Raw genomic sequence first — 144179 nt, forward strand, 5'->3', positions numbered from 1 at the left:
CCACCGGCGAACCTTAAGGTTTTCGTTTGTTCTTTCTGAACTTTAATTCCCTTTCTAAATTTCCCCTTGTTTTTATTTTTACCCAATGTATAGATTAAATAACATATGGGCAGGCTACAACCCTGTCTCTCCAGCTTCTCAAGTACTCCTTTTCTCCCAGTCTTACAAATGAAGTGTGATTGCTCTACTAGTATTGTAAATAAACTTTCGCTCCCTCTATTTAAAACCTGATACCTGAGAGCTTCAAAGAGTGTATTACAGTCAACATTGTCAGAAACTTTCCACAAATCTACAAATGCTATTTACAAAGGTTCATCTTTCTGGAAGCTATCTTCTAAGATAAGTCCTAGGGTCTCTATCGCCTCGCATTCTTCAGTAAGTAATTCCTGTCAATATTTTGCGACCAAGATTTATTTAATCTGTCACCTCCTGCCTTCTTTGGAATCTGAATTATTACATTGTTCCTGCAGTATGAGGGTATACCGCTTGTATGATACAGTGATGAGCCAGAACATTATGACCACATACCTCTTAGCCGGTATGTCCGCCTTGGGCCCGGATAACAGCGACGACGCGTCGTGGCCTGGAAGCATTGAAGCCATGGTAAATCGCTGGAGTGAGTTGTCACCACATCTGTTCACACAAGCCGCCAAATTCCCGTACATTCCGGTAGGGGGGCGATGAGCTCTGACGCCACGTTCAATCACATCCCAGATGTGTTCTATCGGGTCAGACCTTACGAGTTCGGGGCCAGCACATCAACTGGAACTCGCCAATGTGTACCCCGAACCATTCCATCACACTTTTGGCCTAGTGACATGGCGTACTGTGTTGTTGAAAAATGCCACTGCCGTCGGGAATCATGATCGCCATGAAAGGGTGTACGTGCTCTGCAATCATTGTACGATACGCGTTGGCCGTCATGGTGCCTTTAATGAGCTCCGCTGGAGCCATGGATGCCCACGTGAATGTACCCCAGAGCATAATGGAACCGTTGCCAGGTTGTCTTTGTCCCGCAGAGCTATTCGGCTGGAAGATGGCGGATTCGCGTCCTCCCATCGGCATGATGAACAAGATATCGGGATTCATCAGACCATGCAACGCTCTGCTAATGTGGCAACGTCCATTGCTGATGGCCATGTGCCCACTTTTCCCTAGTTGCCGATGTCGTGGTGTTAACATTAACACATGCGTGGGTCGTCAGCTGTGGAGGCCCATCGTTAGGAGTGTTCGGTGCACTGTGTGTTCACACACACTTGTACTCCGCCCAGAATTTAAGTCCGATGTTAGTTCCGCCACAGTTCGCCGCCTGTCCTGTTTTACCAGTCTGCACAGCCAACGAAGGCAGACACGTAATGAGAGGTGGCTGCCCCACCTCATAACGTCTGGACGTGGTTTCACCTTTGTTTCGCTAAGTGTTGAAGACACCACAGCATTACTCAAACACCCGACAAGTCGTGCAGTTTCCGAAATGCTTGTGCCGAGCCTTCGCGCCATCACAACTGAGATAAACCACGCACTTTCCCAGTTCTCCACACGGACAGCACGCTCATTGACACTATATGCACCGTGCGTTTGTCTGACTAGCGGTCATTCCTCGCCAGGTGACGCTGCTATCACCTGGACGGGTTTATATCGACAGCAGGTCAGTGGTCATAATGTTCTGGCACCAGATTTGATGGCTGGCTTCCCCAAAAATCTTAGTAATTCTGAGGGAATGTCATCAACCCCATGGGACATGTTTTGACTTCGGTCTCTAAGAGTTCTGTCTAAGTCTGTCATACCTTCCACCTCTTCATTCCATTCCTATTTCCTTTCCAGAACATTGCATCACATTCATTTCCCTTCTATAACACTTCTGTATATTCCTTCCAACTTCCTGTTTGTTCATCTTTGCTCAGTATCGGCTTCCCATCCGAGCTATTGATATTCATGCAGCTGCTTCTCTTTTCTCCAAACGTCCCTTTGAATTTCCAATAGGCGGCGTCTATCTTTCCCCTAGTTATCACGTTTCTAAAGCCTTGAAGTTTTCCTCTCCTATGCTTGCAAACTTCTTACATTATTGTTGTACCAAGTGTTAGCGATGATTAAATTCTATTCTGAGGAGTCTCCGCCCCTGAATCCGAACTAATTTACCTCCGAAATATTTTACCCGAGAGGATTCCATCATTATTTCAGAAATATGAGCTCAGAGTATGCTCAGGTTGGCCCAACTTATTAATTTTGGTCTATAACTTTGAGCATATGTTTTGTCCTTCCTAAGTATCGGTGTAACAAGCGCTTTTTCCAGTCTCTTCGATTGCTTGCTGTGCAAGGGATTCACGATAAATCTAGATGAGAAAAGGTCCAATGGAGGACATTACTTACTGTAAAACTGAATCGCATGTGAATCAGGGTTAAGCGCCTTATTCGTTTTCAACTGGTTCAGTTCTTTCTGAACACCAGAGATCCTCACATCCATGCCCGTCTTTGAGAAATTGTGCTGTGGTTCGTGCTATGCTGGTCGACAGGAATTTGATTGGAAATTTGCGACCCCGTTTATCGATTCTACTTGGGATCAGAATTTTCTATATTCTAGGAAACAACATTTTTTAACGTATGGTGGAAGCTGTTAGTAAGTTTTAGGTCTCTTCTTAAAGACGCAGAAATTTATAACATGCACATGCCAGTATTTGTGTGTCTAACATTTTACAGATTTTCTAGTCTCATTTCCTAGTAACGAAACGACGGTGATTCTTTCTCGTCGTTAGCAGACTAACATGGCGCTTGCTTATCCATAACGCGATGCGCGATACATTTCAACTTAGCCGACTAAATCTCGTGATGGTTCAAATGGCTCTGAGCACTATGGGACTTAACAGCTATGGTCATCAGTCCCCTAGAACTTAGAACTACTTAAACCTAACTAACCTAAGGACAGCACACAACACCCAGTCGTCACGAGGCAGAGAAAATTCCTAACCCCGCCGGGAATCGAACCCGGGAACCCGGGCGTGGGAAGCGAGAACGCTACTGCACGACCACGAGCTGCGGACAAATCTCGTGATCATCGTGGCTGTAGTAACATCGAAATCGCTCATCGCAGTCCCTTCATACACATTATTTATAATGTCAGCTCTATTTTTAATGAAGAGGTTTAAAATGTATCTGGTACGTGTGGTCTCGAGACATTTTTCAGAGAAAGCGTTCAGAACTACTTCTCATGCTCATCCGTTTTGTTGGCAACACATGCATAGATATTCCACTCCACACTCGATACCCTTCTTCTGCTACCATTGCATGATCGATACGCTTCTGCGAAATAGATTTTATTTTCTCTGAATGAGTCTACAAACTCTGCAGTATTAGATGTTCAATAAAGGCATCCGATATCGGGTTTGAGTGCACCGAAGCCTGTTACTTGTGTTCAGGTAAGTTCGCAGTCGGATAGAATATCCACCCCACTAAACAGTTATTTTATTTATTCGAACGCAATCTTCCCTACCACACATTCTAACCAGTTTTTTAGATGAAAATTCCATGTCTTATTAAATATTTTAGTCCTTTATACCTCGAGTTGAACCACCTTTCAGGTCCGAATATAGTTTGCAAACAACAGCTTTCCCGGAAGACGATGAGTTTTGGACTTTGTTGCGAAATCTTAAGCGATAGACTATCAGAAACTTGAAATCATCTGTACTTTATTGTCGATGTGATCTGCAAGTAACGGCTGTCATTGTACGATGTTTAAGATTCCAAAGTTTTATCCGTTATAGTTCATGAACGCCGCGGCTGTTTTCTTAAACTGTGGCTGTACATTGCAGTTTCATATGCAGTTGCTGGTGATAGATTTTCCTTCAGTGATATTTACCAACATGTACCATTTTACGTTAGTGGTAGCTTTTTAAACATTCTTCAAACCCCCTCACTCTCCATACACACACACCCACATGCTGCTTGTGTCTACATATTTTAAATATTTAATATAACAATAATAACAGAAGTCGATCAAGCTGATAAAATAAATATCACTGAATGTACTGTGAATTTCACACAAATCTGTTACTCTGTGCCGTCAGTAAGGCCTATCCAGAAGTGGAAACACAGACACTCCACGTCACAACGCGAAGATTCTCTGGTGCACGCTATTGATTGTTTCCAACGAGTGCTCAGTCGCTCGTGCAACGGCCCTGCCGGACGACCACCACTGGACGGCCAGTGTCCTCCACGCCAAGGAAAGCCCCTATAAAATAGAGCAGCGTCGGGAGTAATAATGGGATGGCTGGGAGGCGTGTAAACAGCCGTCCCGTCTGTGTGAATGGGTTCCTTGCCTCCGTATCAGCTCGTGTGGTTCGCGGCCCCTCAGGGTGCCATCAGAATCCCGGCAGTGGAGGAGGAGGGGAGGCTATGTTACAACTGGACCGTGGAGTGGGGCCGGAAGTGTCTGCGGCTGGATACAAAAGTTCTGCTTCCTTTCCGATTTATAGAGCTATTCCATAAAATAACCTGCGAGTTGCGTAAACTCCTACTGCGGGCAATAAATTCTCAGAATAGGTCGTCTAGAAGAAAGAGAAACAACGTTTTTTGGAAACAATTGTCTTTAGAGTTCTTCTCGAATTATACTCCTAAATCATTACTAATCTATCATTATCCAAATACATATCTGTTTCTTTGGAATTTCTACACAATCTAAGTTATGATTAGCTCAATGAAACATTGTCATCAGGGAGTTCTGTGTCAGTTCTCTGCGAGTACATCAGGATATGCGCCATACTGGAATCGTTTTACAAGCTAAATCCTGGTAAGATTACAATACTTCTTCGGTTGGGGTATTTGCATAGCCTAAGTTGTCCGCTGAACTGGCGAAATACAATTTATTTAACCGAAATGTCGCTTCAATACTAATTTAAGAAGGATTGTTGTCACTCTAAATTAGAGCAGATTAAGTGCTGCCCTCTACTACAAGCAAGCGCAGAAATATCTGAATTATATAGTTAAGACAGACCTTACCGATTTTTGTTATTGCTACTGCTACTGAACCTCACGATGATGATGATTATGAGTCCTGTGCTGTTATTTTAGAACTATGCATGCGATTGGATGAATATGCTATTAGATTTCTTAGTGCAAATTTTTTGGTGTCGAACATGCATACTATCCTTAGACATAGATTAAATAGACGTGGAAGTCAGATATTAGTTACCGGAAGCGAAGTACAAACAGTTTCGTTTGGATCTTTATCAATATGTTCAAATGTTTGTGAATTCCTATGGGACCAAACTGCTGAGGTCATCGGTCCCTAGTCTTACGCACTGCGTAAAATAACTTATGCTAAGAACAACACACACACACACACACACACAACCATACCCGATGGAGGACTCGAACGGGATTAGCCGAGCGGTCTAGGGCGCTGCTGTCTTGGACTGGGCAGCTGGTCCCGGCGGAGGTTCGAGTCCTCCCTCGGGCATGGGAGTGCGTGATTGTCCTTAGGATAATTTAGGTTAAGTAGTGTGTAAGCTTAGGGACTGATGCCCTTAGCAGTTAACTCCCATAAGATTTCACACGCATTTGAACATTTGACTCGAACCTCCGGCGGGTGGAGCCGCGCAATCAGTGACATGACGAATCTAACCGCGCGGCCGGATCTTTATCAATAGTGACCCGAGCATCCAGTTCTGGAAATAGCATTACATTATTTTCAAATATTTCAGTTCGCATCACGCTAATATGATTTGAGGCTTCCCGAGAACTAGCTCATTGATGTAATCTTGGAAGTGTTATTGGGTATGATTTGATTGCCCCACAGATAATTCGCTGAGTGCCTAAGAAGTGACAAAACATTCTATTCACGTTGTGTTCGTACGTGGAGACGGCGGGAAAGCTCGTGAGTTAAATTCACTGCATGAAAAAAAGAATGAAGCACCAAGGATACATGGTATAAAGTCAATAACTTAATGAAAGTACACACCATCGGCGTGTATGTAAATGATAAGGGTTGGCACTCGCAGTAACAGGTAGAACGGCCGCCGGGGTGCATTCACCATGTTACCAGAGCTGGTACGTTGTATAAAGGACGTCAACAGCTACACATCTTGCGTGATCACTGTGAATGAGTATCCGCGTAACGTGTGAGACAGCGTTATCAGCGCATGACTGAGTTTTAAAGGGGCTTCATTGTGGGTCTCTATTTGGCCGGTTCGCCGAATCATGTAATATCCAGATTTGTGAGGCGTTCGAATATGACAGTGGTCCGATATTGGACTACATGAGAACGTGAAGGCAGGAAAACTCGTCACGTCTTCAAGGTTGCGGTCGACCATGTCTGGCTACCGCAAGGTGGACCAACTTGCTTCTGGAGAAGGCACAGTGGCTCTGTGACGATCTTCTGAATCGAGTCACTGCATGCATCCAGGTCAGAGGGGCTCCAGCGTGAGATTGATAATTGGGCGCATACTACCAAGTACATCGTAACACCTTCACATCTTTGCCTGCTATCCGAGTACAAGTAATAGTTTCCCTGCAAGTTTCTGATTCATCTCGCACCATTGGTCAGGGAGTAGCGACAGCCGCACTAGGGAATTATAGTACCATGCGTAGGCTGCCGTTAACACCGCAACGCTAACGACTGCATTTTGATTTGTAGCGTGACCGGGAAGCATGGTCTGCTAATGACTAAAGTCGCGTTTTGTTTAGAGACGATTCACGGTTCTGTACTACCACGGATGACTATCGTTGGCGATTATGATGGTGACCTAGGAAGAGGTGCAGTCTTCCGATGATTTGAAGAGGCACAGCGCTGTTCCTCCTAGCGTGTGGAACCATTGGGTATGGCTACAGGTGACGGCTGGTATTGACTGACGGAACTTCGACGGCACAGCGATACATCACTGACATTCTGTTGTTTCGTGGTCCCATTTTTCCACGGGGTAATGCTCGTCCACAATTGTGACGTGTCTCTATGAACTGTCTGTGTGACTTTGATTTACTCCCTTCGCCAGAAAGATTCCCAAATTTGTCCCCGTGTTCCGACGTAACACTTACGGAGCCTGATCTGACATCAAGTCTGTCCCAGTGCCTGTATCGAGGATATCAGTAACCAGTCACCAAAGTTGTGTGCCAGCTTGCCTCGGGAAAGGATACAATGGCTTTATGGCACGCTTCTGACCCGAGTCAGTGCATGCATCCATCTCAGAGAGGCTGCAAACGTCAAGCTGATAACTGCTCTCAAACTGCCAAGTTCGTCGTAAATTTGATTCGACTTTGTAATCACTGAAATAACATAACATCCCTGCTCAGTCAGTGAAGTTTCATATCGTTCCACCTCATCTTCTGGTTGCATCAAGTTTTTCGTCAGGCAGTGCAGGATTATTGGGCCTTTCAGACGTGTTCAGTGTGCACAAATACTGCCAAGAAGCTTTACTATTCAGTTAGGTTTCTGCACAACGTGTTCTCGAATGTAGCTGAGCCACAACGATGTCTTCTTTGAGCGATTTATCCAATGGGTTCAAATGGCTCTGAGCACTATAGGACTTAACGTCTGAGGTCATCAGTCCCCTAGACTTAGAACTATGTAAATCTACCTAACCTAAGGACACCACACACATCCATGCCCGAGGCAGAATTCAAACCTGCGACCTTAGCTGCAGCGCGGTTCCGGACTGAAGTCCCTCGAACCGCTCTGCCAAAGCGGCCGGCTACCGAGTGGGGTATGGTCCCCGCGAGACACTGGAACCGAATTCTGAATGATCGAACTTGACTTTCCCATGAGGACAGCTAGATTGAAATTTTCTGTAGTTTCCCTAAATCGCTTAATTGCGTTTATCAGAAATGTCGGAATAAATCCTTTGAAAAAGGACAAGACCGATTTCATTCCAATTCACAGTTTGTGCTCCACCTCTAATGGCATACCCTCTTCCTGAGGCGCCACTGGCAGAGGATCACACTGTGGTCGGTGAATTCCGATGGGCCCATTAAGGTCTATGGTCGGAGTTTCAAGCTGTACTTGTTAATTACAGTGTCAGCGAACTCAGAGGACACACTATTTAGTCCTATGCGTTAAAAATGGAAAGGACATTGTAATAAATTGTGAGCAGCCTGTATTTTAATTCCGTTGAATTCGTCGCACTTTTCATAAATCCGGGTTCGACTACATGTAAAAGATCTGTTACCAATCGATTGCTTGACGGAAACTGATTTGTCCGTGATCAGTTTAATTTTTCGCAATACAAACGTGTTCTTACATAACACAACACACATTTTCGGCTACTACACGGAATTGGTTTAAATTATCCGTCCATTTCCATATTGACCTTTTTACTTACATTTACATTATCAGTTTTCTTCGTGAGTTTCAAGTTTGAGCATTTGGTTTGTCCTTTAGAAACAGTCCTCAGCCTTACTAACATTTATTTGTAATCAGAACCACTTCCTATTCCAATGACAAAATAGATTGCGTGGGGACAGGAAAAAGTGTCTTTGGGGACAACTGATCTCTGTCAGTCGAAGCAAGAGATCAAAATACATGAATTCTGATAAGCAGTTTCACTTACAAGACGATGTTCTAGTTAATATTAATTAATTAACTGTCATTGGACCTCTGTAGTGCTTTCCTTAAACAAAATCCAATTACAGTTTCGTAATCTTCTGATCAAACGAAATCATTTGATTAACATCGAAATAGCATTGTATTTGACTTCTATTTTTAGTGATATTTTGTTCTTCATGTTTTTAGCCCTTCCAATTACTTTGAACCCGATAAAGTCGGTATATCACAAACACATTTCTCATGTCAGCAAACTCGGCAATTTGTGAGGTAGTCTGAATGTCATTTGGCGAAACTGAACTATCTGTATCGTCAGTCCTCAACACAATGTACATTTTCACGATGCTTAATTTTAACCATAGAACAGCTTGTAATTATATCGTAGGGCTTTGTCTGGCGTAGTAGGTATGACGTCACTCACCACTACAATAAGAGCAGCAGCCTCAGCGGAAGGAAGGAAGGAATGTAGGTGTGGTGTATTGCAGTAAGTAAAGTATTTCAGGAGAGGGTCGAGTAGATACTATAACACACACAAATTATTAATTGATGAAAATTTAAACATTGCAAATCCTTAATTTTGTAAACAATTATTGTCGACACGAATCACATGCATTTGATGATGTCGCTGACACAAAATTACCACTTTGTTAACTGCAGGGTTGTATTTTCACTTCAGAGTACAATCCTCTCTATATGGATATAAAGTTCAGAATAATTGTTCTATTACCACGCAACCGGTTCTGTAACAAGATGATACTGCAGTTGTTAGAGATGAATAAATGAACGCAAAGTGTCACTGACTAGATAGAGACTCGGTATTACACACAGACTGGGCAGAGCGACGCTGCACTCGGACACAATAATTTCCCGGCTGTGATGGCGTAAGGAGACACTTGGGGGCGTATCTACGCTGATGTCTCCGACTCGTTAAAGTGTCGGGCAGCGACTACCTTTATTTGTGGTGCCGTCGTGAGGTACTAATTTTTGAGTGAGACCTCGTTTTGAGGACGACACCACAGAACGAAGATTATAGTTTAACGTCCTGTCCACGTCGGTGTCGTTATAGACGGAGCACGAGATCGGATTGTTTCAAGGATGGGGAAGGAAACTCGCCGCACTCATTGAAGGGAACGATAACGGAATTTGCCTGGAGCGATTTACGGAAATCAAGGAAGATCTAAATCTTGATGATTGGACACGGATTTGAACCGTTGTGCTCCCGAATACGAGTCCAGTGTGGTAACCACTGCGGTATATGTGGGTGGTTGTTGTGGCGAGAGTCTTTGCAGATGACAGATGTGCGTATGTTTCCAATATTGTGCAGTGCTGTTTTTGCGTGGGGTGAAGACGGCAACGCTGATTCACTGAGACAGCAGGACAGTTCAGTGCAACGGCCTCATATTACTCTTTATGTGCAAAACAATAATAAAAAAACACGATTTAAAATTTTTGCTTGTCATTCGCGAAATTAAAAGATCACATCGTACATAGTATGAGTTAAACCATGGACCTAAAACCCGGGACGACAAACGACTACAGCATGCATATACACCGATGGGATTTGTGGATTTCGGAATTTACTGTATAAGTAGGGAGTCGAATTAACGTCATTTAAAACAATACTGACATATATCTGATTTCTGTCTGCGCTTATTCTATGGTACGTCACAATACTGCTCAGTATGTGGGACTGCAAGCCAGCCGGTGTGGCTGAGCGGTTCTAGGCGCTTCAGTCTGGAACCGAGCGACTGCTACGGTCGCAGGTTCGAATCCTGCCTCGGGCATGGATGTGTGTGATGTCCTTAGGTTAGTTAGGTTTAAGTAGTTCTTAGTTCTAGGGGTCTGATGATCTCAGATGTTAAGTCCCATAGTTGAACCATTTTTTGGGACTGCAAACTAATTAAGGTTAACGCTGAGTTTTGACAGCACTCAGTGATTGCGTATTAGTTAGCTGAGTGTGGAAGCATTGCAGACTTCTATGTAACGAAGCGATCCATCAGAATGTAAGTCGGTCGTCAGGAGGTTATCTCGCAGATGTAATGGTGTCGCATAAAAAGCATTTGCTTATGCCATGAAATGACGCTATGCCTGCCACGCAGTAGCCTCAGTGAATGCCATTACCTCGACCGATCACCTGCTTGAGGGTAACAGACCTGACTCAACAGAAAGGTAAATGCCCAACACGATCTTGAAAGCAAGGGTACTCGTGATTTCTCCTGCACAAGACCGCAATATCGAATGAGACCAAGAAACGAAAGATTTATCCACACGAGAAAGCGATCTATGATATTCAACTCTATTTCGTGTCTGTTACCAACTACCTACCTCACACAATTGCTCATATATGAGCCGACACTCGCACATTTTCAGCGCCCAACTACAACTGAGCCAACGCTAAGTAGCATCTTCCGATTGTAAAATTGCAGCAATTTATAACTGTCAATAACATGTTTCATTAACTTTCACCGGTTACTTGCTCCCTTGTCAGGTACAAAACATATTTTTATAAGATCGTCACATCTGATGCTAGACGTCTAATGTTTCATTTCAGATGCTTTGACGATCATAATCCATACATTCTGTTCGCATTGTGTTTGTACTCCCACGTATTCCCCTGTAAGACGAAAGACCAGGTTGCTGACAGAGGTTACATCACACTCAATCGGCCCATTATTTCACTGTTTCCACCAAAGCAGTATCAAATAAGGACACTGCCTTGAGTGTACCGAAACTAAACACAGGGGTACAACACAATCAGATGTGTACAGTAAAATAATGATCTTCTTAGCTGAAATTATTCTGTAGCTGTTTAGTGTGAACCACATAAGCAACAACTGACGGCTGCGCTTAACCGAACATTTAGTGTTTAATACCTAATTGACACCTTCACTCCACGACACTGTCATTCTGTAAGGTGGACGTTGTTCAGTCTATAGAAGATGTGTTCGGTGTATAGCTGTAGTTTAGGTCCCAGCTACAAATTGCTTTCGCCAGCGGAATTTACGGTACGTCAACAATGAATAGAGTTCAACGGCGGACTGTGTCATGCATCACGTAGAGGCTAGAGCCATTTGTCACTGTGTGTAAGCTGAGCCCAGGATTTGTAGCGCCTATACCTGTCACTGTAGCCACTTACTTTCACTAGAACGTAAGTCTTCTCCTGTGAGTGCCTTCTGTCTCCTACTTGAATGCTCTCCACGTGTTAGGAGTTAATTTCTTTGTTTCTTTTCATGCACGTATTGTGAACGATCTGTAGTACTGTGACGTCTAGTTGCAGTTACTAGAGCTTATCCTTCTATGAATGATAACCACAGTGCGTGGTGCCAGCAGCGTTTATAGGCACTGTGAGTCGTCACAACACATTCTACGAACGAAATTGTCTCAATTAGGATCTAAATCAGGTTAAGTAGTATTACTGAAAAATAAATTATCAGAAACTCAATATTGTTATTAGTATTCATCTAAGCCAAGGAGCGTATCATGAATTAAAAAAAAGGATATAACATTCCCAATTAACCTGAACTACAAGTACAACGGTCAATCGTGACAAAACAAGGATAATAAGTTGAAAAATATAAACAAAAATTGCTTACGTAATTACCAAAGGCCCTTCGAAGGTACTTTTCTGTAGAAAAAATGGTTCAAATGGCTCTGAGCACTATGGGACTTAACATCTTTGGTCATCAGTCCCCTAGAACTTAGAACTACTTAAACCTAACTAACCTAAGGACATCACACAACACCCAGTCATCATGAGGCAGAGCAAATCCCTGACCCCGCCGGGAATCGAAACCGGGAACTACTTTTCTGTAGAAATGTTTCCACTACCGACGTAGGAATGAAAAATGACTTACGCACGTCCTGCAATCGAAAGTATTAGCCTGTATTGATTGGCAAATGTCGGCATCCGTCTTCATGCTCTATCCCCAGCACGTATAGACAGTCTTACACAACCTTCACATCACATGATCTACCAACTGCACGGTAGTACTGGACACATTGGGTGCTTGTGAAATTCAACATACTTGCCCGTGTAGTAGCGCAGAGTGTAAAGTTAATGCTGAAAGATATTGCTGACTGGAATGGACTGAAAAATAGCGAAGCTAAATAGCCGGCCGGCGTGGCCGAGCGGTTCTAGGCGCTTCAAGCTGGAACCGCGCGACCGCTACGGTCGCAGGTTCGAATCCTGCCTAGGGCATGGATGTGTGTGATGTCCTTAGGTTAGTTAGGTTTAAGTAGTTATAAGTTCTAGGGGACTGATGACCTCAGATGCTACTTCCCATAGCGCTCAGAACCATTTGAACCATTTTTTAACCTAAATAATGACAAGACTAAGTAAACACGAAATGTAGTATTATCAGTAGAAGCTTTATTCATCCCTTGGTGCATTTTACAGAAATACTGGACATGTCTTGGTATTAATATTGCAGTTTAAGAACAACATAAATAAATTCACATAGACAGACATCTACAGACTTACAGGTCTAGTATGACAAGGATGGGACATGTATTAGGCCGTGGTACTATAGATGGAACCATCCAGGGGTTTGCCTGAAGTAATTAAGAGAAACTGCGGAGAACCTAAATCAGGATGATTGGTTGAAGACTTGAACTTCCACCCTCTCAAATACAAGGCCACTCTGTTTAAACAGTGTTACCGCATTCGGTTAACCCGTAGTGTGCAATACCGTTTCACAAATCAGTAATTTTCTTCTTCTTCTGCTTGGTTAGGACCCTTCATGATCACGTGCGGCTTGTTTTGCATGTTTTCTTACTTCCCAATAACTCTTCATTCTCTCGCTTTCCCAATACCTCTTCATTCTCTCGCTTCTTCTATTTCTTTCTTCTTCTGTTAAGACAACTTTGATTTTGGTGTCCGGCAACCTGTGACCATCCACCAACTCTTTATACTTCTTCCTGTCCTGTAGTACTGCCTGTAGATTCCTTTCCTTTATTCCTACATCCTTCCAGTCATCTCTGACTTCCTTCACCCAGTTGTTTCCCGTATGACATGTTGCATTCCATATCTTCTTAGTCAATCTCACCCCATCCATCCTCATGATGTGCCCAGCAAATCGTAACCTCTTCTTCCGTATCAGGCTCGATATGGGATCAATATTTTGATACAGTTCCTGTCGTGTTCTGTGTATCGAGATATCCCCATGTTTTTTGGTGCCCCATATGTCTCTCAGAATTTTCCGCTCCTCCTCCTCCAACCGTATACATGCTCTCTTGCCGAGTGTGATCGTTTCCGAAGCATACAGAGCAGCATTTCTTACAGTGGCTGTGTAATGTCGCAATTTGGCATTCCGTGACAGATTTTTCTTGCCGTATGTTGTTTTCACCTCATACCGAAGCTTCTGAAAAAGCTGTGCCCTGTCTACTGCACTACTGTTGCTCTGTATGCCACCAGTTATCTTCTCCCCCAAATAGGGAAAGCTGTTGACTTTCTCCACCACTTGGCCATCTATCTTCCAGTCAGACTCAGTGTTCAATGTCTTGGTCTTCTTATTTGAAATCTTCAGTCCGACCTTCTCCGCTGTTTCGGCTAGATTTTTTAGTACTGTCTTTGCCTCTTCTTCTGTTTCATTTAAGAGTGCCATAGCATCTACGAATTCCAGGCTGTCCACTGTTGCATTATGTTTGACCTTGTACCCTATTCGCACATCTTTGATCTTCATGTTACTATTTAGTTGCCTCCGCTGTCTAACTACTTCGTCCAAAACCAGGTTAAATAAAACTGGTGACAGTCCTTCCCCTTGCCGGGCTCCTGTTTTTATTTCGAGGCTGTCTGACAGCGTCCTGCGGTTCCTGATTCTGGCAGTAGTGTTGCTCAACTTTTCCTTTATTTTTGCATGTGTTGTAGCATCCAGTACTCTATCTCCTAACACATCAAGCAGAGTACTTCTGTCAGCTGAATCGTAGGCCTTTTAAAAGTCCACACATGTCACTACTAGCTTTCTTCCTTTCCTATGTCTGTGTTCTACTGTCCTTTTTATCTCAATATTATTCAAATATCAGTAATTTAACAATGAAAAAGACTAATCAAACACTGTTCATTCATTTCTCACTCTCAGTCACTGTACCCACTATGTACACAATGTTTCATAACGCTACACACACTATAAGCTGATGTCACGACCATTTTATTCGTCCCAACTTCCCATTTGCTTAATCGAAAACTGGGTCAGCCTGTCTCTATAACGAGACAGTTGCACAGCTAAGAAATATGATAAGGTGTCATTGTTGTAAATTGATAGATTTCTGAGCAAAGTCTTCCAGAAAAGTGAAAAAAAGGAAAACATATAGTGTGGAATGTTAAACGTTTTATTGTCGCTTTTATTTATATATATTATTTATCAATGGTGTTTTTGTGGCGGTACGCGATACCTCGCGTATTACTTAACAAAAATTAATGGTAATTTTCAAGATTTCTTTCACCACTAACGACAAAAACTACACAAATAATTTAAAGTTAGTGTTTTCGTTACAAAACTTTTGTTCTGAAAACATTTTTATGAAAAGATCGTAGAAGGTGCCATCTGCTGACAACCTGTTTAACTAACGCGCCCGACAGCCGTTGCAGTTGCTCGGATACCTTACGCAAGCGCTGTCTGTCACGCGATTTCGGTCGTACGTGTAGATATAATCAATTTAGAGAGCGCCATGTCCTAACTGTCCAAGTTTACTGTTATGGACAACAGAGGTAGGAGTTGTTTACTTTCTTTACGCAAGCGTTGTGTACTGCGCGAATAGACTGCATTGCATCAACGGTTATCATCACAGGCAAGTTACGTTTGCTTTTACAACTTAATTTATTTGACTTTTTACCTTACAGCGTTAGCAGCGTTACGTTATACTTCTCCTAACCTCTTTACTTATAATATGCATCAAAGATAAAACAACCGATTCCTGAAAGAATGCTTATGACTTTCTAATTTTTCTCAACAAATGATTAATTGCAGAAACCAAAGACTATAAAATGATAACTTATTTCTTCTGTATTCCGTGTTTCCACGACACCACGGCGCGCATGGAAGACCTACAACCAGAGGGTGTTCCACACTACTGGAACTTGCCACAGACCACAGAAGAAGCGATGCTAGACAAAGTGACGAGAGACTACAACTTCGAGTTCAGCAAGATAGAGGAACTCAGCGCCATGGCAGACAAGACCGATTCAGTGTCCAACAGGAACATTTAATGCAAGACGACGACTTGGTGTAACAAACTTACCTATTTCACCTCCATCGAATCGGCAGTGCCAGAACGCAACAACGTAAACTTCCAAAAACACATTGCTCTGCCGCTCTTTTCCCCAGAGTCAATGAAGTATGAATACACAGTGACTCAAGCAGGAGTTCCATCAACTTGAAGCTGGCCTCTTGATTAGAGCTTTTCATATTGCGTTACCACATCTCATAGAGAATAAAGCCAATAGAGCCTGTTACAGGGAAGTAATGGTTACATTGTAAGCAGTGCTTGGTACACACAACCCTTAAGCACAAAGGTTTAAATGTATAAAAGATGTAGCAGACAATATACCTGATACCGATTTTTACAATGACACAAATATTTGTTACTACTGTTCAAAATATTACACCGTTTATTAATAAATGCTTGCATTTACTTACTTCTCCATTACTACAAGTACGTATATTACGTACCGGTAACTGAGCAGGACACAGTGCGAATTATTTGCACCGTTCAACTTGTAATTATTTACTCTGTTACATTTTTTATTGAACGTCTACTCTGTGTTATCTAAGAAATCCTTCAGTGTATAAAATGTATTGCTCAGCATGTACTTGTCAACTGCCTTTTTAAGTAAATTTGTTTTAGTAATTTCTTTACTCTCCTTTGGTAATTCATTGTACAGTTTTCATCTACATCTACGTGATTACTCTGCTATTCACAATAATGTGCTTGGCAGTGGGATCAATGAACCACCTTCAAGCTGTCTCTCTGCCGTTTCACTCTCGAACGGCGCACGGCGCACGAAAAAAACGAGCACTTAAATTTTCCTGTGTGAGCCCTGATTTCTCTTATTTTGTGTTGATGATCATTTCTCCCTATGTAGTTGGGTACCAACAGAAAGTTTTCGCAATCGGAGGAGAAAACTGATGACGGATATTTCATGAGAATATCCTGTCGCAACGAAAAACGCCATTGTTTTAATGATTGCCACTCCAATTCACGTATCATGTCTGTGACACTATCTCCCCTATTTCACGGTCACACAAAACGAGCTGCCCTTCTTTGAACTTTTGCTGTGACAGTCGCCAAACAAATGGTTCAAATGGCTCTAAGCACAATGGGACTTAACATCTGAGGTCATTAGTCCCCTAGACTTAGAACTACCTAAACCTAACTAACCTAAGGACATCACACACATCCATGCCCCAGGCAGGATTCGAACTTGCGACCGTAGCAGCAGCGCGGTTCCAGATTGAAGTACCTAGAACTGTTCGGTCACAGCTGCCGGCGCGTGACAGTCCCACCTGATGCGGATCCCACACCGCACAGCTATACTCCAGAATAGGGCGGACAGGCGTGGCGTAAGCAATCTCTTTAGTAGACCTGTTGCCCCCACCTTGTAAGTGTTGTGCCAATGAATCGCGGTCTTTCGTTTGCTCTATCCAAAACATCATTCAATTTAGCTTACTTGTAGTTGTAATCCCTAAGTATTTAGTTGAATTTACAGCGTTCATATTTGTGTGACTTATCGTGTAACCAAAATTTAGCTGATTTCTTTTAGTACTGATGTGAATAACTTCACACTTTTCCTTATTCAGTGTCAATTGCCACTTTTCACACGTTACAGATATCTTATCTAAATCATTTTGCAATTCGTTTCGGTCATCTGATGACTTTACAAGACGGTAAATGACAGCATCATCTGCAAACAATCCAAGAGGGCTATTCAAATTGTCTCCTGTGTCGTTAATGTAGATGAGGGCCTATAACACTTCCTTGGGGAACGCCGGATATTATTTCTGTTTTACTCGATGACTTTCAGTTTATTACTACGAACTGTGATCTTTCTGACTGGAAATCACGAATACAGTCGCTCAACAGAGGCGATATTCCATAGGCACGCTGTTTGGTTAGAAGACGCTTGTGAGGACTGGTGTCGGAAGCCTTCTGGAAATTTAAAAATATGGAATCAATTTTACATGCAGTGTCGATAGCACTCACTGCTTCATGAGTACAAAGAGCTAGTTGTATTTCACAAGAACTAAATTTAATGAATCCGTGCTGACTTTGTTTCAATAAATCGTTTTCTTCGAGGTAATTCATAATTTTCGAGCCGGCCGGAGTGGCCGAGCGATTAAAGGCGCTACAGTCTGGAACCGCACGACCGCTACGGTCGCAGGTTCGAATCCTGCCTCGGGCATGGATGTGTGTGATGTCCTTAGGTTAGTTAGGTTTAAGTAGTTCTAAGTTCTAGGGGACTTATGACCACGGCAGTTGAGTCCCATAGTGCTCAGAGCCATTTGAACCATTTGAACCATAATTTTCGAACACAGTATATGTTCCAAAAACTACTGCAAATCGACGTTAGTGACATTGGCCTGTAATTCAGCGGATTACTCCAATTTACCATTTTATTTTATTCGTTGCTAGGTACTTTTGTTTTGTGTTTTGGGTTTATTCATTCTTGGTAAATGTAAGTTAAGTTTAGATCGTGTTCCATGGTCATTGACAGAGCTGTTTGTGTAGTTATTATCAATATTATTTTGATGGGTACAGTTCATTAGAAAATGTATTCACAACGTCCATTTAAAATCCCCAGTGTCTGAACAGATCTTTAGAATATTATTTTTTGTCATTATTCTTACAGTCTTTTGTGCAGTTTGAAAACTCTGTTCATATTTTGTGTATTTGTTTCCCATAGCCGTAGCCATAGCCAATCGAAGTAACTATCAGCATATTTCAGTCGTAATCATTCGTTTCCCTATGCACTGCATTAACAGACGTCCCACTGAGGTAACGCGCCCGAAGCTATCCAGCCACTTACGGTTGTGGCTGACCTGTACTTCAATGCGAATTTCAACAATGGCGTCAGTTGGAATTTTTCTGATTTGCAAAGGAATGGACGGGTACAGCTCCGCCTCAAAGGGAAACGATAATTCTTGGCAATTTAACATTAATAACATTATACAACTCATTATCTCGAAATTGTAAGTGATCTGTTTATATAGGAACCTCGTGCCTGACCTCGGATTTGTAACCTGTAGACTTATTTGTAGCCTCTGATCTGCATCTGCCTGTACATATACGTATATACCTCATAAGCCACTGCACAATCTCTACCGAGGGATACTTTGCACGAATTTTATCGATTTTCTGTCCTATTCCATTCGCGTAATGAGCGACGCTAAACGACTATCTATATACAGGGGTTGGACAAACATATGGGAACACAGCGAGAACTGCATGTTGGAACATAAACGCAAATGCTAGCCAAGCCTGCAGATTGCGTAGTTGTATTTGACCACGATCGGCTCCTGTGAAATGTCCTCAATACGTTGCAAGTGTCAGTCGACAGTCGTTATGAGAACCATATCCAGTGTCGTTGTCAGTGCATTATGTCGGAGCTAAGTGAATTCGAACATGGGAAAATTGCCGGTATTCGTATGGTGGGTACTTCTCTAGCTAAGGGAGCCGAAGTGTTTGGTGTGGCACCGTGTCGAAGATTTATAGGCACACAGGTTAAGCGGAAAAACATCAGCCGCTAGCTCAAAACGTGGGCGAAAGTATATGTTGAGTGATGGTGAAAGACGGTCATTTAAGAGTATTGCGGATAAAAATAAAAGTACAAGCTTTGCAAAAGTCACTGCAGAATCGAATTTGTACAGGCGAACCCAGTGAGCACCAGAACAACACAAACGGAGCTCCATAATCTGGGAAGTGCATGGTGAGCTGGAATTCCAGAATCATTTATCCTTGACTCAAATGCCCGTTACAGAAAAACAGTGAGACTAAGTCATAAAACCTGGTGTATGGAGTGATGGGAGTAAGTCATTTGGTCAGCTGACTCTTGTTTCATACTGTTTCCAGCTTCTGGTGGAGCTTACATCCCAAGAGCTATACATGGGAGGGGTAGTGTCATGATTTGGGCAGCCACATCGTGATAGCCCATGAGCCCCATGGTTACTCTCCAACGTCACGTTACAGTAAAGGATTCTGTGATGATTCTGGCTGATCATGTTCGTCTCATGCTGTGGTGATTGTTCCCTAATGGTGGCGCTGTGTTCCAAGACGCCATAGCCCCTGTTGCGACAGCTCACAGGTCCAGCAGTGGTTTTGCAAGCACGAGGATGAAGTGTCTGATCACTTCTAGCCACCAGTCACCAGACCTCAATATTGTTTAGCTTTTGTGGCCTACTTTGAAAAGAAGAGTGTGTGATAACTAATCACCTCCATCGTCATTACCTGAATGTGCCACTATTTCGTAGCTAGTATGGTATAAGACTCCCTTGAACATGATAGAGGACCTGCATTTATCCATTCTTAGACGACTGGAAAATTTTTTGAGTGTCTACATCGTATCAGGAATTTTAATGTGTTGCGTTTTTGTTGTTTCCGAATTTTTGGCCAACCCCTGTACCTCTGTAAGAACCCTAATTTCTCTTATCGATTTATCATAATCCCTGGGCGAGATATATTACTGTGACAGCGTAATGGCCACGTAGTCTTCTTCTAATACTGAATCTCTAAACTTATACATCAGGGTTTTGCGAGACCGACGTCGTCTTTCTTCCAAGAATTCTCATCCTACTATTTTGTGTTACATTTCCGTATGGGCTATACCGACCTGTCGCGATCCTAGCCCCGCGTGTCTCAATTCGTTCGATGCTTGTTGTCATGCCTACTTTATAAGGAGTCCACACTACGGAACGATACACAGAAGTTGTTCACTCTTCCGTTTTATGCTCGAGTTTTTTTTTAACTACACTACACTTTCGTAGAACCCTTCCAACCGGTCTACTTCATCAATTCGACTTCACTAGTGCTGATTTTGGCTGTTCGTCGCGTTCCATATAGCTTAGCATTATTCCCAAGTGTTTATACCCTGCGACGCTCTCAAGATGTTCGCCACTAATCTTCTAATTGGATACTAACGAGTTCTTTCTCTTTGACAAAGGCAACTTCTAGACCGGGTCATTTCACATACCAGTGATAGAAAGAATTAGGACATTAACAAAGCTACGCAATCAGTGTGTGGTGGCCAGTGGTTTTATATCTTAAAGTATCATACAGTAGCATTCAGTTAAGAACTTTCATCAAGTGATGGTTGGTAGCCGGCCGGAGTGGCCGAGCAGTTCTAGGCGCGTCAGTTTGGAACCGCGCTACCGCTACGGTCGCAGGTTCGAATCCTGCTTCGTGCATGGATGTGTGTGATGTCCTTAGGTTAGTTAGGTTTGAGTAGTTCTAAGTTCTAGGGGACTGATGACCTAAGATGTTAAGTCCCATAGTGCTCAGAGACATTTGAACCATTTTGAACCAAGTGATGGTTGCATGTTTACAATTTGTAGTTAAAAGGAAGTAAAATATATGTTTATTCAACCCTTACAGTCCGTTCCTGTTGCAGAAGACTGCAGAAACACGTATTTAATATACAGGGTGTTAACTAATATGTGGAGAACTTTTGAGGGACGAATAGATAACTTCACTATTTCATTGTCAAAAATTTATTTTGCATATATTTACAAAATAAAGGTTCAGAAACTTTCTTCCTTTGTGATAAATAATACAATTCCACTAAAAATTTTTAAGGCGATTGTTTCTGAAAATCTGTGAAGGAAAATGGAAATTTGTGCTAAGTTCCTATGGGACGAAAACTGCTGAGTTCATCGGTCCCTAGGCTTACACACTACTTAGACTAACTTACGCTAAGGACCACACACACACACACACGAGGGACAAGGGGGGATCCACGCGACCCGTGACAAGGAGCCTCAGACCGTGCGGCTACTCCGTACGGCAGTCTTTGAAATGGAACATATGTGTCCCAATAATCGAACTAGATCCATGTTTTCATGTGAACTTAGAATTTTCAGATTTAAGTTTTTAGTTTTAGAATAATTTTATCAGGATATCAAATATGGAAAAAGTATAACAAATCAGTACCAGAACACGTTTATTCACCTGACAGTGAAAAACATGAAACATCACACACAAGTTTTCAACCTTAAATTTGAACATGGCTTTGGCGTACCACACACCAATGTTTTCTACATTGTACGAAGATTTAGAGAACAAATACTTCCCACCACATAATTGTTATTTAGGAACCAGCAGGATTACTGAGGTGTGTAGTAACGCTTCAAAACAATGTCTATGACGTATAAGAAAACATAATTGCTTTCTTCAAAAATTTTTGGAATGGAGCAGATGTGATTTGATCTGATGTTTGTGAAACAGACGCAGTGGGCCACCCATAAACACATGGCGCTTCACTTGATCGCTCCAAGCCCTCTATATATCCAACCCTTGGTCCGTAGTATTTTTCTCCAAACTCCAAAAAAATCTCGCTACAGTCTAGTACTAGACAGATCTGAGATAGAGACATTCCAACGCTCAAACCTGCTTATTACTTTAGTTGGACGAATGTATCACATCAACCAGGTAGGCATTAAAAAGTAGCCAAAAGATCTTAAAATTCACATACACAAGTGGTTAATCTTTCTTATCTTCTTAGTTACAGAAACGTTTTTTTATTTATACTTGTTTGCTTTGTTTCATTTTGCTTCCAAATTGTCATTTTGATTCTACAAATATTTTTATTTTCAAATGTTGTCTTTTGAAGGCTAAATCAAATGCTCAAAATGTGTCCCGTTAGAGGTAACACAGGCCTCTAAACGGGATTGTCTTACTCGCTCACTTATTCCAGGTGTGTGCCGTATCTGCTGAAATCTATCTTGAACACGGTGGCTACCGAGCAAGGTGGCGCAGTGGTTAGTACACTGTAATCGCATTCGGGAGGACGACGGTTCAAACCCGTGTCCGGCCATCTGATTTCGGTCTTCTGTGATTTCCATAAATCGCTTCAGGCAATTTCCGGGATGGTTCCTTTGAAAGGGCACGGCCTACTTCCTTCCCTATCCTTCCTCAGTCCGATTCGACCGATGACCTCGCTGTTTGGTCGCCTACGCCAAATGAACCAACCACGTTGGCGAAGACTTTAAAGGACACCAAAAATTTAAAAAATTGCAGTGATTTGATATCAGAAGATGGAGCAGGCCAAGCTGGTTCTGTGACACGACCTGTTCTTTTATTTGGACAACGCTGATTAAAAATTGTTCTTATTTGTAGAACAAAATGTGTTGGTGCCCTATCGTGCATGAGCCACATGTTCTGAAGCAAGTGTAGTGAAAAGTTTTCCACGAAGACCTTTAATTGTTTCACTAAAAATTCAGTATATGACGCTACAGTCAGTGTTCCATGGCAAATCAAAGGCCCAATTAATCAGTCTCCAGTTACGCTGGTCCATACATTAATATTAAACTCTTATTGATGTATGTTTCCAAAACTACAGCATGATTCTAATCCGCCTATACGTGCGTGTTGTGAAAATTCTTTACTTCAATTCTGGTAAACGATGCTGCACCAGTACATCAGTGAATAGTATGGTAGATATATAGTGTTGATCCTGGGCCCACGTCCCCAGTAACCAAGTACGAAAAGCTTTTCTGGCTCGAGAATATTTCAGTACGACATTGCATCCACTTAAGGTGGTATGGTTGAAGAAGTTGCTCACGTAAAACTTTCTACACTGCAGGATGTTTCAGATTCCCAGTTCTGTAGTTTCTCCGGTACTGCTGCCATTATCATCCTCAATACTATGAAATACTCGATCATCTAAATTAGGTTTTCTAACACTTTTTCGTCTTCCACAGTGAAATGGACTTTTCTCAGAACAGCCTGTCTCCAGAAGACGTTTGTGTATTCTTTGAAAGGTCTTAGTGTTCCGTAAATGTCTATCGGAAAATCTTAAAGAATAAAAAGTATGGTTTCAGACTCATTGTATTTTGCACGTCCATAAAGCAGCCGCATGTCCATCATGCACTGATTTAGAATATATTTTAGCCTGAAAAGCACAGTACACAGTAATCCCATAAGAATACGCCCTTGCAGCCGCAACGCCCACGACTGGAAGACTGACACAAACGATTCTCTCCAGCTGAATACGATATTACAGTGCCTATGTTATTCTGATTACGATGTAAAGTTTCTTTGGATATGTATGTCACATATTTCATATGCGACATGCATACATGTGTCATATTTCATATGTTTTCTCGTATATGGTCTTGATTCTGGAATGTTCTTCAAATGAATTAATGTTAAGAGAAGTACGACAGCCCTTGAAATAATATTCTGATTTTTTTGATGTTAGAAGAGCAGAGACAAATCTTCTCCAATTCCAAGAGGGTCCTTGTTGGAGGTCAAAATGGTTCAAATGGGTCTGAGCACTATGGGACTTAACATCTGTGGTCATCAGTCCCCTAGAACTTAGAACTACTTAAACCTAACTAACCTAAGGACATCACACACATCCATGCCCGAGGCAGGATTCGAACCTGCGACCGTAGCAGTCGCGCGGTTCCGGACTGAGCGCCTGAACCGCGAGACCACCGCGGCCGGCTGTTGGAGGTCAACGGTTAAAAATAAAGCATCGTATGGCAGTATGGTTTTCGACTTTGCCCATTTGACCGAAATATATCACGTTACTACAGAAAGCAACAGCATCACAAACATTATATATGAGTTTGACGCTTGTGTTACTATACTGCGCAACAGTTACCAATACAACAAATAACATTTCGACGATATACACAACATGTCTGTCAGTTGGTTATTTCTTCTCCATGTCCATTGTCTTTAATCTATCCACACTGTGTGAAATTGGTTGAGGTCAGCGACTTTCTAAAACAGTTATGAAACAATTTTTACTTCTTTAGTCAAATTGTTCTAGTATTTATTAACACTGCGCGTTTCGGCAGCATGTTGCCGTCGTTAGATGCATTGTTACCTGTACATTAATTTCAAGTCTGATGAAAATTATTTGCAGGGTGCCAGTGAGTTTATCTACGGAAATTAAAGACTGTAGAGAAAGATTCACGTATTTCGGTGTATACTTTACGTGAGCTGTATGTTGAGATCATTTTATTAATATGTGTGCTTACATTTTTGCTGAAAATTTGTCTGGCACACAGAACATAGCAACAAATACTACTACTGGAACACTTTCACATTCACCTGTTTACAATCCAAAGACTCTTAGCTACTAAGATAAACTTATTTCGCTCGCTGAGGCAGTACAAACAATGAAAATACAAACTTTTTAATGTCAGTGTATTTATGGCTTGCACAAATTAGATATTATGATTGTTTGGTATTTCTTAGTTATTCAGTAATGTGAAGACAACATTTCTGGTGCATAAGAGATCCATCATTGCATATTGAAGTAATTTCTTCGTTACTTGTTAGCATACCATTTAGCCACATGTTATCATGCCAAGAATGAAAATTTGTATATCTTCATGTGAGTGCATTTTCTGTACATTGTCCAATTTATGTAATATATGAAGATTATTCGCGGCATTAGAAACATACACACAAACATATCCATCCCAGAACCACACAAAAACATCAGGTCAGACTCCATAGAACATATTGTTGTTGTTGTTGTTGTTGTTGTTGTGGTCTTCAGTCCTGAGACTGGTTTGATGCAGCACTCCATGCTACTCTATCCTGTGCAAACTTCTTCATCTCCCTGTACCTACTGAAACCTACATCCTTCTGAATGTGCTTAGTGTATTCATCTCTTGGTCTCCCTCTACGATTTTTATCCTCCACGCTGCCCTCCAATACTATATTTGTGATCCCTTGATGCCTCAGAACATGTCCTACCAACCGATCCCTTCTTCTAGTCAAGTTATGCCACAAACTCCTCTTTTCCCCAATTCTATTCAATACCACCTCATTAGTTATGTGATCTACACATCTAATAACTTAGCATTGCTTGGAGTTCTTTAATGCATCGCCTTGCTCGAACTAGTACTAAACGACAACTATTTCACATTTAATAATAAAATTTATATGAAACATAAAGGTCTCAGATTGGGTTTAAATGTAGCAGGTACAATTGCGTATATATGGATTAACTACCTGAAGCAAGAAATTATTGCGATAGAATTAACCTTTATGGTAAAAATTATTTATTGTAAATGTCATGTTGGTGATATGTTGCTCTTGGTACATGGCGAAACACATAATATTAACAACATACTTGATATATTCAGTAAACAGGACAGAAACACAGAATTTACTGTGAAAATGAAATCAGTGGTAGCATCAGCCTCCTTAATCTGTACATGAATGAAGAAAGAAATTAAAATACCTTCGAAACACACAGAAAAATAACAATCAACACGACCATACATAGCTCATCTTGCCATCCTACAACACACAGACATCGTACACTCAGAGCACTTGTGAACACCGTCAGGAATACACAATGGATAAATATGTGAGGCACGAAGAACGCAGCACGATCAATGAAATAGCTGCAGCAAGTTTCTATGACGAAACATTTATTCAAAACCTCATACAGAAAAGGAAAAGCAATAATGAATCAGCTGCTACTTAGAAAATAATAAAAAAAACACCACTTGCATATCATTCACAAGCAAACTTTCCTACAGAATAAAAAATATTTTCAGACCACACAACATTATCGTAGGTTTCACAACACACAACGACACATACTGAAACACAACATAAATACACGAACATTTAAACACACACAATAAGGCATTTTCAAAATAGTTTGTAGTAAATGCAATGCCCTCTACGTAGGCCATACTGGGAGAGAATTATAAAAAGTAAAATAAACACACAAATGCCTACCACACAAACTGTTATGCCAAATCATTAATACCAACCTACATTGAGGAAACTGGACACCCATTTCAGGAATCCCGAATCTTTCTTTGTCCTTCTGTGTCCTCGCCTTTATCCGTTACTCGGGGTCGTTATTCCTAATCATGCGACGCCATCTTAAGTCGCTAAGTTTTAGGTTCTTAATATCACTTTGTCTGTCCGTTAACTTTATTCCTATTCCTCTCCTATTTGTAGCCACGGAAATCACTTTGTCGCGATTTGGTCTTGAGACCTTGGTGTTGTGTTAAGTCACTTGTTCTAAGTATACGTTGTTCTTGGGGGAGGAGGAGGACATTAGAGTTTAACGTCTCGTCGACAATGGAATCATTAGTGGCAGACCACAAGCTCAGATTAGGGAAAGACAGAAAATAAACCGGCTGTGCCCTTTCAAAGGAACCATTCCGGTGTTTGCCTTAAGTGAAAAGGGAAATAACGGAAAACGTGAATCTAGGTGGCCGGAGGCGGATTTGAACCGTCGTACTACCGAATGCGAGTCCAGTGTCTTAACCACTGCACCACCTCTCTCGTTAGGTTTCTAACATTCTGCGTGGTGTCTGTTTGTTCTGTATCGTGTCTCCCTACCAATTTCGCGCAACGACGCTCTGAGCGTGTTTTTTAGGGAATTGACTAGTTTGAACCTGGGACCTGTTGCTGGTAAGGAGCCGCCAGCCCACACATGACATGTAGAATTCAGAAGAATTCAGTGAGACTAGCGATGATGTAACCAAATAGTTAATGATTTCAGCGTCAGCTCCACTGCACTCCCTGTAAAAGAATCTAAATACTAACTAAATTTAGTGGAAGAGGTTCAAGGCTTTCCTATTTTTAGTTAGCTGGTAAAATAACGTCGAAAAAGCAGTTAAGTTTACCATTGGAAATTTTATTCTACTCACAAAGCATTGTTTATAAATTGCACTATTGATAAAAGGAAATGTTTTAATACAGGATGGTAAAAACCAACTGCGTTCAACAAAAATGTGAACTAATATTCCCTGAATGGGTTTCCAAGTTCTACAATGGATCGAAGGATGACCTATGCCATATCACATCTATAATCTAGGTTTAAATTAAGTTTCACAAAAGAGAAAACTATCAAAATGGTCTACAGTGACCTTCAATTATCTTTAATTACTTATCTAACTTGTCGTAAATTATTGTGGCTGATGTGGCTTCTCAATAACTATATAACAGAAAAATCATCGCGTTTCAGATTTTTACTTCAAGTGGCAAATGTGAACACCATGAGCTGTAATTGACGATCGACACTAGTATTACGCAAAAAGGGGGTGTAACAGATGAGACTTCTGCAGTTCTGAGTCAAGCTGTATGCGCTGTTATGCGGCATCGCGTGCGTTCATTATCTTGTCGGTGTTCGTCAGGGGCCGGCGGCCAGCACAGCTCCACTCACCTCGCCGTCTCGGAAGCAACTCTCCTCTAACTTCTCCTTACTACAATTTACCGAAGTTGGTTTAAAAAAACTATCTGGCTGTGTTTTCATCTGACCAATCAGGGTCTCAATGTTAACCTTAAGCTCCGCCTACAAAAATTCTGTCTATCCAATGAGAAACGTTATACTTTTCATGGTGGGGCAATGTTTTTAAAGTTTGCAACGTAACAGAGACGCGAAAAAGCCTCACGCTAAAACTTGCAGCTGGTGTGGTCCTTTTAGTGTTATTGTAAGATCTATACTGTTCTTCTGGAGGGCTCTATTTTTTAACATGGGCTGGGGGATGGTCCTGACGTAACAGAGACGCGAAAATGTCTCACGCTAAAACTTGCGGCTGGGGGTGGCCCTTTGTGTGTTATCGTAAGATCTATACTGTTCTTCCGGAGGGCTCTAGCTTTTAACATGGGCTGGGGGCTGGTCCTAGCGGATAGCTGGCCACGTGGGTGTCCGTCCCTTAGCGTAGGGCCTTCCAGCTTAACACGGTTCTGCTCTCGGCTTCCGTTCTCGTTTCTCCCCTCGGAACTGCGTCTGTCTCACGGTGGGAAGGTATGACATGCATTTAGGCATTCTTGTGTTATTCTGTGGTATTCCATTTGCTCACACGTTACCCGTGTTACTTTGGTTAATTAAATGTCACGATTTATTCGGAGCTATGTGACATACTACTGGATTTGCTTATCATGTCAGGGTATTCATGGAAGGTGTTGGATTTGCCTGACACCTTACAGGTTGTTGTTCGAGTTACGACTTCATTTGATCGGTCCTCCAATCTTCATATACTACATAAAATGACGTAAAACAAATAATAAATGCATACTACACATACAAATGTGCTAAACCAACAGTAGTCACCCACATTAAGGACACTGTCCAACCATTAGACGATATCACAAATAATCCTCACATAGTACATAAATTGGACAAGGGACACTAAATAGATTTCACGAAGAACTATGAATTTTCATTCATGTCTGAGTATATATACCTTGCTAAATGATATTCTAGAAATTAACACCGTAAATTTCTTCAGTGTGGAATGCCTGTGGTATTAACACAAAAAAACTGTTGTTTTAAAATTACTGAATAATCAAGAAATACCAAATAATCACCTTGTTTAACATATGTCATTACATAAATGTGCTAATATTAAAAAGATTGTATTTTCGTTGCTTGTGCTATCTTAGCAGCTGAAATAAGTTTTCTTATCAGTTGAGAGGGTTTGGAAAGTAGACAACTTTTAGGAAATGTTAAGTGACGGTGGTAGGTTTAAATTTTCAGCAAAAATGTAAACAAAGGCATCAATAAAATGATTGAACTATCCATCCCATTTAAGATATACACTGAACAAAAATTAATCTTTCTGTACAAGGTTACGTTTCCGAAGATAGCCTCACTGGTACACCCAGCAAATAATCCTCATCACGTTTCAGAGTAAATTTCCTTGGCAAGCAAATGGAGGCGGCTTTGGTTTGCCCTCTCCCCTGTCCCTTATGTTGTCTTCCCACGCCTCTATCTCCACACTGCGTGCCGTGCACCAGACCACGCGGATCCATGTGAAACCTCCGTCGATTTCCGCACGCGCTCTGCGGAGGTTAGAGGACGTGTCCACGAATTTCATGAATAATTACTTTAAACTGTTTGTCTCTACTCTGCTTACTCTTCAGGGCAAGTTAAGCCACTGGAACTGGAGTCGATGCGTCTCATTGGCCAAATATATTGAGCCGATTAATGGAACGATTATTCATCGGCATTGCTAGAGATATCCCACTTTGTTTACTTCACTTCCGTTTTTCGAAACACTGTTACTGAAGTAATCGGAAGCCGATCACCACTTTTATCTGACATAATACAATATGTGGAGGCAGTTCTTGAACACTGTTTGATAAACTGTTGGAAACAAAGATGCGCTTTTTACGCTAGATGCTACGGTTACTATTTTTACAAGAAAGACTTTAATAACACGAAAACACTTCTGACTTGAGCGATTGGTGTTAAATATTTATACAGTTTGTTATTTTTTGCAAGTCTGAATCGCTCAGAGATAGAAGAAAGATAGTTCGTCTCACTACTTTTCCTCTATTTAAGAGGCCCTGTATTCACATGATTTATTTATACGCTCTAAGACAAAAAAATTGACACACCAAGAAGGAATTATCCGAATAGGATGCATATTGGTAGATGTATTGTTCACATGTAGACCAATAAATGATGCAAGATCCGCAAAATCGGATGAGTTATTGAAGAGAAAGATCTGTATAAATACCGCGTTGATCAACCTCTAATCCTTACGCAAGCAGACATTCGCCTTCACGTTGATTGAGAGAGTTGTTAGATGTCCTCCTGAGAGATATTGTGCCAAATTCTGTCCAGTTGGCTCGTTAGATCGTCAAAATCCCGAGCTGGTTGGAGGGCCCTGTTTGTAATACTCCAGACATTTACAATTGGGGAGAGAGCCGGTAATATTGCTGGCCAAGGCAGGGTTGGCAAGCAGGAAGAGAAGCCTTACAAACTATCACCATGTGTGGGCGGGCATTATCTTGCTGAAATGTAAACACGGGATGGCTTGCCATCAAGGGCAACAAAACGGGGCGTAGAAAATCATCGATGTGTTGTGGCGTAACAAGCTAGCTACGCCACACTGAGAAGGGAGCCGAAAGGCACGCGTACACACACGCCGACTGGCGTCAAGTCTGGAACAGGATACGTTATGACTGCTATAAAGAAAATACGTAGCTTTGGAATATACTTAACTTTTAATCACTCCTTGTGATACATCTCTCTAGACTATACAAATGAGACTCGTAAGATACATGCACTGTTACAATTGGCGCCTTGCTAGGTCGTAGCCATGGACTTAGCAGAAGGCTATTCTAACTGTCTCTCGGCAAATGAGAGGAAGGCTTCGTCCGTATTGTCGCTAGCAATGTCGTCCGTACAACTGGGGCGAGTGCTAGTACGTATCTCGAGACCTGCCTTGTGGTGGCGCTCGGTCTGCGATCACACAGTGGCGACACGCGGGTCCGACATGTACTAATTGGACCGCGGCCGATTTAAGCTACCACCTAGCAAGTGTGGTGTCTGGCGGTGACACCACAGATGTACCACTATGCTATTAGCGTGTCTCGAATAGCAACCAAACGCGTCCTGCTATGAAATGAAATGGCGTCCCATAGCATCACTCTTTGTTGTCGAGCGCTATGGCGTGCGACGGTCAGGTTGGTATCCCATCGCAGTCTGGGGCGTCTCTGCACACGTCTTCACTGGTCATCGCGAAGCAGCTCGAAACGGAACTCATCACCGAAGACAATTCTACTCCAGTAAATGAGATTCCAGGCCGAGTGTGCCCGACACCACTGCAAACCCGTTTTTTAGTGAACAGGAATGATTGGCGTTAGGCGCAAGTGGTGCCGTGAGCTCATTTTCCTTTCTGTGAGCCGCCTATTATGGTCCTTGTGATTTCTGAAGTACCAGTTGCGCCTCTGGGGATAATAATGATGAATACGGGGCTCTGGGTGCCTCCGTGAGACTGGTGTTTCCTCACGTTTTGTCGTCTCTCAAGGTCGACCGCATTCTTCTCAACACTGTGTTGGGCCATGGTTCAACCATACCTGCCAACATCGTCAAGTGTAATCGCTCCTATTCAAATATCGAGCGATTCGCCTATTACTCCAGCTGGATTCTTTGAGCCGAACTACACGTCTTCTCCCCAACGCTGACCACTGCGTAATTAGGGTTTCTGGAACTTCCGGTTACAAGTCTCTAGGTCTTGTAGAGGGAAGTGAGTACATCATCTTTTGAATAGAAACCCATGTCAGGAAACGTCATCTAACGACGGCACGGAGCGTCATAGCTACAGGCGCCGGCACCTGTCAATGTACACTACTGGCCATTAAAATTGCTACACCAAGAAGAAATGCAGATGATAAATAGGTATTCATTGGACAAATATATTATACTAGAACTGACATGTGATTAAGTTTTCACGCAATTTGGGTGCATAGATCCTGAGAAATCAGTACCCAGAACAACCACCTCTGGCCGTAATAACGGCCTTGATACGCCTGGGCAGTGAGTCAGCCAGAGCTTAGAGGCAGCTAAGTCATAACATCGCTTGTATCTCCCCAACAGTACTAGATACAAAGACGCCGTTTGGACAGTGAATTGCAGGGACAGGGGCTACTTGAATACATCACATTTCATGTTTGTGCTAGTTTTTACTACAGAGATATAAGGTCATCATTGTTTTTGTTTTCTTTTTAAATGGAACCCGATGTTAAATTTTAGCGTAACATGATGCTCTTAAAAAGACGGTTTTAAATATTTAGGCGAATAATTTTTGAGACACAGGTTTGTTCCCATATCGTATTCGTCCTTCGAAGGGGCGTTGTCCAATGCGACCTTTCCTGTTGAACGTAACAGGGAAGGCATTGTTTTCCTGCATCTCGATAACGCCGCAAGGTGACGCACGAGGTAGCTGGAGAGAAGGGTATACATGTGCGGCTGGGGTAACGAGACATCGCATTTTCGTCACAGTTTCTTGGAGCAAACATGTACATCAACGAAGAAAAGTTAGGTATGCTTCTAGTGTATGGTGAAAGCAGAAGAAATGCTGTTATAGCAATAAATAGCTGTATCCTGATTGTGAGCGTCCTACGCGCCAGCTTCTTGCACGTATTTTCAACAAACTACTTGATTTGGGATCTTGGACGCTATACAGAGGACGAGGCAGAAAAACTGCAACTGGCGAGGTACATGAAGAGGGCGTTCTAGCGGTGGTGCATAACGACCCTATTGTTTCGTCGCGATGTATCCCCTCGGAATGTGGTGTAAGAGAATTGTTCTACGCATAGATTTCACCCGTTTCACCTCTCATTACATCAAGCACTCTCCGGTGTGGATTTCGAACGGTGCCAGGAATTTTGCCGGTTAGCTCTGCAGCGCCTACAAAATGATCCAATGTTTTTTCAACAGGTGCTTTTTACTGATGATACGACTTTCAACAACCGCGGTAATGTGAATTTGCCTAATATGCATCACTGGTCAATAGAGAACCCTCATTGGCTTCGACAGGTACAGCATCAGCAACCGTGGAATGTTAACGTGTGGTGCGGCAGCGTCGGAAATGTCATTGTGGGGCCTTACGTCATTCCGGGAATACTAAATGACGATAACTATGCACAGTTCCTGCGAAACGTTCTGCCCATCTTGCTGGAAGAGGTGTCACTAACTACGCGTCAGTGCATGTGGTTCCTACATGACGGCTGTCCTGCTCACTCTCCCCGTGTGGCTACAGATCTGCTAAATGAAACGTTCCCGGATGGTTGGATAGGACAACGTGCTGAAGTGGAGTAGCCAGCCCTGTCTCCTGATTTGACCCCTCTTGATTTTTTTCTGTGGGGAGAAATCAAACGTAAAGAGTATGCCCAAATACCAAGCACGCCAGACGATATGAAGCAACGAATCATCGAGGCGTGCGCTGACATACCACGTGACACCCTCGCAGCCGTTCACAAATCATTCGAACGGCGACTACAAATGTGCGTTGCAACAGAGGGGAAGCATTGTGAGCACATGCTGCAGTAAAGTTTTGTATCATGTACAGTATGTATTTTGCATCTTTGTGTGTATTTGCTTTGTATTGTGATAAATAGTAAATATTTTAAAATAAAAAAAACCAATACGTACAAAATAATTGTGACCAATAAGGGCCTCCTCATTTACATTTGTGTTTCTGTTACTTAAAATGTATTAACATCTTGTAGTATTTTAATAATGTATGTTGTCTACTATTTTGCTAGCGCAGTTGTCAAATAACTAAATAATATTTGCGCGATATCATCAGTTAATTTTTGCCCAAAATATCGCAGTATGTATTACTATTGTCGGGTAAATGGGCATGTTTGTGTAAGGACGTTTACCATGTACTCTACACAGCCGGAAAGGTCGCATTGGACAACGCCGCTTCGAAAGACGAACACGATACGAGAACATATCTGTGTCTCAAAAACTATTTGCCTAAATATTATGATATACGCATATTTGAAACAGCCTTTTTAAGCCCATCATGTTACGCTAAAATTTAACATAGGGTTCCATTTAAAAAAACAAAGATGACCTCATATCTCTGTAATAAAAAATAGCACAAACATGAAATGTGATGTAGTCAAGTAGCCCCTGACCCTGAAATTCACTGTCCAAACGGCATCTTGGTATCTATTACGGTTTGGGAGGTACAAGGGGTCTTATGACTTAGCTGCCTCACCCTGTACATTAACAGGAGCCGGCGATATACCTTTGACGCCCTGTAACATCGTTGGATGAAGTTTCCGGACATGGATTCCTATTCAAAACATTATGTACTCGCTCCAATTTACAAGTCCTAGATGTTTGTAACGGGAACTTCGGAACAACCCGTATAGTTCACGCGCCAGTAGCGATGCATAGTTAATGTAAAAGTGAGCACACGGAACGAAATACGCTAATACTTTACTTCCTGGTATAGACGTGTCCCTAGTTTATTGTCCTTGCCAGCTGCACGGTGAAATTGCGCTGCAGAGCCCCACATTCATCCATCGGCCTGCAAAGTTTACAATTTTTCATTTTCCGTCGATATCTGTAACAACATTTATTCTCTTTTTAGAGTGTTATCAAACTGCAGTGCGTTCATGGACTAAAACGTTACCCGATAGATAGCATTTTGTTCTTTGACCACAACGAGTATGTAAAACGGTTGCCTTTTATTATGATCAAACGATCTTATCTGAGACTCTTTCACTTGATTACTTTCATGAACATACCCGTAATCTCAGGTCCGAGTCCCTGACGTAGTACGTATTGAGTTCTAAATATACCGCCCTGTTATGAAGCAAAGTCCATATTTTAACCCTCGGGACTGAACGTTTTTACCTTTTCGCGCACTGGTACCTATTTTATTTCAAAACCATTGAAATTTGTGGTCCTTGGATTTGATTTTGTCCAAAACTGAATCCGTACCTTGGTCAAAGCCTTCTTCTACTCTGCTGGCCATTACATTGCAACACAATGACGAAGGCATGCAACAAAACTGGCGTAAAGTATACTACGCTATATTCTTGAATACTCATACCAGCGCAATGACGCTATGACGGTAGAAGGACCACCATCTACATTTTGCATACGAGTAAACATTTCGCCGTGATAAGGATACAAGTTGAAGTAATTAATTAAAATTTGTGCCGGTGTAACGTCCACGCTCTGGCGTACGTTAACTTTTTAAAGCCTGTACTATGATAAGTTGACGGGCTTCACCTTTTTAAGAAAGGATTTTAGTACATATGTTGACCGCGTGTACCTGAATGGAAGAAAAATCGGACTTCTACCCAGTCAGTAACAACAATGATACGTCAAGCAAGTATAAAGTGCAACTACACGTTAGGACGGGCAAGGAATATGCACAGCAGATGCTACCAATTGTTAATAATACGGTCGCCAGCCTAATTAGGCATTAAGTGAGTTTTTTCCTTGTACAAGTGGGTGTACGTACAAGCATAACAACACGTCGTAATACTGCATTATATGGTAAATTTTAGAACCAGAAAAATCTACTGAACTAATATTTTCCCTTTCTGTGCTAATTTGGACAAGCTGTAAATACACAACATTACACTACAATGATTACTACAAACTGCATTTTGTCTATTGATCCGACTGAAATCGGGCATAGACTACCCTAGAAATAGCACTTTTGAAACACACATACAATGTCAATTTTAATAAGAGTAAACACTGATAAATTTAGGTTTTATATTGACTTTAACTTTGCAGGTCAAATCAGTTCAGTACACTCCAGAATTTAAATGAATAGAAAAGAAAAGAGTGGAAGGGGGGGGGGGCCTGAAACTGTTATGATCACAATGTTGAAACCGTTGACTGTTGGAAACATTAATTACTCAAGATTTAAAAAATATGAATTATTACTCTTACTGTCCAATTACTTCCTCATTTAACTACCATTATTTTTGTCTCAAATTAATTAAACTTCCTTACTAAGTCAATTCCAAATTTATCTTAGTACTCTGTCAGACCTTTGCTCTTTACTCATATTTTCATGAACAACAAAGCTCATTAAGATTCGTTCTAGCATAAATAGGTCTGCAGTTAATTCTTATTAACATAAACTTTAAATCTTCATTTCGGGACACTCGGATTGCACAACATGTGGAAAGGACCCTGTCTAGGTTATTGATTAGGATAATTCATTGATAGAACAAATCTGGTAAAAGTTAAGTTATTATTGAACAGTCAGGAACAAAATTAACACTGGTCCACACGAATACAATTCTAAAGATTCAACCTGTGCGAGTCGAAGCAGCGGTTGGCGGGCGGCGAGATGGCGAGACGCACAGCACACATACAATCACAGCTATGGCTTTTGCTGTAGCGGCACTTTGCTTCTTCTTGGCGTCGTAATCCTTTTCAATCCAGTACCATTAGAATATAGCCATGCTGTATAGTCGTCGGACACGGCACATCCGTGGCTCAATGGAACCACTTTTTCCAGAATAGCCTCCTCGATCCGGAACGCGTTCCTCCGACCGATGCCCAACTCCGACTAGTACCGCTGCTGAGCCCGTTATGCCGTGCCGCGCCCGTGTGCATTTTCCCGCGCTCGCCTGCCATCCACCTTTTTCCGCTCCACTACAGATAGGGTATTCACGAAAGGTTTTACATTCCACATATCTTAATACATTGCCTACGCATGGACCAGCCGCACAATTACAATTTCAGACATGTTACAACAGATTCAACAGGGATTACACCTCAATTCTGTTATAGCATTGCTTGAAATCTGACATAAATATTAATATTCACATCTAAAGTTGCTTACATTTTCTTTAACATAGTGACACGAAAAGAAAAAGAAATGAAATTAAAACATTACGTACATTAATTCATCGAAATTCCAAAGAAAAATTTCCTTACTTAAAAAAAAAAAAAAAAGAAAAAAAAACAAACAAACACACACAATAATATTCAGAAAATTTACTACACATATTTGCTGCCTATTATTCAGATTTGGGCAGTCCTTTTCACCTCATTTTACCACATCACTTGTATCACACTTACAATTCTCCTCTGACTATTTATCTGCCCACTTTAGTGTTTGGCAGTCCTGTATATTATGACTCATATACTGTCCACTTTGGTTTTTGGCATTTACCCTTTCCTTTTCAGTCCTTTTCTCAATACATTCTTACATTTATAGTGCATTTGGTAATCTGAAACTCACAGAACTACATTAGCATACTGATATTTGTATACATATATTTACAGAGATTAGTTACATTTTGAATAAAATAGTTTCATCATAGGGTACAGCACATTTACTGCAAATTGCTTTCTGAGTATCCTTATGTCACTTATTTCTAGGAACATACAGATTCAGGTCCACAACATTTCTTACACCTAAAGGTTTCTTGGATTTTGGGTAGATCAGGTAGTAAGCATTATCGTGTGGAATGTTCTGTATTATATATGGTCCATTATAAATATATTTAAATTTGGAAATTTCATGGTTCAGTTCACTAGACTTTTCGTGGGTTTTTAAAAGAACATAATCCCCAATTTTAAATTTTGAAACTTTCAGATTTTTTTCGTGTCTTTTTGATCTAGATTCCGGTTTTTGCTTTGCCCTTTTTCTGACTAATTCTTTCTTTTGACTCAACCCCAAACTTGTACAAGGTGGAAACTCTAGTTTTTCCTCAATTAAACTTTTACTTCTGCTGCCTAACAAAATTTCTTCCGGTGGGAACCCAGTAGATTCATGATGTAAGGTGTTCATGACATTCTCAAAATCTGATATAAATCTGCCCCAGACTCTATGGTTGTGACTGCAGTATGTTCTACACAATCTCCCGATTTCTCGCATGTACCTTTCAACCGGGTTGCTAGCAGGATGATAAGCTGAGATATATTTAACCTCCACACCTTTTTGCTCCATTCCTTCTTTCCAAATTTTGGATATGAACTGGGGTCCATTGTCAGATAGTACTGCCTTGGGTTTCCCGATGGTCGTGAAGTATTCAACCATCCTATTAAATACAGCTTTTGCTGTTGCTCTTTTCAAGGGGTATAATTTCACAAACTTTGAGAATACTTCCAAAATTACTAAAATATATGCACAATTTCCCGAAGTCTTTGGGAGGGGACCATATAAATCTACTGATAATAATTCTAGGGTGTCTTCAGGTAATGTACTTTGCATTGGACCTCTATTAGTTCTGTTCGGTACTTTGGCCCTTTGGCAGACATCGCACGACTTAATTCGTTCCTTTACCTTCTTACTGACACTACCAGCAATCACTATTACAATATTCAATTTATCCAAACACTTCTTTGGCCCACTATGCCCCAATGCTAAATGAAAATAGTCTATGATCTCGGTATCAAACTGGTGTGGCCAACATACTCTCCATTCCTCAGTGACTAAATCTTTCCTCCTATATAAAATGCCTTTAAAGATTTTGTAGTACTTCTTAATTTGAGGATACTGCACACTGTCAAAATTAACTTTTACAGATTTCCATGTCGAATCCTCATTCTGATGGTATCTCATATTTTTACATATTTGTTCAATCTTCCTTTTTCTACATCTACATCTACATCTACATCTACATTTATACTCCGCAAGCCACCCAAAGGTGTGTGGTGGAGGGCACTTTACGTGCCACTGTCATTACCTCCCTTTCCTGTTCCAGTCGCGTATGGTTCTGGGGAAGAACGACTGTCTGAAAGCCTCCGTGCGCGCTCTAATCTCTCTAATTTTACATTCGTGATCTCCTCGGGAGGTATAAGTAGGGGGAAGCAATATATTCGATACCTCCTGAAACCTCTTTCATATACCTTATCTGAAAAGTAACCTCTTCACTATTTTCATCGGGCACTTCACTCATACCATTAGGCAATCGAGATAACGCGTCTGCCACATAATTCCCAGTACCCTTAACATAGCAAATCTTGTAATCAAATTGTTGCAGGTACAAAGCCCAACGAGTTAGCCTGCCATTAAGCAAACGACAATCTTTAACAAAAGTTAAAGCTTTGTGGTCAGTATGTATGATGAGTTTATGGCCCCACAAATAATTTCTGAATTTCTTTAACCCCCATATTATGGCTAAAGCTTCCTTTTCCGATATAGTGTAGTTTCTCTCGTATTTTGTTAGAGTTCTACTTGCAAATGCGATAGTCCTGTGTTCGATTTCTTTGTCATTACAGATTTCTTGGAAAACTTCTATACCAATTCCATAAGCACTGCTGTCAGTACTCATATGGAAAGGTTCTGACAGTATGGGGTGGTGCAAAATATTGTCATTCAAAAGTTCGTTTTTTAATTTTTCGAAATCCCTCATACACCCTTCAGTCCACACAAAAGCACTATTTTTCTTAAGTAGATTATTCAAATGAGGACTATTAAAAACTTGCCCCTTGACGAATTTTCTATAGAACCCGCATAAACCCAAAAAGGCTTTCAACTGTTTTCTATTTCTAGGAGCTGGACACTCTGCTATTGCACTTAACTTTTCCGGGTCCTTGCCAATACCGGTCGTAGTAATAATGTGCCCCAGAAACTTTATCTCCGATTTCACAAATTCACATTTCTTCCACTTAAGCGTCATTCCACCTGCTTGTAAAGCAACGAAAACTTTATGCAGTAATTCACAATGCTCTTGCCATTCTTCTGTAGCAATCAGTAAATCATCTACATAAATAGTTAGCCGGGAACTCAGTTCTCTTCCTAATACAAAGTCCAGTGCCCTAATAAATACTGCCACAGAAGTGCTAAGCCCAAATGGCACTACTTTATACTGATAGCATTTCCCGGCAAATAGAAAAGCGGTATATTTACGGGATTCTTTACTTAATGGGATTTGCCAGTATCCGGCGGTCATATCCAGACTGGTTAAATACTTCACGTTATAAAATTTTTGGAGCATTTCGTCCAGATTTTCAGGTCTGTCTATTTCCTTCTTTACAATTTTGTTCAAAGTCCTGGCGTCGATAACTACTCTCACTCCCCCATCCCTTTTGTTCACGATGATAAGGGGACTATTATATTCGCTGCTACTCCGTTCGATTACACCCCATTCTATCATTTTATCTATTTCCACTTGCACAGCCTGCTTCTTTGATATGGGTACCGAAAACGGTCTTACAAAGAAAGGTTTATGCTCTATTGTCTCAATATGGTATTCGAACTTCTTAACTAGGCCAGGTTTGTCCGAAAATACGGTGCTGTTACTATCTAAAATACCAAGCAATTTTGTTTTCTGTTCGGGAGATATTCCCTTCAAATTTTCCACCATTTCTTTAAAATTATGCCCCTGCTTGTCACTCTCATCTATTAACCTCTGGACATGGTACACCTCATACTTGTTTGTCAAACCATCATTCCCTTGGTCGATCTCCAACAATAAAGAATCAATTTCTGAATCGAATACCTTCCCATTTTCCTCAAATTTTACTTCTAAATTCCTAGATGTACTATCAATTTTGATCACTTCCTGGCTACAATCAATAATAACATTTTCTTTATCCAACCAATCTATTCCAGAATCATTTCAGTACTCAAGTCTGGCACAACCAAAAAATCGTGTTCAAAGTTTTGTCCTTTTATACTAAATTCAACCAAAATCTGGTTCTTTACCGGCTTGCTAGTCTTGCCTGTAGCACCAACAATTTTTACACCCGTCACTGTCATAATTACTAGTCCAGGCTTATCACAAATGTGTTCGAAAAACGACTGGAGATTGCACTTATCGAAGATCCAGTATCAAGAAGTACTTGCAATTTCACATTATAAATTTCAACTGGTATTACAGTTTGTTTCACCGTCGAATGTTTTTCATTGTTGTGATCCTCCCTAAGCAAATCCGGGTCGACGATAACATCGTCCCAAGATATGCTTTTAACATTCACCCCACATATATCTGGCGGTTTCTTTGGTTCCGGGAGTTCAAAATCATTAATTACTTGAACCCTTTGTAAAATAGATCCTGAGTCGTCAGGTGGCTCTTTCTTTCTTTGTTCAGTCTCAACATCTGGGTTTTGTTTTGAAACTTCGTCATCATTAGTTACAATATCACAATTAGCTGTATCCCCCTTATTTTCGCTATTACCGAAATATTCATCATCTGAACTATCGTCAGAGTCCGACCATTCTGGATCGCTTTCAGGTTCTAACATAAAAGCTTTTCTGAGACAGCCATTAAGTTCTCCCTCTGCATTTTCGTCAGGCTTTAATTTTAACTCAGTATCCTCTTTTGGCAAAACGGCCTCATCATCAGCTTTACTCACATCTACTGTTAATTCATATTTCGTGTAATCCTCATGGACTTCAATTACTTTTAGGTAATTATCTGCCCCTTCTTCACGGTGCCTTTCGGTAGCAGCTTTTACTGTTGGCGGATCATTAACAGAAGTTACTCCCTCGTCAATGCTAAGGATTTCGTCCTCCAATTCCTCCCTATTTTTCACCTTCTTCCTATCGGCAGCACGCGTACTTTGCGCGGCGCTATTTACTCTCTCCTCTTCAAACTCGGGCCACGTCACCTTATCGACGTCCCTACTACCTCCTTTTTCACTAATCAACTTCCTTGCCTGATACTCCTTCTTAAAATCTTCCCACTCACATTGCTTTAGGCCCTTGTACAGATCGTCGATCTGCACACACCACTCAGTTGCTTCTGCTAGATCATTCTCGCCTTTTACTTCATTGTAAACACTAGTAACCGCACCTCTGTGTATTCACAGTTTCATCTATTATTTCCTTCTCCACGGGACTATCACTCGTAATATATTCACCAGCTCTTACGGCTATGTTCGTACCTAATGCTGCCGTATTGCTAGCGGCTTCTCTCCGAACAGCTGTTCTGCTAGGCTGGGCCATTGCCCTCTGATGCTCCACTCGCCTGTTAACATGTAGCGCTCTGTGCGGCAGAGATGACTCATTCTGGCTCGCACCTGACGCTTGTTTCGCAACAACACGTTGCGTCGTTCCACGCCTGTCTCTAACCTGTCTCATAACTTTACTGTCAATTCGGTAACCTTTCTTAAATCGGGGCCGGTATATATTGTCCGCTTCCGTTTGGCCCGCAACGTTCGCGGAAATCAGTTTCCCGCGTCGTTATTATTTTGCGCGGTGTATCCTCTACCGCGACCTAGATAACTTCCTCGGCCTCTGCCTCTGCCTCTACCTCTCTGTATCATATTGACGCGAAACCCTTCGCCGTCTTTTCTCTCGTCATTTTTACGGTTATTTCGGTTACTAAAATTTTGATAATTGGCACGACTTTCGCGCCAGTGGTCTTCGTCTTCGACCCTTTCGAGAAACGCTTGGAAGCTGCGATGATTGCTTCCCACGTATCTCTTTGAATCTTCTGGAAGCTTTTTATATATTTCCCAGATGATTTCTGAATCTGATCTTCGACCTCTTAAATGCGTCAATTTCCGGTACCAATATTCGCAGAAATCTCTCAAAGAATTCCTGCCTCTGTTATCATGAAGCTTGGCCATGATAAACTCGCGCCATAAATGATCCTGTTTTTGTTTGGACCAATATTCTTCCTTAAACTTTAGTTTAAACTCTTCGAACGTCATTCGTTCGGTATTCAAATTAATTCCCTAGCGCTTAGCGTCACCTGCTAAGGCGCTAATTACTACGTTTATCTTTTCCTGATCAGATAAGTGTTCAGGAAATATTCTCTCGCAATTTTTGATGAAATCTAACGGATGCCATCCGTTATGTTTCTTGGCAGGATCGAAGCGTTCCTCACCTTCTAACAGCTTCATAATTGGTGTGCCATTACAAACAACACCAGGTCTATCTTTAATTTTACTCTCTAGATCGAAAATTTTGCCTTGAATTTTCGAAGTATTTTGTTCACATTTTTGCACACATCCGGTAACTTTCTCACCTAAATCTCTTTCAGTGTCTGAAACTGCCTTTTTCAATTGCGAGATTCCGTGTTGACATTTGTTTACGATCTCAGTTTTGAGACCTAAAACTTTTTCGTCTACTTTTGTTTCGACCAGAGGCTCTACTTTCTCTTGGATGTTGAGAATTTCAACATCAAATCTACTATTAATGTTGTCAATTTCCCCCTGCATCGTATCCATATTCTTATTAATTGTATCAATTTCAAACTTCATAGTATTTACCACAGAACTTAAACTACCCACTTTTTGTTCTACCTGTTCTATTTGTTTACTAATTTTAATTCCTTGTTCTTCAACCTGTGCTTTAAGCTGACCAACTTGTGTTTTAAATTGCTCGTCAACGTGTGTTTTAAGCTGATCATTCTGTGTTTTGATCTGCTCACTCTGTCTTGAAATTTGTTTGGTTAATTGTTCAAATAAATCGTTTATGCTTAAAATTTTCACACTGTTTTGTTCTACGGAATCGGTGTATTCCGATCCTACTTCAAAAGTTTCTTTCGGTTCTTTCTTTATCTGTGGAGAATCAAACATGTCAGTGGATTCATTCACATACCCACTATCATCTACAAAGTCATCCTCTGCTTCCTGTTTTGTCCCTTGCTGTGTTCGAGGCGATCTCAACCTTTCAATCTGTTCATTAACATGTTCGTGGTATTGTATGTACGCCAATTGTCTTTCGCTAACGCCATCTGTTATCTGGCCGCGTAAACACCTGCTACTGCCATGCGCCTCTTCCATTACGCTCGGCACATCTACCGTTTCTACATTCCTGTCCATATTGAATGCCAATTACACCTCTCCACTGTACTTGACGTTCACTGCTATTTGTTTTACTGAATACTATTGCAATTCGAGCCACTGAACATCCACTGCTCGGTATTCACATTAATTTGTGACCGACAACAACTGGATGTCCTGTCACCGGGAAGCCACTTGTAACGACTACGCTCTGGCGTACGTTAACTTTTTAAAGCCTGTACTATGATAAGTTGACGGGCTTCACCTTTTTAAGAAAGGATTTTAGTACATATGTTGACCGCGTGTACCTGAATGGAAGAAAAATCGGACTTCTACCCAGTCAGTAACAACAATGATACGTCAAGCAAGTATAAAGTGCAACTACACGTTAGGACGGGCAAGGAATATGCACAGCAGATGCTACCAATTGTTAATAATACGGTCGCCAGCCTAATTAGGCATTAAGTGAGTTTTTTCCTTGTACAAGTGGGTGTACGTACAAGCATAACAACACGTCGTAATACTGCATTATATGGTAAATTTTAGAACCAGAAAAATCTACTGAACTAATATTTTCCCTTTCTGTGCTAATTTGGACAAGCTGTAAATACACAACATTACACTACAATGATTACTACAAACTGCATTTTGTCTATTGATCCGACTGAAATCGGGCATAGACTACCCTAGAAATAGCACTTTTGAAACACACATACAATGTCAATTTTAATAAGAGTAAACACTGATAAATTTAGGTTTTATATTGACTTTAACTTTGCAGGTCAAATCAGTTCAGTACACTCCAGAATTTAAATGAATAGAAAAGAAAAGAGTGGAAGGGGGGGGGGGGGGGGCCTGAAACTGTTATGATCACAATGTTGAAACCGTTGACCGTTGGAAACATTAATTACTCAAGATTTAAAAAATATGAATTATTACTCTTACTGTCCAATTACTTCCTCATTTAACTACCATTATTTTTGTCTCAAATTAATTAAACTTCCTTACTAAGTCAATTCCAAATTTATCTTAGTACTCTGTCAGACCTTTGCTCTTTACTCATATTTTCATGAACAACAAAGCTCATTAAGATTCGTTCTAGCATAAATAGGTCTGCAGTTAATTCTTATTAACATAAACTTTAAATCTTCATTTCGGGACACTCGGATTGCACAACATGTGGAAAGGACCCTGTCTAGGTTATTGATTAGGATAATTCATTGATAGAACAAATCTGGTAAAAGTTAAGTTATTATTGAACAGTCAGGAACAAAATTAACACTGGTCCACACGAATACAATTCTAAAGATTCAACCTGTGCGAGTCGAAGCAGCGGTTGGCGGGCGGCGAGATGGCGAGACGCACAGCACACATACAATCACAGCTATGGCTTTTGCTGTAGCGGCACTTTGCTTCTTCTTGGCGTCGTAATCCTTTTCAATCCAGTACCATTAGAATATAGCCATGCTGTATAGTCGTCGGACACGGCACATCCGTGGCTCAATGGAACCACTTTTTCCAGAATAGCCTCCTCGATCCGGAACGCGTTCCTCCGACCGATGCCCAACTCCGACTAGTACCGCTGCTGAGCCCGTTATGCCGTGCCGCGCCCGTGTGCATTTTCCCGCGCTCGCCTGCCATCCACCTTTTTCCGCTCCACTACAGATAGGGTATTCACGAAAGGTTTTACATTCCACATATCTTAATACATTGCCTACGCATGGACCAGCCGCACAATTACAATTTCAGACATGTTACAACAGATTCAACAGGGATTACACCTCAATTCTGTTATAGCATTGCTTGAAATCTGACATAAATATTAATATTCACATCTAAAGTTGCTTACATTTTCTTTAACATAGTGACACGAAAAGAAAAAGAAGTGAAATTAAAACATTACGTACATTAATTCATCGAAATTCCAAAGAAAAAATTTATTATATGTTCAGTAGTTGTTTTTTTTCGATTGGTTACACAAATACTAACCCAGTATCAAGGCTTCAGACCAGTTTTTTTAAATTGCTCTGATCGCTAAGGCATTTTTTTCGTTAAATCTCCCCTGGACTGGAACGAGAAGCTACAAAAAGGATCTACGTGCCACCGCCATTTGTGTCCTAGGAAAGATAAGAACTGCACCTCTTCAGGCGTTGGCACCTATTTATGCCCGTCCCAGAACAACAAACATATTACTAAAGAGAGGTAGGAAATAACACACAGGGTTCAAAAATGGCTCTGAGCACTATGGGACTTAACATCTGAAGTCATCACCCCTAGAACTTAGAACTACTTAAACCTAAATAACCTAAGGACATCACACACATCCATGCCCGAGGCAGGATTCGAACCTGCGACCGTTGCGGTCGCGCGGTAACACACAGGGAGTGATGAAAATTAAAATAATTGTGTAGGGTTTTTATTATTTTAATTAATTAATTAATTTATTAATTGTTATGCACCAGTATTCTAGGAGTCGCTCGCGCCTTCGGATGGTGGAACATCCAAATGCGTCTTCCCGAAATTTTTATGGAGATTCCGTTCGTAGTCCGGTCAAGGCATCATGTAGGCAAAACAAGGAACAACAGCTTATGGCTTGGACGTTACAGTTGGAAAGCATGTCATGAAAGGCACTTCATAGAAAATTTAAGAACTGCTTGTATTTGGGGTTGTGAACCAGCGCACAATGTCGATCATTAAGGTACGTCCAATAACATAGTTCCGATTTCTCGTTGGGGCCAAATGTGTGACGGACCGTATGGACGCATATCCAAAACACAGTGTCAGTTATCGTTGCGGAGTGATGGATAATGTCCGGGAATAAAAGCATCTGGAAAGGAATCTGAGCAGGTGTTTGTTGGCTACGGAAAGCCAAGATACGCAGCGCAAGCCTCCAGACGTCAGACGACGGACCACATGAGGATCAATGGGCGTCTGTGTCGTCCGCACGACAGTGAACACACAGGGATGCTTCGGCGAGGCGGATGTGGTGCAAACGAGACTGGCTAACCTGTTTGCCATTGACGGTGATATACTAGGCGGACTGGACGCTGGTGTCGAGAAAGCCTGCATGTACCGCTTTCCATACATGACGCCATATTATGAGGGGAATCTTGCGTTCTATGGGGTTTTGGGGCCGATGCATTTCTAAAGGGTCATGTACAGCCTTTTTCCAGAGTATTTGTGGAAGTGGTAAGAAGTGAAGGATGTAACTTAATTCCAGAAAGAAATGCCAAAAGTGATAAAGGGGGTGGAATATCTGATAATATGACTGGGACTCACATGGGGACCGGCTCATATTCATATAGAAGCAGTCAGATGAGGCTTGGCTGGCGACAGCGCCGGACTTTCAGTTGGGACCTAACAAAAAGTGCTGTAATTCTGTCTGAAACATGAAATAAATCATTCCCACCACGTTCCCGTGGGAGGGCAAGGGAGGCATACTGAACTTCGAATAACATCCCAGTACAGACAAAGGATGCCATCACACTCAACATACCACAGGCGAGGGTAATCGGGCCTGGGAGCGAAAGGCATGGTAGACATTTTCGTATCGCGCTCGCTGTTCAGTGTCGAGGAATCTGAGCCGGTGATCTAGGAGACCAGCCCTGTTCGTTTGGAGGACACGTCTGCTGTTCGTTGCCCCTGAACGACGAAGATCATTAGTAAAAAAAAAAGTCCACGTAGCGGATGGTGGCGGTCACACATGAAGGAGCGACACATCTCTCAGGTAAGCCCTTACCAATGAGCAGAACCTGTGATTTAGAAACGTTAAGAAAATTGTCAGATGCCTCACTATATGTCACCACTCTTGTCAGAGGCATGTGAATATTATCTTCAGTGTGCAGGTAGAGGATGAGATCGTCAGCATAGGCCATACAACAAAAGAAGTGTCCGTTCAGTGACAGGCCCATCAGGCGTTGGTTAGTTAAGTCCCTGGAGTAGGGGTTCCAACGCCAAAGCATACACCATCGTGGAAAGTGGGCAACCTTGTCGGATGGAGCGCTCGATCGCTACATGCGTGGTGAGGTGTTACTATGTGAGCCGGAAGACCCTTGTGCAGGAGGACTCTCTTCAAAAAAATGTGATCGACACGATCGAATACCAGACTAACGTCAAGTGATGCCAATGCACCAGGCAGACGTCGCGACCCGGTGAGTACGATCATATCCCTGTAATGGCAATGGGCCATATGAATATTCTTGTCATCACACAGGGATGTCTGATCGTGCTGCCTTCTGCAGTCGTGATGTCAACAAATTGGTGAAACTTCTCGTGTTACGGTTGAGTAGAGTGATGGGCCGCTCATCACATATCCGCAATTACCTATGCGGTTTAGGGACTGGAATAATGACCCCATGTATGTAGGTGGCTAGGATCACCGTTGTTGTGGACATCAGTTCACGACAGATGGACGTCCAAGTAGGTACTAACAGACAGATAAAACACTTGTAGAATTCGAGGGGGAGGCCGTCAGGTCGGTGGACTTACTGGTGGCTCCCGCCTTGATAACTTCTAGGACTTCATCTGTGGTCACGTCTTCCTGAAGTTCTTGAGCCATATCCTCCGATACGGTGGTGACGGTGAGTGCCGCTATCTCCTCAATTAAAGGTCGGATGATGCGGGATGGCAGCATACAGCCGGGTGAAATGGGAATGGAAAGCGTGACCATTGGTACATTGCGTAGTATGTCATCGTCCTCCCACATCGCTGATGTTGTGTATGAAAGCTCGACAACGACGTTGGCGTTCCGTGAGGAGGTGGTACATCGACGGTGTCTCGTGAGGCATACGGGCATATGGTCATGGGTCCAGGACCTGACAAGGGTCCCTTGCAAGCGTCGTCGTATGAGTGAAGCGATCCGCGCTTTAGCAAGATGCTCTATCACCTGACGGACGGGAGAGAATGCCATCGAAGTGCAGGGATGTAGGATCGCATAATAAAAGTCCATGGTGCTCACATGCCAAGCCTTGACGTCTTTGTCATATCCGATCAATGTCCTGCATACAGCCGGTTTCGCGCAGGGTAGCCACCAGGATAGATTGGATGTGTACGCGGAGTGACATCAATGACAGAGGCCCACACGTCCTCAACGACCTGTCAGCAGTCAGTAGCAGTGAGGTGGACAACGTTTAATTTCCACAGGCCACGACTGTGCCACACCAGTTGGCAGCGAGGGCGACACCGCAGATGTAGGGCTCATGGTTGGAGAAAATCAGAGGCGAAACTTCCGCATGTCGGATGTCACCAGTAAGGGAAGGTGTGAGGTAGATACGGTCGAGGCGACTGGACAAGTGTGCCGTATAATATGCGAAAGCCGCGCGGGTGTCATGAACCTTCGTCCTTGTGTCGATAAGCTGAAGTTTGTCGATGATGGTTCAAATGGTTCAAATGGCTCTGAGCATTATGTGACTTAACATCTGAGGTCATCAGTCCCCAACTAACCTATGGACATCACACACATCCATGCCCGAGGCAGGATTCGAACCTGCGACCGTAGCGGTCGCACGGTTCCAGACTGAAGCGCCTAGAACCGCTCGGCCACACCAGCCGGCTGTCGATGATGGCAGAGAGGGCCGCACACGGGGAATGTCATGGGTGTTTATGAGTAGCACCTTGTGCCGAGTTGAAGTCCCCACAGAGGAACAGATCATCCAGGGGGCCAGAAAAAATGGCGTTACCTCGTAAGCAAAGAAGGTGTGTTGTTCGCGAGATCGACTGTAGCCGAACGGGTCATATACATATAGAATGCGGTCGCCGAACAGCGTGAGGGGCACACCCTTAGCATTAGGAATCTTCAATGGGAAGCCCTGCGTGGAGGAGGACGGCCACTCCGCTACCATTTTCAGAGTTGATCGGGGTCCTTTCGATTGGTACCGAGTGGAAGATCTCAACCAAAGGCTTCGTCGTCTCTGAGATGGTTATGGCTGCATATTTCAGGACCTGCGTTATCGGGCGGGGGTTTGTAGGATTCCCGTTGACAGTTCAGGGGTGCACTACACAGAGAAAGCAGCTACTCAGGTAGCAGACTACTTCTGGAGTGCACGTGGCGGTTTTTTGATCCAGTCGGTATTTTGAGATACTCTCACGAACACTCGCCAGTCGAAACGCATATAGGTAAATCAGACCGTATTCAGAGTAAAGACAATTCAGCTGTAAAAATTTTATCAGTGAACTGTCGAAGTGTTCGTAACAATGTTTCTGAACTTACTGCCCTCCAGGAAAGTTCTCAACCCCAAATGGGACTGAGAGCTGGCTAAAACCCGAAGTAAAGAGATCTGAGATATTTAGCGAGTCTTGGAATGTTTATCGGAAAGACAGCTGAGACGTTGAAGGAGGAGGAGTGTTCATTGGAGTCGACAAAAATATCATCTCTACCGAGGTTGAAATTGAGTATGATAGTGAAGTTATCTGGTCCAGCTTAACAGGTCTAGTTGAAACCAATAAAATTGTTGGATGTTTTTACCGACAAACCGACTCCGCTGTGACAGTTCTAGGGTCATTCAAAGAAATTTAGGGTCAGTTGTGGATAAATACCCAGATCATACAGTACTGTTAGGTGATGGCTTTAACCTATCGAGTATAGACTGGCATGTGTGTGAATTACTTACAGGGGGTACAGACAGACAGTCTTGTGAAGTACTTTTGAACACGTTTTCCGAAAACTGTCTTGACCAGCTTGTTTGCCAGCCAACACGCATTGGAAGTACCTTGGATCTTGTAGTTACAAACAGGCCGGACCTTATCGATGGCGTCTGTATGGAGACAGGATTTAGTGATGATGATGCCATCATAGAGACTATGGTTATGAAACTTAGTAAATCAGTCAAGAGGGTTAGGAAAGTGTTTCTGCTAGAAAGAGCAGATAATCAGTTGTTAGCATCTCACTTAGACACTGAACTGAAATCATTTAGTTCCACAGAGGAATTATGGCCAAAATTTAAACAGATTGTAAATCGTGCTCTAGATAAGTATGTGCCTAGCAAGTGGATTAAGGACGGAAAAGGCCAACCAGGGTTTAATAACGAAATTCGGAAAATGCTGAGGAAGCAAAGGCTGTTGCACACTCGGTAAAAGATAGGACGCGCAAATGACAGCAGACAAAGATGAGTAAGATTCATGTGTCTGTGAAAAGATCTATGAGGGAAACATACAACAGTTACCACTGTCATCCCTTGGCTAAGGACCTGTCGGAGAACCCGAAAAAATTCTGGTCCTATGTAAATTCGCTAAGTGTATCTAAGGCTTCCATTCAGTCACTCGTCGACCAGTCTGGTTTGGCAGTTGAAGGTAGCAAAAGTAAGGCCGAAGTTTTAAATTCCACGCTTAAGAAATAGTTCACGCAGATGAGTCGCACTAACGTACTATCGTTTGACCGTCGCATAGAGTTCCCGGTGGATAACATAATAATAAGCATCTCTGGTGTAGAAAAACGACTGAAAGAGTTGAAAACAAATAAGTCACCAGGTCTGGAGGGAATCTCAGTTCGGTTTTACAAAGAGTGCTCTACGTTATTGGCCCCTTTCTTAGTTCGCATTTATCGTGACCCTCTCAACTAGTGCAAAGTGCCTAGCGATTGGATAAAAGCGCAGGTAACTCCTGTATATAAGAAGGGTAAAAGAACGAACCAGCAAAATTACAGACCAGTATCCTTAACACGGGTTTGCTGCAGAATTCTAGAGCATATCTGAGTTCGAATATAATAAATTTCCTAGAGACCTAAAAGCTCATGTCCACGAATCAGCACGGCTTTAGAAACTTTCGAACTATGTCTGAAGGGCAACAGGCTCATTCCACATTTCTAGATTTCCGAAAAGCATTCGACAGTGTACCCCGCTGCAAACTGTTAACGAAGATACGTGAATACGGAATAGGGTCCCTGGTACATGACTGGCTCGGAGACTTCTTAAGTAATAGAACCCACAACGTTGCCGTCGACGTCGAGTGTTCATCGGAAACAGGGTAACACCAGGGGTGCCCCAGGGAAATGTTATAGTACCGTTGCCATTTTCTGTATACATAAATGATCTGACGGACAGCGTGGAAAGCGATCTGCAGTTATTTGGTGATGGTGCTGTGGTGTACAGGAAGGTGTCGAAGATAAGTGACTGTAGGCTGATTCGAGATAAACTAGACAAAATTTCTAGTTGGTGTGATGAATGGCAGCTGGCTCTTAATGTATAAAATTGTAAGTTAATGGGAATAAGTAGGAAAAGGAAACGCGTAATGTTCCAGCTTCACACAGTCACGTCGTTTAAATATCTGGGCGTAATGTAGCGAAGCGATATGAAATGGAACGAGCATATGAGTATTGTGGTAGGGAAGGTGAATGGTCGACTTCGGTTTAGTGGGGGAATTTTCGGAAAGTGTGGTTCATCTGTAAAGGAGACTGCATATATGACCCTCGACTTATTCTTGAGTGGTGCCCAAGTGTTTGGGATCCGCACCAGGTCGGATTGAAAGAAGCCAGCTGCTAGGTTTCTTACCGGTAGGTTGATACGGATGCAAATGTTGCAGATTTGCTTCAGGGGTTAAAATGAGAAAGCGAAGAGGGAAGAAGACATTCATTTCAAAGAACACTACTGAGAAAGTTTAGAGAACCGGCATTTGAAGCTGACTGCATAACAATCCTACTGCAGCCAACATGCATTTCGCGTAGGAACCACGAAGATAAGATACGAGAAATTAGGGCTCATACAGAGGCATATAGACAATGGTTTTTACCTCGGTCTATCTTCGAGTGGAAAAGGAAAGAAGACGGCTACTTGTGGTACAGTGTACCCTTCGCCACGCAACGTACGGTGGCTTGCGGAGTATGTATGTAGATGTATATGTAGATGTAAACGTAGATGTAGATGTAGATGAAGATGTAGATGTAGATGCGGGCCGTGGGGCCAATAGAAGAGTAAAAATCACAAGACATGCATTTCTTGGGAATAGACAGTGTTGACGTCAGCGGCGTAAATGATGTGTCTAAACATTGTGGGCTTACGTGGAGCCTGAATGATTGCCAGATTCATCGTTAGGATGCGGTAATGTTGTGGACGCTCTCCCCTATTGGCATGGAGGGTCCTGCTGAGACGCCTGACTGACGATAAGCATCTGGCGCAGTCACTGGGTGGACTCTGGATCGGACGCCACCGTGGGGCACTCCCCGAGGGCCAGCATCCCGATCTGCTCCGTCGTCGACATCGTCAGCTCAGCAAAGGGAAACCTGTGTCTGATGACAGTCGCATCCATCGAGAGGTATGGGTGGTTATGCTGCCTCGGTGGAATCCACAGGACCACCTTGCACGGGATGCGTCGTCATCGGGTGGAGACGCAGGGGGTGGAAAGGGTGTTCCCAAGGTGGGACATCAGGAGCCGCCACTCTTGTCCTCAGTGCACTCAGAGGGTGATCACTATCAGGTCTCTGGTCCAATACGAGTGATGCCATATGAAGGAATGTGTCTTTGAAGGGCCTTTGACTTCGCTTCTTCCGTTTTTGTGGCGACCACTGCTTTAGGAGGCGCTGATCCATGTTGGAATGTGGCCATTCGTCGTCCGACTTCGTATCTGTCTGAAGGAAAGCTGAATTAGTTCCATCATACGATTCGATGTCCATCACGGTTGACGTGCTGTTCTGCGAGCGCTGTAGGCTTGCGGGTCTCATTGCCGTCAGAGGAGATGGTGCTAGTGAGGTCTCGTCCACAAAGTCGTTCTTGAGGGGGGAGTGCTGGCGGGAGAACAGGCGCACCCTAAAGTGACATCTAGAGCAAATGCCGACCAAGGCAATCGGATCTAAAATGCCCCTCTTGTCTACATCCTGCACGTGTCTGTGGTTGGCCATTGTACATGAAGATGTCTCGCACATCACATGTCAACAGATAGGACGGTATGTTCTGGGTCAGTTCGATGTTGACCTGTCGGATACCATTTAACTCGTGGTATGTCGTGAATGTCTGCCATTTTTCCGTGATGTGGCCCACAACGTAGCCATAGAGTTGGAATATTTCAATTACCATGTCTTGGGGCATCTCGAAAATGAGCTCAAACACACAAATTGTTCGAAGACCGAAACCAACACTTTCTACCGTCATTTCCCCAATATGCCCGTACCGAGCGGGGTAGCGCAGTGGTTAGCACATTGGACTCACATTCGGGAGGACCGTGGTTCAAACCCGCGGCTGGCCATCCAGATTTAGGTTTTCGCTGATTTCCGTAATCTGCTTAAGTCAAATGCCAGAATGATTCCGTCAAAAGGGCTTGTGCTCTGTCTCTAATGACCTCGTTGTCGACGGGGCGTTAAACACTAATCTCCTCCTCCAATACGCCAGCCAGAATGTTTGAATATTGGTCTGTGTGTGTGCTGTCGAACTATGTCAGCTCGGGCTTCTTCTGTCGTTATTTTAATGTATACGATGCTGACAGTGATAGATAAGTGAATACCTATCACTTTTCGTGGGTCCAGGTATTACTTTTCATAAATGAACTGTTCGATTTCATAAGCTCACTCTCGTGCATGTTTGGTTACGAGTGTAACATTAAGTGTCGCTTAGTACTAAGAGTGCACCATGGGGTAAAATATTATTGGAATTTATGCGACACAAATACCGTGACGCGTAAGTAAACAGCTCCGTGAGTGGAGCGCAGAGTAGCGAAAGGGAGTTATATGGACAGGAACTGCGGGTAGGTGGCGCTCGATGGGAATATGGATTGGCTGTGGCGTGCCGAGACAGTCGGCGCAGTTGCGATAACGCTGGGTCCCGGGTGGCGCAGTGGTTTACGCGCCTGCCTACTAAGCAGAAGATCCTAGTTCGAATTCCGGTCCGCTACACATTTTCACCCGTCGCCGCTGATTTCGCGTAATGTCCTGCTGCAACTGACAGCAGTGATCCCCTTCAATTTACGTATAACGTTTCACAGCTGCGAATTCTGCGTGGCGTCTGTCCTTTCGAACATCGAAACAATCATTCACCCCGTCATCCTGGGTGCTTTTTGTTGAACTTTGACATATTCAGTAACATGTGCGACCTACGTGAGCGTTTATCGCTGCCTGACACCGACGTGGCGTGCTCCGTTGAAGTCTACAGAGGTCACCCTGTGGTGTCCGTTCCCAATGAGAGACCATGGGAATTCTCGAAGAATGTGGTGGAACGGGATGACTACGAACATGTCTGTCATGCATAACCCAAGTACTAGTATGCATGATGAGCTTTACGTCGGGACTCACCGCCAGCCATGTCATTACTTCGCAAGACATCCCTCCTGATGCCCATCACATAGATCCCGCAATTAGAAGGAATTCAGGGCCATCATCGTGTGTAGCAGCCACCACATAGCCTATCAGGATCTGTTCGATGTACTGCCTGGCGACCATGGACAACGACAATATCGGTACGCCTCTCGAAACTGAACCCTTCCCAAAATATCACAGACAACATTTCAGAGGTACCGCTCACCACAGGTCTCTACACACGAACCCGGCCGTAAAGTTGCGTCAGAGGATATCTGGACTCGTGCATGAATAACACGTTTCTCCAATGACGAAGTTTACAGTTGACAAGGGAACAGCAGAAGTGAAGGCGAGCTGCAAAAGGTCGTGTCAAGCGGGGCATTCGAACAGGACGTCTGAGTCTGATAGTCCTTCCTCGTAACCTGATTATTACAGTCTGATAGGACAAGGGGCTCGAGTGGCCCTTCTGAGAGCGTCTTGCAGTACTCTGGCGAAGCCGTAACGCAGAGATGGCTGAGGGTTTGGAATGCGTCGGCGGCTTTCTCCAACTCGCCTTACGTACAGACCTGTCTCCCTGTAGCTTGTCCACAACTAATGGATGACAGATGGAGACACGTTGGCTTCTGCAACAACAAGCCGGAAAGTGCATCCTTTTCTGATCACACTGACAACCCTTGCAACTTGCTTTGCATTAAGATGTCACATTGCATGTGTTTCGTTGAATACAACGTCATCAAATTATAACTATCATCTGAGTACCTCATTAGAAAACACTGGTATATCATTACTCACTTGCTTCTGAGGATCCATCTGACACTGTGATGAATGAAACAGCTAATAGATGGCGAATGGTTTTAATTGTTGCATACACTGAATGCGAAGATCTCTAGCCATGCAGTAAGACCGCATGTTCCACTTCTATCAAAACAAATTTGACATATCGGACGTTGAAACACGTGTTCCCCTAATTCTTTTGAACAGTGTGTTTGGTCCTCAAATGGTTCAGATGGCTCTAACAAGGGAAGGCCGCCAATTGTGAAATTCAGATTCAATTCATACTGAGCATAGTAAAAGCTCATGGCCAGAGTTGTAATGTGGCAAAGCACCAAGATGCACTTCTCAGCCGTTGTCGAGAAAATCGACAGTTAAAAGAAACCGTTGCGGTGAAATACTCTCTACGACTAATAATTTTCTACAGCGTTGTGGCGCAGCGGTAAGCGCTCGGGTTCGTAATCCGAAGGTCACCGGATCGAATCTCGCGCCATGCAGCTTTTTTTTATTATTTGTATTTTTGTAATTCAAATGTATATACACACTCACACACACACACACACACACACACACACACTTCCCGGCAATCAGTTGCAACAATTATGCATATAACAAGTTGTTGAAAATCGTTTGTCGTGGAAAAATAATACTTGAAATAAAACACAATATAGTTCGGTATATACTCGCACATAAGTAATAATTAGTGACCAGAAGTAGCTGGAGTATCGCACGAACTAGAGTGATAGTTATCATAGAAACATGGAGAGCAGAAAACAGCACGATATCGAGCACATCTGATAAACGATGCGTTTTTACAAGAACAATTGTTTTTTAAATTTTCTGTTGGGAAACACACCTGACTGACATTCTGAAAAATTGTTCTATCGTTCGTCAGGTCTGATGCATACCACGCGTATCGTATCATATCGGCAAAAACCGGAGAAGACAATTGGTGGTGAACGATGGATTGGATTTTTATACAATCGTCTCTGGAGTTGATGTCACGGTTTCGCTTGATTAAAAAAGCACAATTTTGAAGGCACTTGATCAAATTTTTTACCTGCCGGTAAAAATACACGTCACACGGTTGGACGAGAGGAGTGCACTTTGGAGGAATGACTTTTATAGTGCACGTTGGTAACTTCTTATCGTCCTAGAACATCTCATCGTACAACGCCGGGTTCGTTTGCCCACCCCAAGAGTCGATCAGAAGGAGAAATTCTTTCTTTTGTACGTATGGTTGCAAAGCATTACGCAAGAAGTCCGTGAACAAACCCGTTGTTAGTTTACCGGATTTGGAGGATGTAATAACAACGTTGGTATACTTCTGGGCGTACTCGTCGACTGTCTTCTGTACTCTGGGTCCAAACGTCCCTGTGGACTCTCGGAGGCACACGAAAACAAGAGGCAAGACTCGTCCAGACATCGTGATTGAATATTGTGCCGTATGCGTCACCTTGTTCATGTCGTGTCGGGTTACCAAGACAGCCTTTGACCCTTTTTCGGCGAGAGTTCTGTTTAACGTGGACTGGTACTGGCACCCTGACAAACAAAATATAAAAATATCGTTTATATAAGAAATATACTTAATCTGTGTTGTCTATCATATATCAGATTATCATATTCTATCATCATGTCATATGACATTTGTGAACAGCTCTTTACGTACCTGTTTGATCAGTATTAATTATGAAATCTTTGTCGAATTTAGTTATCAACGTTCGCGTCTGGATCCGAAATGTGTCCGCTGCGGCCAAAATTTCGTCTTGGGCAGCCGTCTCTTTCCGGAAAACAAATTTTGTGATTTTCCGTTGCCAAATCCCCTGCTTCTTTTTAAATTCGGTGACCCATGTTTTTGAAGCTTTGAAGTTGAAATCTGGGAACTGACTTGCAGCGCCCAAGGCCCACTGCTGCAGGTTTCTGGTAGTAACTTGCTGGAAGTTTTGTCGAGCTTCTACGAAGCGATCACACACCCATGAATCGATGGTACAATATTTATCAAATTTGCTACCGCCACGTTTGATTTGCTCTTCCCACCTGGATAAATAGCCCATATTTGTCAAACGAGAGCACCTCTTTTTTTGTAGAGCTTTGAGACTCCAGCCTGGATGTTCTTTGGCCAGATTGACAGCTCTAATTTTGTAATCCAGAGAAGTATAGTCGTACCCTTTTTTTTTCTTCTCGTCCGGCTCGTATTCGTCTGATGATTCGTTGGCAGTGGGACTCGTTTCAACGTCTTCGTGGGCATTATTATCGTCGATTTCATTAATGTCTATCAGTTCCTCATCATGAACGAGGGTTTTTTTCGGCGAACATTTCTTCCCCAATTACCATGGCTTCTTCGTTGATTGATGATGACGGTTCTGCTGCAATGCAATTACTGTTACGAAGGAGGCTTTCAAAATACACCAACGCATCTTTCAATTGTTGTTTCGCCACTTCACTGTGTATGGAATCTTCTTCGATCACATCACTTTCATGTGAAGGGCCCGGATCGCTCTCCAATTGTACCGCCTCCATTTCTCCGTTTGTTTAACAGGGTGTACCAAAGCTCTCACGTACGCACTGATTTTCGACGATGTTACAAGTTGCGCTAGGGACCGCATCTACCTTCTTTCGAAGTTAGCAGGCAACTACGCTGTTATGCGGCGGCTCGTTTCGGCCCATTCAACATCTGTCCTTCAAGTGTAACGAGCGAGTAACGGAGTTTTTATTTCATACCTGCCACAGCAAATTTGTGTTCGTGGGGTCTCTATTCTAATTCGAACGTTTGACTTACACAATACGTATTCGTTTCGGAATATCGTTTCTACGTCTTCCGTTAACTATACGTGGTAAACATTATGAAGGCAATTAATAACATTTGTGAAATACAACTTTGTTTGCGGAAAACATAATGATATTCGAAGTCGTCAGTTTTTCCACGACAAACGACTTTCAACAACTTATTATATGCATAATTCTTGCACCTGATTGCCGGGAATTATATATATATATATATATATATATATATATATATATATATATATATATATATATTTGAATTACGAAAAACAAATAATAAAAAAAGTTGCATAACGCGAGATTCGATCCGGCGACCTTTGGATTACGACCCCGAGCGCTTACCGCTGCGCCACGACGCTGAAGAAAATTTTTAATCGTAGAGAGTATTTCACGGCCACGGTTTCTTTTAACTGTCGATTTTCTCGACAACGGCTGAGAAGTGCATCTTGGTGCTTTGCCACATTACACCTCTGGCCATGAGCTTTTATTATGCGCAGTATGAATCGAATCTGAATTTCACAATTGGCGGCCTTCCCTTGTAAGCACTATGGGACTTAACGTCTGAGGTCATTAGTCCCCTACACTTAGAATTACTTAAACCTAACTAACCTAAAAACATGACACAAATCCATGCCCGAGGCAGGATTCGAACCTGCTACCGTAGCAGCAGCGCGGTTCCGGACTGGAGCGACTAGAACCGCTCGGCAACAGCGGCCGGCGTTTGGTCTTCAGTTACTTTATTTCACGTAATAGGGGATGTGAGTCGTAGTAGCTCTACTTGCAACAGCTAGGTCGTATACAGTTCGAAATAGGCATTCAGGGAAATTTAAGTCGTTAATAAAAGTGGCCAAATTTATGTTCTGTAAAGAATTAAAATACAAAAATTGTACCATAATAGGTACCGCTTTAATCTTTAATCTGTAATTTTGATGTATTCACTGAAAGTGCTACAAATTTTCTAACTTTAAATTTAGCTTACATAAAATGATGGAATTTGAAATTCTCTGAAGCAATATTAATTTTTAATTTATGATAATTACCACTATACGAAATAGCCTAACATAGAAGTACTGTCTGAACAAAGTATTCGCAGTCATCGTCATTTTGTGGTAGCTCATCCAGTAACAGCATCGCCCACGACAGACTATTGTCTGTATCTTATTTCTGCTCCTCCACGCTTTATGTTCTATCAGGCACTTTGACTGCCACATAAAGAAGCTTCTTCACATGTGCTATAGTTATACAGAAACATAAAAAGTTTATGTTCCAACTGTGATAAGTACTTTGGCTTGTCGTTTTGCATGTATCTTGGCACATATAAATGCACAGGTTACCCAAAATATTATGACTAATGCCCACCGCAATAGTAAATTTCACCTGGTGATGTAAGGGAAGTATATGACCGGAGCAGAGAAGAATGGGAAATCTTTCTAACGACGACACGGCCGGTAAATAAGAAGATTCGTTAACACAAGCGACTTCAACAAAGGGCAAACTGTTATCACACACCGTGTGGGAACGTCCATCTAGGAAACCTCAAAGGTGGTCGCTGTTCGAGTGATACCGCCGAGAGAATCTCGGGATTTTGACGATTTAACGAGTCAGCTGGACATAATTTGGCGCGATGTCCCTCCGGAGGCCATCCAACAACTCTATCAATCAACAACAAGCCGAGTAACTGCTTGTATAAGGGCCAGAGTTGGACCAACGCATTATTGACTTGCTCAGTATGTGAAGCTCTTTCTCATCAACAAATTATCCAGTTTTCCTGAAACTGAAATCTAATGTACATGTATATAAGCTCTACCGATTTCCATCCCATACGCATAATTCATTTGTGTGTCTTCGACATAAATTTGCAAGAAACTGGGTAACTAAAGAACAAAGAGGTGGGGAAGGTTCTCATCAAGGAATGTTCGTACATTATCGTGTGGAGGGATTGAAATAGGCACACATGAAGTTACCACTGAACTTCGAAGAATACAGTGCAGAAAATACTTGTAGAGCAGGAACGAAAGTCCTGCCACAAGGGACGTTTGCAAACAAAACCAACAGAATGCTGAGGTCTGTTCTTGCCATAGACAATAGTGTAATGTATTCACGGAGAAGGCGATTGTCGCTTCGAACAGATATTATAAGGATAAGTTGTTGCTATGAGGTGTATTTTTCATTCGGTAATAAACTAATATTCATTTTCTATTGCAGCTCCTCCTACAAAAGTACTAATTTTAGGGTTCGTACCTTTCCGCTGCGTTGTTACTGCATAACCTATGGGCGAGATGATATCCAACAACGATATGGAAATAGGTGGTTCGATGCGTCTGGGTTTAGAAACTATTGATTAATTATAATCTCGATATTGTATCAGATGGTGAAAATGCACAACGTAAAGTTCCTGTCGGTTGAGATCAACATTTACCGAAAGCTTGCTCTTAGTATATCTCAGTGTCTTAACAAAATTCGTCTGAATTGCTATCATGGCTGTTGTCTTCCTCGCATGGAATGTCCCTTCGACGCCTCCATCTGAGCATTACGAAATGGGAACACCATAGTTTATACACACACGCTATTTACCAAGTTTTGTAGTATCCATGGGATAACGTGTTGTAGATCTTTTACGTATTCGAGGTGCAAAGCCACGCTATTAGGGAGGTGATAAGATTCTGGCAGTTCATTACACGCACGTTACGCACTAAAACTGCACAACTGAACCAAATTACAGTCACGAAAAGATTACCGGTGGGGAATATACCTCTGATGGAGAGGGTGGTAACACATGCCACCACAATTACAACCCAATCAAATTCGATTTCTGCTCTGATGACTTTAAAGAAACGTGCAAACAATGTCACAAGGAAGTATTTGGTACATTATTAATTGGAGTTGTTGAAGCGATTACACTGTCGTAATGAGAAGACTCTCATGGTGAGGCACTGTGACGTAGAAGGGAATTAATTTGTCATTGTTCTTGAAAACGAGACAGTTGGTAATGGACCTAAGAAATATCAGTAAGTTTCACAAGGAGATCTCTTCCATGATTTATGGGTGAAAATTCGAGCCGAGTGAAACAAGAAGTTGCATCTTTCGTAATGAAGTCAGGGACGCTCACTATATTAAAATAGTCCGCTACACTTAATTGCGACCGTCAAATGAATCACTTACTCGTGACAGGATGCCGTCTCCGTTTTAATCACTGAACCTGAGACCGTGTATTCATCGTTTGCAGATAACACAGTTACTCCAGTACAAGTACAGCGCGGTGGATCTTAAGAAGCAAATAATTTACTAAAATGTCTAGTGAAATGCAGACAACAATTACCTACTAGTGTGGAGAGAGTGACAATAATAAATTACGTGAAACAATCTACAAACACATATTCCGTTTCGTATCCACACGCCAAAAGATGATATGAAAACTATTGTGCCTTATACTTATGAATTGGAAGCATGTGAATTGTATATGTGTGGTATGAATATACATATTTCGTACACTACAATGTAGTTCGTATGATATATTGTTTCAGAACTATATTTATTAGAGACTGGTGTAATCGGTGATTCCCAATGCCCATGATAACAAAAATTAGAAAGCGCTTAGTCTACATGAACCCTACTTGGGACGGAAACATAAAAGTTCTCGTAGATCGAATTTATCACATTCCTGTATTAAAAAAAGCTACTTTCTTCATTGCTACAGTGTAAATGACTGGACCCATTAGTTACTACAAGAAATTCAATGAAAGAAATAAGCAAAGTTTAGCGGGTAGCACTAATAACATCATTTAGAACATTTTGCATTGAATCTATTTATACTAAAGAAAGTATTTTTGTACTGTGTGAAGAGTGGATGCATACAAATACAAGAATCTAATGCAAATATCACGCATAAATTAAAAACAAGTATCCAACCAAGCAAGGAGAAATACAATGACTTTCTTCCTAAGGATCCAGCCGAGAAGAAGGCTATTTCTCAGAAAATGCTAGGTATGATACTCCTTCACTTTTATTTTAGTCATGAAGGAAAGAACTGGGATCTTGAAGTGATAATCGTGGCGTGAAGAACTCCGCATCAGATTATCCCTGTTTTTTATACTCATAGAGCTGCATAATATTCACTTTATACCCTCGTCTATTTATAAAGAAAAGGAAGATTTCTGACGCATATTAATTACAGTCATGTTCGTGACCACCTACATATCGAAAGACAATATCTTGAGAAGGTATTTGACTATGGCTAATCTTGATTTACTTCGACAATGACTGCATCTTGTATGAAAAACCGAAAACTTGAACACTTTAACAAGGAATACAAATTCTCCTTAACACGTAGCTTCAGAATGTATTTTTTTATAAACATATATCACCTTTCAGTTATTTATATCCCCATGAAACCTTAAAGAGCAGAGAAAACACAGTTTATTTAAATGATGTGAAAACTACTGCTGTGGGATAAAATTCAAGCATTATTTACGTAAAAGTCGTCTAAAATTGAATTTCAGATACACGCTTAATTCACACTGGGTGCACTGTAACACTGAGATAACATTTAAAAAGGGATTTAAAAAGGGAAAAGTCACATTCAGGAAGAGGGCAGCATTAAAATGTAACTCTCTCGTTAAGAATATCAACAGCCACCACCTTGGTCTATTGGAAAGAGTAATGTTAAATTGTATTTATATAAAATGTGATCATTTCACTCAACTGAAGATATTACTTCTAAACTCACTAACATCTCTTTAGTACTTTAGTATTCAATTTACATATTAACCATTATCCGTGACCGTCATAAATAAGTCATATGTAAAAATTGTGTTGACTTCGAAAAAGGGCGTCGTACTTGGCACTGAAATCTGAGTTAGTAGCTGCTTGTCAGACGTGTTATGGGAATGACGTGTATATAATTTCCACGTGTGTCGAAGTAATGTACATTGTTAGCACCCATGTTTAAACTTCAAAATGTGTAATACGTGAGTGGAATGAGAAGCAACAATAAACGATGAAGATTACTGAAATTTACGGTCTCTTCTTAACTTGCTTCGATTCATTTCACAAAATTCATTATGTAAAATTTCTGCAAAACTTCTACTTCGAAACTGGACACACTAACCTTTTGTTTTCGTCTTCCACGCGATCATCAAGGACAAAGCTCAGTATGTTGTGCCCCTAGTTTTCATGGGCAGAAATGAACCTATAGTGCTGAACTCGTGTCTGGCGTGACGACACATGCAAATCTCACCTGGATTTTGAGGGGAAGTCACACCTGTAAATAAGCTGTCGAATGTGTTTACAACAGAGAATTACATTTCTAAATACGTACACAATTCTCTTCATAGTCTCAATGTATAAAGTAATTTCATGTTGTAAACAGTCACCAATTCAAACAAAACATAAAATTACTTTCATAATTTGCTTATGCAGCCTTTCTTTATGGATACAAAGTGTAATACAGGAGTTGAAATTCTTTTTCCACGCACTTTAGTGAAGTGTTGGCAGAAGAGCCAACACCGTCATGCTAGAGGAGGCCGAAATGCACGCTGTTAAGCTCACGCAGATTGGCGTGAGGTCTGGAACAAGGTAAAGTAATTATCCTATGAAGAAAAGAACGTAGTTCCTGGAACACTTAACTTTAATCCACAATTGTAGAACATCGGTCTGACGGTACAGGCATCACAATATATATATAGCAAAGGATTATGGCGCCTTTCTAGGTCGTAGCAAATGACGTAGCTGACGGCTATGCTAACTATCGTCTCGGCTAATGAGAGCGTATTTGTCAGTGAACCTTTCCTAGCAAAGTCGGCTGTACAACTGGGCGAGTGCTAGTAAGTCTCTCTAGACCTGCCGTGTGGTGGCGCTCGGTCTGCAATCACTGACAGTGGCGACACGCGGGTCCGACCTATACTAGCGGACCGCTGCCGATTTAAAGGCTACCACCTAGCAAGTGTGGTGTCTGGCAGTGACACCACATTTAGAATGTGAATAGTCAGAACGAAACGAATTTTAGCTTTACAAAAATACTGTCGATAGCCAGTTTCGAGAAGACTCAGAAACCACCATGTCCTCATAGTAACGAACATACATACTTTCACAAATACTTTTCCTGACATTAATGTGGCGACGAAACTGCAACACGAGAATAGTAACGCATTTTATAGCCATATGAATTCACGCACTGGCAATAATATCAATTATTAATATAGCTATATAGTATTTGATCAAAAAACAGTTTAAAACCCTACCTCAGATCGGGGTGTAAGCTTTCCTAGAGTGTCACATATATATGAACACAAATATGGTTACTTTACAAGGTAAATCATTAAAATGAAACTCTGTAACAATACTCGGCTTCATTGAATAGAACACTTGCACTGAAATATCCCATTAAATCTAAACAAAGTTTGCTGTTGAACTCTGACATTACGTAACACGACACTGAGGTACGAAATCTGGTTAAGAAAATATCCTAGGCTGCATGCAATTAGGTAATCACAGTCGCCATACACGTCAATGTTAACATACACAATATTCAGTTAAAAGCTGATCTGTACATTTTAATAACTGGAAGATAATATTCCTGCGGGCTGTAAGATGCAGCGTCGAGTTGGAAAACGTTCATGATCTCTCATATCCATAAGAGCTCAAACATGGTAAGCTAGTCTGGTATATGGCTCTTCGTGCCTGTATAGCTTCTATAATCCATGAAGCTGGACGTATCAGCGTTCCACACTTTAAGAAGTAATATAATACGAAGCTATTCCAGTTTGCTGGCCTTTCTCCGAACGTGTTCATAGCATGCTATGTCTTGTCCGACTGTATCCGACTGGGGTTGGGGAGGACATAATTGACCATTATTTCCTTTCTAGCCCTGGCATTACTCTACTACAGAGATACTTCCTTCCTGGTTTTCTACTTGCAAGCTTCCTTTCGATATTACCTATGCATCCATCACTCATTTTACTTTTCATAACACAATAATTACTTACACTAAATCCATATCACACTTAGTACGAATTTAAAAATTTCCAAATAATTATGCTTCACTAAATCTAAATACGAAACAGTCGACAGATTTTTATTTTATGTGTAACGTATTCACGTGACACCACTTGATAATTTTACCGCACTATCTTGGAATGCCGAGCGTACGCTATCATGAATGGTGGTCGGGAATAGCTTCTGAGAAAATATGAACACAGGACATGAAAGCCATATTATTACAAGAGGCAGCAGGGACGTTGTGAACGACGGAACGAATTATATACTGACCTGCGTCACACAAGAACTGATGTGATAATGAGTTGTTATGTGATGGCGTCCCACGACGGGATAAATGTCAACTCCCTCTGCAGCGGCCGACGAGCTGACAGTTTCTAACAATAAAGTGGAGATGCCAGGGATCTCCCTTTTGATAGGCTTTGCAAAGGTAGCTCCTTAAAAATCGTTTTATTATCACGAATGTATCTGGAATATTGTGTATACGTATCTTGAATCAATCTAATAACAACATTACTATGGATATTGTGTAACTGATAATCGGCTAGTCAGCTACATAAATCTTCTGACACGTATGTCCTTTGGCTTACCAGAATAAGCGATTAAATATAGTATATAAATACAGGGTAGGGAAAACATTAACAGAATCAGCCACAAATAAGTACTTATTAGCATTAGTTTGCAAACATTACCTGCCTTCCAAGTAAACCCCTTTTATTTTCTTTGAGGCCAATTACGAATATTTTCGAAAGCAAGAGATTAGGAATATGTGTATGAACGGTTATCATTGAACTTACTGAAATATATCATTCCGAAAACTGATGTTTCCACAGCTATCGTGCACTAAGTACTTGTGTCAAATGAAATATTACCCCTACGGAGCACTAGAGACAGATTGTCTCTGAAAATAATCTTAGTGTCTTATAGAGTATATTCTTCTATAGCTAAAACGCAGTCTTTCAAACCTTGATGGAGACAATGGCAGACAACTCGGATGTTACAGCTGGAGATAATGCTTCACATCACTTCCCTCTTTCTTCCCAAATTGGCAAAAGATAATTGCGATATTGTTGACCAGACAAGACAACGTCAACACTTGCTCGTCGGGGGCTAGGCCTGGTGATCGTACTTGACTAGCAGGCGATCCTGCATGACACACTCCGTAGTAGCCGTTCTCTTAGTGTTCAAATGTGTGTGAAATCTTATGGGACTTAACTGTTAAGGTCATCAGTCCCTAAGTTTACACACTACTTAACCTAAATTATCCTAAGGACAAACACACACACCCATGCCCTAGGGAGGACTCGAACCTCCGCCGGAACCAGCCGCACAGTCCTCGGTTGTAGCGCTTAAGATCGCTAAGCTAATCCCGCGCGGCGTTCTCTTAGTCGACACCGTGCTGTCTGAATGTTCTTATCACTAAACACTGAAATACTGCTGCTTATACATATCAGACCATCTTATCTGAAACACAGATGCTTACTAATGTGACCTTGTTATTAAATGGATGAGACACGAATGCTCTCTGTTTACTACATTCTTTTGCTATGCTTAAAATGAATGGCATTGTTTACAGTATTTTAATTTGTATCTCATGAACAGAATGAAGATGAAACGCTGAAGCTAATGTCTTGATTAGATGGTGGCATTTAGAGCCTAGCAAAGGATGTAAAGCGAGCGATTAAGTGCACGATACACATGTATTGTATTTTGCAGGCTATTTAGACACATACGTAGTTGGTCCACGTAGCCGCAACAGGGATCAGGAACGCTCAGGAAATTATGCACAAAGGTCTTAAATCAGAATATTAAAAAGGAAAGGGTTAACCTGGGCTCTGTAAATGATAACGCAGTTCCTGTTTTGATAGTTATTGTTACGTCCAGTCCTTAGCACTCAGTACATTCAGAATAATCTAAATAGATAAAAATTAATGTTCCTTTGTACGTTTGTGTTCTGTGCGTTCCTAAACCATTCATTCGATTGCGATAAAACTTTGTTAATTTGTTTTCCCGGCATACGGAAATCTTGAATTTTTCTTGGGAATTCAGCAGGGTGACGTAGCCCAGCAGGTACGTTATTGCGGCAAGCCGACTTCTTGCCGGAATATCGCGCCTGTTGGACGACGCCACCAGGCTGAATACCCTAGAAACATTCAGAACTATGGTGAGTTGATTCCCGTACGCCCCCGAGGGAGCCTAGCGTAAAAGATCGGAAAAAAAGTACAACACATAGTTCTGGAGATGTGACGACACAAACAGTGAGATGCCACAGCGCTCCCAGATTTATGCCTTCACTATTTGGCACTTAGAGATTGGTAAGGTTTAAAAGGGAAATCTAAAAGACTGAGGAGGAAATGAATAACTGCTCGTTGGCGCAGTCATTTTATTCTCTTGAAAGTGCAATTCTACTTCCTGTGATTCTGAGTGATGAAGTGGGAAGCTTTATTATTCGGAATAACGTTCAAAGGGTATGCCATTATGAGGTTGCTCCACAGAAGGGAAGGAATACAATCGGTTGCTCATGAAGTGACTGTTCAATACTTCCACGTATCCTTTTCTTGGAGAACGCTGACTTGATATCACGAGCCCATAGACGTTATTTCGAAACACATACTCCATATGATTAATTTCGTAATACAAGTGGTCATCTTCAAAAACGGTTTTTGCTCTGCGTACCAGTGTATTTAAAGCGACTCTCTTTTGCACTGCATGGTGCAAACTCCGGGCTCTAAAATATGAATCAGTGTGCGTCAGCTTGCGGTACACTGAGTGGCTGAAGACGTCCATCCGGCTTTCGTTGTAGCAGAACATCTAAAAACGGCAGCGTTTCCTTTTTGTCTCGACGGTGAACAGTATGTTTGGGTGCACATTCTTCATATGTTCCTGAATGTGCTCTAGAGCTGCTACGCTGTATGGCCAGACCATAAACGTGCCACCAACATAACGATAAAATAAAGATGGACGAAGGGGGGTCGAATTTAATGCACATCCTTCACAAAGTTGCGTAAAAAAGTTGGCCATTGTTACTGGAAACAACGAAGAACCCATAGCCATTTCGTTAGTCGTTTCATAAAATTTACCACCACACAAGAAGTAGGTGCTCGTCATAACATGTCGAAAAAACTTTATTGTTTCAGGAGGAAAATGTCTCCACAGGAACTGTTGTAATAGTGAGACCACTTCCAGGTTGACTAAAATATCATTTGGGCCAACTCTGATTTGTTTAATTTTTTCAATGAACATCTGAGAGTTTTGATGTGATGTTCACAGCGGCCAACTATCGCAGTCATCAAGTTAGTTAAATATTTGGCCAGCCTGTACATAGGAGAATCAATGGTGCTAACAATTGGCTTCAGTGGAATACCTTCCTTGTAGACTTCAGGTAATCTATACAGCTTAGGAGGAGGTCTAGGAGTTCGAGCTCTAAGGTTTTTAATGACATCCTCTACTGTATGAGAGAGCTGGGTCACGTTTTAGCCCTTTGTATGTGCTATTTTTCAAAAATTATGCCACTTTGCTGTGATATTCAGTAACGTTAAGAACAACTGTGGCATTTCCGTTGTCAGTAGGAAGTACCACAGAATTGCTCCTGACGAATACGATGGTGGAAATCGTCGGAATCTCGAGGTTTTACCCTGTACTGACGAGGCAAGAAGTCCTAGAGTGTTTTATACAACAGTGCCGTGGTAGAAAGAATCCTACAACCACTAAGATAGTCCAAGGACGGTTTGTCTTAATCTACCCAAATCTTCGATGTAAAAACACCGCCAGTCATGCTGTACACCTCTACGGACTCACTGGTTAAACTGAGACGTTGCTGAGGGTTAAGTATAATTTGGGGGGGTGGGGGTTGTTGAAAGATCAGCGAAGTTGGCAAACCCATTACCATGCTTGAAACGAGAGGAAATCCGTTCCGTAAACCAGATTGCAATAGAAACAACGTTTTCGCTTTAGCTGTGTGATTCCTATCCTGTCCAAAACAGGGTGCTTTTAACTATTGCATTTTCTATCCTCTAGCACTGCCCCATACAAATTTAGTGTCTCCTCGGTCACCTGTTGTTGTGTATATATTTCGTTTTAATTTGTATATTAGTCGGTAATCGAGTCGTTTTTATACAGACGGTAGCTGTTCATTCGGGCTGAACGGTGGCTACTGTCATACTTTCCAAACAAGGAAGTGGAATACTCCAGCAGTTATACCTGCCTTCTCGGATATGTAGGACAGCGAAAGGAAGTAGCCCACCGCCGCTGCAACAGCGCTCAGCCAGCTTGCCTGCTTGGTGAGATTGCACGCCGCTGTCACTCTTGATTACCAAATTCCGCGGCAGCTGATGTGGGAATTAAGCTTCAGTGGCGTCACTCAGCGCTAAATTCGTGTTGCACCCGGGCTCGTAACTTGGACAGAGAACACCTCCATTTCATACTATACACTTGTAAACATATTGAATACTGTTATAAAGAACTGACATGCACACACTTACATTGGCTCTGCCTTGGCTCGTCTCGGTGCCTCATATTCCTCTGTTGCGTTGAATACCTTCATAATTTTGTTTGGAGTGCAACAAAACACAGGTCTATCTTGTTCTAATACCGCGATTATATCCATATGACTCCAGGCAAGTATAATTTTTTATCAGTTACTTTAGATTATTCTTACGTAAAGAGAAGTTAGTGAAAATTCGTTCTACAGTTTAAATCAGTTCGATAGCCGGGGTTCGAGGAATGCGTTACCATACCTGCTTCTAGAAGATGAAGATATTTGGGGATCGGGCACCATTAGTAAATCGCATGTATTTCGATGCAATTTATAGCATTTGAGGATATTAGCTACTACCGCCAATTACCGAGTGGATGTGGCTTTTGGAAGAAAGAAGTTGCATCCTTCTGGAGATCACATTTACCAGCATTAGTAGTGCGCCGTTAAAAAACCGCGCTGTGTTACTGTGAAAGGAAAAGACTGTGTTGCAGGTTATATGCATTTCTACTGCTCGTTTCAGTAAAACAAAACATTATCGTTTTCCTGGATACACAGACCTTAGTTCTACTTTAAAGCAGGAAATGATATACGCAATAGAACCCACTCACCTGAAAAGTTAATTAATTGATGATGAAGTGTCTCTGAATGTATTTAGGTTACGTGTTTCGATCAAAATGATAGAGAGTGATTGAGAAGAAAAATCAACAACTGATGTCATAAACTTCTGACTGCGAAATTTATGAATTCTATTGCCGCTAAGAGAAATACATTTGCGTAGAAATCCGCGGTAGTGCCGTTTGTCTGTAGGTGACTGACCAAACAACTGGCGACTGCTTAATCTTTTATACAAGGCGCCACTGGATGGCGTTATGTACTGAAGATGGAGGTGGTCAGCACTTCTCTCTCCTAACTTAAAACGCGGGATTTCAAACTTCAGTCTCACATTTCTATTTCATATAGCACCAAACCCGTTCTCACAAGAGGGTGTAGAATCTCCTCTATTCCTGCAATCAAGAATGCGTTTTCATTGTGGATCGAATGATATTCCTCAGTATGACAATCAGATGCAACGACCGCACAGTCGTGGAAACTGACCAAATGAAATACATTTCATGTCGTTCCTCCTGTTATCACTCTGAACTTTCTGAAGCTATAATTGATTCGGAAAATAATCCACACAGAATTAACATTGGTACAGAGACATAGTTTTCAAAAACTGAAGTCAGTTAAATAATGGCTCGCTGGCACTTTTTACCATTTATTCAGGCCGTAAATAGATACGGAGAAACGTTTAGAGTATCAAAGTGAATTAAAAGCAATTAGAGCTAGAACACGTACAGGAAATAAATGCAAACTATTTTGGCACATATCAGATTAAGAGTTTGTAGCCGTAAATTACGAGACGTTAATGATCTTGTTTTCTCTACTACGTAAGTTAGCGCTTCAATAATTAATCCAAAACTAGTTGTTCATGCAATTTTATCTCCCGTAGCAATAACACCAGGAACGTTTGACGTATGAATGAAGCAGTTTAGCAAGTGAGAAAATACATTTACCGTAGGTGCAAGGTACTGTGTATCCTAATAACGTCTCTGGTGTTTTGAAATTAAACTCCCGCTTTATCGCTTGGTACTTGAATTTTCACATGCTATGTGATCTTGGATATTAACCCGTTTCTACCTGTCTCTGATAAGGACCAAATACTGTATATTTCTGATTTTTTTCCGGCAACCATGTGTGTAGAATTTCCTAAGGGGCATTAAACAGTTGATTTCGACTGAGGTGGAGCAGCATTTAACACACTGCATGCGCGTTCGGAAAGAGAAGGATTTAGATCCCGTCCGGTCATTCAGCTTTACTTTCCTGTTGTTTCCCTACGTCTGTTATTACTTGCAAAGACTGGGAACCGGTCCTTTCCACAAATTAAGATAGTGTAGTAACTGTAAATAGACAAAAAGTCTCAATACCCATTGTGAAAATCAGATACATTTTATTTGCAACAGTTAGCTACGTCTTCCAGCTATTTCTCTACATGATCGCCGCTCGGACTTAAGACTTTGTCGTAGCACTGTACCAGCTTACCGTACCCTCGTCAGCGAAGGCAGCCGCATGTGCTATACGCCAATACTCTACACTGGTCCGCAGCTCGTTGTCTGTGCCACAAAGTTGCCACCATAGGCAGCACGGTTCATGTCAAGAGAGATGAATCTCTGGAGGTGTCAATTGCGGACTGCATTGTGGGTGATCAATCACTTCCCACAACACTGCAGGGGCATCTTCATTGCCCTTGCAGAGTGCTTCCGAGAATTGTCATGAGGAAGGAAACGCATGACATTTATGTTATGCGGGCTACATGACATCGGGTGAAATCTTTCGCCAGAACCTTGTAGCCGGCACGGTAGCTCAGCGTGTTCGGTCAGAGGGTTAGCAGCCCTCTGTAATAAAAAAACTGAGTTAACCGATCAAAGACGAACTTAAACCGATGTCTTACGACGTTCGCCCCGAGCACATACAACGAACGAAAACGAAAAAATTGAGAATTAGAAAAAAAAAGTGGTCAGCGCGACAGAATGTCAATCCTTGGGCCGGGGTTCGATTCCCGGCTGGGTCGTAGATTTTCTCCGCTCAGGAACTTGGTGTTGTGTTGTCCTAATCATCATCATCATTTCATCCCCATCGACGCACAAGTCGCCGGAGTGGCGTCAGATCGAAAGACTTGCATCCAGCAAAAGGTCTACCCGACGAGAGGCCCTAGTCTCACGACTATAAAACCCTCCAATTAGGATTAACTCAGTTGACATAAAGAGGAGCTGAGCTATTCAACATTCGTTTGTTTCGTCGCGTCGAGACTCGAGAGTTCACAGAAATGGCCAAGTCGAAGTCGTCACGAGAGAGGCTTTGTGCATCGTGGATAATGTTACTAACAGCAGCATACGTTCTAATACTGCCGGAAGCACACAGGGCTTCCTCCAGCTTACATGCCGCGTAATCATCACGAGGGATAAGAAGTACAATTTTATGCAGTACACAGTGGCGTGTCGTCAATCTTTCTACCCATTTATCAACTGCGAATGTAACAGAAAGAAGGGAAAATAATTCTGGTACTCAATAGATTTATCTTAATTCAGCATCCAGTGGTTTGCGCGAAACTAATTTAAATGAAAAAGACATCAGAGAGCTGTGTGCATATATATTAAAGATACACTACTGGCCATTAGAATTGCTACACCAAGAAGAAAAGCAGATGTTAAACGGGTATTCATTGGACAAATTTATTATACTAGAACTGACATGTGATTACATTTTCACGCACTTTGGGTGCTTAGAGCCTGAGAAATCAGTACCCAGAACAACCACCTCTGGACGTAATAACGACCTTGATACGCCTGGGCATTGAGTCAAACAGAGCTTGGATGGCGTGTACAGGTACAGCCGCCCATGCAGCTTCAACACGATACCACGGTTCATCAAGAGTAGTGACTGGCGTATTGTGACGAGCCAGTTGCTCGGCCACCATTGACCAGACGTTTTAAATTGGTGAGACATCTGGAGAATGTGCTGGCCAGGGCAGCAGTCGAACATTTTCTGTATCCTAAAAGGCACGTACAGGACCTGCAACATGCGGTCGTGCATTCTACTGCTGAAATGTAGGGTTTCGCAAGGATCGAATGAAGGGTAGAACCACGGATTGTAACACATCTGAAATGTAACGTCCACTGTTCAAAGTGCCGTCATTGCGATCAAGAGGTGACCGAGACGTGTAACCAATGGCACTTCATACCATCACGCCGGGTGATACGTCAGTATGGCGATGACGAATACGCGCTTCCAATGTGCGTTCACCGCGATGTCGCCAAACACGGATGCGACCATCATGATGCTGTAAACAGAACCTGGATTCATCCGAAGAAATGACGTTTTGCCATTCGTGCATCCAGGTTCGTCGTTGAGTACACATTCGCAGGCACTCCTGTCTGTGATGCAGCGTCAAGGGTAACCGCAGCCATGGTCTCCGACCTGATAGTCTTCTGCAAACGTCGTCGAACTGTTTGTGCAGATCAGGGATCGAGACGTGGCTGCACGATCCGTTACAGCCATGCGGGTAAGATGCTTGTCATCTCGATTGGTAGTGATACGAGGCCGTTGGCATCCAGCACGGCGTTCCGTATTACCCTACTGAACCCACCGATTCCATATTCTGCTAACAGTCATTGGATCTCGACCAACGCGAGCAGCAATGTCGCGATACGATAAACGGCAATCGTGATAGCCCACAATCCGCCCTTTATCAAAGTCGGAAACGTGATGGGACGCATTTCTCCTCCTTACACGAGGCATCACAACGTTTCACCAGGCAACGCCGGTCAACTGCTGCTTGTGTATGAGAAATCGGTTCTAACCTTTCCTCATGTCAGCACGTTGTAGGTGTCGCCACCGGCTCCAACCTAGTGTGAATGCTCTGAGAAGCTAATAATTTGCGTATCATAGCATCTTCTTCCTGTCGGTTAAATTCGCGTCTGTAGCATGTCATCTTCGTGGTGTAGCAATTTTAATGGCCAGTAGTGTACTACTTGCGTAATTCCTTCGGCTCCATTATCCAGTTAATTAGTTCCGAAATCCAAATGAAATCGTTTGTGCTTTTGATATCACGTCTGACATGGCTTACTATCAATTTCGAACGCGTGTGACTTGGTGGCAGATGGGGCAGAGGTAATGATGGCGCAAAGAAAGCTCCGACGATCCTGAATCGCCGTTGGTATGTTAAAATATGGGCTGAGTAATATAATGAAGAAAGTTTACTATCACTTTCTTTTCTGGTATAAAAGTTGTGATAAACCAATTCTGTGACGTCACTGGTTGTTCCAGCGATTTCTCAGTCGATATTAAGACCAAATTGTATACAACCTTCTTGTTTGTACGACGCGTAAGCGACATAATCCTCTCAATACCAAGGGATGGGGGGTACTTTACGCCCACCTTTTGAAAACGCTGTAATCTGTTTATTTCCTTTGTATATTAAAATTTGAAAGAAAAGAGCGTGTATTGTTTTTAATGAATTCTTCTACCAGATTCCATGTGCGTTTTAAATTTTTCGGCTGAGCTTAAACCGAAAATTGAAGTCTCAATAGTAGATGTCACATTCCCAAATGAGTGTCGTATTCAATTCTTCGAGGTTCTGGGCCTTACTTACCCATCACTATCTTTTTAAAAAGTATGTTGAGAGTAAAATAAATGCACGAGATTTGCATTTTTTAATTTTATTTTTGTGGCCGTCATAAAGTCGGGAGTACAGGTTGTTGAAAGTGTGTTGATATGCCTAAGTGTGTGCTAAAAAGTATTTTCAGGTCTTTAAAAACTTTGTTGCTAACGTAATTGAACAACAATTAACGCATTTTGTTTCTCTTTACTTGTTTTAGTGTAGGGATAAAGTCGTCTCCACCCTCCCTTGGTAATGCGCGTTATGGAAAATGCCTTGGTATCACTAGGGTTAATAACTCCAATTTAGTTGTACTTAACTGTGCTAGAACTTTGACGACGATCTGTAGATTGTGTTCCGCAAATGCCACCATCTGACGCTGAGACGAAGGAAGGAAGAAGGAAGACTAGAATTTAAAGTCCCATGGGCAACAAGGTCCTTGGGGACGGAGAGCTAGCTCGAATTGTGGAAGGAAATTGGACGTGCCCTTCTCAGAGAAACCATCCCAGCATTTACCTTATGAGATTAGGGAAATCTCGTAAAGCCTAAATCTGAGTGGCTGGTCTTGGCACTCCCTAATGCGAGTCGAGTGTGCTAACCACTGCACCACCTCGCTCGGTGAAGTCGAAACGCTAGTGGTGCGTAATCTAGCTTGTGGGATCATAAATATTTACAACCGGTAAATCCGTATTATCTGGCTTTACAACCAAGAAGGGCGTCTGTTTACAGTAATACCTGACCAAGACTGTTGCTGCTTAATGGTTCAAATGTTCAAATGGCTCTGAGCACTATGGGACTCGACATCTGTGGTCATAAGTCCCCTAGAACTTAGAACTACTTAAACCTAACTAACCTAAGGACATCACACACATCCATGCCAGAGGCAGGATTCGAACCTGCGTCCGTAGCGGTCCCGCGGTTCCAGACTGTAGCGCCTTGAACCGCTCGGCCACTCCGGCCGGCGCTGCTTAATGCATCATTAATTTGCGAGGTGGTGACAACATGTGTCAACAGTAAGTCTCGAAACTCAGCATGTTCACAGAAGCATAGCAGTAGAGCAGCCAAGTGCAGACATAACTGAAATCCTAGAGAAACGAGACGTTTCAACAACCTGACTGCTCGCCAATGTGCCGAGCGAGAAGGCACAGTGGTTAGCAGGGGTACCAGCTCCAGTCCAGCCAACATAATGTACGTTATTCCTTGTTTCCCTAAATCACTACAGGCGGGTCTGTGGATATTTCCCAGCAAAATGACACTACCCCATCACTGCGATGGCCTGCTGAAAAGTATAGCCTCCGATTTTCTTATGCGAAATTTCTAAAAGCTTTTTAAACAGAACAAGCGTTGTTAACAATCAAGATCTTTATTCTTCATGTCTACATATTTGCAGCGTTCTGTCGCTGGAAGGCTCCGAATTACAGCGTGTAACATGACGATGTGTAACATAACTACACTGAAAAGCCAAAGAAACTGGTACACCTGCCTAATATCGTGTAGGGCCCCCACGAGCACGCAGAAGTGGCGCTGCACGATACAGCATACACTCGACTATGTTTGAAGTAGTGCTCGAGGGAACTGACACCATGAAGCCTGCAGGGCTGTCCATAAATCCGTAAGAGTACGAGGGAGTGCAGATCTCTTCTTAAGCGCACGCTGCTAGGCATCTCAAATATCCTCAATAATGTTCATGTCTGCGAAGTTTGGTGGTCAGTGGAAGTGTTCAAAGTCAGAAGAATATTCCTGGAGCCACTCTGTAGCAATTCTGGACGTGTGGGGTGTCGCATTGTCCTGCTGGAATTGCCCAAGTCCGTCGGAATGCACAATGGACATGAATGGATGCAGGCGATCAGACAGGATGATTAAGTAAGTGTCGCCTGTCAGGGTCGTACCTAGACATATCAAGTGTCCCATATCACTCCAATTGCACACGCTCCACACCATTACAGAGCCTCCACCAGCTTGAAAATGCCCCTGCTGACTTGCAGGTTCCATGGATTCATGAGGTTTTCTCCATACCCGTACACGTTCATTTGCTTGATGCAGTTTGAAACGAGATTCGTCCGACCAGGCAACATGTTTCCAATAATCAACAGTCCAATGTCAGTGTTGACGGGCCCAGGCGAGGCGTAAAGCTTTCTGTCGTACAGTCATGAAGGGTACAAGATTGGGCCTTCGGCTGCGGAAACCCCATATCGATGACGTTTCGTTGAATGGTTCGCACGCTGACACTTGTTGATTGCCCAGCACTGAAATCTCCAGCAATTTGCGGAAAGTTTGTACTTCTGTCACGTTGAACGATTGTGTTCAGTCGTCGTTGGTCCCGTTCTTGCAGGACCTTTTTCCGGCCGCAGCGAAGTCGGAGATTTGATGTTTTACCGGATTCCTGATATTCATGGTACGCTCGTGAAATGGTCTTTCGGGAAAATCCACACTTCGTCGCTAACTCTGAGATGCTGTGTCCCATGGCTCGTGCACCGAATAATGGTTCAAATGGCTCTGAGCACTATGGGACTTAACATCTGTGGTCATCAGTCACCTAGAACTTAGAACTACTTAAACCTAACTAACCTAAGGACTTCACACACATCCATGCCCGAGGCAGGATTCGAACCTGCGACCGTAGCGGTCGCGCGGTTCCAGACTGTAGCGCCTAGAACCGCTCAGCCACTCTGGCCGGCTCGTGCACCGACTATAGCACCAAGTTAAAACTAACTAAAATCTTGATAACCTGCTATTGTAGCAGCATTTGTATTGTAACCGATCTAACCCATTCTCCAGACACTTGTTGCCTTATATAGACGTTGCCGACCGCAGCGCCTTATTCAAAATGGTTCAAATGGCTCTGAGCGCTATGGGACTCAACTGCTGAGGTCATAAGTCCCCTAGAACTTAGAACTACTTAAACCTAACTAACCTAAGGACATCACACACATCCATGCCCGAGGCAGGATTCGAACCTGCGTCCGTAGCGGTCCCGCGGTTCCAGACTGAAGCGCCTATAACCGCACGGCCACTCCGGCCGGCGCAGCGCCTTATTCTGCCCGTTTACATATCTTAGTATTTGAATAGGCATGCCTATACCCGTTTCTTTGGCGCTTTAGTGTATGACTGTCCATAAGAAACAGCGTGTTATAATCGAGTTTCGAAATCGCAGACTTCATCCATACACGGAATAACCTCTCATTCAGCATATTAATGCCAGGCCACAGACGAGGGCTACGACATTTGCAGCAGTCCGACGCCTTGTGTTCACTGTCATCACTCCATACATATACTCCATACATACTCCATACATGCCGCGCGGGATTAGCGGAGCGGTCTGGGGCGCTGCAGTCATGGACTGTGCAGCTGGTCCCGGCGGAGGTTCGAGTCCTCCCTCGCGCATGTGTGTGTGTGTGTGTGTGTGTGTTTGTCCTTAGGATAATTTAGGTTAAGTAGTGTGTAAGCTTAGGGACTGATGACATTAGCAGTTCACTCCAATAAGATTTCACACACATTTGATTTTGAACTCCATACATATATGGATATGGTGTCTGTTCTTTCGAACATGTCCGAAAGAACAGACACCATATTCAAATAAGTATATAGTTCTGGCAATACCGGTCACGACCTCCTTCTTCTGTGCGGATGCACACACATTCCCCGAACTCTTACGGGACTTGGTAAGAATGTCTTCCACGAGTAGTGAGTGTGTTGGGGTGGGACACTACGAATGTAGTGTGTGGGCATACAATGTGAGACTGTGGGTCACGCGGGAGGCGTGCGCGAGATAGTCCCTGCAGTCGCGCTACTGTCTGTGCCCTCAGTGGCTCAGATGGATAGTGTGTCTCCCACGTAAGCAGGAGATCCCGGGTTGGAGTCCCGGTCGGTGCGTACATTTTCACCTGTCCCCGTTGATATATATCAACGCCAATTAGCAGCTGAAGGTATTACTATAATTCTAATACACCATACATGCCCGACGTGGCCCCACCCGATTTTCATCTTTTTCCCAAACATAAAGATCAGCTTCGAGGACTTCACTTTGATAGGTATAAAGCGGTGCAAGCTGAACTGATGTTGTGGGTCCCTCAACAAAGTCATACATTCTACAACAACGGTATCAACAAACTTGTCTCACGTTGGGAGAAATATGTTCATAGCCAGGGTGACAATGTTCAGAAATAAATATCTAGGCATGAATATTAAATATGTAGAACATATTTTAAAAAAAGCTTTGAGTTTTACATTTAAAAAAAAAAATTCGGAAGCGTTACTTTTCAGCACACTATTTGAGCTTGGGTACTTTCTCCGATGATCTTGTCTTCGACTGTGCGTTCAACATTACTCTTCCTTCGTCATTTTGTCATTCCATACCTGTTGTCTCTCTTCGTGTGGTATTGGATCTCCGAGACATCGACGGTACACGATCATATGCATATCATATGCATATCTGTCCTGGACGAACGAAACAGATATCTTATGACCAATCATCAAAATTCATACGTCTACGACTTACGAATTTTGCGAGCAGCAGACACTATCGGAGGAAATATGTATGTACCAATCTTTGTTGTAGGTTCCAGAAATGACAGTCATATAATAAGTGCTGTTTGCAACCTGTCTTTGCTACTTTTACCGTGTTTAATCTCCAAGGAAGGCTTTCCAGTAAATGCAGCATTAATTACAATTTTTCCTGAAGCTCAGTGCATGACTTGTACGGGATTTTCAGGTCAATTTGTGTGCAACTCAAAATACAGTTTACTCTGAAACACTTCGATGGACTGATTTTTGGTGTTCAAACAAACTAACCAACCCTGTACATGCATTTGACTTTCTTCGAATCACTATGTAATGACCCTTGTTCGTGGAATGCCGATCCAAGAAGGTAAAGGGAAGGTCTGATTTCAAAGTATTACAGTTGCTGGGAAGCACATTGTTCTCTCAAAATGTATCACAGAATCAGACAAGAGTCTTAATTGTCGGTACACAGTCAACGAAGTGCCAAATTATATACTGGGAACTCTCCAACCAGTACTCCAGCATTGAATTACTTCGTTGTGCGTGCCAACCTAAGGGCTATTGACATCTGTTGTTGTGATGAGTGGTCTATGAGTAGCTAAGCCAAAATGAAACCCGAGGCTATTAGCCTCTCGTGGAATTGTTCACTCAAGTGTGTACCTCAGCTGTAGTGGTGCTCCTCTGTAGTAGTTGACAGCAATGTTCTATGATTGGTTTGTCCCTGTATTTTAATTCATGTAAGTTAACTTCTCCACCATAGTATGACGATGATTGGGTTTAGAGTTAACTTGATGTATTATATTGATAAAATTATTGATATCCGTGGTCACACATAGTTCTTGTGAAAACCCTGTGATGAAATGTTTGTTTCCTGGAGTACAACCCCAGGAAACAAAACGGCATTCTCCTTCCGTAACATTTCGCTTCTTTCTGTTGACCTAATTAAAAATTATTTAATAAGCTTATTTTAACGGTTACCCGGCCGCAGGATCCGCTGCGACATAGAGCGAGTAGTGTAGAGATCTCGCCTTAAACTCCAATTACCCACTTATATTGTTCATAGTCATATGAGTGCGTTACTTTCGAATTCTCACAGCGATTTCGTCTTTGTCACTCATTCTTTTCCGTCATGCCGTTACTTGATATTTCTCACAATCTAGCCACTTGGTGAGAATTTTGTTGTAAATTTGCTGAAAAAGATTTTACTCAGCTGTGAAGTGCTTCCTGATATCTATGAGATATAATTTCGCAGTTTACTCTATTTCTCTGTGACATGATTTTCATATAGATCGATTTTAATATTTAGTACATTCCAGGAAGGCATTCTACGTAGTCAGACTGAGAGGACATTAAATTTTGCCTTGCTGTCTCTTCTTAAACCTCCATTATAAAAAGTCTTAAAAATTAACAGCGTGTCTGTGATCTTTCAGTTTATTGATTCTAGCGTAAGGTTTACTATTTTAGCCACCATGTCTAGATTTCTTAGTGATTTAAGTACACGCTACGGTCGCAGGTTCGAATCCTGCCTCGGGCATACATGCGTGTAATGTCCTTAGGTTAGTTAGGTTTAAGTAGTTCTAAGTTCTAGGGGACTGATGACCACAGCAGTTAAGTCCCATAGTGCTCAGAGCCATTTTTTGATTTAAGTACACATTGAGGAATCTCTCATGCTGTCTGCATCCATCGCAAACCAGACAGTATTGTTTTCTGAACTCATTTCTGATGTGTCATTCTTAAGTTTCCCTTTGACTTCCCAAAATGTAGGAACACAATATAATCTAGTTCAAGGAATGTGTTCATTATATGAGGATTATTTACTTTTTGTGGATAACCGCTCTTCCACAAGTTACGTTTTTTCTGGCAATGCAGCCTTGTCGATCTCCTCTGAAGCAGCTCTTATTTCGCCTAACTAACAAGATATTCACATTTATTTCATCGGTGGGGTATTTTCACTTATAAATATAGGGATTTGAACCATCACGCATAAACCACGTTCGTCGTCTTATTTGCTGGAGTACATTATGTAGCAAGTTTGGAAGACTTTTTAAATTAATACTAAAGAAAAAGTTTAGAATGTTACGTGGATCGAATCTCTTAACAGATGTTCAAAACTACTTCCGTTGCGTCTTTACATGCATCCAGTTTTCGGATCACGTAATTTTATTTCCTTTCAACCATTCTCTAACAGTACAAATCGCTTTGTAAGCATTTAATGTCGCATTAATTAAGCGCCTCTGCCTTAAGAATATGTGCTGCATAAACAACTGATTTATGGCGCTGCATAGATAATATGCATTACGAACACACAGGCCATGGAATTGGAACTCCGCTACCTCCGTCTGTCATGTGAGCTATAGCCAACTGAATCTTTGAAATGTGCTGGAGCTCCATCACGCATAAACCACATTTGTCGTCTTATTTGCCGGGGCACATCCTGTAGGAAGTTTCGAAGAATGTTCAAATTTTGTTGTAGAGAAAATCTGTAAGTGGTAGTGGTGCAAGATATCTGCCTACGAGACTGTGATGTGCAATTCCAGCCCACTTATTAACCATTTTAAACGCTTCAGGTGTGTTACCTTAATTGTAACTTCAGTATTATCATTTGCTCACGAATGCTGTGGGAGATCATTCATGAGTAGATCGAAACTCCAGGATATATTCAGTATTTTCTGTGCTTTTCTAACATTAGAACATAATGTAATTTTCTGTCATTAACAACTCGAAAACAAAGGATACTGAGATATATGTTTACATGAACTTTTTTCTTCTTATGATGTGACCTGTCACAGTATCTAAAGCTCTTCTAATACACTCTGTGTATTAGCAGTAGCTGAGAAGCCTGAGATATAGAGCAAGGTCACAAATAGTTGGAGTCCGACAACACCTTCCTGTCTCCTGCTATCCTGCCCTAGAGGATGGCTAGTGAAATTCATCATAAAATCCTTGGAGTTCGCAGTAGATGCCAACCGCAGGAGGTGCATGTACACAGTTTGGATAAAAAGTAGAAGCAACACGGTTGTAATTCATGCTAGACTTTATTGATAGACGTTAACCGATTTACATTCCCCCAATATAAACGTCCCGCATCTCGATAACCTTCCCCCTCAGAGATGGAAGCCAGCGTACAACGACGGCGCATCATTCTCTGACGAAGTCTCGCCCCAAGGACCACTATATTACACGAATGTATCTTCTCTTGCGATGTAGCGCGTGCCACGAAAAGATTCCCTCATTTTGGCGTACAGGTCGTAATCGCACGGTCTCATACCTGGTGAATACGGTGGATGTACCTGTATCTCCCACCTCCATATACGCAAAAGTTTGTTTTCGCCAAGTGGCATCGTGTATTTTCATGTAGGATGATGGGGTGCAGTGACCGAAGGAAGCATTGTTATGCTCCCTGACCACGTGTCACTTCAGTCTCGATCCACGCACGTCGTTCGTGTTTCCTAAACATACTCTTAGGGTGCTTGAACTGCCTCCCGCAATTTCCGACAGTACGCACAGCAACTGACTCAAACACATCCGTCGCCGCTTGTTGCTAACTACTTGGACTGACCCTTTGCTATCAGGTACAGACAGAGGGAATGCCATGCGACGCACATGCTCCATGTTACGGCAGTGTTGCCACTACTTTCTATCCAACCCATGTATTTCAAGTAAGAACTTGTACGTGGGTAATGGGTAGCCGTTTCCACTTCGGAAAAAAAGACGGGTCTGAACGATAAGTTGGTTCAAATGGCTCTGAGCACTATGGGACTCAACTGCTGAGGTCATCAATCCCCTAGAACTTAGAACTAGTCAAACCTAAGTAACCTAAGGACATCACAAACATCCATGCCCGAGGCAGGATTCGAACCTGCGACCGTAGTGGTCTTGCGGTTCCAGACTGCAGCGCCTTTAACCGCACGGCCACTTCGGCCGGCTGAACGATAAGTATCTCTTTTACTAAACTCTGTGGTCGATATGTTTCAATGAAGCCACAGTTTAAGTGATGGTGGCTACAAGGCGTCTGGTGACGAATCTGTCATCCATTACTTGTGTACGTTTTTCCATAGGGTTAATTATTTTTGTAAGTTTAATAATGTTGTATGGCATTGTTGGCTGGGATATCTCACGAGCGGATTCAGCCGCCTAGCGGAGAGGATGTTCTGCCTCCCCGCACGTTAGCCTTCATTTCTGTGTTAGTCTAGGGCGACTATTAATGTATCTGATTCAAAAATAGTTGTAAAAAGTTGACTGAATTGTACGTGTCTCTAAACGGCGTAATGGTCCCTATCAGTCCGTAGTCAATCTGTTCAACACATCAGGTCAAAGCCGACTGACTTAATGAGGTAAGCTCTTAGAAAATATCTGTACTGTAGTTTCACACCGAAAAAGTCACAAAAACTTCCACCAAGTCCGAATTAAATAATTAGAGCATGTATCTAAGACATAGTTCTTGCTAGTAACGTTATTGTTTGTAGAGTTTTCTTTCTGCTTTTCCGTTCAAACACACTCTCCGTTAGAAAGCGCAAACAGTCTGTTTACAGTTAAAATGTTCAGCTGGCATTCATTAAGAAAATTTTCTCGCCCAAATTTTACACAGTTTCTTAATTCGTAGCAAGCTATCGTGTCCAAACAAACGCCGTATAACGCGCTGTGGGGCGGCGGATGAGTTTGTAGAAAAATAAACTAATTGCTGACTTTCGCCGTTCTCAACACTGGCTCTCTATTTACCTTTTGGCACCCAGAAAGTGATTTAATAAAACATGGAACCAGTAATTAGAGATCCTAGTGCCCACTTCATTTGAGATACCATTATAGCTGCAGTTTATAGCTCTGAGGAATTAGGAGCTTGTCCGGGATTTCTAATCAATCGGTTTTCCAAAATAGTTGAGTATATTCTGAAATTCACTGATAAAAAACACAAGTATCCCTACAACCTAACTAACAGAGCAGTTCAGAGTCTAATGTGCTGATGCAACTATAAATGTCCGAATTAAATGTTAAAAAGAATGCTCGCCATAATTTGATGAAAATATTTCATCAAACGCCACGCTAAATATTTGGTAGAATGTCTGTCCCGCGACGGCACGTGAAAATACGACAATACGCAAACTGAAGTTCGATAATGAAAATAATCCCAGAATTAACACTTCACTTGGAATGTTTTCATGGTTCCGCATATCTCTAGTAACTTAATACGGCACCCGAGGCTGTTTGTAGCAGTGACACTGATGCGACGCGGCTCCCGACACAGATGGCGTGTCATTCAGCGTCTGGAGAGAACTGGGGCCTTCCTTCCTCGCGCAGCGTCCTTATATATAAACCCGCGGTGCGGACGGCGAAGGGAACGCCTGATCTTTTAGGCTCTCTCGACTAGCCGCTGGGCCAGTAACGCACCACTTCAAGTTACATAATAATTTATAGCTTCTTTTGCTGATGGCCGAAGAAGCTCTTAATTTAAACGTGCATTCAGCACGCAGGTAAGTATTGATAATAAAATTATGACGTGGCTAAGTTAAATATTTTGGGCGAGAGAATTAATTAAATTACACTGCACGCAGTAGATGAGCTCTGAACTGGCCCTTTTGAGATCCGCTATCGCTATAATTTTATAGGTATTCAAAAGAAACTTTACACATCTTCATAGTCATAGCGGACCTCCAACCTATTTAAATCTAAACATCCTAGCCTTATTTATTAGCCTACTTAATCTATCTTGCTTCCTTCAGTTTTGAGACGAAAACCACAAAATCATGAATTTCCACTAAAATCTTAATTTGTGAAATCCAAAGTACTATTTTTATTAAATCATTATGAAAGATGAATCTAAATATAAATTTTGAAGTCTCTAGCTCTTTTCTGTTGCGCCAATGATTTTTTTCAGAAAAACGTCCAAATTTCGAAAATGGCTGAAGTTATCGAGCTGATATTTAATACACATTAATTTAGTATTATTCCTGACATGCTAGAAAAGTTTTAGGTCATTTGCTTGATTTTTAATGTATTGCGCAATATTTATGACGTCAGAGCTAGTTACAGCAGACTGGCTGGCACACAATGGAAACTGATGTGAATTTACTACAGCGTGAGTAGGCTGCTTCCCTACAGCGCCGTGTGACATTACGACTTGGAGGAAGGAAGATACGTTTCAACTTGGCTACCAAAAACTCCCAGTAAAATCTTCAAAATCGTATATACACGATTGTGCCCGCTTCATGATACCCTGTATCATACAGTATCTTACATAGCATCTTACTGAGCAATTTCTTAACATTTTCAGAGCTACTCTGTTACATGACTGAGCATTTTCTTAACATTTTCAGAGCAACAGAAGACACCTCCTGACTTCTTGAGAAATATTCCGCACAGTTAATCTACACTCTACATAGCGCGGGAGCGACCTGTTCCTGATTTTCTGAGACGAATACAGTCACCTAGCGTAATTATGTACATTCCCCCTTGACCAAACTTGAGTCTTGAATCTTCTATATTTTAATCCTTCCACCAAATTATGGCATCTAACAAAGCTAGACAAATTTGTATTATGATATTATTATACGTCTTACGTGCTACAGTAAAGATATTACTTCCTAGGTAGAAATTTTTTTACAGAAGATTTTTTTACAAAAGGTCTTTCGTACATTATGGGTGACAAATGGTTCAAATGGCTCTGAGCACTATGGGACTTAACTGCTGTGGTCATCAGTCCCCTAGAACTTAGAACTACTTAAACCTAACTAACCTAAGGACATCACACACGTCCATGCCCGAGGCAGGACTCGAACCTGCGACCGTAGCGGTCACGCGGTTCCAGACTGTAGTGCCTAGAACCGCACGGCCACTCCGGCCGGCTATGGGTGGCACACTAACTGACTGCACAACAAGGTGTACTCACTTACACATACTTAAATTCTAACGATTTTAAGGTTTATTCCTCATGTAAACTCTTCATTCAAAACACCATACATTCTGACAGCGTAACAAGAATATAATACCAACGACAAACAACTTCAAACGAAATTGAAAGCTGGCTCCATACTACACTCGCTACTCCACAAACTGTGTTCAGATTGGCAAACGCCTAACTGGCCACTTCCAGTTACCGTTTTGAATTACTTCAGTTCCTAATTTTGGCCAGAGCGGGCGTTGTTTTCCTGTTGGTCTTCAGCTGCAAGGATTTATTTGAGACTACGATTTAATAATACGACAGTTAACAGGACATCCGAAAACGGAAGTCAGTGGGGTTGTTCACAGATGTATATAGTTTGAATATACATGTAGAGGATAAAAGTGTTTGTTTATAGTTTGAATTTTATAATCTTGCATTCTGGGTTCTACCAAGCTGTGACCCTTGTAGTGTATATTCTTTCTTCATGATTAGCAAAGGTAGTACCATTGTCTGTGCTTGATACTCAGTGAACGTATCTGGTGTTAGGGAAACACTCACTGATGTAGCTGGAGCTGGACGAATTCTTGCAGTAAAGCTCACTCTATACAGTAATGCCAGGTTCTTCGGCTTCGCATCCAACTTGTCCTCACTCCTGAGCTCTATCTCTTCTACAGTCTAGTAGAAAACCCCATTTGCCCTCTTCCTTTTCTTCAGGATCATATACTTCAAAAGCCAGACAAGTATATTTAATAATAATAATATTAACAATGACATAATTGGTTGTTGTAAGCATGTGGTTGTCGTTTAAATCATTCCTACGACTTTTGTGCCTCTGTATTGTTATCGTCCGTTCTGAAAGCAATGTACATGGAAACATATCCAGCGATCATAGCTTTGACGCAATGAAACGTTAGCAGGTTAAATCTGCTACTGTTTCTGCAACTAACCGTTTTTCCAACAATAAACAAAATCACTATTTCATCGTTCCTTTTAGATGAAAGAAGTCATAACACTCCCGAAAGAACGCCAGCATTATAAAATTTGTGTCGCTTTCTCGCGAGCAGTTACACCAAACGAAGACACGCGTAGCCTAAAATTATAGTACTGAAACAACTTACACGGTAACAAAAATGGAAAGAAACACTAAAGTGTAACGTCCCGTCGACTATGTGGTTGTTAGAGACAGAACACAAGCTCGAATTGGGGAAATGTGTGGATGGAAATCGCCCGTGTCCTTTTCAAAGCACCCAACCCAGATTCATCTTATGCGACATAGGAAAATTCCGAAACTCTAGATCTGGCTAGCCGGACGGTGATCTGAATTGCTGCCCTTCCGAATTTAAACAAAGTGAGACCCAAAGAAGATGACATATAGGTGGCGACAGAGAGACAGAAAAACTAAACGAGAGAACAAAGTATTATTCGTTTTGTAGAAAGCAGCGTTATCTGAATGTTATTTTTACCTTCGCTGTTCCGTAATTAATAAGTGGCAATCACATATGTGCTGTATGTTTTTTTAATGGGTATTGTGATATTTAATCACCACTGCAGCAGCTAGGAGCTATTTATCGCCCCTGGCATGCTGCTTGGATTCGCGCATGCGATGACCTGATTGATAACTCGGAAACAGCGCAACGTATCCAGTTCATTCGTAACTGTTATTTCTTAGCACAACCTCGTCTCCAACACCCTTACAAGTTTTTCAGACCGTTTCTGACCAGCCTATATAAAAGTGAATATATTGCGGCAGTTACATGTTATTTTAGGTTCTATACAAACCCTTCGGAGGCTTCTGTGAATCACGATCGCCATTTCATTTACGTGTTTGTAGTTTATAGGTCCATGTACATAATGTTACAGTTCAATATGTGTCAAGTGAGACGTACGTCACGTACATCAGTATGTATCCAAAGTGAAGTAGAGAAATGAACTGACAGATAAAGAACATCCGGCAATGGAAAATAATTGTAGGGCAATATCTTAAATCGTTTTGTGGAAAGCATTTCCAAAATGGTTTAAATGACTCTAAGCGCTATGGTAGTTAACATCTGAGGTCATCAGTCCGCTAGACTTAGAACTACTTAAACATAACTAACCTAAGGACATCACACACATCCATGCCCATGGCAGGATTCGAACCTACGACCGTAGCAGCAGCAGCGCGGTTCCGGACTGAAGCGCCTAAAACCGCTCGGCCACAGCGGCCGGCGAAAACAATTCTAACAGCAACATTTTTTAATGAAGAATTGTAATTTGGCAAAATAAAGAGGTTTCAACGACAGGAATTTTCCAAAATGCAACCGTTCCACCGTTCGATTTTGTACATGGGTGCGAAAAACATCTAGAGAGCACTGGAATGAAAACTGTAAGTGCTGCAGTGATATCAAAGGCAATTGAAGTCTAAGCACAGTTAGACGGGGACTTAATTCAAAAGTTTACATTTCAAATACATTTTTACTAACTAGGACAATACTTCAAAGTGAAGTAAGCGCCTACTCGTAACCACACTTCTGCTGTTATATCGTAAATAGCTCGTTGACAGATAAATATCTACTGGAACGTTTTACTTGTCAGTTCTCTACTTTGACTAGTGTCAGTTTTCGCTATTAATTATGATACTTCCGGTACATTTTATATACATTCAGCAATTTTGTACTGACTTTTTGAATAATGTGTTGTATAGCAAAAATAGCTGGATGGTAGACGTGATACCAAACTCCAAATTAACTAACATAATTAGCGTGCCCACCTTCTCCAAATGTAATCTAGTTTGTAATCGGTAAGTTCCCGAACAGCAACGAATCCAAGCTATATTCAAAAACTGCCTATGTTACTTATCCAGCTGTACAGTATGTCCGACAGGTAAAAAGATACTAAGGTTGCATAATTTTTTTTCTTATACCTAAAAATTACATAGTCAGAAGCAGATCCACTTCACGCACCCATCATCGTATATACGAAGGACGCTGTTGCTTTCGACCAGAGATTTACTATTAGCAAGGAAGTTCGTATCAAAATAAACTTAATTTCGGTAGTGATATGACTACACGCTTATGATCTGCTGAATTCCCCACACTACTATACCAAGAGAAATATCAGAAAAAATGGCACAGATACATAAAAATCATTTGATTTGTTTAGCTTATCACATACGTTTGTAATAAATATTGTGTAATGTTGACATGGGAAATACATTGGTGAAGGAAAATTAATAACAACATTCTGTGATCAGGAATGTACGTAGCATTTATCTATGAAATCTGCGTATTATACTGTACGTTATTTATAATACAGTGCGTTACAACACTGAAACTGATTCATACGCATTAAACGCACTACATCCACACCTGCTATCTTCTGCGTTGTTGGCGACAGAGCTGACGTCGCCATCTGTTGACAGCGTCTGCTACCAACGCCATCGGACGCAGTTACCGCTTTCGTCACCAGAGCGCAGCAGCTGCTAGCTACGTTGAAGGGCGCCAATGTTCGCTCCCTCTTAGTACCTTAGTGTTGCCTGTGGGAGAGATTGAAAAATGATTCGCTATACAACATTTTTTTCTCGCAGAAGTGCTATACAAAATTCAGTATCTGTTCCAATGTCGTTTTAATTATTCATTTAATTTTCAAATCGCATCTGACATATGGAGACAAGAATAAAAGATCGCCGTTGGTACTATAAAACCGCGTTAAAAATGAAACACTATGAAAATAAACTGAAATTCAGTAAAGCGTTACGCACTTTTACACAGATTAATGTTTACTATGGCATACGAGAAAAAGACGGTTTCTTCAAGGAGTTTTCTATTGATTTATACTGTTTTTGTTACATACTATCCCTGCCGCACTATACCACATTATTCTTGTGCCTGACGTATTATAATAATCGTAATTTTTCAGGCATATCTCACAGTTAGTAGTGTTTTACGCTTATTGATTAATCATTTCTTCTTTAATTTTTTTTCTTGTAACGAATTTCACGGTCTTTTTACGTTCAAAGATGAAGCTTTTATTGAGTCAGTGTATCAGTTCCAGGAGGAATCTTCGGAAGTGATTCTTACAGTTATATGCAAAGAATTATTCAGTGGACAAAAATTCTTTCTTGAAAAAATATGTGAAAGAATACTTTGGTATTCTAAATGCAAGATATTGTTCTTTCAGCATCATATTTCTTAACACACATTATTTCTTTCAGTTGATATTGAAGTGGGTGGCTTTGCCGGCCGAAGTGGCCGTGCGGTTAAAGGCGCTGCAGTCTGGAACCGCAAGACCGCTACGGTCGCAGGTTCGAATCCTGCCTCGGGCATGGATGTTTGTGATGTCCTTAGGTTAGTTAGGTTTAACTAGTTCTAAGTTCTAGGGGACTAATGACCTCAGCAGTTGAGTCCCATAGTGCTCCGAGCCATTTGAACCATTTTTTGGGTGGCTTTTCGTTCACTTCTTAAAATCCGACCTTCTTCCATCTGAAGAAACAAATGTTGAAAATGACATCTAAAATGTTTCATTAATGGAGAAAATTAAAGGTCTATCACTTTAAAGAAACACTTCAGAAATAGTTATAGAGAAATTGACAAATTACATAGATTGAGTGAGTTTTATTGAAACAATACCGAAATTGCCATCTTTCAGGCTGTAATGTAAACTCATTCGACTCATTTTAGATCTTGAAATATTTTGTAAGATCTTTCGAAAAATAGTTATTACTAAGACGAATACTTCACCTTATCCAATCCATCGACAGATTTATAAAGTTTTTATATCCCTCTTCGGAAAGTGTACATTTAATTAGCTTCGCACTATAAAGTGTGATCTAATACTCCACAGACGAACTTTAGATGTGGCGGTATGGACCAAAACAAGAAAAGGAGCATAGTAAACGAGGTCTGTAAGATACATATCTTTAGAGCTGTGATACACTTGTCCATTTTGGTACTGTGAAATACATTTCTTTTTGTATTCTGTGTTTTGGGAGGATGTAGATGGAACCAAAACAGAAAAATTGTCTAGAAGAAACAGGCTCCAAAGCGCATATCTTACGACCTAGAAGGACAAATGAATGTTAATCAACGAAAATTCTTTTTGTTGGAGAGGTGTGTGTTTCACAATCGGAACGACCAAATCTTACTCACCCATAAAAATCAGATAGTAGTAACACAAAGATCTTTGGAAACACTTGTGAGGAAAATGATCTTCGTTATAGAAGAATAGTAAGATTTAAAGTTGTCTCTACCTCAAGCATTAAAGAGTGTATCGGACACAAGAAACTTGTGTCGTTAAAAAGCGCGTCATTGTAAATTACATTCTTCGTCCATGGTTTTATCTAACTCTAGTAAATAATGAGTTTGAGCTTTCAGTTAACTGGATCACCTAAAGAGAACATCCAACTGAATGGCATAAAACAAATTGTGCACCAGCTATGTAACACAATTATTCAATATTAATCTTCATGCATGAAAACAGCTCCACGAACAACGTTAAAACCGAAGTAGAATTAATGGCATAAAGAGCAGGAGACAATAACCAGATCTATATATTTGAGAGATCGCGCCGATGGAAATAAAATATTATATTTTCCAATTTTGTAGAAGTTGTGCAATAACTTAAATGTCAACTTGACCTGAAAAGAATTTTTGCTTCTACGATGTTTTAAAATAATCATGTTTATCGTTTATTTTAAGTAAATAACTTAGTAGACGAGACTTCGGGATATAGGTCCGCAAGGTTTGTCGCCAACGAAAAGTTGTCGAGAACTGTTCGAGACCTATAAAGATATACAGTTTATGTAGTTAAAAATTAGCAGTGGTTCAAATTTCTCCATACTGGTAAACACCTCAATACGTTCTTCTTACTTCACTCGAAAATTACATGAAGAGTATCCCAAAATAATAACCGCATGTGAGAGAACACAGAAAAGTCGCAGTTTCGCTATTTTACGAACAAATTACGGCGTAGACATCTCATAAAGCATCTTACATAATTAAGTATGAGAAAGCTTAGTGAAAAACGGGTTCCGCGTTTGTTGAATGCTTACCAGAAATAAGGCGAAATTGAGTCTTTAACAAACGTTTTGATCATCTTGTAGACCACCAGACAGGATTTTTTATTATGAATGAAATCTTTATAAACAGCTTCACTCTACAAACAAGACAGTAATCAAAGCTGTGACAGGAGCTCGTTAACCACACATCAAAGTAAGAAAATGGTCCGTGTTTTATAACATACAAACTGAAATATTACTATATATTCAACAATAATTTGCGAGTACTACGTAAGTGTTTTTGATCAAATAGGTGAATAAAATGGGTACGAGATTCCTGTACTATCTGCTTAAGGAAATCACTGAAAACACAAATCTGGAGGGCAACACGGAGATTTGAACCACATGTTTCCCGAATATGGTTCCACTGTCTTTCCACTGCGTCACCTCACTCAGAGACGGCAACAGAGAAATAAAATGTTGTCACGACACTTTTCTTGCATGCCGAGGTCGTTTGGCACTGGTAAACATAACGGATTTGTCGAAATATCCACACTATTCACCAGATTTGACACCCACTGACTTCCATTCAGTCCCACATCTAAATAAATTTGTCACTGGAATATTTTTTGAGAAGAATGAAATTTATTGGAAAAACTTTGCAAAATGTGGACAGTTCTGCTCTCTAACTAAATGAAAGGCTGTCAATTTCAGGACGTATAATTTTTATTTCCCCTCCTTCACTGGAGAAACGTTGGAAAACGTGGATAGATGTGAAATAAGTCTACGTCAAAAAACCGTTCTTTTCTCTAGCTAAATGAAAGGCTGTCACTTCCAGGCGGAGGAATTTTTACTTCCCCTCGTGCACGGAATTTCTGTATTTTCAGCAAACATTTTAAGCCGAAGGACGCGGTTCATGCAACGTCGACTATTCGGGACAATTTAAAAACTTCTTCAAAGCTCTGATATTTTATTTTGCGACGGGTAAGTCCCCGTGATACAGCTAGACTGCAAGGAGATGTAGTGAACATTACATAAACACCCTCTACACGCTACACCTTGTCAGTGTTGTTTTGAGACTAGTTCGACTTCATTTCTTTATCTTTCAGGGCAATAGCTATAGGACGCACGAAAGTATGGTGAGCGCAAATTTTTGGAAAGCAACTTTGATCAAAACTGTTCATTTCTCATAATGATCAACAAGCCACATGAAACACATGAACTGATATGAAACCAATGGAAAATGGTACAGTACCCTATACGCATGTTAACCACGCTTAAATAAAATTACAAGCGAAAACCACAGTCAGTGACTTCAGAGGCAAATACATGAAAACAGGGAGAGCACACTAGGAGAAGAATGATCCTGCACCATTGTCAGAATAACCTCATTCGTCATGATGCGAGAGAGACTTAGTTACACAATGACTGAAATCTAAGTCTGCGCCTTCTCACTAAAATTAAAAAATGTCAACACTACCATCATATTTAAAAGACATTACGCTCATACGGGTCCATTTTGCATGGAATCACTTATTCCACTCAGTAGGAAAGCCTGTGTTGACGGTATCTTTACTTTGTTCACAAATCGAAGTTGGGCCGCACGAAGGCTCCAATGCCAGAAACATGGAAACATCTCCAGTTCGCGCAATAAAATTCACGTAAATACACATCAGAACTACGAGTTGATAGCTGAAGGTACGACTAAGCAGCCGCAAACTTTCAACATGCTAAATCATCAATCCGCTTACGCCGCAAGAAATTAATTTATATCAGATTTGTTGGGTTTTATAACAGAAGAAAATATTAATTTTAAATAAACGTAGGAAGCTTCGAAATTAGAGAAACGCCACGGCTGACGGCACATGGCCTGTATTGACATGAAGAAAGGAAGAACTCAAGTTCAGACATCACTCACAGAAATTAACAGAAACACTCCACAATTCGAAATGAGAAACAATCGCTAGCATTTAATGAAATTAATTGAGCGATTTTCTAACAAAAGATAAGTATCTTCCCTCACTAACTGATATAACAAGCGCACCAAAACAAGTTCGATGAAACATAAATAATTCTCATATTGGGTACAGAACCCAGACTGCAATTCACGAACGGTGGCCAGTAGCGGGTGCCGCTACAGCTACTTCTCATGTTTGGCTGTACGCTAACAGAGAGAAAAAGAAAATGTACCTCATTGGCAAATCTAAATACACATATTCACACATTAATACTTGCAGACATTGCTCTTGGGTATGGAGTGGATGAGAAGAGGTTGCTAGATATTATACAAAATAAATATTGTCGCACCATGCGTATTCTGTTTCCAAGGAACAACAACACACAGACAAACCATCTGTGCAAGATACCAGCGAGGTTTTAAAGCATTGTCATACTATATAAAAATTTGGTTGGGCTTATACAACCCTTTTTCTCTACGTTTAACGAGAAATACATTTTTATAGATGGGTGAAATAAACGAAACTGTCATTCACTGCTGTTTCAAATCTAAAAGAAACATTAAGAAAAAAGTTTTATTTAATACACTTAAAGGCGGAACACTTTGAAAGGAAACTGAAAGTCATTAAATCGTTATGCACCATGTTACACAAATTAATGTTCACTATGACATACGACAAAAAGATAGTTTCGTAATGTAACTTTCCATGAGTTTGTACTGTTCTTCGTACATACTATGCCTGCTGTACTGTAGTACACTGTTTACATGTCTCGCGCATAATAATAACTGAAATTTTGGGGTGCATCAGGCAGTTAGTGATGTTTCCCACACTTACTGATTGGTAATTTGTCTTTTAAGATTTTCTTCACAGCCCTTTACTTTGAAAGATTAACCTTTTACTGAGTCAGTGATCAGTGGCAAGAGGAACCTTCAAAAGTGATTCTTAGAATTACGTGCAAAGAGTTATAAATTCCTTTTTTCCAAAATTATGGGAAAGAATTTTTCGGTATTCTAAATGCAAGTTAGTATTATTCTAGCATCATATTTCTTAACTCACATAACTTCCTACAGGTTATACAGAAGAGGGTGGTCTTCATTGAGGCGCCGGCCGAAGTGGCCGTGCGGTTAAAGGCGCTGCAGTCTGGAACCGCAAGACCGCTACGGTCGCAGGTTCGAATCCTGCCTCGGGCATGGATGTTTGTGATGTCCTTAGGTTAGTTAGGTTTAACTAGTTCTAAGTTCTAGGGGACTAATGACCTCAGCAGTTGAGTCCCATAGGGCTCAGAGCCATTCATTGAGTCTTTCAGATCGGACATTCTTTCATCTGAAGAAACAAATGTTGGAAGTGACATCTAGGAAGTTCTCGTTAATGTAGAAAATTAAACCTCTGTAAGTTTATAAAAAACAAGTGAGTACAGAGCGCATAGAAAAACGCAAATAGTTGTTGAGAAAGGACGGACCACATAGATAGAGTGAATTTTACTGAAAAAATTTAGAAAGTGCCATGTTTCAGCCAGTATCGTGAGTTCGCTTAACTGCTTTTACATCTTAAAACATTTTGTAAGATTTTCATCAAATAGTTATAGCTAAGACGAATATTCCATCATCCTGTTCGAGCTTTCAGCTAAATAGATCACGTAAAGGAAACATTCAACTAAATGGTATAAAAGTAATCGTACACCAGCTATGTAACACAGTTATTCAATATTAATCTTCGTGCATGTAAGCACCTCCACGAACAACGTTGAAACCGCAGAGGAATTAATGGCACGATGCGTAGGAGAAAAAAAGAAAAAAAAAAAACAGATCTACATGTTAGAGTATCGCCTCGATGGAAAAAAAAATTTTGTAATTTTTTTTTTTGTTTTTGTTCAAGTTGTGCAATAATTTCAGTGTCGCCGGCCAGAGTGGCCGAGCGGTTCAAGGCGCTTCAGTCTGGAACCACGTGACCGCTACGGTTGCAGGTTCGAGTCCTGCCTCGGGCATGGATGTGTGTGACGTCCTTAGGTTAGTTAGGTTTAAGTAGTTCTAAGTTCTAGGGGACTGATGACCTCCGCTGTTAAATCGCATAGTACTCAGAGCCATTTGAACCAATTTCAGTGTCAATTTGACATGAAAAATCTTTTTGCTTATACAATTTTTTTAAATAACCATGTTTATTGCTTATTTGAAATAAATAAATTAGTAGACGAGTGGTCAGAATATGCGACCGCACGTTTTGTCGCTAACGAAAAATTGTAGAAAATTATTTAAGGTCTATAAAGAGATACAGTTTCAGTAGCTATGACACGATTCATTGATTACAAACTTCTCCATATTGGTAAACACCTCAGTATATTCTCCATACTTCTATGGAAGACATCCCAAAATTTTAACCATATATGAGGGACCACAGAAAAGGCGCAATTTTGCCATTTTACGAATAAATTACGTAGTAGACATTCAAGGAGAAAGATTGTGGTATCTTTTACATGAGTAATTCAGTATGAGAAAGGTTAGTGGAAAGTGGGTTCCACGTTCGAGAGTAGGCTTACACAGCCCCTTCCTATACGTTTTAATGAGAAGTATGTTTTTATGGATGGCTGAAATAAACGAAACTATCACCTACCGCTGTTTCAGATAAAAAAGAAACATTGAGAAAAAAGTTTTATTTAATACCATTAAGAATTAACTGCCATAGCTAAAGGAAATACCGTGAAAACTTGGAGATATCCATTTCTAGTTATAAAAGAACCGAATTTGAGGTTTCTATGTAATTGTGAATCAAGACCAATTTTATTAATGTCATAGCTAATTCCTATATGTCAACATAATTTGAGGAAAAGTTACCTGAGCCTGACCGGCGAGATATCTTTTAAAATTAATGTAATGTAGTAGAAACCGTATTTCGATGTTGTAACATGAACAATTTTATCATTTATTAACAACAATGTATTCAACTATGTAGAACACTGTGCGAGAGTATAACTTATTCAAGTGCACCGTATAGCAGCATGTCAACAAATCTCGATGTAACTGTGTGTGGTTGTACAGTCTTGGTTCTGCGAAGCTTGACGGGATCCTCACTATTCGGCTTTGTTTTCTGTCCCCGTCGTAACATAAAGTTTTGCCGGTTCACTGGTAGTCAGTTTTCTCCAATACATTTTTCGCCATCGTATTCAGAGTGTTGCTATTCAGTTGATAAAGAGGGGCCTAAAATTTTTACGAAGAAATTACTGTTATGTCAAGCCTAATATGAGGCCCACACGAAGCGAGTCTAGAATGCCACATGTAGGTTGCGGTCCTCAGTGAATATCGCTCATAATCCCATGTTTCGCAGAATAACGTCTTATCGAGATTATGCATGCCACTATGTATTTACATGTGTTTCTTATATTAGGTATTTTCTGATCACCATAACATTATGATGACCTACATAATAGCCGGTATTCCCATCTTTGGAACGGATACCAACGGCGAAGCTTCGTGGCGTGGAAGCAGTGAGGCCCTTGTAAGTCGCTGGGGGAGCTGGCCCCATATCTGCACACACAAGTCGCCTAATTCCTGTAAAGTCCGGCGAGGAAGGGCTATGAACTCTGACCTCACGTTCATTCGCATCCCAGATGTGTTCGGTCGAATTCAGTTCTAGAGAGATGGAGGGCCATCACATCAATTTGCACTCGACACTGCGTTCCTCGATCCGCTCCATCACACTCGTGGCCTTGTGACACCGCACATTATCTCGTTGAAAAATAGCACTTCCTTTGGGAAAAATGATCGCCAAGAAGGGGTGGACATGGTATGCAACCAGTGTATGATACTCCTAAGCCTTGCACGAGCTCCACCGGACCCATGGCACCCAACTCGAATGTTACCCGTAGCATATTGGAGCCGCCGCCATTTTGTCTCCGTCCCACAATACAGGTGTCACGGAGTTGTTCCCCTGGAAGATGACAGATTGCGCCCTCTCACCGGCATGATGAAGAATGTATCGAGATTCATCAGACTACGCAACGCTCTCCCACTGCGCCAACGTCCAGTGGCGATGGTCTCGTGCCCATTTCAGTCGTAGTTGCCGATGTCGTGGTGTTAACAGTGGCATATGCATGGGTCTTCGCTGCGGAGGCCCATCGTTAGAAGTGCTCGGTGCACTGTGTGTCCAGATACACTTGTACAATGCTTAGTGTTAAAGTCTGCTGTTAGTTCCGCCATAGTTCGTCGGCTGCCCTGTTTAACCTGTTTACCCAGCCTACGACATCCAACATTTGTAATGAGCGGTGGCCGCCCAACCCCATGACGTCTGAACGTGGTTTCACCTTACTATCGCCACATGTTGGATACATTTATTACAGCACTCCTCGAACACCCGACATGTGGTGCAGTTTCCGAAATGCTCGAGCCAAGCTTCCGGTCCATCACAATCTGCCCTCGGTCAAACTAAGATAAATCGCGCGCGTTCCCCGTTCTACACACGGACAGTACGCCGACTGGTACTACATGCAGCTTGTGTGTTTCTGACTAGCAGTCAATCCTCGCCAGGTGACGCAGCTATCGCCTGGACGGGTTTATATCGATAGTAGGTAGGTGTTCATTATGTTCTGGCTGATCAGTGTACATTAGTTGTACTCTGATAAGAATATAAAACCTTTTTTAATCCTTAGGTGAAATAAATCTTAGAGAAAGAAGGTGAAAAAATTAAATATCGTGTTAGAAATGAAGCAGAGATTATAGATAAAATCCTTTTCGTGCAGTTTGTAATGGCAGTCCTCCTCTAAGCTGACAGCGACAGGGCGATTGCCCTCTTCGACAAGAATCTTCCCCCTGCATGAGGGGTGCCTGGCAGACCGTTGCACTAGTTTCCCCAGCCGCACCTAGGCTGCGTGAAGGTCTTCATTCGGAACTGTGCTGGCACATCTTGCCTGTCTCCCTGAATTCATGTAAAGTTACCAATATTTGAGGAGACCTGACACCCACGGGAAATTTCTTAGGTTGAATTATGGAAAATGTTAAGCACCAGGTTGTTAAATTTAAGTACAGCTACTCGCAGAGGTCCAGTGTGGGCTGTAATCATCGTATGGCAGCAAACTTAGTAGTTATTCTAATCTATTAATGCAGAACCGATTTACACTGGAAAAAAATTAGTTCCAGTTATGACCACCAGTTGCAAATTTGGCGCTATGAACACAAGAAAGACGTTTAAAAATGTTTCCATATGTAACTGATTGGGAAACGGGCGTGGGTTGGAATGGTCAGTAGATGATAAAGGCATAATGTTGACTTTACTGTTAACAGCTGCTTACAAACTGTGTTCAATATGAACACTGGAGACGTCGGCGAGATGCTGTACGACAGGAGATTTGCGATTTGCACCTGGTGGCCAAAGTTGGAACTAATTGTTTTCCATTTTAAATCGCATTAGCTTGCCTACTAAATTTTGTGGAATACGATAATTACAGCCCACAGCGGAGCTCAGTTAGTAGTTGCACTTTAATTATAACCATCCGGTATGTAAAGATTCGTGAATGATGACACTATTAGTTTCGTTCAATTTTGTGGTTATCCGAGAGTAAACACAATTCCGATGTATTTACTCTTATTCGACATACACGTGAAAATCAACTTACAAAAAAAATAAATAAATAAATAAATAAATAAAAATGGTTCAAATGGCTCTGAGCACTATGGGACTTAACATCTGAGGTCATCAGTCCCTTAGAACTTAGAACTACTTAAACCTAACTAACCTAAGGACATCACACACATCCATGCCCGAGGCAGGATTCGAACCTGTGACCGTAACGGTCGCGCGGTTCCATACTGAAGCGTCTAGAACCGCTCGGCCACTCCGACCGGCCTTAACTTACAATCTAAATGTTCTGCTGCTAGGAATGCAGTTTGAAATCCCATAACTTCAACTGAATACCCACTCAATTCCCGCCAAATTGCTTGCTAATATACTATTGGGAACTGTTCGCTGTTGATTGCAACACGTATGTCCGCCTCTGTAGCGTAGCGGTAACGTTGCCGCCTACCTCGCAGGGGGCCCGGGTTCGATTCCCGGCAGGGGACTGCGTGGTGTTTGTCCTTCATCATCACTGACTCGCAAGTCGTCGATGTGGCGTCAACTAAAAAGGACTTGCAATTCGGCGGCCGAACTCACCCGAATGGGGCCTCCCGGCCAACAATACCATATGCATATTTCATGTCATTTGCAACCCTTATGCTGAGTATCATGCAAAAAGAAGGTACTTTTTACCTTGCCAAATGGTTCTGTTCGATTGACTAATGTTCAGTGAAAAGAATCATTGCTTATTTATTTCTCTGTGGGCTGTGTATAACTTAGTTTTACCAACACAGGTTTTAAAAAGAATAGCGTACGGTTTTCGCGATTCTTCGGATTTTGTACCACGATAACTAGTTCCAGGAAATAACTGCGTAAGTTTTCCCAAGAAGTTAAGTCATCTTTCAGGTGTTTTCCGAATAAGACTTTTGAACATGTCTGTTACAATTTTCCGCCAGTTAATTAATCATTCGCGATGCCTTTATTTGTATACCCTCAGTATCCTCCGTTTATATCACTTAATAATTCTCGGCGGAATGCTCTGCACATAAATGATGTAACACCTCATAGGTCAGTAACGTCTCAGCTTGTTATAGTCTCTCCCCATGAAGACACTTCGGCTAATGAATGTACGCATGTAGCCTCTTTACCGGACAAACTAGAAAACTAACGTTTCTCCACATTTCCTATTTGCTGAACCTCTTATCAGAGTATATTTCTGTGGACCCTAAGTTCACGTTGTTCATGCTAAGTAAATGTAATTTATCAAATCAAAATAACATTTAAGTGGTCGCAGTATTTGACCGAAATTAAATTTCTGTGTCTTCATGGATCGGACAATTTGACTGATAGTGATGATGAGAAGGTACACCGAAAATTGTTACAAATAAATGTTTATTTATTAACAGCTCGTGATATGTTATAGCAATCACTTTCTTTAAATATTTGTTAGTTGTGGGGTATAGCTTGCCCGAAATATATTAGCATCACCATGACTTGTGGGTTCACTTGTATATGCATAATAATTTCCAGTTAGGAAGATTGGCAGTGAAGCACAAGGGACTGTGCCGCTGCCTTCCCCGGTCCATTCCTTTTCTCAGCTACCAGTCTTCCCGCGCAATAAAAGATCGACGCAGTGACTGACTACTGTTCTCCGATCTGCGGTTACACACACTCTGAAGAGAGAGCCGTTATTCCGGAGTTGGTTCCACATGCGACCACTAGTATCGCTTACAGCCGCTCCGTCTTTTCTCCCAATATTACGCACTGCTTGGGTTGAGAGGGCTATAAATTCTTACGTGGAATTCTCGAGAGAAATTTCTCTTGACCCGCCTGACATTTGAGAAACTATTGCTCTCACAATAGACTTCGAGCGACTGCTTTCCAGATGGAGTTGCGACTTCAACAGTGTTGTACTCTAGAGAAAGAAGAATCATAATCTCACCTTTGTATTAAAAACAACAGAAATGGTTACGTTATACGATGATGTGAGCAAGTAATTGCCTATGTATTTGAAGTAAAAGTCTTTTCTGTTGACGTAAACCAAACTTATAAAACGTTACGAGGACAAGATGAAAATTTCTCGTCCAGGCTGTGCATGGCTGTCTATTTTGGGTAGAAAAATACAATTATCCTTCAACGATGTCTACTTTTACGACGATTTAATAGGATCCAAATATTTCCACTGGGCACACTATTACTTTGCAGATCACTTCTGAAAAGACAAATGATGTCTTTCAGCTACAACCTTTTCACTGGACTAAGAGAATTTCCCCGAGAACAGTCATCTAAAGTGTAAAAATAGGCTGATGGTACACGGTGCCAAAGCTACTGAATTCGTTACATGTTACGACAACTAGTATTGAAAACTTATATGGGTGCGTGCATTCTATTGCTGCAAAACTTTTTCAATTCAACACTCTTCTCACCCGCCACCCGTCTTGCAAAAAGCTTAGTAACAGCTTTTTTTTTCAGATAAAGTATACTGCTATTTCTGTACGTCAAGATTATGACGTCAACTGTTGTATACACCTTTCATCGTCAGCATGTTGTGAAATTTCTTGACAATTTCATGTGTGTTTCCAGGTTTCGGATGTCCTTCACGTGGTTAATCCTCAAGAGAAGTTTGAATTCAGCCACTCATTTCGTTACTATTGAAAACGCTGAGGCATACACCCTGAAAAGTTTCTACAGCCGTTGATGAATTTTACGTGACGCTGAAATGTCAAAAGACAAAGTACCTCTAGTATGGTTCGGTATGCCAGTTATTTGTTTGACCGCATTAACGAAACTAATCTTCAAATCATATTGACGCTTGTATTACGTTATTTTGCATCATGTGCCAACAAACGAAAGTAAATTTAAGTATATACTAAGATATTGAATTTTCGTTTTGTGTTTGTATTTTTTATTATTAGGATGGAAACTCATTTCTGTCAGCCGAAGATTTTAATTATTTGCGTAAAACCCAATTGGTGTTTCACGGCTTTATATGCATATTAATGGCTGGTTACTTTATTAATTCCTGTAACTGCTTTGACACTAATGACCTCACAGTTAAAAATCCGTCAAAACGTGATATAAAACCGTAGAATATGCTACTGATCGTTGGGGAATGTCGACTGAAAATTCTAAAGCCGTCGGCGCATTGGACGATATAGCTAACGTTGACGTACTACTCTACGACATTTGTGACGTCACTTCCTGCTGTTTCACATTGAGGATGCATTTCGTCACGCGACACACAAAATAAGTTCTGCGGTATTTCGGCACCGTGCCACGTAAAGTACATAGAACCAACAGAAGCAAGAACGATCCCTATGCCACAAGCTGAAAGCAAGTCATCATACTGTATTTGTCCTGGTCAGTACGATGAGTTTTAAGTTATGTTACACCCTTTGTATATGTATTGTTTATACGCACCAGCACATAAATGTCTCGAGAATGAATGGTTATTGGTAAGATTTGTTGTAATAAAATGGCGAGAATCGTTGTATTGGTGGTTAAAGTAGTTACATGTTTAGTTATTTTCTCGTTATAACTCTCATGTTATGAGAGTGAGCCATTTTAGAGCAACGAGCCATTAAAGATTCATGTAACGTGTCTTTCTAGTAAGGATTTGTTGTTATTAAGTGTCAGTTAATTACATTTCGGTGATTAAAGCTTTTATAAGACTGTAACATAAAATATGAGGTTGTCTGAAGCAAAGCTTCAGTTTAGCATAGTTGAATGAGGCGCCACGTAACGGAACTGAGAGTGGATTGGTAGAGTGTTCGCGTCCTGATGAGTACAATTTTTTCCACCTTGGCGTTTTTAATAAGGTTGTGGAACTGTTTTGTAAAATACTGTAGGACTTCCCTAAGAAATTAACAGAAATAATTTCTGTAATATTTGATGTTATGTAAATGTAAGTGCGCTCTCTGTCAGAAGTAAGCTTGTTCGATTGGATGAACTTTAATAAGCTGATATACTTACTGAGTGGACATGTATCTTTCATTTTTGTCTTATTACACGTTCACGGATATTGCACGTTCTATTTATGTGTGCCACAGACAAAACAACATGACTAGCATATAGTCAAGAAAGGAAATGTGCGTTTTAATATGCCTAACGTAGGAATTCTACTCGAGTCAATTTTCATGAAGATGTTATAAGGTTTGCTAGCCAAATAGACCGACAGCTGCCGAGCACAGTATCACTGCCTACTCCCGCCTCCCGATGGCTTAAGTGTGCCATTCGTATGAGGCGGTAACGCGCCGTTCATCGCCGTGGAACTTAAAGCCTACCCGGTATTGCATGCTTCAGGTGATCGATACGTAGTGACACAGTGGTCGTCTCTGCAGGAAGAGCAGGTCCCCAACAGCCCATCAGGTCATTCTAATTTAAGTTTTTTATGTCGTGAGGGTTCCGCATAGACTCTAATACAGAGAAGCCAATCGGGCGATCATTTCGGCGAGCTTCAGATTACTAGTCTGGGGCCACTGGGATGCAGCTCAGGTGAAAAAGATCGAGATTGAATATCAGGATGCAGGATCCATTTGTGACACTGTGGAATCCTCAGAACAACGCAAAATAAGAAAACTATATTTGTAAGTTCTACATATCAAACTTTCTTTCTAATAGTATCTGACGAATTGGTGAATTAATGACTTTAAACTGTTCAGCGGCAAAGCCCTAGTTAACTGGGAGTGTGGCCAAGTGCTTACCGAGAGAAACCGAACAACACAGGAATTATAAAAGAGAGAAAATTTCTTCTTGTAGAAGCAGAACTTTAGCTTCAAAGCCACTTAATTTCCAAGTGCGTACAAAAGTGGGAAACGAAGTCGTACATGTAAGTCAAAAAATAGTAAGCGAAAGGATGGAGGCTCTATAAAATTAACAAATTACACTTTTTACAGCACTTTTTTCTCCTTAGCGTGAAAATGGAACCTGTCACGTAATTTATATATTGTTGTTTTAGATAAAAAAATATCACGAACAAAGGGAAAAAGTGATCAGCGTGCGTGCCTGCTAGCTTTGGCGACACACGTTTAATCCTATGTGCGGACTGTGTGATTTCTTATTCGTTTTATAAAAATGCAGTACGTATGCCCCCCATCCTGCATTTGAAGGGAAACATGTGCTTTTAAGACCCTGTCTTTCATCCATCGTGCTTGATGAAGGGAATATCTATGCTTTTTATGCCTGTGTGCTGAATCTAACGGCTCCTCCTCAAAGTGTGCTTGGTGTAGGGAATTTCCTTGCTTTTCGTGCTTTTATGATGAGTGAAATTTCACGAGTCGTCAAATCTCCGTGAAACAGATGGAGGGAGGGAGGGGAGAGAGAGAGAGAGAGAGAGAGAGAGAGAGAGAGCAAGAGCAGAAAAAAAGTGTACTGTAGATCTTCACAAGATGATACAGTGGATGAAGAGGACACCGTTAGATTGTTTTTTCGGATATGACTGTCATTTTCTTCGAAATCCCGGTAACAGGCAGAATTTATCCCTCTGAATATTCAATGATCTTCTACGAACTGCGATGGCCATTTTTAGATTTGACTGTAAGGCTTCTGTGATGTGATTGCAGAATACACGCTGAACCTCGACAGCTGATACAAGTTTTGCAGCTCTTTTAAATCATAATGATCGTGCAAGTATCGTCTACGCTATTTTTCAGCGATTAAGCAACAGCGCCATTGTTGCTTTCCCTGGAATTTTCCTCGGCCGCACTAAAATAGGAATAAAGGTTTTGTTTTCTGTATTTAGAGAAGAATTAAATTTTGGAATCAGATCTTGTTTTTGAGTATACATTTAAAATCATAAATAAGCACATACATTACTAAATACGTACATATTGCCACATTCACACAGTTACTTGTTATGAATGTAGTTCAAGAATGTGAATGGAAAGCAACGGCAAGCTTCCTTCACAGGCAATCATCCAAGGAAAGCACTGTCATTTTCATTCATTGTTATTCTTACTTAGAGTAGTGATTAGGGACCAATAATGTCATGATAACATCCCACACAGACAGAAGCGTCGTTAGTTAAGACCAGTATAACATTTATGTTGAGTAACGGCGTTCTTCGAACACACAAGCAGTTATGTAATGCGATAAACTACTGTGAAATGAAATATGGCCGAAGAAGGACCGATAAAATCCCGAAACATGTTTGAATCGTAAATCCGGGTGAAGGAAGGATGGAAAGTTCCCGGGTAACGCATAAAGCCCCTTCATTTCCGTTCATTGACCGAGATGTTTACACGAAGATCTAGATCTAAACTGAACTCTTTTGTCCGTATAATACCTTTCCATATATTACACGTGAAATGTGTTTCATCAATACGTGACTTCAACTGAAACCACAGCTGACTTATGAGAGCTAATTCTCAGTTTTTTCAAGATTTATCGTTATCAATTGTAGAGTGAAAAATTTCGGAATGACTGTTAAGAGCTACCAGCTGACTGCCCTGCATCTCTTAATTATTGAATTATCCCAAACGTAGGTAGCAAAAAAGAGTTATATGAGTCTATAGTGTAAAAAAAATTTGATTTTGTTTACTTATTGGTAACTCCCATCACTTTGGTACTATGATCACTATCCGTAACAGTGCTAGGGGTGTGTTACACCACCAGCATTTCTATGTTGAAAGCAAGACATTTGTGTTCCAAGTTTGATTCAAATTTCTCCAACCTTTCCAGTGATATGCTGACATTTCACCTCTTCCTGTTGCCCGTTTCATATGCATATCATTGACATTCCTTCTTCATTTAAATACTTAATGATTCAAGACAAGGCTATACGGGTGTTTACGACTGATGTTGACTATTTGGTGACACGTTTCTCGGATTCGCATCGTGGACTTAGCCTTAACATTCTCTTATAAATGTCTAATAAGTACTTTATAACTGTTTATCGAACAGGAGCAAACACCGATTCCGAATCTCTAGTACTGAGACTATCAACTCTGTATCATTGGCAAAACCTGAGATTAGGATTCTGATTTCATTCTTTGGGGTGGCATTCCTTCTGATGAAACAGCGAAGTTCTGTATGTTCCCTAGCGAACATCTTTATAATGACGTCTCGTGTATGACAATATCCATTGAAACGACACCACTATAATCTTTGCTTGAAGTGCACCGTTTACACCGCTGTGTATTTATAGTCTAGCATGAATGCAACCATTAAGCTGCTTCTTGATGTACTGTACATTTCATCTGTGAATCCGACGAATGAAGTTAAGCCGGCCGCTATGGTCGAGCGGTTCTATGTGCTTCAGTCCGGAACCATGCTGCTGCTATGGTAGCAGGTTCGAATCCTGCCTTGGGCATGGATGTGTGTGATGTCTTTAGGTTAGTTAGGTTTACGTAGTTCTAAGTCTAGAGGACTGATGACCTCAGATGTTAAGTCCCATGGAGCTTGGAGCCATTTGAATTTGAATGAATTAAACTTTTAGGATTGTATGCGATGCCTGGCCTTCACCTTGAATCGCTCCAACGTAGCTCTTCAAACATGCATGCATGTCCGACGGAAGAGTGCATCGTACTTTCAATAACACAGGCACAGAATTTCGTATTTATTCTCCAATACCAGGCCCGTAATTCTGAATGAATATATCTTTCCTGGACGGGAATGTACGTATCGTACGAGTGCAGGTTTTGACATATGGACGACGACATATGGAAGTTTGGTTCTGGCCGTGATCCGTGCTCGGATGGCCGAAGCGTAAAGTGGGAAATCCGGGTTCGAGTCCTGGTCCAGCACAGATGTTCAGTTATCTTTCCAGTATACAGCCGAAGGTAGTTCATATTCGCAACTGCGAATACATTTCCTGCGTTCGAAAAATACCATACCTACGACTTCCCATGTGGAATAATAGGACTCTATTAATCTCTTTATATTTTTCACACTCCAGCGAATCACTAACCCACTTCTGATGCCTACACAACTACAAAACAATACGTACGGAGTGGCTGATGAGGCAGTAAACTGTAAGTGCTGTCTGTCAATAGCATTTCAGTTAGGAGACTAAGTACAGCCACAATCCCAGCCAATACGAAATGACAAAACAACGGACCATTTCCAACGTGTACTTGATTATGTACATATATGACTTTCCTCAATTTTTGACCAATATTGTTTCGTATCAGAATAGAAAGTTTATTGCTGTTAGTCTATTCATTTTGTCCTCCCTTTCCTGTTGCCATGAAAAGCAGGCCTGTGGCAATTCTGTCTACAGACAGTATGAATATGAACTACATCACAATATCTGAAAATGCACCGGACGTTAGTAACTGTTCCAATTCCAAATGAACTATGATGACAGAAGAGTTCAGATGAGGTTGATCGTGGAGGCCGAAACAAATATAAACGTTACGTTGGTTTGATTTGACTCTGACGTCATTCTTTACCAGAACACATTCTAAATATTATTTCTGATCTCTGTTAGTACCGTTTCCTAGTCAACCCACTACAATTCCGGTTTCTTTTGTGTAATCTTTACACGGTCACCCTTATATACATCATCACATGCCCAAGACTACCACCAGGCTAAAAATTCGTTGTTTGCTTGGTAATCTAATCCTAATTCGTACTGCAAAAGTTGGCCAACACCTCTAGCACGAGAAAATTTCTCTCTCTCCACAATTCCATACGCATTTACCTTAGAAAATATTCATGGAAGTTTCTTGTTACCTGTCTGAATTTACATCTACTTCAAGTGCGTCCGATTCCAAGTGATGCAGTAGGTCAGACTTTTTGTCCAAACTTAAGATAAAGCTGTCTGAATACATCCTTTGCTTTTTCCTCCATCTCCGAATACCGCTACCAATATCTCTATATCTTTTTTCAAACTTCATCAGTCCACATCTTCTCTTTCCTTAAGTAAATCAGCCTGAAGAGCAGCAATCTCCCCTTCCTTTTCAGTATTTTTCTTTCTTTACATGTATAGTTAGATAGTATGTTTATATATTAGTGCCATAATCAGTCTTTGAAAGTAGTATCTCATACAGTTTGATTTTATTTCCATTTGGTGCCATTTGGTCATAAATGAACTTAATATTTTTAATTTATAAAAAAAATGTGTTTGGCTCAAAGAACATGATTCAAGTACTTACTATTTAAGGCAAATGGAAGATGTACTCTGCCTAGCCCCATGAACTAATTTAATAATAAATTGAAAATGAAAAGCGATTAATAATTATCTTGTATCTATTTTAGGATGTGCTTAAACGCAACAGCTTTTTATTAGTTGCCTGCTTCACTGCACAAGCAAAAATGCACGCAAATTCTACTTTTGAAGTGCTGATAAAACGAAGTAGAACTGAGATACGTTCTTGGGATAACCAGTCATCGGCCAGGATGACAATCTACACTCAAAGCTTTATTTAAATCAAATAAAAAATAAATTTGCTGCTAATTATGTCTAAAAGAAGCAAAACATGCATTTAAATTTACAGCTTTGCCGACGGTCAGTAGCGTGTGATTTTAAGAATTGTAATGTGGATTTTTCCTGGATATTTATTTTTAACACGTTATTAGTAACTTGTATTTGTATATCACCATCAGCAGCAGCAGAACCCATTTGATAGCTATTGCTTCAGACGAGATTCCCTCACGTATTATGGACTTCAGTGCAACACATTCATTTCACTCCTGCGTGTTTCTGGCTTCGTAAATCTGTCTTTCATTACGTCGTCATCTCAGTTTTCTATTATCTTTCGTCGGATTCCAGCGAAGAGCTTGCTTGGTCCAATTGTCATTGTAGCTAAACGTCACTTTCATTGCAGTCATAATTACGTTTTCCACTAAACTCTGTTCACTGATTAATTAATTAATTTTTTCGTCTACTCTAGGTAGCTATAGAGCTAGCACAGAATTCCTATTTGTATGGTTTTCGCATCGCATCTTACTGTAATGTATTAATTCTAATAACTCACAAAAATCATTAATTTTCTGTTTCAGTAACATCGGAAACTTAGTTCTAAGAATTCTGTTTAGATCACTAGAAACGTTTTAAGTCATCTTTGCTTTTCTGCTTGCTTGTTTTGTTTCGTTTTGCTGTCCATACAGCCATTACCTTCAGCTGCCCTAAATGCAAAACTAAATAAATAAATTTACAACCAGTTCTTTGATTTTCCATCATTTCCATTTCCTCTGTTCGACTGCACATTAATGCACCATTAATTTACTGATCTGTTTTCTATCTTGGTCTATTAAGGTACTATTAATTTTCTGAATGTTTTCTGTCTTCCTCTATTAAGGTGATACATTCATTGTTTCAGTTTATCTTCACTAGAAGCAAACAGCAAAGTGTCATCAGTAAAACGAGGGTGGTTCAGGTATGTTCCCTTAACATGTACCTACTATTCATTCTTTTTCCCGGTTTAGTGGCCGAGAAACATCATCTAGATCTCTGTATAATCGTTTCAGTGGCACTTAATCGCCTTGCCTCAATCCTCTTGTAGTTGAGAAAGTCCCACCATCCTGAAGAAGTCAAATCGAAAATTTAACATAGTTCTGTCTGCTTTTTAATAGATACATTAACATGTACCTACTATTCATTCTTTTTCCCGGTTTAGTGGCCGAGAAACATCATCTAGGTCTCTGTATAATAGTTTCAGTGGCACTTAATCGCCTTGCCTCAATCCTCTTGTAGTTGAGAAAGTCTCACCATCCTGAAGAAGTCAAATCGAAAATTTAACATAGTTCTGTCTGTTTTTTAATAGATCAGAGAAAGTTGAATTTTATTTCTTTCTTTCAAACGGCTGTTTGTCCAGATTTTGTTACAATTGAGTCTGAAGCTTTCTCCAAGGCTCTTTATCCCAGCCAAAGTAGTATTTCATTCTTATTCATCCGTCCTTCAATTTCGTTCAAACCTTGCAAATGGTTCATTGAACTAAATCCACCTTTAAATTAGCTAAACCTCTAGCTCAGGTAATATGTAATGTTTCTCTTAAAGTAGTCGACAATTTGACTGTCAGTATCGAATATCACGAAAAGGAAGCTGATACATGTACAGTTTTCTGTCTTATCTTATTTTCGTTATTGTGATGAATGTAGGCATAAAAATTAATCGTTAAAAAGCAATATGGAGGTGGCAAACTTTCCAACACTGCAAGGTACATCTTACGGATTAACGTATTTTTGAGTCTATACACCAAGCAGTCTGCTCAGCCACCTACTACATGAGTTAGAAATTAACCCTCGCATTACTTTACTGCCAGTCTTTTGAAAATATTGCAGTCTAGTCAGTTTCTTTATATTTTAAAATTTTGAGAACATGCTTATTGCTTTTAGTGAATTCTCCTACAGATTCCACTCACATTTTAAAGTTATCGGTTAAACTTAACTGAAAAATTTAAGTGTGAGTAGTATATGTCATTTCCCCAAATGATGGTCGTATTCTATACTTCCAGGTTCAGGGTCTTATTACGCGTCAATATCTCTTTAAGAAATATGTTGACAGTAAAAGTCAACAGCAGTGAACGAAATCTGCATATATTTTGTGGTGATCATAAAATCGGTAATACACGTTATTGAAAGCGTTTTGTTATTGCTAAGTGTGTACTGAAAGATATTTTCAAGTTCTGGACCGTAGTTACACAACATTAGAGCTTTTAAAAGTATGTTGTTAATATAATTCAAGAATAGTTGATTTTTTTTAATTTTTGCAAGGTTAGCACAAAGTACTCCCCTCCCCCCTTGATAATGTGCATTAAGGAAAGTGCCTTGGTATTGCTAGGATTCAGTTACAGGACAAGAAAACGGTACATGAAGGGAATGAAGAAATAACTCGAGGGTAAAGAAGGAAAGAACGGAAGATGGAAGATTCAAAAAATCCTTAGATCGCTGAAACTGAAAATGAATGAAAAACATTTATGTTGTAGTAATACGCTTTGATTACCTTCATATGGTTTCCCTGTGGTATTATAGTACCGCGAGGCATTGGTGCGACGTGTTTTCATGATGGCGGATCCACCTAGCAGATCCCAGTTGGCTGATTCAGAGCTCGTGGTGCGGCCATATTCGGCGAACATAAACCCTATTTAAAATTAATGGGCGCGCCAGAATGGGGCATTTGGGTAGCAACAGCAGGCGCGTCCGTGCAGCGCAGTGCGCCGCAGCCCGTAACCTGCTGCCCACCTCACCCGTCCCTGCTTTTGATGTCTTTCTACACTTTTATAGCGACAGTAAAACGCAGCCTTCAGCTGGAAGAAATGGGAAACTGATGATGCTGTTGGAGTAGGTAGTTTTCGTATCGAACCCTCTTAAATGTGGATGTCGCGCTTTTTCAACAGCCTGCTAGCTTATACGGATAATTTAACGATTCTGTTCGCAGTGTTTAGTAATACACCACTATACCACTTGAATTTATACATATCATACAATTGCTTCTATCTGATGAAGAGAGTAATTTGTAGGGCAGAAAGATACAATACGAATATGCGAAATGTGCAGTTTATTCTTGAGCTGAGTATGTGCTATGACGATGTTTCTCAGGAACATAAAACTAGCACTTGAACACGCTGGTAATGTAATTATCGTCCGTGGTTCTTTTCTTTCTGGTTAAGAATTATTGTGGAATAAATTATTATAAAATGATCAGCTTTTATAATAGGTAATTACGAAAGGATTATTCTCAATTTTAAGTATCCATAGATAGAGCTATATGACATCGCGAATTGCGTATGAATGTCAAGAAGAATGGTTCATGTGAGCACTCGTTAGGGGGAAGGTATTACGCGGAGGTGTGTCTCAACTTTCTACGTAATGCCCGCATCTCGTGGTCGTTCTCGCTTCCCACGCCCGGGTTCCCGGGTTCGATTCCCGGCGGGGTCAGGGATTTTCTCTGCCTCGTGATGGCTGGGTGTTGTGTGCTGTCCTTAGGTTAGTTAGGTTTAAGTAGTTCTAAGTTCTAGGGGACTGATGACCATAGATGTTAAGTCCCATAGTGCTCAGAGCCATTTGAACCATTTTGAACCATTTCTACGTAATGGTTTAAAGGACATCACTTGTTAAGAAGACGTGTCAGCACGGTTTGTGGAATGTTCTTTGATCATTGATGCTTCCTGACACAGTTGTACAGAATTAGCATCAAGGAAATGTCAGTCTGTGACTGTCATAATGTGACTTATAAGCCATCTCTTGTTATCATTGAGCCTAAACACAAAGGTGCGAGGAAAAAATTGATGCTATAAATCATTGACACAGCCCATTAAGAAGTATATTTATATTTAGTACTTTAACGTGCACGTACATCAGTGTGCCGGTTGTTTTTTCTATACGTCAGTCTTCCCACAAACACGTCACAAACTCACGGCTGTACCTCAACCACTTAGCGAACTATGCCTGACAGTATAGACAAACAATTTTGAGCCCACGCGTCCACACTTCAACACCTGACTTGCTACCCAGGGGACAATAAGCATTCATGTCTTACTGTTGCCACATGTACATAAGACACTATCCAAGCTAAAAACGTACGACCTGTAATAGCTATAATTATTAGTCTGAAAATGACGTTAATACCGATGTAATGTTGTTCAGTACACCATCCCTAGTTACAAATAGAAATGTCGGCGTTTATACCTGATACACCTTGTATAGAAGCAGTAAGTTATAGAAGCAGTTCAGTTATAGAGCAGCAATCTTCATATCATGTATTTGAATGCAGTTTTTAATATAAAACACAGCGTGAGACGTAATCACTAAGGATGCATTTAAACAAAATTTATTGAGACGCTCTAAATGACTGAAAACTGAGTCAGTCAGTTTTGTAGTCCCGTCTGTCGCGTTGGTAGTGCAAAGACACACTTCGAGCTACTTGACAATCTGCTGCTTGTTCAAATGTTCAGATGTGTGCGAAATCTTATGAGACTTAACTGCTAAGGTCATCAGTCCCTAAGCTTACACACTACTTAACCTACATTATCCTAATGACAAACACACACACCCATGCCCGAGGGAGGACTCGAACCTCCGCCGGGACCAACCGCACAGTCCATGAATGCAGCGCCAAAGACCGATCGGCTAATCCCGAGCGGCTCTGCTGTTTGCAATACACCCGTATTGGCTACATTTCACCACATTATTTATGATACCAGTTCCATTAGGAGCTGTTATCTGAGGTTGGTTGTTCAACAAATGAAACATAACTGCTTGCTTAATATTTTCAAAATTTCTCTCTCAGTTTATTATTTGCGTTATTAAACGTCATTTTCTTCGCCCTTTCAAAAGCAGCCCATTCAGCTTCTGATATGGCCAGTAGCTTTTTGTTTATATTGGTCTGGTTATTAATTGGCAATGTTTCTGATGTCATGACAGCTGCAGAGTTTGGAAAACTGCGAACAAAGTGAGCGATTTGTAATCGAAATGTTAGCTATTTTAGGAGTCTTTTTTTTTTTAAAGTCGTGAAAACATTTTAGTAATGGCAGGAATTAACTTTTTTGAAAATGTCAGATTCAGTAACTGCTTCAGTAATTGCTTAATAAATCTTGAATTCAATCAGTTTTTGTACTATTTGTTTTCATATGATTCAGATGAAAAGAGTTTCCATGGTATGTATACGTTAACTGTCAACAACTACTTTCTTAATAAGTGATGAAAATCATTTTCTTCTGATTGTTGTGGACATTACTATTATTTTAAAATTTTGGTGGACTGTTCACGACGACAGCAAATGTATTTGCAATTGCGAATATGAACCACCATCGGCTGTATATAGGAATGACGACGAAAATTTTTGTCGAACCTGGATTTCCCACTTTACGTCAGCGGTCGCCTTATCTGCTTGGGTTATCCGTGCACGAATCACAGGGAGACCAAAACTGACGTATGTCGTCATCCATGTGTCACAACCTACATTCATGCGTTATGTATATTCCCGTCCAGGAAAGACATACTTAATGTGAGGCGAGGGTATGGTATCCACGAATATGTATGAAATAGCAGTGTCTGTGTTATTAAGAAGTACAATGCAATGTTCCTTCAGACATGCATGTCTGTCCAAAACAACAATGGGCCGGCCGGTGTGGCCGTGCGGTTCTAGGCGCTTCAGTCTGGAACCGCGTGACCGCTACGGTCGCAGGTTCGAATCCTGCCTCGGGCATGGATGTGTGTGATGTCCTTAGGTTGTTAGGTTTAATTAGTTCTAAGTTCTAGGCGACTGATGACCTCAGAAGTTAAGTCGCATAGTGCTCAGAGCCATTTTGAGCCAAAACAACAATGCATGAATCTTATTAATAACACAAACACTGCTATTTCGTATTGCTGACGAATTTCATTAGAGATCATATACAATGTGAATTTTCCGTTAGAATGCCTGTGTCAAGAGCCACTAAAACTGACTGGTATAAGCTTCACATATACTGCTGGTCATAATTGGTTCAAAATGGCTCTGAGCACTATGGGACTCAACTACTGAGGTCATCAGTCCCCTAGAACTTAGAACTACTTAAACCTAACTAACCTAAGGACACCACATACATCCATGCCCGAGGCAGGATTCGAACCTGCGACCGTAGCGGTCTTGCGGCTCCAGACTGTAGCGCCTAGAACCGGACGGCCTCTCCGGCCGGCGGTCATAATTGGGAATGCAAATCAGATTGCTCAGTGATATAAGGTATTTGAATCTTGGCTGCCTGTGGACAGGTCGTGTTATGTTTCGTGTAGTATAGAGAAACGTCCATCAACGCGTTTCAGAATTCGACAGCAGCAATATCGTGGCCGGTCGTGACTGCAATTCAAGTTCCACGATTTCGTTGCTCACATTGGTAGGGATCTCATCACCGTCATGCTAAAAGAAATGAATGGGTTCAAGATGATCAATCTGAGTTCCATCTGAATCTCGACGGAGCCACGCGACTAGTGCCAGAGAGGACAGTTTTGTTGTTTGTTCATTCGTCCAGGATCATGCAGCCAAGTCACGTGCCTTGAGTCATCAAGCAGCTTGTAAGTAACAATACAAGTGACCATGTTGAAACTGCGAAGACATCTGGAGCACCACGGATAGTGAGTATAGTGACCGTTGTTGCGGCTCCCTTTAATATGGCGCCAGAGGTAATAATGCGCTCGACAACACCATTGGACCATGGAAAGGCGCCACGTTGTGTTTTGAGCCATTTCAGCTCTGACGTATTAAGGCCGATTGCTTTACCCTCTCTTTGAGGTCTCTGTGACCCAAGACCGCTTGTTGCCCCTGCAGTCCTGACCTATTCTGATTTATAGAATGTTCGATTGGTACCCTTCCATACTAGTCCGTTCTTCATATCTGTCATCCACTACAATCATCTAGTCGTGGGTTGCCGAGATACTGGCACGCAATCACTTACCAACCACTACGACTGATGAAGTCTGCCGCGCAGGATTAGCCGAGCGGTCCTAGGCGCTGCAGTCATGGACTGTGCGGCTGGTCCCGGCGGAGGTTCGAGTCCTCCCTCGGGCATGGGTGTGTGTGTTTGTCCTTAGGATAATTTAGGTTAAGTAGTGTGTAAGCTTAGGGATTTCACACACATTTGAACATTTTTTGATAAATTATGGCATAGTTAAAATGGCATGGGTTGCCATAACCGTATCTACACCTGAGCTGAATTCGATTTAGTGCCCGTCCAGGATGGAGCCAATGTTGCTGCCACAGTTGTATTAAATTTTACACTCTCTACACCCCCAAATCATCTGTAAATTTAATCATGTAGACTGATTCCGGGAGAGTAGAACTACTTTTCGTCTTCAGGATAGAATTTGTGTGTTTGTCAACTTTTTTTGAATTCATGTTCGTATACGATGTCATACAGACTTATGTAGAATATGTTACATGTGGCAGATTCACTAGGGTCATAAATCAAGTGTTAGCTGGCAAAAAGTAAAACATTTGCTTGAAACATAATGCATTAACACATGCATTATTTACAAAGTCGTAGTTCCCAAGACAGCAATTTCTTTTTTCTCGTACGTCCTTCCCTAATTCGCCATCTAAGTGCTAGTGTGGAGTTTCAGTGAAGTGACAAAAATACAGCGGAACGGAGTAGTACATACACTTGGTAAATGTGGCACTCCAGGGGCCCAAAATCAAACGTCACAGAGATCACATTTTCAAAATTTTTCCACGAATTGTTCCATTCCGCAGCATTTAAATCATCTGACTGAAACTCAATATTTGCATTTCGATGTCGACTGGAAGACTGACGATATTACACTGCCTGCATTGTTAAGAACATTGATGCAGTACTCCTGCGTACATGCATGCAGTTACTGGAGCAACTACAGCCGTTATGAAATACATTCGCAGTTGCGAATATGGACAACCAACAGCTATATAAGGGAACGGCGAAAATTTTAATTTGTGCTGGACCGGGACTCGGACCCAGGAATCCCGCTTTAAGCGAAAATCCTCCTTAACTGCTTTTTTTGTGATCTACGATTTAAGTTCATCGTTGACTCGTTCGCTCAGTTCCTTTTTTCTACAGAGTGCAGGTAACCCTCGGACCGAACATGCTGAGCTACCGTGCCGGTGTGTTGCCTTCCGTGCGCAATCCACGGCCAGACCCACACTTCGATATGTCGTCGTTCCTGCGTCGCAACCTGTACTGGTACACACATTATGGTTCAAAATGGTTCAAATGGCTCTGAGCACTATGGGACTCAACTGCTGAGGTCATTAGTCCCCTAGAACTTAGAACTAGTTAAACCTAACTAACCTAAGGACATCACAAACATCCATGCCCGAGGCAGGATTCGAACCTGCGACCGTAGCGGTCTTGCGGTTCCAGACTGCAGCGCCTTTAACCGCACGGCCACTTCGGCCGGCCACACATTATGTAATTCCCGTAGAGGGGAGAACATTTTGATTGAAAGTCGCTGTCTGGTGTCGTCGGGTAGATACTACATTGCAGTGCCTGTGTCGTTAAGAAGAACGATAGAATGTTCCTTTCATTCGGCACAAATATTCGTTGTAATGATTCCCTTATACAGCTGATGGTTGTGGTATTTACAGCTCCGAATACATTTAGTGTAGAATGGAAGACAGGAACTTCTGGGAACAATGCCTGGGAAAATATCGCAGATATTAACGTAAGTTCACCGTACAAAAATTTAGTCATCCCTGTGTGCATGCACAAATGAATCGTTAACCTTTTACAGATGGCGCGGAGATCGAATCACATGCTCAGCCGCACACGCACTGCCTCTGCTTGAGCATAAGACAGTAGTGATCAGTGAGACATTTATGTTTCAAGAGGTAATTGTAAAATATGAGTAAATGCAACGAAGTAACAGAGTGGCGAAAAAGGGCAATCTTCTTTCGTCGTGGCAATGGCCACACGGTGTGTGGAATTGCTGGATTTGTTCGTGTTTGGCGGTGGACTCTTCAACGTGTCTAGAAGCAGTGGCGTTACACACGTAGTCACAAAACACGACGCCAGAGTCGTGGACGAAGAAAGACCCTGACTGAGAGGGATCCAAGACGAGTTTGCGGCTGGTGAAGCAAAATCGCTTCCAAATCCGACAGGAATTGCTGCAGGCAGTGAATAAAGGTCCATCCCAACCCGTTAACGAGAGAACATTGCGACGGGAACGGCACGCAATGAACATTTGGAATCGGTCACCGCGAAAGACGCAATTACTCACGCAGGCTCCTATAGACCACAACAGTAAAGTTCACATGGCTGGAATAATATATGACAGGTTTTCTGAACACTCCCCCACCTGACAAATCTCGATCGGATTTCGGAATCACCTGACTTGAATCCCACAAAAAAATCTGTTAAACATATTGTAACAGTAAATAAAACGCCGACATAAACATCCCTGTAGTTTATTGGAATTATGTGATGAAGTCCTCATCGAGTGGATTACTTTGGATGCGACGTAATTCTAGAGCCTTGTGGACTCAGTTCCTAACAAAATCCTGGAGGTTATCAAATCCATGGACGGAATTACACATTTTCGTATTTACCTCGACGACAATAATGGTACCACGGCTAGACGTTATACAACCAATACTTCGTTAGCAACTCTTTTTGCAAGGCATCTGCGTATGACACGACGTAATTTGGGGTTATTTGAGACTGTTAGCATTATTTCCTCATTTCAACTTCAAGGCCGTAGGTGATCTTGCTCAACAAATACATATAAAATTATAGCTGTTTGTGCACTAAAATTCACTCACATTGTTACGTGTTGCCTCTTCGTTTATAAACACTTTCTGATTTTGGCGAAAATTGCGAGAGCTTAATTAACAGATTTCATCATCATATGTTGGTTTTCCGAAGTTGTGTGTTAGTAAATAAGTTATTATATGTGTATCGAATGAAACAAATGACACCAAATGATGATGAAAAATAATCCAACTTCAGCTCCAGCATTTGGGCTATGGATGTAATTCTCGGCAACATTACGAGGAAATGTAGTTAACTAAGGAGCGTCGTAATGTAATTTTGTGATTTCTATAAATGTTCTGAAGAGCTCGCTATTGCCCATATCTTGGTTAAATGTGACTATTTCTCGAATAGATGTTATCAGTATCAATCATTACGCTTCATTAACTGAGAGGAAGCACATGTATGGTCGCTGGAAGCTATTCCGACCAAATTACGTGAACATACACTGTGGCTATGCATTTAGTTCCCTCCTGTATATTGGTATACGTGAGATACGTGGATTATGTAAAGTTCCCCATGTGAGTAACTGGAACAGAAAACTTGTGTTGCAGTCACTGTATAATTTGAATGTATACAGTAATATTATCTGTGACTTTCGTTATTGTTACTATTTTTTCCATGTAGGCTAAATGGAATGGCTAATATACGAATTACTGTAAACACTTATATCTACTAAGGACCGGTGTCTCAACCAGGGAAATGTTAGTTGTAGGTAACTTAAGAACATACACGTCAAGAGCTCCAAATGTAGGCTTATTCCTCGACTTGCTTAGCGAGAGACATGCTGCAACAGCGGAGATGCACTCCAAAAACTGCTTCCATAAGTATCCATGAATTGAAGTATTCCGATATGAAACAACTTTCAGTACACTAATTTCAGTTTAGTCTTTTTCTCGATAATTTCTACTTTAGCGTTGACAGTGATGCCCACCTTATAAGTAAATGACGATATGTGAGAACATATCTACGTGATCATTAACTTTCGCTGAGATTTTTCCACATTAGTTGTACCGCTATCAACCACTATTTAAAGTAAATTAATGTAGTGTAGTGTGCTGACACTATTATTCCGTAATTAAAATTCGAGTGCATAAATTTCTCTGTGAGTTTTATATAACTAAGCAACATTTGTAAGAACAAACATTAGTTTTCTAGTTTATTATGTGAGCTGTCATTTATGCCATTTAAGGGTCTGAACCAAGTCGTTTTCATGAATTTTTTTGCTATAATCCGCTTTCAGAAACACCTACCATCTCGTGTCCATCGACGATTAGACAACTGTTATTGCTAATACTGGGCAGAGCAGCCGAATTTTTGTCCTCGCGGCGGAATATACTTACAGCCAAATAAACTAAACGTTTGTTTCGAGAATAAAAACGCTTATACATGGAACAGTTTTTATACTTTCTCATTCTGGTTACTACCCAGCTGTAACTTCAGAGGTGACACTGGATCCACCTCTTGGTGATGTGCACACATTTCTTTGCGTTGTAACCGATTGCACAGTGCGTGTGTAAGATGGTCCTTTAACAAAAACAACAAATCCAGACAGCTCCGTTCCGTAACGTATCAGCAGAGTACATGCCCAGCGGCATAATGGGGCATCTGGACACGTGGCGAAGGAAGCAGAATGTCAGAGTTGATGGCGAGACGTTCTTCTTTTGAAGAGCCCGGCAGCGGCCACGAAGGTCAGAGCGCTTAGCTGGAAGCCTCTGTGACGCACGCGCTGGCGTATTTTTATGCGCTTTTATTACTGGACCCCGCGATTCGGTGCTGTAAAAGAATTAATGTCCTTTCAAAATCTGTAGTCTTCTTGATCAGTTTCCGTGCAACGCTGAGAAATGAGCCATCACATTTAACCGCACAAAGATCAAGTGCTGCGGTTGGCGTAGTGGAAAATCCTTGCTTCGCTGAGTATCTAAAGGTTCGAAGAGCCCATAAACCACAGGACACCATGACCTAATCCCTCTAGGTAGCACATATTCGCTTGTCAGTATGCTATTAACTAACTCAGTCACTTTTATATAAATGTTTTCGCTAGAGGCATAATGACTTCAACGCATTTTTCGCTGTACGCGTCGAAGTTTACGTATGTATCATGTAACTGACACTGCTCTTGACAAAAAACCATAGATATTTTAAAAATGGATGTGTGTGTGGGAGGGGGGGGGGGGGGAGAAGGGGGGGACTAGGTGGGTGGGTGCATATTCCACAACTCATTCTAAACCACTGGACCGATTTCAACCAAACTTGGTACACATATTCTTTTCTGTCAGACAACAATTTCTGTGGGGGTAAGAACCACCCAACCATAATAGTTCATGAGATACGACATAAGTAATGAGATACGTGAAAATTGCATGATCCTTGGCGTTTGAATTTACTGCTTCTGTGTTACTGACTCTGTCCGCAGTAAAGCAGCTTCAAAATATAACATGGTACCACACACAGTCATGGGATGTGACTGCATAAACACTGACATGCGTGAAAAATTGCCGCATTATGCATAACGTTTAGATTTATTATTTCTTTGCTAACAACTCTATTAGAAACACATTTTGCGGACACTATCCACATAGGCCGCTGAAATCACCTACAAAAATATATCATTGTCTGATACAAAGATCAGGAGATATGACGTCATAAACACTGAGATGCATGAAAACCTGCCGCATCATGCATGACGTATAACGTTACTGTTTTTTGTTAATGATTTTGTTCGCAATGTATTTAGCACACCTTATCCACTTAGGCGGCTGAATGTACGTACACAGCCGCGCGGAGTGCCCGCGCGGTTAGACGCGCCTCCCGCCGCGGGTTCGTGTCCTATCTCGGGCAAAACTCTCTGAATTCTACTAAGGGGAGGATTGAGGTTTGTGAGTTTTGCTGAGAACAATGTTTTTTAGCCTTTTGTATTCTCTGAAATAAATGTTTTTATCGAATCTAAATCGCGTAACAGTGTAGAACTCAGGCCCATATACGCACTTGTGACTCGCAGTTGTTATCATCAGATCTATCTGCATACGAAGGGAAAAACCACTCGAAATTCTGTCTGGCATCCGCTGTAGCCTACGTTCTCCGTAATTTCAGTAGGATTTTCGCGGGATGTTGCAACCACTTTAAAACTGTACAGTAGCCAAGCTAATGTTCACCACTTCTCTCTTGCGAAGGTATTATACCTTGAAGATAATCTAACATCGTTCACACAGTAGAAAAAGAATAGTGGAGTGTTAGAGAAACCTGGGAAGGAAGTAGTCAAATTCGCGCCACCATCTGGAAAGCAGCTTTAGTCCGTCACAATGCCTTAAACTAATACCGGGAATATTAAATAGAAATGTTATATAAAAGGAAGGGTTAATTATATTACATCGATCTATAAATGGAACTGTGCACACTTCATGAATAAACAGCTACCGGAATTATTAGATAGCGTTAAAAACAAAGACATGAAGTAAAGAAACATGCAGTTAGGAGTAAGATCAACGGCTAGACCTTGTACTACAGAAATATTGAGGCAAGGAAGCAGATTCCAGTGAAATAATTTATGTATATCTTTAATAACCGTATTTTCCGTTTGAACTGAAAGTGAAAATACGGCGTTCTTCCACTAGTATTAACGTGAATAAGCTGGTGGACAATTTCCGATGAGTGAAGGAAGCATACCAGCGAATTGTTTGACGCCACGGTCTGGAAACTAGTTCATTTGGTTACCGTTAGTACGGATTCTCGTGAATATTATGATGAAAACACTACTGAAAGTGAAGGTACCAGAAGTTGGTCTCTCAATAAGCTTTCACACAACTATGTTTTGTGATGTCAGTATCTGAATCTCGAATATTCTTTGTAGCTTAGTAGCAGGGATGAATAGTCATTATACCAGTCACAGCATAAAGTACCAGATCGAGAAATTGAATAAATATGAAGTCTGAAATGAAGCGAAAAAGTTAATACAGTGTTTTACGAAACAGGTCAACGACGTGAATTAGTGGGACGTTCCAACATGATGTAAAGAGAAAAAAGAACTCGTATGATAACAATGTTCTTACTTAATATGAAAAAGTAACTCGGATTCCACCAAAGTCTATAACATTAAATCTCACTAAATAAAGATTCCTTGTAGAACAAGTAGCGAGTTTTATGAGTCAGCCAGTAACAGCTGGGCAGCAGGTGATGTAATTTACTACGAAGTATGATGCAGAATATTGGAGAAAGCACATGTCGGAGCAAATTCAGTAAGAGACATGAAGTAACTACATAAGATAACAAAATATGGATAAGATGGAATGCTCCAAGCGGTGTAGGGCGCTACAGTCATGGACTGTGCGGCTGGCCCCGGCGGAGGTTCGAGTCTTCCCTCGGGCATGGGTGTGTGTGTTTGTCCTTAGGATAATTTAGGTTAAGTAGTGTGTAAGCTTAGGGACTGATGACCTTAGCAGTTAAGTCCCATAAGATCTCACACACATTTGAACATTTTTAGATGGAATGCTATTAAAGAGGACAATACCAGAACTCGTAGTTAGGAGGAACAGATGGTTTTAAATGTAAATGATGCGTTGGTAACAGACTAGCGTAGAGTGGCAAAGATGTTTAAGGGGGGATTGAAACATATGTGCCTGGCTCAAGCGAACGCTAGTAATTTCAAAATCATGCGCGGACGTGCTCTGATCACTTGGTAGGTAGATGTCAAAATAGTTGGTAGCTGTTTGTCGTCGTAATTTGTGTTTTTAAAGGCCTTCCCTAACTTACCTATCTTACCTAAATGCTTTAAAAACACTAGTCCGAACAGTCATTCAAACATAATACATAATCGTCTGAAATAAACACTCTCTACTACCGGCATCTATCTACAACTACACTAAGCAAGACACCTGATGGTGTGTGGCGGAGGGTAGTTTCTGCACCACTTTCACTTTCCCCTGTCCAGTTCCAGTCGTGAAAGTCCCACGGGAAGAAACGATTATTGGTACACCTCCGTTTGAGCTCGAATCTTTCTTAGTTTGCTTTAAAAGTATGTTCCTGAGATATACGTAGAAGGAAGAAATATATTGGGTTACGCGTGTAAGAACATGCATCCTCCAATTTTTGCAGAATCTCGCACCGTAATGCCAACGCCTCTATTGCAGCGTCTGCCTCTGTAGTTAGGTGAACACGTCTGTGACGGTTTCGCTCACACTAAGCGAACCTGTTGAGAAACACGCTGCTCTTCTTCGGACTTTCTCTATTTCCTCTATCAGCCCTGTCTTGCAGGAGTTCAAGACTATCGAGTAATACTTTACTTGTCGGCCGCGTGGGGTTAGCAGAGCGGTCTGGGGCGCTGCAGTCATGGACTGTGCGGGTGGTCCCGGCGGAGGTTCGAGACCTCCCTCTCGCATGGGTGTGTGTGTTTTTCCTTAGGATAATTTAGGTTCAGTAGTGTGTAAGCTTAGGGACTGATGACCTTAGCAGTTAAGTCCCATAAGATTTCACAGACATTTGAGCATTTTTATCTGTCGAACATGTGTTCAGTAAATTGTTTCCTTCTTGGGCGGACCACACGTCCTGTAGATTCTTTCAGCGGTTCTCAGTTTGGTATCTGCTTCACCTCATATTAGTTGTATGTGATCGTTCCATCGTTCCATATTAAATCGTTCCATATGCATACTCCCAGACAGTTAATGGCTGTGACTACTTCCAGTGATTATTCGGTAACCGTTTAATCTGAAAATTACGGGTGTTTTTGTCTATTTGCAATAGGTTACGTTTGTTTACGTCGAGGGCAACAGTCTGCAACGAGTTTCGAGTCCCTGCATGCCATCCTCAATTTTGCTGTTTTTTCACCGAGCGAGGTCTAGCAGTGGTTTGCACATTGGACTCGTGGACTCGCATTTGGGAGGACGACGGTTCAAATCCGCGTCCTGCCATCCTGATTTAGGTTCCCCGTCATTTCCTTAAATCGCTTCAGTCAAACGCAGGGATAGTTCCTTTAAAGGGCACGGCCGACTTCCTTCCCATTCTTCCCTAATCCGATGAAACAGATGACCTCGCTGTTTGGTCCCCTCCCCCCAAATCAAGCAACCAAGCTACATTTTTGCAGCGTTGCGGCTTTTCTGTATGCAACACCATCGTCTGCCACCAGCCTCATGGAACTTCTGACATTAGCAACAGGTCATTTATACAAATATACATATACATTTATATACAAATGGCACGTAAAAGAAATGGTACTTATTGGTTTCCTTGCACAATATATTAATTATATAAGCACTGTGGACCACATGGATGGAAAATTACGTAAGAGGTGGTCAAGATGTCGCAAGTAAGAATCAACTCTTGTCAGGAGAATGACTATTCCCGCAAATGTATTATAACCACGACAAAACTAATAGCATTGTTGCCCCACAGAACGATATCCTCCGCGAATATAATTTTTTTTTAAGTTTTTCCCATCCAGAGCCGATCCAAGGCAAGGCAGGCTCAAGTGTTGTCGCAACGGGAATGACAAACAGAAAGGTAGCACTTAAGCGAGGCCATTACCACACATCGCTTGAGCGAGATGTCTGATTCGCCAATTCAGCAAGGAAAACAACGACATTCTGACACCGCTGCAAGGTGCTGTAGCAACGCACAAATCTCATCAAGAACGACTTTCAGCCCGTTGATATTACAGTATAGCGCTAAGCTGAAGAGCTGAAAGTCACAATTGAGAAAAATGGTTCAAATGGCTCTGAGCACTATGGGACTTAACATCTGAGGTCATCAGTCCCCTCGAACCTAGAAATACTTAAACATAACTAACCTAAGGACATGACACACTTCCATGCCCGAGGCAGGATTCGAACCTGCGACCGACAGCTGAGACACCGATGTGCAGTGGAGACCGCTGATGGATCCAGAAAACCACATTCGGTCATCCTCGGCAAGACATAGCGTCATTGCCTCCGACAGACATCTATACTTGGGATTCCGAATTGTAGAGGGAAGTGTATTTTGCCGGGAATCGTTTAGGGATAATATATATGTATTTCAGTTAAAAGTTATTTAACCTCAGAGATCACTGATATATCTCACTCTTGATTTTTAGTTTGCAGCCCTCCTTTACGACCACTTCCGCAACAAAAGCGTTCTTGAATTGTAGATTATAGCGATTACGATTAGTCGGCGACTCGAGAGACTATAGATCAGATGAGTTAGCAGCAGTAAATCAGTAAAAAGGAAAGATACAATGTAACTTGTGAACTGAAGTATGAAAACATCTTAAGTGTAGGTGTGTACATATAAAGAGAAATATGAAACCCATAGACAAAATATATTTCTAGAGATACACGTAGAAGAGGGGCTGTGTCCCATGCTGAAAGGAACGTTTATCTCCACTTCGTTTGATTATACGCGCATAGCTTAGCAGTGACGGTGTTTATATACACTACTGGCCATTAAAATTGCTACACCAAGAAGAAATGCAGATGATAAACGGGTAATTGGAGAAATATATTATACTACAATTGACATGTGATTACATTTTCACGCAATTTGGGTGCATAGATAATGAGAAATCAGTACCCAGAACAGCCACCTCTGGCCGTCATAACGGCCTTGATACGCCTGGGCATTGGGTCAAACAGAACTTGGATGGCGTGTACAGGTACAGCTGCCCATGCAGCTTCAACACGATACCACAGTTCATCAAGAGTAGTGACTGGCGTATTGTGACGAGCCAGTTGCTCGGCCACCATTGACCAGACGTTTTCAATTGGGGAGAAATCTGGTGACTGTGCTGGCCAGGGCAGCAGTGGAACATTTTCTGTATCCAGAAAGGCCCGTACAGGACCTGCAACATGCGGTCGTGCATTATCCTGCTGAAATGTAGGGTTTCGCAGGGATCTAATGAAGGGTAGAGCCACGGGTCGTAACACATCTGAAATGTAACATCCACTGTTCAAAGTGCCGTCAATGCGAACAAGAGGTGGCCGAGTCGTGGCCCCTATACCATCACGCCGGGTGATACGCCAGTATGGCGATGACGAATACACGCTTCCAATGTGCGTTCACCGCTATGTCGCCAAACACGGATCCGACCATCATGATTCTGTAAACAGAACCTGGATTCATCCGAAAAAATGACGTTTTGCCATTCGTGCACCCAGGTTCGTCGTTGAGTACACCATCACAGGCGCTCCTGTCTGTGATGCAGCGTCAAGGGTAACCGCAGCCATGGTCTCCGAGCTGATAGTCCATGCTGCTGACAACGTCGTTGAACTGTTCGTGCAGATGGTTGTTGTCTTGCAAACGTCCCCATCTGTTGACTCAGGGATCGAGATGTGGCTGCACAACCCGTTACAGCCATGCGGATAAGATGCCTGTCATCTCGAGTGTTAGTGATACGCGGCCGTTGGGATCCAGCACGGCGTTCCGTATTATCCTCCTGAACCCACCGATTCCATATTCTGCTAACAGTCATTGGATCTCGACCAACGCAAGCAGCAATGTCGCGATACGATAAACCGCAATCGCGATAGGCTACAATCCGACCTTTATCAAAGTCGGAAACGTGATGGTACGACCGAGCGAGGTGGCGCAGTGGTTAGACACTGGACTCGCATTCTGGTGGACGACGGTTCGATCCCGCGTCCGGCCATCCTGATTTCGGTTTTCCGTGATTCCCCTAAATCGCTCTAGGCAAATGCCGGGATGGTTCCTTTCAAAGGGCACGGCCGACTTCCTTCCCCGTCCTTCCATAATCCGATGAGACCGACGACCTCGCTGTCTGGTCTCCTTCCCCCAAAACCAACCAACCAACCGTGATGGTACGCATTCCTCCTCCTTACACGAGGCATCACAACAACGTTTCTCCAGCCAACGCCGGTCAACTGCTGTTTGTGTATGAGAAATCGGTTGGAAACTTTCCTCATGTCAGCACGTTGTAGGTGTCGCCACCGGCGCCAACCTTGTGTGAATGCTCCGAAAAGCTAATCACTTGCATATCACAGCATCTTCATCCTGTCATTTAAATTTCGTGTCTGTGGCACGTAATCTTCGAGGTGTAGTAATTTTAATGGCCAGTAGTGTAGCTTGTACTGTAGCCTGTAAGCTACGGTTTACATCTTAGTACATCATGCTGAAACTATTGCATCTCTTTAGTAGACAATAAAGCATATGCTATTAAAAATTAACATTTTTCCGCAATGGAATTTTGGAATGAATGCATGAATAAGCTGCTCCACATGCATACTTTTTATGGAACGCTTTATCGATGAAAATAAATACTAATTACTGCTGTTTCTATGTTTAATGCACGTTAGAGAGGGATTACTATTAATTAGTAGCTGAATCCCCCCTCGTTGCTTTTCTGTTTGTTTGATCCCTGATATGTCAAGAATGTAGAGTTTTGGCAGATTCTGCCATACTACGCTTCAAGCTCATAAAAAGGATCTGCTGGGTCATGCAAAATAAAAAAAACGAAGAAAAACGTAAAATGGAAAACTAACAAAATCATGCCAAACAATAAAGCATCTGACAGAATTAAAAGTTGCTGTTTACGTTACCCAACACTCTCCCATTAACAATACAAATCATCTAGGAGAACTTCTGGCGATGTTAAGACCTACAATCTCTTAGCAGATTCTAAAAATACATCGCACAACATGTACCATGACTTTGAAAAATGTAATCAGTGCTAGTGCTGAAGGTGATTTAATCCTAGAAATAGAAAATGGTACATATTCTTTAGTTATTGATGAAAGCACAGATGTAAGGACTCGAAAGCAGCTTTGCATTTTGCGTAGGTACCTTTCCGCTTTGAAGAAATGCATTATAACTACATTTTATTGTATTCTGCGATTAAACGATAGTCATGCTCAAATCATTTATAGTGTCCTAAATTCATAATTGGAAAGCGATTGTTTTAAAGTGATAAATTTGGTAGGAATTCGCGTGGGTGGTGCAAATGTAATGGTAGGATTCCATAGCTCTGTACTTGGTCCTCTGAAAACAAAATATTTTCTCTCTTCATTGTTGTTAAGTGCGTTTGGCATTGTCTTTACCTTTGTGCAGACAGAGTTGCAGCAGTCTTCCCACTCCAGTCGTAATTCCCTATCAGAGATACACACAATTGGTTTTCTTATAGTGCTAACACATTTGACCAGTACCAACAGGTGTATAAAACTATGAATGATAATTGCAACCCTGAAAAGAAATCAAGAACTCTCTAAAACAAGTTGGCTAGCTAGATGGTCTGCTCTTCATACAATCCTGAAGCAATGACGTGGACTGAATCTGCTATTTTCTCTCTCTAAAAGAGACGATACATGCTCCATGTCTGAACAACTTTACATGGTAAAGGGTTCTCCAGCATACAAACCCTGTTGATATTCACCAGAAATGAATTAAAATCCATATGCAGAATTAATTTGCTTTTTCAAAGTGTTGTCAGCGAGGTTAAGAAAGCCTTGGAAATCGTCTTTCTGTTTGAAGCTCTTTCTCAGAAAGATTGTTCCTCCCACTCACAAGGGGATAGCCCCCACTAGTTGCCACCGATTTTGTCCCAGTTTATGGTAAATGCACGGCTTGGTCAGAAATGAAGGTGACAGAAGCGGGAGCTCAAGGCCGCCAAGTGACTGGAAAAATACAGCAGTTTTGGGACGGGTTGGGTGAAGCATGGCCCATTTACGTTGTCGGAGTTTTCGGGTAGCAGTTGGCGCAGCGGGAAAGGGTAATCCCAAGGGCGTGGGATCGAGACCATATGCGGAACCTGTTTCTACACAATTTCGATTTTTAAGTTACCTGCACAGCAAATAAACCGAAATAGTGCTCAGTATATTGTAATGATTAATATTGTCATAAACGGCTTGAAAAGGAAAGGCAGAGAAAGATTTGGGATGGTAGATATATATCGAGAAGGCTATATTTTAAGCGGTACACAGGTATTTCGTACATAAAATTAGATACTTTTGTTAATTTACACGTGGCCGAGCGGTTCTAGGCGCTTCAATCAGGAAACGCGTGACTGCTACGGCCGCAGGTTCGAATCCTGCCTCGGGCATGGATGTGTGTGATGTCCTTAGGTTAGTTAGGTTTAAGTAGTTCTAAGTTCTCGGGGACTGATGACCTCAGATGTTAAGTCCCATAGTGCTGAGAGCCATTTAAACCATTTGTTATTTTACAGTTGATGATTTACACCGACTAGGGTAATAATCGGGCAAGCAGTAATTATCTTTGCATCTTGCACACGTTATGAACGTGTTTTTGCAATCACATGGTTGTTCTGAACTTTGTATAAAAATGTTTACATTCATTAAACATTCTCCCTCAATGCACACTGTGGCAGTAACCACGCGTAAGAAGTCATTTCGCCAAATATTGGGGACGACAACTTGACATGTACTACGGAAATTATTTTGGTAGTCTCTTCGGGTTGTGGTTTCTTTTTTTCTCTGGATGAGTTCAGGGCAAATTTGAAGCTTTTCGATCAAATTATATAGATGATAATAAAAACAGGCATAGCAGAGTCGCACTAGCGGTGTGCATTTAGGGCGAATCTTTTTAATACTGCACAATGGCTATCGTCCTTCACCTCGAAAAAACTCGTAGTACACTTGCGGATTTAAGGTGTAAAGGAATTACAAATGTTTGCAGCCAATGTCTGTAATTCTTTTGTGCCTTAATTCATAGTAGCTGTTGGGTCAATATATACTGTACTTGTGGATTTGTTTGTTCTCCCTGCGGTTCAGTTAACAGAAGAAATTTGTTCTCCTTCACAAAGGGATTCATCAAATCAAGTACACTATATTGAGCATAATTTCGGTTTATTTGCAGCATAAGTAACGTAAAAATTAAAAATAATAAAGTTTCCCCATGAAGACTCTACCGCACAACCCCCAGATTCCCGTTCTGCACTCTTTCCGTTGGGACCATCTCTAACATACCTGTGATGACGAATAGACGCGGTCCCCTCGTCAGTAAGAATAACAAAATTTTCATTTTGAAAATCACAAAATGTACAAACAAATGGCTCTGAGCGCTATGGGACTTAACATCTATGGTCATCAGTCCCCTAGAACTTAGAACTACTTAAACCTAACCAACCTAAGGACATCACACACATCCATGCCCGAGGCAGGATTCGAACCTGCGACCGTAGCAGTCGCGCGGTTCCGGACTGAGCGCCTAGAACCGCTAGACCACCGCGGCCGGCACAAAATGTACACTGCAGCATTGTACTTGAGTTACGAATTTCAATCAATGGCACAAGGTCTTCATCCAGAAGAACGTTCCGATATACATGAGAGATGCAAGAAGTTTCCAGCACAATTTTGTAGGGTATTTTAAAAGCACTTGCCAGAAAATTTTGGAACTGGAGTACTAACATGAACTATATTAAATGCTACAGCTAAAGACGTATTTTCAGTATTTTCTTGGAAAAAAAAACCCGTCAGGAGTAGATGCTTTGCCAAGCAGCAGATATTATTTTAAAAAGGGAAGGCATATCCTGTTGAATGTCATCTTAATAAATAGAAAAGATCAAGATTATGTGAATGTGCACCTGTTTCCTTTACTTCTGGATTGTCTCTTTCCGAATGTGCAGACTGTTTATGAATGTAAGCTGTTGCATAGCAAAAAATTCCATTCATAGCAAAGATATATGGGCATAAGCTAACCTGACTTTTACAGTTAAAAATTAAATCTTCCTGGGAGAATGAGGAGTACATCTGATTGCAAGAATGTAAATTAAATATGCGCTATCTCAACCAACATTGTCAAAAAAGAGTTACTTCGAACATTAATGACATTACTTGAAGTCAACACCGTTAAGTGACCCTTTGAAATTGAAAACTCGTATCTCCTGTATTTGGCTTACCCTGTGTCGCTATGGTAATCACCGTGCAACTGCTCTCGTAGAAAAAGAAGAAAAGGCGTTTCGTAACAACTGAGCTGCTACTAACAGCAGAGTATCGCGGTAGTGCAATGCAATCTCTCAAATACATGAAATACAAACTTGGTCCTCATAACATTTATCTCTCATAAAAAATGATGTTCATCAGGTAATATTAGCTGGATAATTCTGGAGACAAAAATTCTTCACAAAGAACGTATTAAAAAAAATTCATCTCAAAAAATTTCTTGACATTATTCCATTTACAAAATTTCGCCATTGAAGGCTTAGTACAGAATAAAAAATATTTCATTAGAAATTACAATTTCGTAAGATCAACACTGGAGTATTACAGAAACGTAACTCGACATGAAAATGTATTGTAACATAAAAGACCTCGTAATAATAATTAAATTTTTTCGTATTTTCAAAGCCATTAACATTAACTGTAACAAAACTTTATAAAAAAAAGGCAAGAAATTTCTCATTTCGATATCTGTGTTGAACCAAGAATGCCTATCTAAATGCTGTCGCAATAAAAAAAAAATATGTGCATTCGTTACCTTCAATCCCAATCTTATCATGATAGTATCTGTCTCATAAATTCATCTCATTCAATGCATAATTATTATATTCCTCTTGTAATGGCCGCGCGGTTTGAGGGGCCATTCACGGACTGCGCGGGTCCTCCCGCCGCAGGTTCGAGTCCTCCCTTGGGCATGGGTGTTTGTGTTGTTCTTAGCATAAGTTAGTTTAAGTAGTGTGTAAGTCTAGGGACCGATGACCTCAACAGTTTGGTCCCTTAGGAATTCACACACATTTGAACAATTTTTAATGATAATATCTTCCACCAGATCAATAACATAATCCTAAGAGCACCATGTTCTGCATCCTACCTGTACACTTTCACTGGCACAACACACCGCTGCAACTCCCTGCCTCCGCTCTTCGTAATCAACACTTAACACCCGCACATCTTCGCAGAGCAATGATAACCTAACTAGTCTATGGGCAGCGCAGGGTCATTGATGAGACTGCACACGCATAACTAAACGATACAAATATTACATACGCATCCTGAGACATCCAAAAACAAGAAAATTACCTCTATAATTTTATACACGCACCTTTCACTCTACTATCAAAGAATAGCTCTGAGCACTATGGCACTCAACTGCTGTGGTCATCAGTCTCCTAGAACTTAGAACTACTTAAACCTAACTAACCTAAGGACATCGCACACATCCATGCCCGAGGCAGGATTCGAACCTGCGACCGTAGCGGTCGCGCGGTTCCAGACTGTAGCGCTTAGAACCGCTCGGCCACTCCAGCCGGCACTCAACTATCACCCTCCAAACCAGTTAAGTTCAATATATCCACGTACGACCACTAACAAACAGAATTAAGCGAAGAAGACGCAAACGTTCTGGCAGATCATGGAGACTTCTAGAGATTACTCCACTTCCTTTGTGGGTTATATTAAGGGAAATTGCTTTGTCAGTAGTTTAAAAATTGTTAAAACTGCATGTTGCATGGATAACGCTTGATCGGAATTTGGTGCGTACTCCTGGAACAGTGACAAACGATACTTGAAACACCTAAGCTCTGTCAGAAAGATTGCAACCCACACTATTCTCGTGAAATGTTCGCCACAGTGTTATATATTATAATGCTCAAATTTAGGCATTAGTCGTGTCTTTGCTATCATAGTACCGCTTCTTAGCACTCCAACATGTTCGCACTCTTAGAGAGAGAGAGAGAGCGAGAGACAATGAGTTAGAATTATATATATATACACTCCTGGAAATTGAAATAAGAACACCGTGAATTCATTGTCCCAGGAAGGGGAAACTTTATTGACACATTCCTGGGGTCAGATACATCACATGATCACACTGACAGAACCACAGGCACATAGACACAGGCAACAGAGCATGCACAATGTCGGCACTAGTACAGTGTATATCCACCTTTCGCAGCAATGCAGGCTGCTATTCTCCCATGGAGACGATCGTAGAGATGCCGGATGTAGTCCTGTGGAACGGCTTGCCATGCCATTTCCACCTGGCGCCTCAGTTGGACCAGCGTTCGTGCTGGACGTGCAGACCGCGTGAGACGACGCTTCATCCAGTCCCAAACATGCTCAATGGGGGACAGATCCGGAGATCTTGCTGGCCAGGGTAGTTGACTTACACCTTCTAGAGCACGTTGGGTGGCACGGGATACATGCGGATGTGCATTGTCCTGTTGGAACAGCAAGTTCCCTTGCCGGTCTGGGAATGGTAGAACGATGGGTTCGATGACGGTTTGGATGTACCGTGCACTATTCAGTGTCCCCTCGACGATCACCAGTGGTGTACGGCCAGTGTAGGAGATCGCTCCCCACACCATGATGCCGGGTGTTTGCCCTGTGTGCCTCGGTCGTATGCAGTCCTGATTGTGGCGCTCACCTGCACGGCGCCAAACACGCATACGACCATCATTGGCACCAAGGCAGAAGCGACTCTCATCGCTGAAGACGACACGTCTCCATTCGTCCCTCCATTCACGCCTGTCGCGACACCACTGGAGGCGGGCTGCACGATGTTGGGGCGTGAGCGGAAGACGGCCTAACGGTGTGCGGGACCGTAGCCCAGCTTCATGGAGACGGTTGCGAATGGTCCTCGCCGATACCCCAGGAGCAACAGTGTCCCTAATTTGCTGGGAAGTGGCGGTGCGGTCCCCTACGGCACTGCGTAGGATCCTACGGTCTTGGCGTGCATCCGTGCGTCGCTGCGGTCCGGTCCCAGGTCGACGGGCACGTGCACCTTCCGCCGACCACTGGCGACAACATCGATGTACTGTGGAGACCTCACGCCCCACGTGTTGAGCAATTCGGCCGGCCGAAGTGGCCGTGCGGTTCTAGGCGCTGCAGTGTGGAACCGCGAGACCGCTACGGTCGCAGGTTCGAATCCTGCCTCGGGCATGGATGTATGTGATGTCCTTAGGTTAGTTAGGTTTAACTAGTTCTAAGTTCTAGGGGACTAATGACCTCAGCAGTTGAGTCCCATAGTGCTCAGAGCCATTTGAACAATTTTTTTTGAGCAATTCGGCGGTACGTCCACCCGGCCTCCCGCATGCCCACTATACGCCCTCGCTCAAAGTCCGTCAATTGCACATACGGTTCACGTCCACGCTGTCGCGGCATGCTACCAGTGTTAAAGACTGCGATGGAGCTCCGTATGCCACGGCAAACTGGCTGACACTGACGGCGGCGGTGCACAAATGCTGCGCAGCTAGCGCCATTCGACGGCCAACACCGCGGTTCCTGGTGTGTCCGCTGTGCCGTGCGTGTGATCATTGCTTGTACAGCCCTCTCGCAGTGTCCGGAGCGAGTATGGTGGGTCTGACACACCGGTGTCAATGTGTTCTTTTTTCCATTTCCAGGAGTATATATATATAGGGTGATCAGAAAATATGTGAAATGCTTGTAGGGATGTTACAGGGCAGTTGTACTGAGACATAAATGTTAACAAAAAAATTCGATACGTTGCTCCGTTTCCGAGTTATTTAGCGTAGAATTTAGCCAATCGGGGCGTAGCGCACTCACACTCAAGCGGCCTGCCAGGAGCGTTGTTGCCCAACGAGTGATTTGTCTCGTTAGCTGAAACTTGAATTTACGCGCGCGACGATCTGATTGGCTATCTTCAATGCTAAATGGCGCAACGTATCGAATTTTTTTCTTAACATTACGTCTCAATACAACCTGCCCTGTAACATCCCTACAAGCATTTCACACATTTTCTGACCACCATTATATATGTATATATATATATATATATATATATATATATTGCATACCTTGGGTACTATCTCAGGTATTATTCCATCTTGTCGGAGCGAACGGATGCCCTATTCAAAATAGTTAAATTCGATAATTCCCTCAAAAAAATCACCTTGATTGATCATTAGAAACTTCTAAATTTTCAAGTACAATATTGCTTATTCTATATGGAGTTTACGTAAAATGTAATACAAACACGGTGGAAGATGCTTAGGAACACTGTAAAATTGCTACCAGAACTTCATGCAACTCTTAGTACTCTGTAATGTTTTAAACACTGAGGCAGATGGTGGCATTCCTGAAAGATCTGCAATTCAGAACTCTGCCAACTAAAGTGTTACAAGTTATTGAAATGTTTGCGACATCGCCCCGCCCCTCCCACCACCCAAAACAGAAACAGAAATTTAATAATATAGCTATTTGATTTGTATAATATAGGCAACCGGTTGCAACGAGTTTTTACTTCAACCTGGTTTCGACACCGGCTATGGGCGTCTCCTTCAGAAAATCCAAACAATCACATGAAAAAATTACAAGATAATTAACATAGGGAAAAACCAGGAATAGGTGGTTATTATATCGAATAGATATATGAGGAGACTATACTCCCATGTAGCAACTGATGGACAGATTTACGAGCAAGAGCAAGAGCTCGTTGTATAAAATACTTTATAAGAAGATAATATTTAAACCACATAAAAGTTATAGAGATTGAAACTGATATAAAATTGGTAATCGTTACTAAAATTATCACTGCATGGCGTACCACACTGTACGCAGCTATGGGCTTTAAGAGAAAACAGGCTGTGGAAGTGGCATCAGACTAAGAGGCTCACAGGCCGACTTGTTTCGTTTCCACGATGTGCCAACTTCAGCCTGTGAACCTGTTAGTCTGCTTTCCGGTGCCTGTTTCTTCTTGCAACCTATGGCTACTGTATGCAACGATAATTTTACTGTCAATTACCAATTTTATATCAGTTCTACTGTCTATAATTTTTATGTAGTTAAATATTATTTTCTTATATAGTATTTTATACGACGAGAGCATTTTGTTTGTAAACCTGTTCATCTATTGCTACATGTGAGTGTAGTATCTACTCTAGGTTTGTCTCTGTATTAATGGTCTTGTAATCTTTTTAGGTAATAGTTTCGATTTTCTGATGACGACATACATAGTCGGTGTCGAAACCAAGTTACAGTAACATCTAGTTGCAACCGGTTGACCATATTATACAAATCATGCTCTTTTACGGTTGCTGTCTTGCAGCTATTTTCAAAATTGTAATTTAGATATTGAGAATGGTAATCTATTTAGGGGATTTTGGCCCGAATTAGGGGGACTCCAGCCGCGGTAAAGGGGAAATTGATAGCACTCCCCGAGACCTATCTCCCAATTGCAGCGAGACAACATCGAGGCACAACGTGTGATTAGCTGACTACCGTTCGCCAGATGACTACTACCTTCCGAGACTGCAGCCAGCCTGCTCTGCTGAACTTAGGTGCTGTGAACTGCCAGCCTCCCATCCGCTGATATGAAGACTTGAAGCCTTTTACCACCTGCTTGCTGGGGGACCAAGCTGATGGTGCTAGACGCGCTATCACCCTGTCGCTTTAGCGGTGGGGCGCGCTAGCTCCTGCTACTGACGACTCACATCCGTGTGCGGACACTGGTGTCCACGGGCTTCCTCTGGCGATGAGGCTATGCCGTTAACTCCACGCTGCCACCGCCTGTAGGGCTGCTGGAAGCTTACTGCCTACGATGTCCACGAGTGTGCCCAAGTCAAAAGCATTATCGAGCTGTCGGGCGTCATCACCGGACGAACAACACCTGCCGGCAGCTGGGACAGCTACACTTTAAGGCTCAGCTCATTCTGCGCGAGCTGCTGCCGTGGCCACACTGTCGGACTCGAGATACTGCTGAGCCACACGCCTCAGTGCGATACACTCACCTCGCTGCGTCCGCAACCCTCCTCACTGCTGCCGCAGAGAAGACGATTAAGTTGTAAAGTAAATGAAATGAATTATAATTCGCTAATGCTGTTTCTTTAGTTCCCACGGCGCGTGACAGGCCCCTTACCACCTTGCTCCAACCTGCATCCGTAAGGATAACAGCCCACCGAGTCTTTCAGTATTAATAGCCCCATGCTATTTAATATTATTTGACCTTTCTTCCCACACCTAAAGACGTTTCTGTCTAGAATACCATTCGCATAGATTGGAGATAGCCTGAGTTAGCCAAGGTTCCGGGGAGGTACTGTATGTGATGTTAATAGCGAGTTCCTTGTTCGCGAGCCCTCAAAACTGCAATAATAGGCAGTGGACAGATGTTGGAAGATGAAACTTACTATGCTACGTGCTTTCTCCAGCGATTCAGAGAGCGATACATGCGACCGGGTTTTCGCGGTTCCTCTTCTAAAAATTTGCGAATCGCCGCGGTTACTTCGACAGTGGCGCTGCAAGCCAAGACCGCACAACATCAGCTTCTTCTGGATCAGAAAAAAGGTGCCAAGACGCCCAGCAGAGACCACACTCTACTTGCCTTCGCTCAATGATCGGACACTGTGATTCAGCCGTTATATTTACACTGAAGAGCCAAAGAAACGTACATCTGCCTAACATCGTGTCGGGCCCCCGCGAGCATGCAGAAGACAATCAACACGAAGTGGTATGGACTCAGCTAATGTCTGAAGTAGTGCTGGAGGGAACTGACACCCTGAATCCTGCAGGGCTGGGCCCATAAATCCGAAAGAGTACGAGGGGGTGGAGAACTCTTCTGAACAGCACGCTGCAAGGCATCCCAGATATGCTCAATAATGCTCATGTCCGGAGAGAGTGGTGGTTTTCGGAAGCGTGTAAACTAAGAAGAGCGTTACTGGAGCCACTCTGTAGCACCCTGTGGACGTGTGGAGTGTCGCATTGTCCTACTGGAGTTGTCCAAGTGCGTCGGAATGCACAATGGACATGAATGGTTGTAAGTGATCGGACAAGATGGGTACGTACGTACCATCTGCCAGAGTCGTATCAGGGGTTCCATATCACTCCAACTGCATACGCTCCACGCTATTGCAGAGCCTCCACCAGCTATAACACTCCACTGTTGACATGTAGAGTCCATGGATTCATGAGATTGTCTCCATAGCCGTACACGTCCATCCGCTCGATACAATTTGAAACGAGACTCGTCCGACCAGGCAACATGTTTCCAGCCATCAACAGTCCAATGTCGGCGATGGCAGGCCTAGGCGAGGCGTTAAGCTTAGTGTCGTGCAGTCATCAAGGGTACACGAGTGGGCCTCCGGCTTCGATAGCCCAAATTGATGATGTTTCCTTGAATGGTTCACACTCTGACACTTGTTGAGGGCCCAGAATTGAAATCTGAGCAATTTGCGGAAGGGTTTCACTTCTGTCACGTTGAACGATTCTCTTCAGTCGTCGTTTGTCCCGTTCTTGCAGCATCTTTTTCCGGCCGCAGCGATGTCGGAGATTTGATGTTTTACCAGATTCCTGATATTCATGGTACACTGGTGAAGTGGTCTTAAGGGAAAATCCTCACTTCATCGCTACCTCGGAGAAGCTGTGTCCCATCGCTCGTGCGCCAACTGTAACACCACGTACAAATTCACTTAAATCTTGATAAGCTGCCATTGTTGCAGCAGTAACCGATCTAACAACTGCGCCAGACACTTGTCTTATATAGGGGTTGCCGTCTGTAGCGCCTTATTCTGCCTGTTTCCGCATCTCTTAATTTGAATTCGCATGTCTATACCAATTTCTTTGGCTCTTCAGTGTATAATGACCACAACGTGGAATTGGATTTTGTAATAAATACTATGCCGACCTGATTTCACCCACAGTTCACAGTCGACGATGCCTTTACATGATTTCGAGTAATGAACTTCAGTTCTGTGTAATCAGTACACTGTTCTTATAGAAGGAGCCAAGTACCACAACTCAACACTATCCACAGTTTTTCTTTTGTAGTTGCTCCTACCTTCATCGAGCTGGCACGGGTTTGGACAGCATCCCATACGTGAATCGGTTTAAAATCGGATGAAATGGCGGGAGGGAGGGGGGGGGGGCCGCAAGGAATGGTTGTGAATGCAAAGGAATATTTTTCAAAATATCTTTGTGCAACCAAATAGCGGTGACATGTCGTAATCCCTAGCGGAAACATGGAATCGGCGTCGGGCTTCAAAATGGTTCAAATGGCTCTGAGCACTATGGGACTTACCATCTATGGTCATCAGTCCCCTAGAACTTAGAACTACTTAAACCTAACTAACCTAAGGACAGCACACAACACCCAGTCATCACGAGGCAGAGAAAATCCCTGACCCCGCCGGGACTCGAACCCGGGAACCCGGGCGTCGGAAGCGAGAACGCTACCGCACGACCACGAGCTGCGGACGGGTCAGGCTTCCCTGGAAAGAATGTCCACATATCGTGAACCGGTTAGTGTTGCCTCCAACGGGACATTGGTAACTAATTCTCAAGGTGTGAGCCTGCCTGGACACAAATATATTGAGACACAGGATCCTCTCACAGGCCCATGAAGTCGATAGAACGGAAACGACGATTCAACGTAGCATGCTACACACCACCACTGCTCCGTGGCCCAGTGATGACATTCGTTGGCCCATTCCAGTCGGTGATGGCTGTGTACAGGTGCTAAGGGACAGGAATCGCTATCACCTGATGAAGCTTCCACTGTACATACACGGTACATTTTAAAGTGGGGCAACCCTTCTAGAGCTCGTGGCTGCTCATCGTATTATGGCAGCTTGTGAGGAAATCCATCTGTTCATGCCCCATTTTATTTGTATCGCGTCTACAGATATCCAGTAGCATTCAGTGAGTAAAGCTGTACTGCATGACGCACACAGTGGAGAGTGAGATTTCAGTTTCCACGCCGGCTGAGGGAGCAGGTGGACGGTATAGGGTTTCGAGTGCAAGATGGTGTGAGGCGCTGTGGCTAGGCGTGAGAAGGCCCATTATGTTAGCAGCGAGGTACGTCAAGCACAGTTTTCCTGTCGCGAAGCAAATAATATTTGCTAATAAAAATTGGTTCAAATGGCTCTGAGTACTATGGGACTTAACATCTGAGGTCATCAGTCCCCTAGAACTTAGAACTACTTAAACCTAACTAACCTAAGGACATCACACACATCCATGCCCGAGGCAGGATTCGAACCTGCGACCGTAGCAGTAGCAAGGTTCCGGACTGGAGCGCCTAGAACCGCGTGGCCACCGCGGTCGGCTGCTAATAAAATTCGCATTTTCCAATACATATATTAGGAGAAGCCCACAGGTCATTCCTTACAACAATAGTACAACCCCAGATTCGATCATCTTAATAAATAAATGAATAATGTTTTAGCCAACGAAAATGTACGAACGGCTACGAAATATCACGAGTATAAGTACGAGGTACAGACTTTGCGTCATACTCGTCAGTCGCCGTTAGGATGCCAACCGATCTAGTTCTGTCCTAAGACCTTGCTCTCAGGAATTTGTTAGTTTTCACGTAATTATCGTTTATTGTGTCGACATAATCAGTTTTTTTGGAAAGGCGTGGTAAGGTCTTATGGGACCAAACTGCTGAGGTCATCGGTCCCTAAGCTTACACACTATTTAATCCAAATTGAACAAACTTACGCTAAGGACGACGCACACACCCATGCCGCAGGGAGTACTCGAACCTCCGACGGGTGTAGCCGAACAGACCGTGACAAGACGACCCAGACTGCGTTGCTACCCCGCGCGGGCATAATCAGTTTATGGTGTTTCGTAAAAAAATGTATTATAGGGGTATCTCCTTTGAACATTGTTACGAATAATATAGCTTCCCGTTTCATCTCTTAGAACCACAAGAAGCAGAACTTCACTCTACAGAGAAACAGACGGCGCTGATACTGCCTCTGCGAGTGACATAAACTTCGAGAGCGTCTCGGCAAAACAGGTAGAAAGAATCCCACATGATGACTCACTGAAATAGTTCAAGGACGGATTGTCTTAATATCCGCAAAATTCGGATGGAAAAGCACGGCCGGTCATACCGTACGTTTTTTTTATGGAAGTTTAGTATAAGTGCGGGGCGGGGGGTGGGGTGAGTGGGGTTCTTGCAAGCTGTGTAAGGAAATACTGAAGATCCTGCAGGTTTGTACTTCAGTAATGGAAAGTACTCACAGGAAAAGTTTTGGATAGGTAAGATTGAGGTAAAAGAGAGAGACAGCTTTAGTTTCGATGGGAGTACAGGTTGAGGCTTTCATGGTTAGTCAAAAGACACGGAGTAAACAGCAGTAGTCCGAGTGGTGAAGGTCTTTACTTCCCAGAAACATTTGTTCTAATGGAAATATAATAGCGCGAGGAGCGCGATACCAACTGGCAATCGATTGGTGCGGCAGTGGCGGCGCCTGAGCGGCACACGTGCTGGAATGCCTCGCTAGCCAATTTCCGGTGGCTAGTAGCTTGGTTTCCTGCACCTCGGCCGCGCAGTCGCGTTGCCGTCTACGCGTCCGTTGGCCTTGAGCCAGGGGATGACAAATGAACTTCACTTTGTAAATGGTAAACACAGCTGAAGCTCTCCGCTTTAAAGAACGTGATGCAGCCATCTACGTAATGAAACTCAGAATACACCAAGATGAACAGAAAATCTCAAATCTTCACTGCCGATTTCTGACTCAAGTTGTGCGAGTAAAATCTACATGAGTCAAAAGAAGACATATAATTAAATAATTAAATATTCGCAAGCATTGATGTTTTAGCTTCTCAAACAACACACAGAAAATAATATGTGAAACAATGTAATATTTATTCAGACATAAGGGTTTCTTCCTTTTCTTACTTAACGGATGCCTTCGAAGCGATTACGGCTCTGAAGACAAAATAACACATTGTGTTCTGACAGCTACAAGGTAGCACGCATGTTTATTTGCTTTAATCGAGACGTACTGTTATATTTAAAAATAAACATTCATGGTTCTAAATAAAACTTACCGAATGAGTTGACACAGTGGTTAAAGCATTACATACGCATTCTAGAGGAACATAGTGCAGGTCCACAAAGAGCACTGTCGACTACCTCCACCTTCCCAAATCCCATGTGATGACTCTGCTGTCGGCGGAACTTGAGACTTTGACATTCCTTCCTTCGTTCCAAATGGAACCTGAGAATTGAACATTCTCTCTATTTGTTCCGTGACAAATGATAAGTGGCATCTAGTCGAGAGTTGTACGTATGTCAGGTGTTCTCAAATTGCTGCGTGTTTATCTTGTGACAGTATGAGAAATATCCGTTGATAAAACAACAGAACTGATGGTAAGTATACGGGAGTAACTGCCTTAGGCCAAAAATTAGCGCCGGCCGAAGTGGCCGTGCGGTTAAAGGCGCTGCAGTCTGGAACCGCAAGCCCGCTACGGTCGCAGGTTCGAATCCTGCCTCGGGCATGGATGTTTGTGATGTCCTTAGGTTAGTTAGGTTTAACTAGTTCTAAGTTCTAGGGGACTAATGACCTCAGCAGTTGAGTCCCATAGTGCTCAGAGCCATTTGAACCATTTGAACCAAAAATTAGCATATGCCATTATAATGATTGCAGATCAATTACAGAGATGTTGCACATCTTTAGTACTGCTTGTTCAACTGTACGTGTTGTCGTTAAGTTCTTCAAATGGTTGTACTGTTAGCTAGAAACGCACGATCGTCTTTCCTTAAGGCCAACTACAAATTAAATATTTTTCTGCTCTTTAAAAAAACATATAAAATGTTTCTTCAGAAAATTATGCGTGCACAGGTTCTTTGTTTGAATAAGGCAGAAGAAATCACGAACGAATGGCTTATAAGGTAGGTGGATTTTGTCAGCGGTCAGCGAAAACGGAAGTTGCTATCGCCATACCGCATCACACAAAAAACCATAGAGTAAGGAAATTTTTTACTCTGGAAAGGAAGCATGAGATCTTTAGGCTATATAGTATGGTGCAAACTAATTGGGAAATATAACTCAGTTATTTCAGTTTAGCGATAAAGGGCCCAAATCGTGCAGTACTTGACAGTGGAAGCATTAGTGCATGCAAAACTTTGCAACTGAGGGGGTACTGAAAAATAAGATGTATATTCACTTGATAAAATCAAAAGTCACTCTTGTACGAAAAAATTATAGGTCCTCAAAACATTATTATCTGATACTCTTAATCCTTGAAAGTAAATAGTTGTTTTTATCAGGAATTCCAGCACAACACGTATACACGGCTACCAATGCAACTCAGAACATTTGGACTATTATAGAGGTTCGCAGCAGATCTAAGGCAATTGTATGTCAGAAAAATATGAATAATGCGTTTTATAAGATGTATTACTGTGTTATAAGCGGTGGGAACACTAAAGCTAATAAAATAAATGAAAAAGGCTGCAGTCAGTGAATGTAGCGAAGTGTCATGTCTTTCAGTATTAAAATTATAT

The sequence above is a fragment of the Schistocerca americana genome, chromosome X, assembly GCF_021461395.2.
Source record: "Schistocerca americana isolate TAMUIC-IGC-003095 chromosome X, iqSchAmer2.1, whole genome shotgun sequence".
Classification (NCBI taxonomy): domain Eukaryota; kingdom Metazoa; phylum Arthropoda; class Insecta; order Orthoptera; family Acrididae; genus Schistocerca; species Schistocerca americana.